Source organism: Adiantum capillus-veneris, chromosome 1 (genome assembly GCF_014529385.1).
Source record: "Adiantum capillus-veneris isolate H3 chromosome 1, ASM1452938v2, whole genome shotgun sequence".
Lineage (NCBI taxonomy): Eukaryota > Viridiplantae > Streptophyta > Polypodiopsida > Polypodiales > Pteridaceae > Adiantum > Adiantum capillus-veneris.
The window spans coordinates 15,899,384-16,043,562 of NC_140931.1; the positions used below are offsets into that span (position 1 = coordinate 15,899,384).

The 144,179-nt window shown below is 44.1% G+C and overlaps 1 protein-coding gene across 2 annotated transcripts; it reads left to right on the forward strand.

The window, feature by feature from the left end:
* Positions 1–2,976: 2,976 nt before the first annotated feature.
* Positions 2,977–98,058, forward strand: LOC147464362 (UMP-CMP kinase 3-like). Of its 2 annotated transcripts, none has more exons than XM_086514409.1 (11): positions 2,977–3,196; positions 37,871–37,951; positions 47,540–47,635; positions 47,715–47,781; positions 95,802–95,919; positions 96,013–96,169; positions 96,863–96,943; positions 97,013–97,120; positions 97,197–97,265; positions 97,343–97,457; positions 97,577–98,058. In XM_086514409.1, exons 1-11 carry the CDS (start codon positions 3,110–3,112, stop codon positions 97,909–97,911), a joined length of 1,314 nt encoding a protein of 437 aa, XP_086370535.1. In that variant the 5' UTR covers positions 2,977–3,109; the 3' UTR covers positions 97,912–98,058. The 2 variants fall into 2 exon arrangements, with proteins under 2 accessions (XP_086370535.1, XP_086370543.1); XM_086514417.1 differs by having other exon boundaries at positions 3,046–3,192.
* The last annotated feature ends 46,121 nt before the right edge of the window (positions 98,059–144,179 follow it).

Sequence of the window (144,179 nt, forward strand, 5' to 3'; positions counted from 1 at the left end):
ACACACACACACACACACACACACACACACCCCTACCCACACTTTTAAAAATATGCTATTCATTATTCATTGAAAATGATTTTTCCTATGGCATCTATCTTAAATTGTTTATCATTTTTCAAGCTTAGTTTCAAAAGTGCTAAAATTATGAGAAAGATATCCCGTTGGTTGGATGAGGGCTTTCACTCTTGTGAACTAAGGCTCCCATCAAATAAGTGTTAATCCTATGCGTATCAATGAACGAGCATTTCTACTTTGCTTGTTCTATTGGAAAAGGATGCTAGAAGACATGCTCGCTTTGAGCACTTCTCTTGCAATGCACGAGTATGTATGGAGCAATTTGCACACTTGTTGTATACAACAAGAATCTTAACTTGTTATACAAGGTCAAAAACTTTTTATATAAAGTTACTCTCTCAAGAAGTTCATTGTTGGGACTTCTCTCAAAGTGAAGTATTCTCCAAGCATTGCTACCAAACTTTTCACACCCAATAAAGCTCTAACCTTCAATTTTTGTTCCACCCTTATGATGCACACCAAGATTGATTTTTAATGGGCATGTTCCCCGTTTTTGCTTCTTTGTAATAGTAACAATGGGAGATGCCCTTTAAAACATACACTAAATTAGCCAAAAATATGTGAAATCTTAGAAACTTAAACGGCAAGGGTGCTTGACTCCGATGTAGACATGGAGTTGTCTTACTAACTTTATTTTAATGGATGGTTAATATTTAGCATGATGTTCTCATGCGCATGAGGGAGTTCATTTTGCATAGAGGTCCTAAAGAAAATGGACTCAACATCTATACTAAGGATAATAGGGGGGGGAATTCTGGTTCCCCCTCCCTGCCACGCGTCAGAACGCCCTTCAACAAGCGGCGGGTGTGGCCTGCAGCTTCGGAGCACAGTGACGGAGAGAGAGAGAGAGAGAGAGAGAGAGAGAGAGAGAGAGAGAGAGGGCGAAGCTCGTCGACTGTACTAGTTAGAATAAGAGGCGACCGAATTGAGAGAAAAGTGGGTTATGGGATGTGGTGAAGTCAATACAACATGATTGGTTGCTGGGCCGTTTCTTATTGACTCAAGTGCCTCAAAATTTTTGAGCTTAAAAATCACTCAATCTCCTTGACATTGTCTTTAGTGAGGCACCATGCCTACTATGGTTGAAAGCGTAAATCCCTAGCCATTATTATGCAAATATGAGCTTATAGTGGTTTAGATTGGCCTACCGGCCAATTTGTTCCACATTGCTATCTTCAATGATGCATGTAGAGAATTAGACAAAAGGAGGGAGATATTCACATCTCAAAATGTTTGAACATAGAGGCGCTAAGACTATCATGCATCCCAAACACTTACGGACATAAAATAGGATGCTAAGGCACACAACTAGTGCTTGTAAACATGCTTTGTAGTTGCATTTTGGCGATCGTAAATACTTTTGATTGCCCCACATTACTTGATATCAACTTATTTAGACTGGATTGCAATTGAGCTTTTGCAATTTCATCGTGCTAAAATTGACCTGGTTGTCGCGTTGGATGATTGAACTGTCGAGCCAAAATTGCATGAAAGGTTAAGTCCATTCACCACCCTAGGGATGTTTTAGTGCTGGATTAAGCACATATCCAAGGCTGTAACTTGTGAGCATTGTTAGGGAGATTCATGTTCCTAAATGTACACACTCTCCTTGAAGTTGTAGATATTTTCGAAGGGACAACTTTGGTATGTCCTAGGCTTTGGGACAAACATTGCGTGTGAGATTGTGAAGAGCCTCTCTCTCTCTCTCTCTCTCTCTCTCACACACACACACACACACACACACACACACACACACACACACACATGGCTGATTGCCCCCCCCCCCACTCCCCCCTTCTCTCTCTCTCTCTCTCTCTCTCTCTCTCTCTCAAACACACACTGCTCGTGTACGTTTTGAGCTCAATTTTTTTTTCTTCTTCTTCCTCTCTCTCTCTCTCTCTCTCTCACACACACACACACACACACACACACACACACACACACACACACACACACACACACACACACACACACACAGATTTCTTTAGAGCTGCCACTAGACACCCGGAGGAGTTACTACCACAGCAGAGCTCGTCGTTTCACACCAGAGGCACACTGATCGACCGAGCGACTGAGCTTGGAAGATCCAGACGCCCACGACTGCGGAGAGTAGCATCGACGGAGGCTGTATCAGAGGATCCGGATCACTTTGGCTCGACATGCACGACGCTCGGTCAGACTACTGACCATGGATGAGATTGATGAGATCCGCCAGCGTGACCGATGCTGGATCTCTTGTGATCTAGCTATCCTAGCTAGCTGCTGTTCACACCTAGTAGTTTAGGATTCCATAGTATTTTATTGTGACATTTGTCATTTCATTTTTGTCATTGTTGTCATCTTGTTACTCTGACACTGACTTTGTATCAGATCCACCACATTGTAACTTTCTGGTCTCATAGGTCACTTTGGCCTTTTGAAGACGTTAATATAACATTTCATTTGATTTTATTTTTCATTTCTCTCTCTCTCTCTCTCTCTCTCTCTCTCTCTCTGCCTGCGCACATGCATCACCGCGGTGGCTGCTCTCGACGAAAAAGCGTTGAGAGCCCACCAAAGGCCCGCCACGCCCCTGTAGCTACGCACCGAGAGACTCACCGGCAGTGTATCGACAGCAGCAGAACTTCACATGCAGTGCGTAAATGGTAATCTCCGGTAAGAGTCGTTCGCGTGGAGGGAGCGGGCCTCATTGGCTGTGATGCAGAACAGTGTGACAGGAGCTGGTCGACTTTTGACTAAATGGCCAGCCGACGGTAGTGCTGCAACATGTGCGCTAGGTGCCGATAGGTAGTGAAGTTGGGGTCTCAACCGGCCAGCCACCGGAGACCACTGCATGTGCGCAGGCTATCTCTCTCTCTCTCTCTCTCTCTCTCTCTCTCTCTCTCTCTCACACACACACACACACACACACACACACACACAAACCCACTGCTCCGTGATGTGTACGTTTTGAGCTCAAAACCCCTAGAACGTTTAAAAAAGCTCGACTCTCTCAGAGTGCGATGTCCCGCCAGAACTGAGGCATTGCAGCATGGCGTCTCTCTTCACGCGCTCTCTGCGAACAACGTGCAGGCACCGTTCTCTCGGATTTCTCAGCTCGTCCTCACCAACTTGGTTTGTATGTGACTTCTTTATGTATGCTCCATGTCTGCTTGTTGATCAATTGCATTCACAGTACCCCTGCATTCTTGCAGCATGTCCATGTCTTTAAGTCAATGTGGAGCTTCTACGACAGAGCATCGAACTTTCACTTAATTTGTGTAATGAAAGACTTTCCATGCCCTATTGGCAGTACTACACCGTCCTGGTGCCGAGCTAGGACATTTTGGAATGCCAGGGTATTGCGTGTGATAGTTCCATAGCGGAGAATTATGCATATCTGTGGGACCTGGTTGGCTGGCATCTATCAGAAGCCAATGTAGTTTACTCTGCATGAGGGGGTCTTCATAGATTTCATGTCTAGTGAGGCCGCATTGCGTGTCGGGGATTCGTAGATCATTAGAGTTCTTTGATGATGTTAGAGCTGAGGTGTCGCGTCATCTTACCTCCATTCTGCTGTTCAAGAGGATGCGTGAGATACTGTTCTATGCATGGCATGAACCATCCTTTTCACAATTGCCTGGGTCTCTTGATTATTCTCATCAAGGCGGCTGCTTGCTTGGCTGACTTTTTAATGTTGTGTACATAGAGTTAGAGTTAGAGAGAGAGAGAGAGAGAGAGAGAGAGAGAGAGAGAGAGAGAGAGAGAGAGAGAGAGAGAGAGATCCCCTTGGACGCTGCACCTAATAGTGTACTCAGAGTAGAGGCCAGCCATCATACAACAAACATCACCTAATTCGTCCAACTCTTAGGTGGGTTATCGTTGCTTTGGTTTGTTCAGGGGTTGCCACTTGTCTAACCTGCTCCTGACATTTTATAAAATGAGCTGGAAATGTCTGTTGCTGATCCTCCATCTTCAGACCTGCAGCTATTGAGTTAAATCCAATGTAGCCATTGAAAATATGTTCAATGCCTTGAGCTCCCTGAGAACTTGCTTGGGATTTGGTGGAGAACACTTCTTCCGGTTTCATCATCCCTGGCAATCCTACGGCATTTGTGGGTAGTGACTTTCATCCTTCCCAACCTGACATTGGTTTGCCAGTCATGCACTCCTCCTACCTTCATGGGCATTGAATCTACCATCCCCTTAGGTTGTGACACCGTTTGATCAGCCATCCTAGGAGTAAATGGCGTAGCTATCATGCCCAATCCCAATTTGACCCTAGTGGCTTTAGACATGACAATAACAACTGCTCCTCCATCTAATGTTACATTCTCTATGATCTTCGAGTGCTTTCTGATCTTGCATTCCACATCAATGATGGGAGCTTGATCATCCTTGATACTTGTGCGGTTTACTTCAAAATTGGAAGCTGAAGTCTCCTATGGGAGCTTATTCTCCACACTTGGTAAGGCTTGTACTAGCTTGTTCATTTCCACAGTGCACACTCAATTTGTGGACGTCCTCTAAAGCAAATACCACATTGGCAACGGTGTGGGGGGCCCTTGAGATGGTTGGTTGGAACCCCATCGGGTGTCATTCTCCTCCTCTCTTTCTTTCTCCCTCTACAGATCTCTATCGCAGCCTTATTGCCTCTCTTCAAGGAAAAGTAAAAGGAACCATCATTCAAGCTAAAAGGGATCACTAACACAAGGAAAGAAAGAAAAGGATTTGTGGAAGTGTAAAACCTAGATCTTCACCATATTCAATTCCGCTGCACTTGACACCCTATGGTGTGTCTTGCTCCTCTCTCTCTCTCTCTCTCTCTATCTACATCTACTTCATCTCTATGACTGTTAAGTGTAGCGGAATTGAAATGGTAACAAGATCTAGACTTTACATGAAAGAATGGCAGCCTTAGAGCGTGAGCGCGAGCAAGCGTGCTTGGTGGCCGAAGAAAGAAAGGCACAATTGGATCGCGAGCGCGAAGAAAGACGGTTAGCCTTGGAGCGTGAGCGCGAGCAAGCGCGCTTGGCGGCCGAAGATAGACGAGCGGCCTTGGAGTTAGCGTGAGGCGCAGAGAGACCAAACGCATGCTAGAGTTGGTCCTACAAGTACTTACCTCGAAAACCGAGCCGGCCAAAGATGTTGGTAGTTCATCAAGTAGCAAACTCGAACTCCAACAACCCCGTCACAGAGAAGATCACGTTCAATAAGTATGACAGTAAGATGGATGCTAGTGTTATTCATTCTTGGTTGCATCAATTTAATGCTTATTTTGCGACAACTAAGAAGACAGGGAATAGCAAAGTTTTGATGGCAGCCATGTATCTTGCCGGTGATACCATTAATTGGTACCACGCATGGCAAGACACAGTTGGCCGTGCACCTAGAGGAAGCCGTGTCGCAAGACAGGCACCATGTGTCAATAGAAAAGAACAGACTTAACAAACTTTTAGCACCTTAATAACAACTGAATCGAGAGAGAGACGACACGCGACACGGAGTGGCGGAATTTCACCCTAGAGAGTATTGGCTCCAAACCTTGGCGCCCCTTTCGGTATTTCTTTATATTGCATCAACTCAGTACAAGCCGGTACTACAGACTCTGCACCTTCTCCAGGAAGCATGCCAGAGAATGAGCCCTTAGCACATATGTAAAGGCCCTTGGCCTATGAAAAGCAGTTTACATGAAAAGCCTTCAAACTCAAAAGCTTCTGGTCCAAAAGTAATGCCAAAAAGCAACGAGTGTAAATCACAGAATTTCATTGTGATGTGCAGCGGAATGAATGTTGTATTTTCTCAAGATTAGTGATCCTTATTGCTCAAGGTTCCTTTTAGTTCTTAGGGAAAGAGAGAGCTTTCCGTCTTATAGAGAATGCTATGATCACGAAAAAAATGAGTGGATATTGTGCGTGTAAGTGAATGAGACTGAGAGAAGGAGAGAGAAGAGATATGACACCGAGAGGTTGTAAAACCCTCCTCCGAAGGCCCCACTCTCGTTGGCGAGAGTGGTCTACTTTGATTGCACGAAGGTGTACAATGCAAATGCAATGGACTGATGCAATGGAACTCTATGCCGATGACGACGACGGTGATGACGACGATGACTTGGGCTGAAACTGTGGATCTTCTATATGCTGAATTTCTTGGACTGTTTCGGGCTGAAAATGGACTGTTTTCTTGTGGTGTTTATGGCTGAAAATGAGCGGCTATGTCGGGGGTCATGCTGAGAATGAAAACGCTGATGCTGCTGCTCTTTAGGCTGCGTTTTTGAGTTGTTTATCTTGGCTGGAAAAACGCTGGACAGCAGGTCATCAATAACTGAAAACGCTGGTCTGGAAATGCTGTAAAACCTGATGCGATTGGGCTGAAATTCACTAACGCTAGGGCTGTTTTTCTCCTTGCCAAAACGTTGGCTGTGGAGATCCAAAACACTAGCAGTTGGGGCTGATCTGCTGGGGCACTGTCGCCAGAAGGGGGAAGCTTCAAGACGAGGTTGATGCTATGAAAAACGCCAAGGGGCTAGGAGAGGATGGCGATGGATCTCGATGCTGAGGGGGGTACTACTGAGAAGTTGCCTGTTGAGCGGGAAGCTCCTGCTACCTCTTCTGTCAGAAAGTGCTAACTTGGGTTTGCTTATATATTAACTTAGCAAAATTGCCCTACCTACTTTTGTTGGAAAGTCACTTAAAAATAATAAGTGAAAATAACCAAAAATAGGAAAATAGGCTAAATGCATTGGAAAATTCCCCTAATTGATGCTAATGGATTCTGATGGGAATTCCGACGATCATGCTGTGTGCAACCGGAGGATATGCATCTATGCTAAGTGACTGGGCATGCACGGTCTACGAATAGACTCACAGAAGTGTCAGATCACTGCTAATCTAAACTGATTGGAATTCTGCTATGGTGTAGCTTGTCCACGAACACATAGGGTTGGGATGTGTCACGTGACATTAATACAATTGCCACGTCAACAGTAATCGCAAAACACGAAAATCCATACAGCCTGCCACATCAGCACTGTTAGCGCAATTTCCGAAAAGTGCCACGGCATAAGCTGTGGGTCTTGCTTTATTTAATTTCTTTATGTCACTTGGGGCCCCATCGGACGGGTATGCTAGTCAAGTCTTTTTCTAACCGTGTTTTGCAGCTCGACACCCAATTACGCAAATCGGATGATGAGCGCAAAGAGGCTTTCCTTTTTGGGTTGGACGAATATATCTGTAAGGTGCAGCGGAATGAATGTTGAACTTTGCTCAAGATGAGTGCTCCGAACTGTGCTCAAGGTTCCTTTCACTTACGAAAGGGAGGGCCGTCCGTTCCTTTAGAGAGAGTGCAATGGAAACAAACAAAGTGAATGGACATACTGAATGGAAGTGCATGAGACTGAGAGATAGAGAAGAGAATACGACACCAGAGACGTAAAACCCTCCTTCGAAGGCCCCACTCTCTATGGCGAGAGCGGTCTACTTCTGATTGCACAAATCTCTACAAATGCTTGGACTTGCCGACGATGTCGACGACGACGAGATGGGCTGAAATCTGAAAACTCTAAGGGCTGAAATCTGCAAATCTTTATCTGCTGAATTCTGACTCTATGTCGGTGACGATGTTGATGATGACGATGCGACGACGACGCGCTGAAAACGCAGATGCTGAAATCTGTGTTTTCTGGGCTGAAACTGTAAACTTCGCGGGATTTGACCGTGCGGCGAGGATCTGCTGTGGGAAGGTGAGATCTGCGAGGTTCGGGACTTGAACTGTGGTGTCTAAGGGCTGAAAACTGAAAACGCTGATGGTTCTTGAGGTTTCGTCGCGGAGAATCGGCAAAACGCCGGGGCTGATCTGCAAACCAAAAACGCTAGGGTTGAAAATCTGCTTTACTGTTGCCGGTTGTCCTGCAAATGCAAAACGCTAGGCTGTTCTGATGTTCTGTTGTCGCCGGGTTGATGCAAATGTAAAAAGGCTTGCTAATGCTTGTTCTTGTCCAAAAACGCTAGCTTGCTGCAGTGATGCAAAAACGCTAGGCCTCTTGGGTTCTACTGAGAAGTTGCCTGTTGAGCAAGGTGCTCCTGCTGCCTCTTCTGCTAGAAAGTGCTAACTCTGGTTTGCTTTTATATTATCTTGGCAAATTTGCCCTACCTACTTTCCAACAAAAGTCACTTAAATTAATAAGTGAAAATATCAAAAATAGGGAAAATAGGCCTATGCACTGTAAAAATGCTACTGATGGGATCTGATTGGAAGCTGATGGTCATGCTGTGTGCAACCAAAGGATATGCATCTAATCTAAGTGTCTGGATATGCACGGTCTGCAAAATAGGCTCACAAAAGTGCCAGATCACTTCCTATTCTAGACTGACTTGACTGAAATAAACCCTGATCATGTTGTAGCTTGTCCACGGGGGTTGGATGTGTCACGTGACATCCCCTCCTTTTCAAAGTGAGGTACTGGTACCGAACTGTATGGCGTCAAGGGAGATTGCCAATAGCATCCGGAATCCTGGAAAGGACTCTTCGCCGGCCCACTCTGATGCGTGGGTTGTGCGATACTTGAACTTCAAAAAGGTCTGCAAAGCTTGCTTCTTTGGGCCGCGCCGAAAGCGACACAAAGTCATCTACGGCTCCTTCAATGCTTCCAACTTTGTCTAGAGTCATGTTTCTTCCTTCTTCAAGAATCTCCATGGTTGAAAATTCCTGAAATCACTTCCAACACAAAAACATGAACATACCCATTCCATGTAAAGTGAGTGGAAAAAATCTCGTCTTTCTAAAAGATTGTGCATGCAATGTAGATGAACAAATAGACGGAGTGCCAAGCTGTTCACCACACACGCGCAAACAATGAGATTGAATCTTGTCGCGCTGATCTAAATCAATCAATTGTGGCAATTCACAACGGAAATGCCCATGCTTGGTGCTCATACTTTCTTGTGCTCTTTCTACAACTGTGTCGTGCCAAGGAAGAGACATGGAATGTGACTTCCTTGAATGCATACTTTTCAGCTTTTCATGAGAAATCCACATACATCCATGCTCATTCATGAGTGAATCGTGCTCAACGTACAATATGTCATGCCTAGGAAAAGGGATCACATAAAGACGCTGACGAAAATACAGGAAATGATCACGAATGAAACACTCGAACAAAGCGTGCTGACGAATCATTCGAACACATAGTACTTCTTGTAAGGGTTCTTTGGACCTAGGCTCGAGAGCCAAAATCGGTTCTTCCTGAAGGGGTTCTTTGGACCTATGCTCGAGAGCCAAGATCGATCCCTTGTGATTGATCGAATCTGCAACGAGGTTAGCTTCGCTAGAAAAAGCATCAACTAACACATCATCCTTGTGAACAATCACATTATCTCCCTGCAACTCATCATGCTTTTGAGAAATCACATATGGATCATGCAAATTATCATTCTTGTGAGAAATCACATCTTGATCATGCAAATCATGATGCTCATCATTATCATCCAAATCATCATGCTTATCATTGTCATTCAAATCATCTTCATGCAAATCATGTGTGTCATGCTTGGGAGAAGAAGAGGCTAAGAGAGTCTCCTTTTCTTGATTCTGTGCAAACTACTCCTGCACAATAGAAAAGAGTCGCAAGAACTCTTTCATGTGTTGGTCGCTCTGTTCTTGTCTTGCTTTGCTCTCGCGATCAAATGTTGCTTGTCTTTCGTTGTTCTCGCGATCCAATTTGGCTCGACTTTCTTTGGCTTCCAAGTCATACTTACGCTCTATGGCTTCCACGCTTTCTTCATAGTCATGATCTATGGCTGCCATTGTTTCTTCGTAGGCCTTTCTTTCTGCTTCTCTTCTTCGCGTTCTAACTTTCTTTCCATAAACAACTGCTTCAATTCCTTGGCGTAGATGGGGAAGGGGGAGGGTTGGAAAAACCTCCTGGTGGGGAAAATTCTTCTTCGCCTCTCATGCTCATCACCTCCAAGCGAAGTATCCATTCCGCTTCGAGTGATGACCATCTACTGAAGTCTTGGGTTCTTGTGGTCTTGGGTTCTTAAGTTCATGGGGAACTTGGGTTCTTGGGTTTCTTGAGGGTCTTGAGGTTCTTGCGGGTCTTGAGGTTCTTGAGGGTCTTCTTTTGCTTGCAATCTGTGCTCGAGAAGGATCTTCTCTTCACCCGAGTTCTGCTCTTTTCCGTGGGCGCACCCCTTGGTGGCCTTGCGCTCACACCAAGGTTGCTTTTTACCACCTCACGTCCAATGGCCGGCCGCTAAGTACACGGTCTGCTCTCAATGAGTGAAAAGAGGCACAAAGGGAGGTTGGATGTTGCTAATTGGACTATTTTCTTATTTTTAATGATAAATCTCTTTTTTTTAGGATATTTTATTGTGTACACTAAGAACTGTTAAAAGATTGTAGCTACAGGGAGTGCCATCAAGAACGGACAACTCTGATGTGTCATTTGATGGGTGACGGTAAACATCGCAAAGGAGTTTCTGTAAGTTCGGTGGAAAGGGCCGGGTTACGAGTGCCCCTGATGCGTCACATGATGGGTGACGGGTGCATCAGAAAGGGGGCATTCCGTAGGCTAAGGAGGAAATCCGAACTGAGTAAGAAAATACGCGTAAGAACGCAAGCACAAGAATAAAGATGGGTTCAATGAAGCTTTTTACGAAAAGCAGGAATAGTCGCTGGAGGACAGATGTTTTCTTGCGAGGAGTCTGTGTCTGCATTGCATCTGTGTCGTGTCCTGCACCCGGGGACGCCTGGAATGTGTCCGTGTAGCATTGTTTTCATTAACTAAGTGAGTTTTTAAAGTTTGAACAGGTTCACACTTTATTTTATTAAAGTGGCCGATCACTTTTAAGTGACCAGGCCTTTATTAATAAAATAAAGCAAGTCCCTCAAACAAAAGGCAGCGCTAAAAAAACTACGCAGGGGGGGGGGGGGGGGGGGCTGAATTTGCGATCTTTCTCTCTCCTTTCTCTAGGAGCGCCAAGCTCTTCTTTTTGGGCCCCTATTCTCGCCGGGTGCAAGGGCCTATAAAAGGACAGTCAGCGTTCAGTTTCTGAACATGTCGGAAGCAGTAGAAAGCACTAGCGCTGGGATTCTGGAGCAGAGACTGGCGACGGAAACTGCAAGTGTTCGTGTGACGACTGAGTACAGAGGTCGTTTTTTCGAGTAAGGAGCGACAGGTATACAGTGTTGATACGCATTGAGAATTGTTGCTTTGTGTGGTTTGTTTTGCAGGAACCTCTCGTCTTATGGGAAAGTACGGCTTTACGCCTAAGTCCCTTACGGGAAAGTACGGCCTCGTGCCTAAGTCCCTTACGGGAAGGAACGGCCTTGTGCCCAAGCCCTTTACAGGAAAGCACGACCTTTGGGTCTAAGATTACAGAACGGAGGGGTTTCCTCGGGTTCTCGTGCTTGTATAAGAATTCTCCCTGAATAAAAGAATACTCTTAACGGGGGGGGACCAGCCCATCGTCTGGTCCCCAATACTGTGTCGATCTTCTCCCTTCTCTCATATTTGCAAAGTATTATAATTTTCAGATTTTCTAAGTGCTTGTGTACGCTCCCGTTTTGTGATAGTGGTATCAGAGCTCGGACTCCTCTCTTTTTCAGCAAAGAAGGACGATTCCGGGAAGAACGGGAAGAACCATGTCGGGCCAAGGGAGAAGCGTTGAAGAGGAGCTTCAACAAGTGCAAGCTCAGCTTGCGGATTTGCAACAAATCTTATTGTTGCCAGACGTCCAAAAGCTCTTGGGCGGAATGAAGAAAACGAATGGAACTGATGCAATCAAGCATCCAGACAACACTGTTAGCGTGAGACCACAGGAGGCAAGAGAAGAAGAACGTGCCGAAGTGCACAAAGGATCTTCGGATCGGAATGAACGGCCTACTTCAAGGAAAGGCCACGAAAAAGCGCTCTCTCTGCTAGACGAGAGCAAGGACATCTCTATCTCATCTCCATCTTACTCTCCTGACTATACTTCTACTTCTCGATCATCTCGTCAGAAGAAGGAAGCCGCTACTACTGCCACTACCCTACATCAACCTAAAGATAAGCCTCGATTCAAGAAGCATGGTCGCAAGTCTCAACATCGTATGAGAGTCTTCAAATCGGGCGACAAGGACATCAAGTTCGAAACCTACAATGGACGGAGAGACATCTCCAAAGCACTGTCCTTCATCAGACAGTTTGAAGTCGCCTTTACCAATTCACAGAAAGATCCGAATTACGCCATGTGGGGATGCACCTCAAGGAAACGGAAAGTAATTGGTGGTTAGCCAAGATTTTGGAAGGTTCACAGGCCAGAACTTGGGAGAGCTTCAAATCTGAATTTTATGAACAATTCCTGCCACCTGACTTCGAGCAGGACATACGGAAGGAATGGGACTGGCTTGCCCAGAAGGAACATGAAAGAGTAACGACGTATGTGGACAAGTATTGGTCGGTTCTTCTGAAGGTCACTCCCTTCATGAAGATTGCCGATGAGGAAAAGAAACGAAAGTTCGAAGCGGGTCTCCAACCGCAGCTTCGAAAGAGTATGAAAGTGTATCCGCATCATACTCTTCAGAGGATGATGGAGTCAGCAATCATTGCTGAGGATTTACACTCAACCGGGACACCCAGAAAAATGGAGCATAGCACTTACCGTGCAAGACAAAGAGGGGTCTATGATGACCAAGGAGGCCAAGGAAGAAAACGTCCTCCACCTAGGGACGATGATCACTCTAAGAAGCCAGAGGGCAATGGCAAGCGAACTAAGTATCTTTCTCCTACTCAACTTCAAACTTTCAGAGAGGAAGGAAGATGCTTCTATTGTGGCGAGAAAGGACATATGAAACCAGATTGCCCGCTAAAGCAACAACGGCAAGAACAAGCCTCTACGAGGCAAGAGAAAGCAAGGAAGGAACCCGCACCACCAAGCTCGAACTCAATTCCAGATGTTCAAGGAAACACAGAAATGGTGAAAGGGAAGCGTCAACTTCTGAAGGGCTGGGGGTCTTTGAACAACCAGCGAGTACTGATTCTTTGTGATCCAGGATCCACGGATAACTTCATCTCCCTGGATACTGCGGAACGTTTGTGCCTCACACCGGCTCAGCTTGGCACACCGGTTACATCCGGATCGGCATTCGAGGGGTTGACAACCAATGCAACTCCCGTGCAAGGACAGCTCAATCTTCGGATTGGCGAGTACAAGGACCGCGAATCATTTTTGATGGCACCCATCGAGGGATGTGATATCATCTTGGGTATGCCATGGCACTTCCACATGACACCTATTCCCGATTATGTGGAAAAGACCCTCACTTTTGATCATGGGGGTAAGAAAATAAAGATTCATGCTGATGCAGGAGATTGGCAGTTCCCAATTGTAAGCCATATCTCCATTAAGAAAGAAATGAAGAAGTGTGTTTCTGCTTACTTGATTTTTGCACGTGAGAAGAGTAGGGACTCTCTCTCTAGTCTGGAAATTAAGTGTCTTCAATTTATTGAAAAGTACAAAGATTGTTTCACGGAAACACTTCTTGATGAACTCCCTCCGGTACGCCCGGAAGATCACCGCATAGATCTCATACTGGGTAGCTCGCCTCCCAATCAACCCCCTTATTGGGTGAGTCTTGCTCAGCAAGAGGAAATTCTGAAGCAAGTCAATGAGCTTCTAGAGAAAAGGTTAGTACGGCCAAGTGCTTCACCCTACTGCTCTCCAGTTCTATTGGTGCAGAAGAAAGATGGCACGTTTCGAATGTGCATAGACTATAGGTCTTTAAACAAGATCACAGTCAAGAATCGCTTTCCGATCCCTCGGATTGATGATATACTTGATAAGTTGCAGGGTGCAAGTGTCTTTAGTCGCATAGACTTAAAGAGTGGGTATCATCAGATACGGATCGCCCCTGAGGATGTCCATAAGACTGCTTTCCGCACAACCTTTGGACTATATGAATTTTTGGTAATGCCTTTCGGCTTGACCAATGCTCCTGCGACGTTCAATCGCATGATGGACCGCATTTTCAGCCCGTATCGAGCTTTTACGGGAGTATTCTTTGACGACATACTCATCTTCTCTAAGTCAGAAGAGGAACATCGGAAGCACTTGGACTTAGTGTTTCAAGAATTGCGAAAGCATGAGTTGCATGTGAATGCAAAGAAGAGCGAGTTCTTTCTCTCAGAGATGCACTATCTCGGCCATATAGTCTCTCACAATCAAGTGAGTATGGATCCTGCCAAGATCCGAGTGGTAGAAGATTGGCCTATTCCCACTACGGTACATGATTTACGTAGCTTCCTGGGATTATGTTCGTATTATCGAAGGTTTGTTCGAGGATTTGCTCATGTAGCAGGACCCCTTCATGATTTGACAAAGAAGAAGATTCCTTTCAGATGGGGATCGAGACAACAAGGAGCTTTTGATCGGCTCAAGTACTTGCTAAGCCATGGACCTATTTTGATAGTGCCTGACTTAAGGAAACCATTTGAGGTTCACTGCGATGCTTCAAGCGATTGCATTGGAGCAGTGTTAAACCAAGAAGGCCATGTAGTGGCTTATGAAAGCAGACGGCTTAAGGATGCAGAGTTGCATGCATCAATCTACGAAAAGGAACTCACGGCTGTGATTCACGCCTTATCCAACTGGAAGCACTATCTTCTAGGAGCGGATTTTGTGATCAAGACTGATCACCAGAGTTTGCGGTATTTTCTTACGCAAAGGAAACTATTTGAGAAGCAGATGAGATGGGCAAACTTTTTGTCTATGTTTCACTTCCAGATCCTTCACACGGCTGGGAGCAAGAATGTGGTCGCAGACGCATTGTCTAGGCGGCCAAGGGTGAACGCTATCACTTCGGTGTATCACCAAGAATTAGAAGCACTACCGGATTTGTATCCGAATGATCCAAACTTCTCCACCATTTGGGGAAAGCTACATCGTGGAGAGAATGAGTTTCCCTATTCCATTCGGGACGGTTATCTCTACCACCATCAGGCCATATGTGTGGCGGAACCATTAAGAAAGAAGATCATGGGTGAAGCACACGCTTCGCCTTATGCGGGTCATCGGGGTATTCTCCCTACGACCTTAGCAATGGAAAGATATTTCTTTTGGCCTAGCCTTAAAGCAGACATTGATAAGTATGTCAGGGAATGCTTGCTTTGCCAAAAAGTGAAGTATGATCGGCATAAGACGCCTGGGTTGCTACAACCTTTGCCTGTGCCTAATGAGCCTTGGGAAAGTATTGCCATGGACTTCATCATGGACCTCCCCAGAACTCAGACTGGAAATGACACGATCTGGACCATTGTGGACAGGTTTAGCAAGCAAGCACACTTTATACCAGTCAAGAAAACGATCAAAGCAGATCATATGGCTAGGGTCTTTCTAGCACAGATCTTTAAGAATCATGGAATGCCTAAGTCTATTGTGAGTGATCGAGATCCTCGCATGACAGGAAATTTTTGGCGTGCCTTGATGGATAATCTTGGTACGAAGCTGAATTTTTCATCTGCCTACCATCCTCAAACGGACGGGCAAAGTGAGATAGCCAACTCCATAGTATTGGATATGTTAAAAGCTTATGTGTCAGACCGGCAATCTGACTGGGAGAAATATTTGCCTCTTGTCGAGTATGCGTATAACAATACCATACACTCATCGACAGGAAAAGCACCTTTTGAGATTCTCTATGGTAAGCCTTTGCTTCCACCCATCCTTTTAACTAAGGATAAGATCTTTGCAGCAGATGAATTTGTCCGGGACTTGGACATAGCCTACGGGTAAGTTAGGAGAGCTATTCTACGCTCTCAAGAAAAGCATAAGAAAGCTGTAGACAAGCACAAAAGGAATCTAGACTTAACAGTCGGACAGTTAGTCTTACTCAAGTTTGAGAAGGCAAGACTTAAGAAACAAGCGTCTCATAAGGGGAACGTGGTAAAACTTTCTACCCGTTATTATGGGCCGTTTAAGATCACTGAGCGAGTGAATGATGTCACTTTCCGATTAGAGCTACCGCCTAATCGGAAGATCCATAATGCTTTCCATGTCAGTTTACTCTGGCCGTATGTGGGACCGCCTCCGAGCCAGCCTAGTGCTGAGGAACCTCCTGAGGTTGAGGAAATAGAAGAAATACTCCAACCGGAGCAGATAGTAAGTCATCATGAGCGGTCTCTCAAATCCGGAAAGATAACACGGAAGTATTTGGTTAAGTTTAAGAACTATTCGAATCTAGATGCTCAGTGGATGACGCAGGAGGAATTAGCAGCTTATCCCGAGATACTGGAGGTGTATGTCCAAGCACTACAGTTGAGGTCAACTGTTTAGAAGCCAGAGGGATGTTGCTAATTGGACTATTTTCTTATTTTTAATGATTAATCTCTTTTTTTTAGGATATTTTATTGTGTACACTAAGAATTGTTAAAAGATTGTAGCTACAGGGAGTGCCATCAAGAACGGACAACTCTGATGTGTCATTTGATGGGTGACGGTAAACATTGCAAAGGAGTTTCCGTAAGTTCGGTGGAAAGGGCCGGGTTACGAGTGCTCCTGATGCGTCACATGATGGGTGACGGGTGCATCAGAAAGGGGGCATTCCGTAGGCTAAGGAGGAAATCCGAACTGAGTAAGAAAATACGCGTAAGAACGCAAGCACAAGAATAAAGATGGGTTCAATGAAGCTTTTTACGAAAAGCAAGAATAGTCGCGGGAGGACAGATGTTTTCCTGCGAGGAGTTTGTGTCTGCATTGCATCTGTGTCGTGTCTTGCACCCGGGGACGCCTGGAATGTGTCCGTGTAGCATTGTTTTCATTAACTAAGTGAGTTTTTAAAGTTTGAACAGGTTCACACTTTATTTTATTAAAGTGGCCGATCACTTTTAAGTGACCAGGCCTTTATTAATAAAATAAAGCAAGTCCCTAAAAAAAAAGGCAGCGCTAAAAAAACTACGCAGGGGGGGGGGGGGGCTGAATTTGCGATCTTTCTCTCTCCTCTCTCTAGGAGCGCCAGGCTCTGCTTTTTGGGGCCCTATTCCCACCGGGTGCCAGGGCCTATAAAAGGACAGCCAGCGTTCAGTTGCCGGAAGCAGCAGAAAGCACTAGCGTTGGGATTCTGGAGCAGAGACTGGCGACGGAAATTGCAAGTGCTCGTGTGACGACTGAGTACGGAGGTTGTTTTTCCGAGTAAGGAGCGACAGGTATACAGTGTTGATACGCATTGAGAATTGTTGCTTTGTGTGGTTTGTTTTGCAGGAACCTCTCGTCTTACGGGAACGTACGGCTTTACGCCTAAGTCCCTTACGGGAAAGTACGGCCTCATGCCTAAGTCCCTTACGGGAAGGAACGGCCTTGTGCCCAAGCCCTTTATGGGAAAGCACGACCTTCGGGTCTAAGATTACAGAACGGAGGTGTTTCCTCGGGTTCTCGTGCTTGTATAAGAATTCTCCCTGAATAAAAGAATACTCTTAACGGGGGGGGGGGACCAACCCATCTTCTGGTCCCCAATACTGTGTCGATCTTCTCCCTTCTCTCATGTTTGCAAAGTATTATAATTTTCAGATTTTCTAAGTGCTCGTGTACGCTCCCGTTTTGTGACACTGGACAAGCCCTTCTTTCTTGGGTTTCTTGTCACTCTTCAAAAACACGATTAGGAATCGACACGCCCAAGTGAACTTGGGTTCGTGCGACCGCAACAAGCAAAAAAATTCTTGTGATTCTTGTGGTTCTTTCCTTGAGTTATACAGAACATTGCAAAAGCTCTGATACCAATGTAAGGTGCAATGGAATGAATGTTGAACTTTGCTGAAGATGAGTGCTCCGAACTGTGCTCAAAGTTCCTTTTACTTACGGAAGGGAGAGCCTTCCGTTCCTGTAGAGAGAGAGTGCAATGGAAACAAACAAAGTGAATGGACACAGTGAATGGAAGTGCATGCGACTGAGAGATAGAGAAGAGAATAAGACACTAGAGACGTTGTAAAACCTCCTCCGAAGGCCCCACTCTCTATGGCGAGAGCGGTCTACTTATGATTGCACAAATCTCTACAATGCTTGGACTTGCCGACGATGTCGACGACGATGAGGATGACGACGAGACGGGCTGAAATCTGAAAACTCTAAGGGCTGAAATCTGCAGATCTTTATCTGCTGAAGCCTAACTCTGTCGATGACGACGATGCGACAACGACGCGCTGAAAACGCAGATGCTGAAATCTGTGTTTTCTGGGCTGAAACAGTAAACTTCGCGGATTTGACCATGCGGCGAGGATCTACTTCCGGAAGGTGAGATTCGCGAGGTTCAGGACTTGAACTGCGGTCTCTACGGGCTGAAAATTGAAAGGGCTGATGGTTCTTGAGGTTTCGTCACGGAGAATCGGCAAAACACCGGGGCTGATCTGCAAACCAAAAACGCTAGGGATGAAAATCTGCTTTGCTGCTGCCGGTTGTCTTGCAAATGCAAAACGCTAGGCTGTTTTGATGTTCCGTTGTCGCCGGGTTGATGCAGATGCAAAAACACTGGCTGATCCTTGTTCTTGTCCAAAAACGCTAGCTTGCTACAGTGATGCAAAAACGCTAGGCCTCTTGGGTTTTGCTGAGAAGTTGCCTGTTGAGCAAGGTGCTCTTGCTGCCTCTTCTGCCAGAAAGTGCTAACTCTGGTTTGCTTTTATATTATCTTAGCAAAATTGCCCTACCTACTTTTTGTAGTAGGCTACAGTGTCACTTTCACAAGACACACAGTTAGTATAGTTGGTCTGGTCTGGTTCACATTGGACGGACTCTCTGGGTTGGGCAGTGACACGTGGCAGGGATACGATGGTGGTTCTAGTGGACATCGTGGCCAGGTCACCATCACCACTCAGTCTGGAGATAGACTTAGATGGTTGACATTTATGAGCCGTTGGTGGCTCTTTATGGTGGGACATGAGTAGTAGTTGGTGGGTCATCGGATTATCTTCTTCATATATGGTCCAGCGTCGTCGTGAGGAGTAGCGAGTCTATACACACAACACTTCTTCACCATCCTTGCACATTTTGAGCCTCGACACCCCATTGTACCTGTGAGCTTTGGGCTGGAGCTGAGTGTGCTGCCACGCCAGAGTCTGTATCAGTTCTTTGAGATAGTCGAGTCATATGTTGTGGTCTGCTATTGTGTCTCTGTGAGCTCAGTTGTTGTCTATTTGTTCCTTTGTTTTCAGTCTGTTTGAGTGAGATTGTCACGCACATTGCACTGAGGAGAAGCCACTGTAGAGAGCACGACACACTATCCGCGCTACAGGTGCTCTCATTTTGGCGATCACGGTGGGACCTCAACTGAAGTCTCTCTCTCTCTCTGTGAGGTACAAATCTTTAAGCTAGTTGGGTTTATCTAGCTTCGCCTACCTTGCCTTGCACGGTTCTCCTCTCGCCCTGGTCCAACTGGTCTAGTCCTATCTCGCCCTAGTCCTCTCTCCCTGGTCCAACCAGCCCTCGTCCCTGGACTAGTCCTTCCTCGACCCTGGTCGAATCCTCCTCGACCTTGGTCTAGTCCTCCTCGTCTCTGGTCCAGCCTGGGTCTAGTCACTTGCCTGGTCTAGTAGAGTCTAGACCAGTCTTCAACCAGTTCAAGGTTTTCTTGCCCAAAGCTTGGTTATATTGGTGGTCGCTGCATGACACATACAAGGCGGTCAGTTGAGCGTCAAAGCGCACTACTGAGTCCTGTGAAGTACTACAACAGAAGACGACCCTTGGTACCTAGTAGAAGTCCATCAACCTCATCACCCATACCTCCACATATGACATCACCCATTCCTCCATCCGGTTCCACATCTTCCAGATCACCTTCCCCAATAAATCTCTCCCCTATTCTGTTACAGCAGGCTATCGAGCAACGGGCTCCTGAGCAAGGGGCCATGGAACCGTTGGCTAGTGTTTTGGCCAAGGTAAACATCAAGTTTCCTACCTTCAAAGGACTCTCTTCAGAAGATGCTGACGACCATGCAAGGAGGTTTGTATCTCTCTGTAGGGGTCGTGGTCTTAATAGAAAAGATGCTTATTTGGTACTCTTTCCATCTACCTTGGATGGCTTAGCAGATAAATGGTACAGTCAGTTTGCAGAGAACCATTTTTCAACTTGGGTAGCTTTACAACAACAGTTCTGTGCGGCATTCAGGCCAGGTGACTACCAAGAAAAGGTTTTAGATGAGTTGGCCAATATGGTGCTCCAGCCAAAGGAGACTTTTGTAGAACTAATGACTAAAACCAAGTCTCTGGTTGCCAAGCTTCCTCAGCAACCAGGGGAATTTATGGTTAAGAAGTGGGTGGAGAAGGCTCTTTCCAAAACTTCTCAGCAAAAAACTTGAGAGAGTCTCCGACCTGACGCCACTCTGGAGGAGTTTGTTGCGGCTGCTACCAGGATAGAGGGAGCTAGGAAGCTGTTCACCAACTCTCCTCAGGTAGAGACCCCCACAGTGTCTTTGGAAAGTCCTTGTGATCCTTTAACTTCTTTACGCAGGGAACTGGAAGCCCTAAAGTTACAGCGAGCTCTTCAAGAGGAGAGGTCCTTCTCTCTTAGATAAGAGAAGCCTCCACATCACAAGGCATTGGAACAGATCAAGCACGAGCTAGAAGAGCTCAAGTCTCAGCAGGAGACTAAGGCTATGGTTTGGTGTAGCTCATGCCGCTCTCCAGGGCACCCTCCACAGGAATGCCCCCTTCGGGTTTATTGCCACTTTTGTGAGAAGTCTGGACATGAGGACAAGGATTGCTACTACCTCAAGGGATTGCGACAAATACAACAAAGTCTTGGTCCTACTCTTCAACAAGGGCCAGCACCTGCATCCAACATGGTTTCTCTATGTGGCCATCCACACCATATGCCACCTTTATTGACAGCCCCTCCTATGCAAGGTATGCAATGTACTTTTCTGTCTCAGAGCTTTTATCATACCCATGCTCCCTCATCACCTCAAAACTTCTATGCCTCCACCTCCAACTCCATGCACCAGGAGCAAGGACCACCTCGCCCTTCGACTCACCCATTGAATCGGCCCATCTTGTGCTACGGATGCGGGGAATATGGTCATTACCAAAGCAAATGCCCTCTGCCCGAAGGGTCCCCTCCCTCTCGTCATTGCCCCGAAACGAAGGATCACTACAGTAAGGATTGCCTAAAATTTGTGCATCCACGGCTTCGAACCGAGTCAAAGCCAGAATGAGTTTGCCTTTCCCAAGCTCAATTTGATAGCATTTAGCGTCGTTTCTCAGCCGCCCCCTTCTACCCACGTGGTTACCCCTAAAATAAGCCGCCGTAGTTGGTAGAGGAGCCATTTGGCGTCCTCACCCGGGCCCAGAGAGCCACTCTCTGTCTTAGCATTCCAGCAAGTTCAACTCCCCCACACATTCTCACACCAGTGGATACCTTGCCTTCAGCTGTTAACAAGCCATCCCCTAGTGCCATGAAGGAATCCAAATCTTTGCTCTCCGATATTGATGAAGCTTTCTTGGAAGCAGTTTCAGATCTACAGAAGATCAAGGTACCAGAGAAACCACTGGTAGAACAAGAAAAGCTTACAACAGAGACAGTCTTGAAGAACACTTTCCAACAAGTGTCCCTCTATGACATGTTGCGGCTAGATGCGAGTTTTAGAAGTGACACCCTTGCAGTTATTCGGTCACTTTACCCTGGAGTAGGTCCTAGTGGCGGGCACCTCCCAGTGCGACCGTCAGAGTCCTATATGATATCCAATCCCGTTGCTCCACTCACTGATTATAGAAGCCCTCGTCTGACAGTGTCCGTTTTGGGTCGGCAATTCTCGGGAGTGATAGTGGATGGTGGATCTGGCATCAACTTGATGCCCGAGTTCACTATGTTAGCTGTAGGTCTACAGCCTACTCGCCCTTCTTCCTTCACAGTTACATCGGCCGACCAACGGACAGTCTACCCAGTGGGCATAGTGGACAATGTGCCTTTGCAGGTACAAGACTTTACTTTTAACTTGGATTTTGTTGTGGGTCATCTCTCCCAAGTGGAGGACGGATTTCCCTTTCTCATTGGAAGACCATGGCTGCGACACATTAAAGCACTTCATGATTGGGGAAACGATGCAATGTGGATACATACTTCTGGCTCCCCGATGCAACCCATTCTCGAAGGAGGTATGGATCCCGTGGTGCAGCAAGTTTCTTTGTCAATGGAAACTAACCCTGAACAAGAACAACCTACTACACCTGAACGGTCAGATGAAGATCTGCTGGAGTGGTTGGAAGCTACCAAATCTATGCCCTGTTATGGAGTCTCTATTCACTCCTTGCCTAGAGAGAATACTCCTGATGCGCCCTTGGTGGAGGCCTTTGAATTTGGTGAGCCTATGAAGAATCATAGAAGCTGAAAGAAATCCCCTCTACTGGAGTTCACCCCCCTTCACCATAAGCCCCATCAACCCCTGTGCCTGCTTCTCCGACCAGAACAAAGCTCTCCTCTGTGTCTAGCTTCCACAAGACGGGATACAACCAAAAGGATGTTGCTTTCACGTTTTATGAATTCCCTGCTCATGATAGCTGTTTTGCTCATGATACCTCCTCATGCTCTCCATTAGCTGCTGCGCTCTGTAACATCTCCTCTTTCAGCCAGTGGACCACGGAATTCATCTATAGTGGAACACGAGCTCTTTCGGCTATACTTTGCATTGAAGATGAATGTTTGCTATCTCCTATCCCCTCGACCCTACCCTCCCCCTCACACTCACTCGCCCTCTGTCCACTCACCCTCACCCCCTATCCTGCCCTCGCCCCTCCCCCTCCACTACTCTCGTCCCCCTACCCACCTAGCCCTCGCCCCTACCCTTTCCCACTTGCCCCTAGTCCCCCTACCCACCCCTAGACCCCCTACCCACTTCCCCCTCGCCCCTACCCACCCCTAGACCCCCTATCTACCCCTAGACCCCTAGCCACCCCTCATCCACCCTACCCACCCTAGACCCACTATCTACCCACCCCTCGCCCCCCCCCCCCCCGCCCCTACCCACTCCTAGACCCACTATCTACCCACTCCTCGCCCCCTACCCACCCCTAGACCCCCTATATACCCCTCCCCCCCTACCCACCCCTAGACCCCCTACCCACCCCTCGTCCCCCTATCTACCCCTCGCCCCCTACCCACCCCCTACCTAGGCCTTGCCCCTACCCACCCCCTATCTAGCCCCCCTCGCCCCTATCTAGCCCTCAACCCCCCTACCCACCCTTTCCACTCTGCTCTGCAAGGGTTGCTAGCTTTGGAGTTTCTGCTAGCTTTGTAGTTTCTGAAGCAGGTCTTTTGGTGTTTCACAGCAGACGAGCAAGATGAAGAGCCTTTTAGCTGTTTCCTTGTGGCTTTCAAGCATTCACTTGGTTGCCATTCCGTTGCTGTAAATGCTTTTCGTTCTGCCATCACGATGGTGCTTAATCTTAGTTGTGGTATTACTCGAGCTTCTGGTCATCCCTATTTTCGAGCAACTTCATTTGCAAGCATGGACCATGTCATTTTCCTCTCACTATGGTTATTGTTAAGTGCAACGGAATGATTGCTTGCGCTTTGCTCAAGATGAGTGCTCCGAACTGTGCTCAAGGTTCCTTTTAGTTCTTATGGAAGGGAGAGCCTTCCGTTCTTAATGGAATGTGCTATGATCACAACAAAGTGAATGGACACTATGCGTGCAAGTGTATGAGAGAGAGAGAGAGAGAGAGAGAGAGAGAGAGAGAGAGAGAGAGAGAGAGAGAGAGAGAGAGAGAGAGAGAGACGATACTAGAGACGTTGTAAAACCCTCCTCCGAAGGCCCCACTCTCGTCGGCGAGAGTGGTCTACTTTTTGATTGCACAAAGTGGTACGATGACTATGCAATGGACTGATGCAATTTGGGACTATGCCGATGACGACGACGGTGACGACGACGACGACTTAGGGCTGAAATCTGTGGTCTTCTATTTGCTGAATTTCGGGGCTGTTTTGGTGGCTGAAAATGACTGTTTTGGCTGCATTGTTGATGGCTGAAAATGGGGGTCTTCTGCAATGCTTCTAGGGCTGAATCTGCTACCGATTTGAAGGCTGAAAACGCTGCTGCATTTACTTCAAAACAGGCTGAAAATGGAAACGCTGAACTGCTCTGCTACAGATTGGCTACAAACCAAAAACGCTGGTTGTCTTCTACTGCCAAGGGCTGAATACCAAAAACGCTGCTGTTCTTCTCTAGCGTTAGTATAAAACGCTGGCTATCTGGGGGAGATGGCGACCATGGGAAAAACGCCAGGGATCTGGTGCTCACGACGGTGTGCAAAAACGCTACACAAGCTGGTGGTGATGGCGATGATGCAACTGAGAAAACGCTAGGGCTGATGTGTCTATGGCGAGGATGGAGGAACCAAAACGCCAAGGATTTGCTAGGGGTTCTGCTGAGAAGGTGCATGTTGAGCATGTGCTCCTGTTGCCTCTTCTGCCAGAAAGTGCTAACTTGGGTTTGCTTATATATTAACTTAGCAAAATTGCCCTACCTACTTTTATTGGAAAGTCACTTAAAAATAATAAGTGAAAATACCAAAAATAGGAAAAATAGGCTAAATGCATTGGAAAATTCCCCTAACTGAATTTGATGGATTCTGAAGGGAATACTGATAATCATGCTGTGTGCAACCAGAGGATATGCATCTACACTAAGTGACTGGGCATGCACGGTCTACGAATAGACTCACAAAAGTGCCAGATCACTTCTAAATCTAGACTTGACTGAATTGACTGAACCCTGATCATGCTGTAGCTTGTCCACAGACACATAGGGTTGGGTGTGTCACGTGACATCCCCTCCTTTTCAAAGTGAGGTATTGGTACCGAACTGTATGGCGTCGAGGGAGATCGCCAATAGCATCTGGAATCCTGGAAGGGACTCGTCGCCGGCCCACTCTGATGTGTGGGTCGTGCGGTACTTGAACTTCATAAAGGTCTGCAACGCTTGCTTTGGGCTGCGCCGAAAGCGACTCAAAGTCTTCTGTGGCTCTTTTGATGCTTCAACTTCGTTGAGAGTCATGCTTCTTTCTTCTTCAAGAATCTCCATGGCTGAAAATTCCTGAAACCATTTCCAACACAAAACCATGAACATATCCATTCCATGTAAAGTGAAGGGAAAAAATCTTGTCTTCTCGAAAGATTGTGTATGCAATGTAGATGAACATAGAGACGGAGTGCAACCCGTTCATCAAACACATACAAACAATGAGATCGAATCTTTCCTGTTTGATCGAAATCAGTCAATTGTGGCAAAACACAATGGAAATGCCCACGCTTGGTGCTCATACTATCATGTGCTCGTTCGGAAACTGCGTCATGCCAAGGAAGAGACATGGAATGTGACGTCCTTGAATGCATACTTTTCAGCTTTTCATGAAAAATCCGCATACATTCGTGCTCATCCATGAGAGAAACGTGCTCAACATACAATATGTCATGCCTAGGAAAAGGGATCACATAACGATGCTGACTAAAATACTGTACATAGTTACCCGGAACGCGGAACGGGAACGGCGACGGGATCCCCGCGGAACGGGGGAACAGCTAGGGGTCCGGAACAGGAACGGCGCGGAACGGGAGGTATAAAAAACACCCAAATAGTGCATTTTTTAGCTCCTTGTGTTTAAATACAAGGAGTATTAGAGTGCTTTGACTTTAATAGTCACAAAAAACTCGTTTTGAAGACCATTCAACCTTGCTATGACTAGATGATGAGAGAGAGAGAGAGAGAGAGAGAGAGACTCGAGAGAGTGAGAGGGAGAGGGAGAGATTTGAGAGAGTGGGAGGGAGAGGAAGAGAGCTTGAAGGCCTAAAGCCTTGAGCCTTGAGAAAGAGAGTCTTGAGAGGGAGAGATCTTGAGAGTGTGAGAGGGAGAGAGCTTGAGGCTTGAGGATGAGCTTGTGGAGAGAAAGGGGGAGGGGGTGCATTTTATGAGTCCTTGAGGCCTTGCACACTGCAAAAAGAAGCCCAAAAATTTACTTCAATTTTTTCAATTTTTGCCAAATTTGTTTGTAGCCATTGGCCGTTCCAGGGGAATTCCGGAACGTTCCGGAACGGCCGTTCCGGTTTGCACTGGCCACCCGAAACGTCAGACGTTCCGGGACGTTTCGGAACGTTCGAGAAAGGAACTGCCCCCCGGAACGCCGGAACGGGGGCTAGGGGGCGTTCCCCGGTAACTATGAAAATACAAGAAACGATCACGAATGAAACATTCGAACAATGCGTGCGTATCAATCATGCGAACACATAATACTTCCTGTGAGGGTTCTTTGGACCTACGCTCGAGAGCCAAGATCGCTTCTTCCTGAATGATCGAATCTGCAACGAGGTTAGCTTCGCTAGAAAAGCCATCAACTAACACTCCATCCTTGTGAACAATCACATCTTCTTCATGCAAGTCATCATGCTTGTGAGTAATCACATCTTGATTATGCAAATCATCATGCTTGTCTTTATCATCCAAACCATCATTCAAATCATCATGCTTCTCATAATCATGCAAATCCTGTGTATCATGCTGTGGAGAAAAAGAGACCGAGAGAGTCTCCTTTTCCTGAATCCTTTCAATCTTGTCCTGCATATTAGCAATGAGAGATGGAGAATGAGCAATGTCCTCTCCATGAATGACAATTGGAGAATCACTTGTAGCATTGAGAGTTATAGTGTTAGTCTTAAAATCCATGAGAGCGCCATTATCACGAAACCATCGAATGCCCAAAATTATATCACATCCTGAGAGAGGAGAAACAACAAATCTTCTAGTGAAGGCAGTTTGTTGAATTGCAAACAACACATCAAGGCACTCTTCCGTGATGAGAGCGTCCATACCGGGACGAAAGCCAGAGACCTCGATAGGAGATCTCGGACTAACTTCGAGGCGGGCTCTCTCAACAAGAGAGGAACTGATATAATCATGCATACTACTTGGGTCAAACAATATGACAACGGTGCCCCGACGTACGACCATAACATTTAATGAGAATCATCAATGGCAGGGTCCTGAGAAACTTGGGGCACACTCGTGTTATCATTGATTGCATTGACAGAGGAAGTGGGTGCTGTGGGTTCTTTAGATTTATTCGATTTAAGCTTAGGACATGTTCTTTTTATGTGACCCTTAATGTGACAATGAAAACAACGACTTTCCTTAGAATAAGTGCTTTGCTCTTCCGACGTGATGTATCCTCCTACAATTCCTTGTGTTACCTTTTCATATGGAGTAAGTTTAGGTTTAGCAATTGTGTTAGCCTTACCCTTAGATTCATTGGAAGAATTCTTTGCTGAGAGACTGTTGGAAGATTGGTTAGAAGAGTTATCATTCTTACCATTCTTACCGTTCTGAGGGTTCTGAGAAGTCTCCGAGGTACTTGTGGAAGTCTTGTTCTCCTTAGGCTTTCCCTTGTTGTGCTTCATCTCCTGTGCGAGAGCAATCGCTACCGCCTTGTTGAGATCGATTGGATCGAGTACCTCGACATCGTACTTGATATACTCGTCCAATCCAAAGAGAAAAGTCTCTTTGCGCTCATCATCTGATTTTCGTAATTGAGTGCGTAGCTGCAAAACACGATTAGAAAAAGACATAACTGGCATACCATTTTGCTTGAGAGAGCGCCAATCGTCCTTCAATCGTGCGAGGTACCGAGGTGGCATAAACCGCGCCTTGAGCTTGTCTTGGAAATCAGCCCAATCAAAAGAAAGGGGCGTGAATCCGTCGGCTTCCTCTAGTTGCGCGGCTAGCTGTGCCTCTTGCCATGCGTGGTGCCAATTGATGGCATCACCGGCAAAGTTACATAGCTGCCGTCAAAACTTTGCTATTTCTTGTCTTCTTAGTTGTCGCAAAATAAGCGTTAAATTGATGCAACCAAGAATGAATAAGCGTAGCATCCATTTTACCATCATACTTACTGAAGGTCAACTTCTCTGTGATTGGATGGTTGGAATCCGAATCGTGGCTTGTGCCACTTGATGAACTCCCACGATCTTTGGGTGGTTCGGTCTTCGAGGCAAGTACCTGTCGAACCAATTCTTGAGTTCGTAGTTCTCTTTGAGCTTCACGCTCGGTCTCCAAGGCCGCGCTTCGTGCTGCCGCTTCCTCTTTTCTTAGTTCTTTTCTTTCTTTTCGTGCGTTGCGCGTTCTAAAGCAAGGCGATTGTCTTCTTGTTGTGCGACAAATCTTGCGTTTCTTTCGTCGCGCTCGCGGTCCTTAGTTGCTTGCTCACGGTCCTTAGCTTCTTGTTGTTCTGCTTTGTTTGCGAGTTGTGCCAACGCAACTCGATTCGTTTCTTGTTGTTGTGCCATCATGTCCAACATCGACTTGACCATCATCTCCATAGGAGTTAGTACAACTCGTGGCGTAGATGGCGAAGGGGGAGGGTCGAAAAGTCTCCTGGTGGGGAAAAATCTTCGCCGCCTCTCTCATGCTCATCACCTGTATGCGAAGTATCCATTCCGCTTCGGGTGACGACCATGCACTATGATCTTTGGTTTTTAAGTTCACGATGATCTTGGGTTCTTGAGGGTCTTGGGTTCTTGGGTTCTTGGGGTCTTGAGGATCTTGAGGTTCTTGAAGTTCTTGAGGTTTTTCTTCACTTGCAAATCGCGTTTGAGAAGGATCTTCTCTTCACCCGAGTTCTACTCCTTTCTGCGGGCGCACCCCTTGGCGGCCTTGCGCTCACACCAAGGTTGCTTTTTCCCACCTCACGTCGATTGGCCGGCCGCTAAGTGCACGGTCGCTCTCAATGAGTGAAAAGAGACACAAGGGGAGGTTGGACAAGCCCTTCTTTCTTGGGATTCCTGTCACTCTTTAATAAAACACGATTAGGAATCGACACGCCCAAGCGAACTTGGGTTCGTGCGACCTCAACAAGGAAAAGAAATTCTTGTGGTTCTTTCCTTGAGTGATACAGAACACTGCCAAAGCTCTGATACCAATGTTAGGTGCAACGGAATGATTGTTTGCGCTTTGCTCAAGATGAGTGCTCCGAACTGTGCTCAAGGTTCCTTTTAGTTCTTATGGAAGGGAGAGCCTTCTGTTCTTAATGGAATGTGCTATGATCACAACGAAGTGAATGGACACTGTGCGTGCAAGTGTATGAGACTGAGAGATAGAGAGAGCAGAGAGATACGACACCAGAGACGACGTAAAACCCTGCTCCGAAGGCCCCACTCTCGTCGGCGAGAGTGGTCTACTTTTTGATTGCACAAAGTGGTACAATGACTATGCAATGGACTGATGCAATCTGGGACTATGCGGATGACGACGACGACTTACGGCTGAAATCTGTGGTCTTCTATCTGCTGAATTTCGGGCCGTTTCGGTGGCTGAAAATGACTGTTTTGGCTGCGTTTTCGAGGGCTGAAAATGGGGGTCTTCTGCAATGCTTCTAGGGCTGAATCTGCTACCGATTTGAAGGCTGAAAACGCTTCTGCATTTACTTCAAAACAGGCTGAAAATGGAAACGCTGAACTGCTCTGCTACAGATTGGCTACAAACCAAAAACACTGGTTGTCTTCTACTACCAAGGGCTGAATACTAAAAACGCTGCTGTTCTTCTCTAGCGTTAGTATAAAACGCTTGCTATCTGGGGGAGATGGCGACCATGGGAAAAACGCCAGGGATCTGGTGCTGACGACGGTGTGCAAAAACACTACACAAGCTGGTGGTGATGGCGATGATGCAACTGAGAAAACGTTGGGGCTGATCTGTCTATGGCGAGGATGGAGGAACCAAAACGCCAAGAATCTGTTGGGGGTTCAGCTGAGAAGGTGCCTGTTGAGCATGTGCTCCTGCTGCCTCTTCTGCCAGAAAGTGCTAACTTGGGTTTGCTTATATATTAACTTAGCAAAATTGCCCTACCTACTTTTGTTGGAAAGTCACTTAAAAAATAATAAGTGAAAATACCAAAAATAGGGAAAATAGGCTAAATGCACTGGAAAATTTCCCTAACTGAATCTGATGGATTCCAAAGGGAATACTAATGATCATGCTGTGCGTAACCAGAGGATATGCATCTACACTAAGTGACTGGGCATGCACGGTCTACGAATAGACTCACAAAAGTGCCAGATCACTTCTAAATCTAGACTTGACTGAACTGATTGAACCCTGATCATGCTGTAGCTTGTCCACGCACACACAGGGTTGGATGTGTCACGTGACAATTATGGTGGATAAAGATGCGCTGGATCCAACCAAGTATATCTCTTTGTTGTGGAGCCTCATTCTGTTTTGCCAATTGGGATTCTTGGACTATGCAATCATGCTGGGTTCCTGCCTATTCAAAGGCTTAAGGTGTTTGCAAGCAGTGCAGTGTTTTTAACTCCACTTTTGAGGCATGTAAGCTCATGGTTGGGCCTAGCACCTGCTTCAAGAAAGACGTACAAATGCGGTACCTAGTGGTTTTCTTTCACAGTTTTTTCAATATTTCCTTTCACCGAGACGGTGAGCGGTTTTGTGGCGGGCAACTTGTAGCAGGCTACAGTGTCACTTTCATAGGACACACAGTTAGTACACTTGGTCTGGTCTAGTTCACACTGGACTGACTCTCTGGACTGGGCAGCGACACGTGGCAGGGATACGATGGTGGTTCTAGTGGACATCGTGGCCAGGTTACCATCACCACTAAGTCTGGAGATAGACTTAGATGACTGACGTTTATGAGCCGTTGGTGGCTCTTTATGGTCAGACATGAGTAGTAGTTGTTTGGTCATCGGATTATTTTCTTTATATATGGTCCAACGTCGTCATGAGGAGTAGCGAGTATATACTCAGAACACTTCTTCACCATCCCTACACACTTTAAGCCTCGACACCCCATTGTAGCTGTAAGTCCTGGGCTGGAGCTGAGTGTGCTGCCACGCCAGAGTCTATATCAGTTCTTTGAGATAGTTGAGTCATATGTTGTGGTCTGTTGTTGTGTCTCTGTGAGCTCAGTTGTTGTCTATTTGTTCCTTTGTTTTCAGTCTGTTTGAGTGAGATTGTCACGCACATTGCATGAAGGAGCAGCCACTGTAGAGAGCACGACACACTATCCGCGCTACACTTTTCAACAAAAGTCACTCAAATTAATAAGTGAAAAATTGTCAAAAATAGGGAAAATAGGCCTATGCACTGTAAAAATGCTACTGATGGGATCTAACTAGAATATGATGGTCATGCTGTGTGCAACCAGAGGATATGCATCTAATCTAAGTGTCTGGACATGCACGGTCTGCAAACAGACTTACAAAAGTGCCAGATCACTTCTTATTCTAGACTGACTTGACTGACCTGAACCCTGATCATGTTGTAGCTTGTCCACGGACACATAGGGTTGGATGTGTCACGCGACAATATCAAGTTTGATGTAGAAGTCTTCGACCCCACGGATCTCAACAAGGCGGTAGCAATTGCTCTCTCGCAAGAGATGAAGCACAACAAGGGAAAGCCTAAGGAGAATAAGTCGTCTCAAAGTACCTCTCAGACTTCTCAGAACCCTCAGAATGGTAAGAACGGTAAGAACCGTAACTTTTTTAGCCAATCTTCCTCTAATCTCTCGGAAAAGAACTCACACAATGAAATTAAGGGTAAAGCTGACACAATTGCTAAACCTAAGCTCGCTCCATATGAAAAAGCAGCACAAGGAACTTTAGGAGGATACATCACGTCAGAAGAACAAGTCATTTATTCTAAGGAAGGTCGATGTTATCATTGTTACATCAAGGGTCACATGAAAAGAACATGTCCTAAGATTGAATCTAGCTAATCTAAAGAATCCACAAAACCCACATCCTCTGTTAATGCCATAAATGAGAACACGAGTGACCTAAGTTTCTCATGATCCTCCCATTGATGAGTCTCTCATTAAGTGTTATGATCATGTGAAGGGTCAGCGTTTTGTCATATTGTTTGATCCAGGCAGTATGCATGATGTGATTAGTGTCTCTCTTGTAGAGAGAGCTTGCCTAGAGGTTGGTTAGACATCTCCTCTCGAGGTGTCTGACTTTGCTCCTGGTATGGACTCTCTCATCACGCAAGAGTGCCTTGATGTGTTGTTCAGTGTTCAACAAGCGTCCATCTGCAGAAAATTTGTAGTATTCCCTCTCTCAAGATGTGATATGCTTTTACGTATTTGATGGTTTTGTGAGCATAACCCTCTCATTGATTGGGTGGAAAATACTCACTTTCAATGCCGAAAGTGACTCTCCCATTGTCATTCACGTGGAAGAAGTTGTTCATTCTTCATCTCTCATTTCTAATGTGCAGGCGAAGCTTGAAAAGAATCAGGAGAAGGAGACTCTCTCAGTCTTGTCTTTGCATGATATAGATGTGATTATTCACAAGCATGTTGATTTGCAGGATAAAGATGTGATTGTTCACAAGGATGATGGTTTAGTTGATGCTTTTTCTAGTGAAGCTAACCTCATTGCAGGTTTGATCAATCACGAAGAACCGATCTTGGCTCTCGAGTCAAGATCTAAGGAACCCCCATAGGAAGTATTGTGTATGCACACGATTAGTCAGTACGTATTGTTCGATTGTTTCATTCGTGACAGTTTCCTGTATTTTAGTCACCGTCTTTATGTGTTCCCTTTTCATAGGATGCCATATTGTATGATGAACACGATTCACTCACGAATGAGCACGGATGTATGCGGATTACTCATGAAAACATGAAATGTTTGCATTCAAGGAATTCACATTCCATGTCTCTTCCTTGTCATGACACAGTCTCAGAAAGAGCACAAGAAGGATTGAGCATCAAGCATCGGCATTTCCATTGTGATTTGTCACAGTTGACATATTTAGATCAGAAAGACAAGTTTCGATTCCAATTTTTGAGTGTGTTTGATGAACGGTTTGGCACTCTGTCTCTTTGTTCATCTACATTGCATGCACAGTCTTTAAAGAAGACTATAATTTTTCCAGTCCCTTTACATGGAATGGGTATGTTCATGTTTTTGTGTTGGAAGTGGTTTCAGGAATTTTCCTCCTCGGAGATTCTTGATGGAGGTAGATTCACGACTTTGCCGAAGTTGGAGCTTTGACGCAACCACAGATGACTTTGTGTCGCTTTCGGCGCGGCCCATAGAAGCAAGCGTTGCAGACCTTTATGAAGTTCAAGTATCGCACGACCCACACATCAGAGTGGGCCGACGAAGAGTCCTTCCTAGGATTACAGGTGTTGTTGGCGATCTCCCTTGATGTCATACAGTTCGGTACTAGTACCTCACTTTGAAAAAGAGGGGATGTCACATGCACATCTGACCCTATGTGCAGGTGGACAAGCTACTTCATGTCTAGGGTTCAGTTCAGCTCAGGAAGTGTTCTAGTACTTTTGTGAGTCTGTTCGCAGGTCGTGCATGTCCAGGCACTTAGAGTAGTTGCATTTCCTCTGGTTGCACACAGCATGATCATCAGATTACAGTCAGAATCCATCATGAGCATTTTGCAGTGCACAGAACCCATTTTCCCTATTTTAGCAATTTTTCACTTATTATTATAAAGTGACTTTGTTGGGAAACTGGGTGGGGAAAATTGACTAAGGCAATATATAAGAAAAGCTAGCGCTAGCATTTTCTGGCAGAAGAGGCAGCAGATAGCATCTGACAGTGCACCTTCTCAGCAAGACCGGCAAGGGGACCTAGCGTTTTCAGCCACCAAAGACCAACCAATGTTTTTCAGCAATTCCAGATCAACCCCAACGTTTTGCAGTTGCAGATCAGTATGGCGTTAGCAGATTTTCAGTAGATCATCTAGCGTTTTCCAGTTGCTGCATCACCTAGCGTTTTGCAGATTCTCAGCGACGGTTCAGCCCATAGCATCAGCGTTTTGTATTTTCAGCAGTCAGACTCCGTACCGTAGCCCCCAAACCTCGCAGATCTCATCTTCGCGCAGCAGATCCTCGCCGCACGGTCAGATCAGCTAGAGGTTGTAGATTCAGCAAACTATTCGCAGATTTCAGCATTTGCATTTTCAGCGCATCGTCGTCACGTCGTCATCATTGCCGTCGTCACCGACATAGAGTCAGAATTCAGATTTGCAGATTTCAGCCCTTAGCGTTTTTAGATTTCAACCGTCTCGTCGTCGACATCGTCGGCAAGTCCATTGCATTTAGACCATTGTACGAGATTTGTGCAATCAATAACATAGACCTCTTTCGCCATAGAGAGTGGGGCCCTTGGAGGAGGGCTTGATAACGTTCTGGTGTCGTATTCTTCTCTCTCTTTCTCTCAGTCTTAGCACCTTCATTCACTGTGTCATTCACTTTGTTTGTGATCATTTGCACTCTCTCACTAAAGGAATAGAAGGCTCTCCCTTCTGTAAGTAAAAGGAATCCTTGAGCACAATTTAGAGCACTCATCTTGAGCAAAGTTCAACATTCACTTCCGTTGCACCTTACAATGCTCCTTCTCCGTGATGGAGTACTTGCAAAAAGCACAAGCTCGAAAACAACTTCTCGAAGAGGGTATCCACAATCTATACTTGTCACTCCAAGTACGGAAAAGCAACCTTCGCACGATTACTTGCAGATTTCTGGAGGAAGTGCCTCCTGTAGCTAGCGCTGGCAAATGTGGGTGAAGAGTGAACGCTTTGGCTGCTTATATAGGCTCTTGGCGCCGGCGGGAATAGCTGGTAGAATTCCCACAAGGTAGTGTTGGAATAGCAAGAAGAGAGAGTGAGAGGCTGGCGGCTGTTTTTAGAGAGGAGAGAGAGTTTGCCTGCTCTGATTTTCAGCAATAAGAGAGCAGCACTGATTTTTTTTATAAGCTTTGCTTCGTTTATTATAAAGTGGTTGCCCACTTATTAAGTGGGCGGCTGGTCACTCAATAAAGGAACGTGAACCTGTTAAAAACTCAATAAAAACTAAGTGAGTGTAAAAGTGTTGCTACACAACACTTCCTAGGCGTCCTTGGATGCAATTCTCAGGTATTGATATAATGCAGACACAGATTCCTAGTGGAAAGCACCTGCTTTTCCCGGAAAGCACTTAAAAACATTCAGCTTTTTAGAAAAAAGCTTCTTAGAACCCATCTTTATTCTCGTGTCTGCTTAGCAATACTGAAGCGTCATACTCTAGGCATGCTAATTGGCATCTTTAGGGTGTCTCTTTCAAGGAGTTGATTGGTTTTATTTGAGGATAATGAAGCAACATCTCAAGCAAGTTGTAAGAAATGTTCTAAACTCTCTTTTCGTATGTATGGTCTCTTTGTAATCATCAATAAGGTAAATGATGGTTTGTTGCAATTATGTTTGTCTATTGGATAATGCATAATGCTTTCCATGTTTCTTGGCCTAAGTTGTTTCAACTTTCAATTTGACCTCCATAAAGGACATTCTCGAAAAAGCCGGAACAGATTCTCTTGCATCAATTCAAGGACGCTACGAAGAAGCAAGCAAAGCAATATGTTTGGAAGTTCTTAGGATCGAGGGACACATGAAGCTGCTTGGGTGGGCGATTAACTTTTTTGTCGACTATTTAGATTTGTGTAACAGACTTGGACACTCCAAGTCAAGAATCTACCGCGACAGCACCAAATAACCACTTTAAAACAGTTCACAGTTCACAATTGATTCAACAGTGGCCCGGAGGAATTCCGTGCCTAGAGATATTGGTCCCAAAGACTGACGCCCCTTTCGGTATTTCTTTTTGTATTAATCTGTGTTCAAAGTACAAGAGTGCGGGCATGCGCTCACACTCAGACTCTACGTCCAGATGTTGAGTTATGAGGCCCTGCCTACGTATTTAAAGAGTACAAAGGGATGCTAAAAGCAGAGCCCCCAAAAGCTTCAAAGCTGTCCCAAAAGCTGAAAATCAAAAGCTTTGAAAATAAAGCAAAAGCTTTCTCTGCTTTTCACAATCTCTCTCTCTTGAGAGGGGTTAAAACAAACAAAAGAACTCTCTTTCTCTTGCTTAATTAGAAATAAAGCAAAGAGGTTTCTCTCTCTCTCTCTCTCTCTTTCTCAACTTGCGTAGGAAAAGCAAGTCCAAAAGCTGAAATAAAAAACTGTCGCCCTATTGCTCGAAAATCACGCCACAATTCGCGGGGGTCCGTACAGTTGCCACGTGTCAGGCCACGTCAGTAAATTAGGGTTTTTGATTTTTAGGGTTAGGGTATCAACAAATTAGGGTTTTTGATTTTCTGCAATTAGGGTTAGGAAATTAGGGTTTCTGATTTTCCTACAGAGCGGGCAACCACGTCATCACTTTGTGACAATTTGCTAGCCTCATACAAGGAGGCCATGGAGCTTGGTACTTGTACCTCACCTTAAGCGGGAGGGGATGTCACGTGCACATGGCTCTGTGTGCCAAGTGGACATGTTACATCGACTTCGAGAGCCAATCCTGTACATAACAATCTCTTAGAGCCTAGGGGATTTAGTATTGGCAATTTTGTGAGCCTGCTGGCAAGACTTGCATGCTTGGACAAGTCTAGTTTAGGTTTTCGAGGTTTGGACCTTTCTAGCATAAATGGTTTGTATGCACGTTTGATGGATGATCATTGTTATTACCATTCGGTGGACATTTGTCACGACGAGGATGGAAATTAGATCTAGGGAAATGCATCGGTTTAAGTCGCAGTAAATGCATCATCGGTTTGTGAGATACGCCAAGAATATTACTAGAAACCTCTGGGCACATTGCGCTTACTAGATGGTACTTCACTTACCGGATGGAAGATGGTCATACCATCATTGGAACTCAAGGCTACTTACTTCCCTGTAAAAAGACCCCTAACCCCTCATTTTCCTTGGGCGCCCTGACTCTTGCTGCATCTCTAGCGTTTTGAGATCTTGTCTCCCTTCACCTTCATACCTTGCGTTTTTGGCCGATTGCCCCTCTTCTTCCAGATCTGTGTTGCACCCTACTGTCGAACCAAATCTGCTGCATTCCTTGGTGCTTGGCGCTTAGGCAGCCCATTGCTTCCCTTGCCTTGGTTAAGTGCCCCATCTGTTGCCTATTGTTGCCTCATCATTTGCAGCTATTTTCAGCCCCGCGTGGTTAATGTCGGATTTGCGTCACAGATCTGTGATTTTCAGCCAACATTCAGCTCTTAAATCCTCTCACATCAGTCGTGCAAATCAGCCCCAAATGTCGTGGTGGCCATCCGCAACCCACATCGAGCCGGATTACATAGGTGCCTCAAATCAGCCCTGGAGGTGCTTCATTCTGAAGAGATACTGTGGCTAGTCAAGTCTTGCATTGATTTACATTCCATTGAAAGAAAATACCACATTGGTAATGGTGTGGGGGGGACCCTCAAGAGGGTTGGTTGGGTCCCCATCGGTGCGTCTTTCTCCTCTCTCTCTATCTTTTTTTTGAATCTTTCTCTCTCTCTCTCTCTCTCTCTCTCTCTCTCTCTCTCTCTCTCTCTCAAGTTTCTAAAAAGAACCATCAATGATGCAAAGTTGCATTCTTTAACGCACGGAAAGAACAAAGAATTGTGCATTCTCAATTCTACCCGTTCTCTCAATTCCATTGCATCTGATGGGATCATTGCCTTGATGCTACATGCTTTCTTTTGTCTCATGCCTCTATACTTGCAAAAGAGTTTGAAGTTTAGGAATCAAGTCTTTGCGTCATCTTGTCCTTGATGTGAACAGTTTTGAAGTAGAGTTTTTGTACACCATTTCATTGAAGGAAGCATCTCGTTTATTTTGCCAATCTATTCTTTACAAGTCCTATTTAAATAATTATATAATACTCTGCTTGGTTGTTTTCTTTCTTTGTACGTTGATTTGCATGTCTTGATTATGTGTTTTGTGCGAGTTTTTTAGCCGCTCTTACAGTTTTTAGACTTTCTTATATTAGAAAGGTAATAGTTTTTAGTTTTTTGATTGTAGAATTACAGGCATTGTGAAGGAAAATTTGACACCTCAAATAAGCATGAAGAGAGGGACACATCAAGTTTTAAGTCGTCCAAGGTGATTAACTTGTATTGAAAGTAGAGCTTTGCTTTTCTCTCTCTCTCTCTCTCACACACACACACACACACACACATACACACACATGTCACTTTCATCTCTGGCTTATTGTTCTGAGAATGGAAATTTGTTGATATCTAACACTACATGGATGATAGATATAAGTTAACTAGGTTTTAAGTAGAACATGGATAACAACTGATGGGTTTGTTGACACGTGTAATACGTATTCAAAGCTAATGAATCTGTTGCCTTGTTTATATGAATGCAGGTGAGGACTCTGTCTTTACTTATGATTTTTTTGGCTAAGCTGTTGTCCACCACTGTCAAACCTGGTCTCTTTCACTTCAGAATAAGTTGTTCTTGACTATTTTATGTACAAAACACTAGAATGATACCTCATTCTCACTATGATGTACAAAAATGAATCAAAGACTTAGTTGTTTTTGTGTTAATCATCGTCCTTTATCTAAAGCCAGTTATCTTTTGAAATGTTATGTTCTTTTGTGTATAAGTCTAAAACACTCACATTTATCTACATACGTAAGGATGCACATACATGATGTGTTTACTGTGTGTTTGTCGCTCTCTCTCTCTCTCACACACACACACACACACACACACACACACCTACTTATACATATGCTTACACACGCAAGCATGTGGGTGTGTATAAATAGAAATCTCTCTCTCTCTCTCTCTCTCTCTCTCTCTCTCTCTCTCTCTCACTCACACACACACACACACACACACACACACACACACACACACGTATGGACACACACGCAAGCATGTGGGTGTGTATAAATAGAAATTTGTCTAAATGGTTTCTACTCTAGTGGAAAAGATTGAACAAGTGTCAAAGGAACATATGTGCATACATACTTATATCTATAAATATAGTGCCCAGCTGGTAGAGACATGGATTCCATTGTTGCTATATGCTGATGATATTGTATTGATATCCGACTCATCGGAGGGTATGCGACGACATTTGGATGCATTACATAGCTTTGCAGAGGATAGTGGATTGTTTGTAAACCATGGTAAAACCAAGGTTATAGACAGAATGGATGAATAAGAGATGGAACATGAGTGCGCCACAAGTGAGACATAATGGATGACATAGGAGATGTGAGACAGTGCGGAGGCCAATGCAGCAGCGACAAATAGAATTGAACATAGGTCAGCATGATACTTTGAATAATTCTTGCAAGGGCCACGTGGAGAGCTTTCTGTAATGCAATTTGACGTTCAAGCGTTGCATAACCCAATCCACTTTTTGAGAGTGAGTGACGTTCCATCCAATCAGATACCCTAAATGTCTGACAATGACATTCGGAGAGACAATATCTCTTGGCCACAACAAGTCATGCCAATCACAGGAATTCAACGGCAGAAGCTTCGTGTGCGAAAATTAACCAACCGCAAGCCCATACAACTCTAAAGCTTTCATAATAATTCGAACATCAGTCTGATAGTTGCGAGGCGTAAACAAGGAGTTGTCAGCATAAGCCTACCTGATGAAGTGGCGGCTCGACGGTAATTGCAACCCATGTAGACAACCAACATAAGTCAAATGATCAAGGTGCATCAACAAAGGATGAGTGGCAATAGCATATAACAGTGCACTAAGGGGACAACCATGTCTAACTGAACAGCCAAGAGGCCAAGATGCCGTCAGCTCTCCTTGAAGGATCTTCGAAGACAAATTACAAGCATACAAGAAATAAACTATATCGGCTAATTTAGGATCAAACCCAAGGCAACGCATCTTAGCTGCAATGTAGTTTCACTGCACAATGTTGAAGTCTTCTCAATGTCTTGCATGACAAGTACATCCTGTTGCGTGTACTTCGTATATTCCATGCCAATTAGCACATTAGCCAAGTTGTCATTGATTTGACGGCGAGGTATGAAACCATACTGCGCTTGATGAAGTCTTGCAAGAAGATGATCCTTAATCCGGTTCACCAATATCTTATACACGACATGCATCAGTGTAATAGGCCTCCAACGTAAGAATTGCTCACAAAGTGCTTGCTTAGGCAACAATTTAAGCAAACCCTCTTTCCAAGACACTGACAAATCTTGTTTCTCCCATGCCATATTCATCATGAAAAGCAAAAGCTCTTTGAGATTCTCCCAAAAAGACAGAAAGAACTCCATAGTAAGTCAATCCCAGCGAGACGATCGCCAACGGCCCAATGAAAGCAATGCACAATGCAATTCAGAGTTAGCGAAAGGTTCCTCAAGGGATTGTGCGTCTTGAAAAGAAATGATTGGTTGTACATGGGAGAGCAACAAGTCGTGTGCTTGACACATTGCTAGCGATGGTTGAGGAGAAGCAGCAAAGACCTGACTATAATGCGAGACCATTGCATCCGCAAGTTCCTGTTTAGATGAGGACCAAGCACATGAAGGAAGCTTTACTCGCTTAATGTCATAGGAAACCCTTGTGTAATGTAAGTGCTTGAAAAATTGCTTCAAGGCACAACCTTTATCCAAAAAAGCCCATTGACAAGCCCATGTCTGCCATTTTTCAAGCTTTCTTTCATCAAGTTGTATGCATACTCGAGCTTCACACAAAGCCGACAATTCATAGTCAGATAAAGGCCGTGAGTCAGATAATTCTTGCAGATTTCGACAAACTTACTTGACATTCTTAACAGTGCCTCGAGTCCAATGCATATATTGTTTACCATAATCCTAAATAGCACTTTGCACTCGCATGACAAAACAAAACCAAGCAGCATCGAGAGCAAAATGGATGTGATTAAGCAAGGGAGGAATGACTTCATAAATCATATCATGAAAGGCGTCATGAGAAAGATAGACATTGTTAACTTGTAGCAGATGCTTGCGATGAAGAGGTTCATCTCAACGTGATTGCTCAAAATGCATATTCAAAATGACAGGGTGATGGTCCGATAACTACAAAGTGTAATCCAATTGTGCATCACATACAAAAGCCTCGTATTGCTGGATGTTGAGAGCATACCATCTATCAAGCCGTGCACGATATGAACGATGAGTAGTATGTTGAAAAGTAAAACCCGAGACAACAAGATAAAGAGAACGCCATAAATCGAGCATTTGAGCAGAAGCAAGGAGATGGTCCTATGCTTGTCTCTCCACATGGGAATCACTTGTGGTACTATCATATGCCTCGGGTGTATTGTTAAAATCACCACAAAGGAATGCATTGGAGGTCTAGGGATAAGAAGATAGATCTTCTCAAAAGGCAGCCCTTTGCCCGGAAACCATGTATGCATATAAAGCTCCAATTTCATAAATCTGACCATTCAACAAACATTGGATAATCATTTAACGACAACGCGGGTCGTTGCGCACCAAAAGTGGCCGAACTCATGTCAAACCATCATCAAAACTCCAAAGTAATCATGCAAACGAGCATACACAATCCAATAACTCGCAAAGTAAGAGCATTGGCCAGCAAATTAATGCTGATTATGCTCTTGTAAAACAACTATATTAGCCCTACATGTATTTACATAGTGCCGTGTTAGTCGCCATTTATCAAGGCTACATAACCCACGCACATTATACGAGATGTATCTAATGCTTTCATGCATGGTAAATCATATGTACAGAAGGCAAAAGAACAAGAGAACTCAGGTAGACGTGTCCATATGCAGTCTTCTTCAACCACATCTGTGCAAGAGCCAATCCACTGATTCAACGTAGAACAAGCTTCCATTGAATTCAAAGGCGGGAAAGAAACCTCACCAAGAAGCACATCTTTATAAGAATGCATTGCTTTTTCCCATGCGTCAATCAATGTGCGATTATCATTATATGGAAGCTGCTTGATCGAAGCATTCTTATTTGCATTAACAGGTGGAACATAATTACGAGAAGAGGGTGGAGTGCGAATCTTCATCGTCTTTTTAGGCACCACCCAAGCATTGGAATCACCTCCATTTTGCTTAACCTCAGAGACAGGTTTACCTACAGAGACCGAAGCAGGGGATGGGACTGTAGTAGGAGGGGATTGTAAAACAAGTTCAGGGCATTCAGATTGCATGTGCCCAAATTTACCACATCTGAAACACGAATCTACGAACTTACCCCATTTAAGCTTGAATGAGCGCTTGCCCACCCACTGTCACGTGACACATCCGACCCTATGTGTCCGTGAACAAGCTACAGCATGATCAGTGTTTAGTCAGTCCAGTCAAGTCTAGATTTAGAAGTGATCTGGCACTTTTGTGAGTCTATTCGTAGACCGTGCATGCCCAGTCCAGTGCATTTAGCCTATTTTACCTATTTTTGACATTTTTCACTTATTATTTTTAAGTGACTTTTGTTGGAAAGTAGTTAGGGCAAATTGAGTAAGTTTGTATATATGCAAACCTAGACTAGCACTAAATGGCAGAAGAGGGAACAGGAGCCAAGCTCAGCAGGCAACTTCTCCAACAAGACCCCTTGGTGGATTTCCTCCAAGCAAGAAGAATCAGCCCTAGCGTTTTCTCATCAAGGAGATCATCGCCGGAAGCAAAGACCGGCCAAGCCTAGCGTTTTGCATCAGCATCATCGCCATCCACACACTCAGATCTAGCATTTTTGGCAACTCTCATGCCTGGCGTTTTTCCCTATGTCTAGCGTTTTGAGAAGCTTCATAGACCTAACGTTTTCAATAGATACCACCTCAGCCTGCAGCGTTTTTCAGCAATGAAGTACTTGCAGATTCAGCCCGGAAAGGCCATCAGTTTTCAGCCTAAAGAAACCTCAGTTTTCAGCCCTAAACCTGCAAATTTTCATCGACAAAGACCCAAAGAAACAGCCCCCAAAATCAGCGTTTTTGGACTAGCCACAGATTTCAGCCCATAGCGTTTTTGGACAGCAGATACACACTTGCTGATTTCAGCCCTTAGACCGGTGTCGTCATCCCCGTCGTCGTCGTCAACATAGCCTAGACTTGCATCAATCATATGCATTCAGTTTGTGCATTCATAAGTAGACCACTCTCGCCGACGAGAGTGGGGCCTTCGGAGGAGGGTTTTACAACGTCTTTGGTGTCGTATCTCTTTTCTCTCTCTATCTCTCAATTTCATACACTTGCACGCACAGTGTCCATTCACTTAGTTTGTGATCATAGCATTCTCTCATTAAGAACGGAAGGCTCTACCTTCCATAAGAACAAAAGGAACCTTGAGCATAGTTCGGAGCACTCATCTTGTGCAAAGCGCAAACATTCATTCCGTTGCACCTAACATTGGTATCAGAGCTTTGGCAGTGTTCTGTATCACTCAAGGAAAGAACCACAAGAATCACAAGAAATTTTTTCTTTTGCTTGTTGCGGTCGCACGAACCCAAGTTCGCTTGGGCGTGTCGATTCCTAATCGTGTTGTTGAAGAGTGACAGGAATCCGACGAAAGAAGGGCTTGTCTAGCCTCCCCTTGTGCCTCTTTTCACTCATTGAGAGCGGACCGTGCACTTAGCGGCTGGCCGATCGACGTGGGGTGGGAAAAAGCAACCTTGGTGTGAGGGTAAGGCCGCCAAGGGATGCGCCCACGAAAAAGAGCAGAACTCGGGTGAAGAGAAGATCCTTCTCGAACACAAATTGCAAGCGAAAGAAGAACCTCAAGAACTCAAGAACCCCAAGAACCCAAGTTCCTCGTGAACTTAAGAACCCAAGTTCCTCGTGAAGTTAAGAACCCAAGACCACAAGAACCCACAAGAACCCAAGACTTCAGTGGATGGTCGTCACCCGAAGCAGAATGGATACTTCGCTTACAGGCGATGAGCATGAGAGAGGCGAAGAAGAATTTTCCCCACCAGGAGGTTTTTCCGACCCTCCCCCTTTCCCGTCTACGTCAAGAATTGCACTAACTCTTATGGAGGCTTTAGACTAGATGTTTATGGAAAGAAAGTTAGAACGCGAAGCAAGACATGCAGAAAGAATGGCAAAAATGGAACGCAGACATGCAGAAAGAAGAGCAGAAATGGAGCGCAGACACCAAGAAAGAATTGCAGTCGTCGTCAAAGGAAAGAGCGACCAACACATGAAAGAGTTCTTGCGACTCGTTTCTCAAGCTCAGGCACAGATGTAAGAGATTCGGGAAAAGGAGACTCTCTCAGTCTCTTCTTCTCCAAAGCCTGACACACAGGATTTGCATGATTGTGAGAAGCATGATGATTTGAATGACAATGAGAAGCATGATGATTTGAATGACAATGATAAGCATGATGATTTGGATGATATTGATTTGCATGATGATTTGGATGACAATGATCAAGATGTGATTTCTCACAAGCATGATGATTTGCATGATCAAGATGTGATTTCTCACAAGCATGATGATTTGCATGAAGATGACGTGATTGTTCACAAGGATGATGAGTTAGTTGATGCTTTTTCTAGCGAAGCTAACCTCGTTGTAGGTTCGATCAATCACGAAGAATTGATCTTGGCTTTCGAGTCGAGGTCCAAAGAACCTCCACAGGACGATTTGATCATTCAGGAAGAACCGATCTTGGCTCTTGAGCCTAGGTCCAAAGAACCCTCATAGGAAGTACTATGTGTTCGCATGATTGATACGCTCGCATTGTTCGAGTGTTTCATTCGTGATCGTTTCCTGTATTTTAGTCAGCGTCTTTATGTGATCCCTTTTCCTAGGCATGACATATTGTATGTTGAGCACGTTTCACTCATGAATGAGCACGAATGTATGTGGATTGTTCATGAAAAGCTGAAAAGTATGCATTCAAGGAAGTCACATTCCATGTCTCTTCCTTGGCATGACACATTCGTAGAAAGAGCACATGAAAGTATGAGCACCAAGCATGGGCATTTCCGTGGTGAATTGCCATAGTTGATTGCTCTAGATCATAAGAGAAAGATTCATCTCATTGTTTGCGTGTGTGTGGTGAACGGTTTTGCACTCCGTCTATTGGTTCATCTACATTGCATGCATAGTCTTTTAGGAAGACACGATTTTTTCCACTCACTTTACATGGAATGGGTATGTTCATGGTTTTGTGTTGGAAGTGGTTTCAAGAATTTTCAGCCATGGAGATTCTTGAAGAAGAAAGAAGCATGACTCTAGACGAAGTTGAAGCATTGAAGAAACCACAAAAGACTTTGTGTCGCTTTCGACGCGGCCCAAAGAAGCCAGCGTTGCAGATCTTTATGAAGTTCAAGTACCGCACGATCCACACATCAGAGTGGGCCGGCGAAGAGTCCCTTCCAGGATTCCGGATGCTATTGGCAATCTCCCTCGACGCCATATAGTTCGGTACCAGTACCTCACTTTGAAAAGGAGGGGATGTCACGTGATACATCCAACCCTATGTTTCCATTGACAAGCTACATTCGAGTCAGTCTAGATTTAGAAGTGATTTGACACTTTTGTGAGAGGAGATCATCGCCGGAAGCAAAGACCAGCCAAGCCTAGCGTTTTGCATCAGCATCATCGCCATCCACACACTCAGATCTAGCATTTTTGGCAACTCTCATGCCTTGCGTTTTTCCCTATGCCTAGCGTTTTGAGAAGCTTCATAGACCTAGCGTTTTCAGCAGATACCACCTCAGCATGCGGCGTTTTTCAGCAATGAAGTACTTGCAGATTCAGCCCTAAAGGAGTAGCAGATTCAGCCCGGAAAGACCATTAGTTTTTAGTCTAAAGAAACCTCAATTTTCAGCCCTAAACCTGCAGATTTTCATCGACAAAGACCCACAAAAACAGCCCCCAAAATCAGCGTTTTTGGACTAGCCGCAGATTTCAGCCCATAGCGTTTTTGGACAGCAGATACACACTTGCAGATTTCAGCCCTTAGATCGGTGTCGCCATCCCCGTCGTCGTCGTCAACCTAGCCTAAACTTGTATCAGTCACATTCATTCAGTTTGTACCGGTTTGTGCAATCGTAAGTAGACCACTCTCGCAGACGAGAGTGGGGCCTTCGGAGGAGGGTTTTACAACGTCTTTGGTGTCGTATCTCTTTTCTCTCTCTATCTCTCAATTTCATACACTTGCACGCACAGTGTCCATTCACTTTGTTTGTGATCATAGCATTCTCTCATTAAGAACGGAAGGCTCTACCTTCCATAAGAACAAAAGGAACCTTGAGCACAGTTCGGAGCACTCATCTTGAGCAAGGCGCAAACATTCATTCTGCGCACCTAACACCCATGGGTCCCCAGAATGAACCATAATGCTTTCTGGTGTAGGTTTGTCAGTGTCCCATAGAATGCAAAACCTGCTGCTAATTTTTGAAGACAGATCACCTTTCCATGCTGGGCAGTCAACAAAGGTAGAAAATGTCTCCATGTGTGTGGGAAGTCCACTATTTCCACCCATAGCGGGCATTTATGGCGAATAAGGCTTTGACAGTCCTTTGTTAGAGCCCACGACAGAACATGAGTCATCTGTGTACCAAAGTATAATGGAACATTTCCAGCAATAGAGTTCTGGCTTTAGTATTTGCTAAGAGACTGCGTAAAATCCACGAGCACCAAAATATACACCTCGGACAACCTGGTGTCTGAGAAGAAAATCAACCCATTGCTCGAAATCTTGTGCAGTAGGCGTTTTACTCGGGAAAAACAAAATGATTGCATTCATAGCATATTGCGCAACCGTGTCCATGTTCCTGCACAGGGATACGGACTTAGAGAGCAGGAGTTGGGCTAATTCATGCTTTCCGAGCCTCCTCAAAGTCCTCAAATAAACAAGCTTTGATCTCATAATTGGCCTTGAAAAACTTTCCATGGCTTCTTGACGCTTAAACACACACAAAGAGTCGAACATAAAGCAAGAAGATCCTTTCCTACGAGGAAACACCAACAAACCACCCCCTATCGAAATGTACAATGCAATGAAGGGAGGTTTTCCGAATCACGGAGCTCAATTTCTGTACAAAAACCACAGTAGCAGATACAACCGGCCACAGAACGCATACATTAGAAGACCCCGACCCAATCGTGCTGTAGAGAGAAAGTGCTGCAAATTCACCCTGTAAGTTCTAGCAAACTACTCTGCAAAACTAAATCTGAGGCAATTTGTTGCTGATTCTGCACCACTGTTCTGGGACAAAACTGCGCAGACCATGCAGATGGCAAATCCCACTGAAAGCTTACTTCTGCACCGCTGAGTCGCTGCTGTACAGAGAGTGCCAACTGCACGCAGAGCTATACTGGTTGATTGCGCAGGGGCAATCTGCTTCACCAAGGACTAACGCGCAGGGCCGAACAGTGCTCTGCCGGTTGGCTGCGCAGGGGCAACCTGCTTCATTGAGAACTGCTGCAACATGGCGAATGCGTAGGATGCTCAGGACAGGTAGCTCTTGCGGGCCACACAGAGGTCACACAGACACACCTCACACACCCACACACCCTCTCTCTCTCTCTCTCTCTCTCTCTCTCACACACACACACACACACACACCACACACACACACACACACACACACACATATATATACATGATTATGTGTGTGTGTGTGGGTGTGTGAGAGTGATGGAGTATGCAAAATGGCAGCACTATTGAGGAGAGCTTAATTATGTTTTAGAGGAATAGTTGTGTATATAATTTGAATCTCATTTTTTTTTGGGTTTTGGCCAGTCTGCTTGTTATTCAACGTGGTATCTTGCTGCAGCTGGAATTTGTTCTTTTTCTTCTGCAATGTTGTTGGAGAGTTCATGTTCATCTTTAGAAGAGGTAAACATGAAGGAAGGAGCATATCAATTGCCGTTTTCAAGCATTACTCAGTAGAATAAAGCAAGTTGGCTAACTGTAGGCTGACAAAGAAAGTGGCCAGATCCAGCAGAATGATGTACGAACCCCCAGGGTCGTGTTTGTTTTGGGTAAGTGATGCAAATAAATTGTGATTTTCTCTAAAAACTGTTCACTGAGGCTCTCAAATTCAAAGTTTTATTTCTTTGTTGCTTTTTAATTAAGCGATGGTGCTAATATTGTTTGTGTTGTACGTGGAGTTCTAACTGAACTGGTTTTTGAAACTATGGTTGACGGAAGGCTACCCCTTATTACTAAATAAGATTATCGCCAACGTAGAGATGTTGATGGCAAACTTCTGGACAAGCCTTTAAAGCAACCTTTAAAGCCGCCTAAGGGTTTTGGATTTGTAACCTGATTGCTTTGCCAATGGTCTGAGAGTCTTGAGAATTCTCTACAGATTGAATCTGTGTGTGTGGCATTAAAGTGGTAGAAGATCGAGGCAATGAAAGACTTAATGGCACTCCCCTTTGACAACTCAAATTGTTTTACGTATATGTGTTGTTTAATTCATTCTTACTAATAGTATACTGATGGGGATCCTCAAAAGGTATAAAGAAGTCTGGAATTCTTGAGCATTTCAAATGACAAGCTACAAAAGTCTTTGTAGTGTTTGATCTAGGTAATCTAATACGCAGTGTTTTTTGAAAACGATTAGTTTCAGGCTCAAGGTGCAACTCCCTTTACCATCTGGTTCAAGCAAACAGGTTGGGTGTTTACTCTTTGTAGGGAGCAGATTGCCAAAATTTAATCTTAATGCTACAATGCGAGCCATTATGTTGTGTTTGCTTTTTTTAACAGATTACCATTTCAACCAAGAAAAGAGTGTATTTTCCTCTAATATTTAAGTGGTTGAAAAGAGTGTATTTGCCTCTCCTATATAAGCTTATTAAACCAAAGAAGGCGCTGTAATTCTGTTTCCTGAAAACATCGTTTTCAGTTATTATTATTCTTGGGTTTTTCTCCTATATTTGCACTGGTGGTTTCTGAGCCTTGTTGTTGTTCCATTGCTGTGTGATGTTTTCTTTTTGTTGGAGTGAGGTTTCACGCATACTGCATTGAGGATCACCCATTGTAGAGAGCACGACACACTTTTTGTGCTATGTTGTCAAATATGTGTAAAAGTGTCCAAGCTTGGCTCCTCTGTGTATCAAGAGGATGCAACGTCACATTATAAGAGCAAAAGAATTTCAAGGACACCTCAAGGGCACAACTACTGGGATTCCAATGAAGGAATGCCACTTCTGTGGCATTGCTCATGTCTCTTAGATGAGTTCCTTAGCTGTTGCAACTAGATTCTAAAAGGATGAGAAGTTTAAATACAAGTATAAAGAACTCCAGCTGGATCATTTTCAGGGCACTCAACTTGTTTAATGCAGCCTCTTTTGGCATCACGTAGGAGATGGCTCTGTTGAAGAAGCAACCTCAGTGATACAAACTCTCTTTATATACCCTGAAGGTTGTCAAGGCGCACGTTCCTTTTCTTTAGCTTCTTTGCCTCAAGTTCCTTCTACCTCTAATCTTTATGTATCTTGAATTTATCTAGGTATACTTTTTAGTCGTATAGCGGACATGCAGACTTCACATTGTGAAGTTTTAGTCTAAGTTCTTCCCCTATGCTTGGATGGTCACGACCTTTTGCTCAAGAGACACGTCTCTTCGCCAAAAGCCACACTCCTTCGACGACTGGTCACACCCCTTTGCTCTACGGTTGCGACTCTTCGTCCAATGGTTGCAGCTCTTTGCTAAAAGGATGTGTCTTTACGTCTAAAGTCACGTCTTTTCACCATGAGACGTGTCTTTTCATTTGTGTCTCTTCATCTCCTATATAAGGAGCCTATTGTACTCAGTTTTCAAGCATTCATCAAGCAATCAAACACACATTCAGTCTCTGGAGTCTCAGTTTGATCTTAAGTATGAAGTTTTAGTCTTAATTATAGGATTAGCACCTCTAATCCTCACAATGGTACGAAGCAATTTTTTTTTCTGGGACCCGAAGGTTGTGAGCCTTACCCTCACCGCTACACTATCTTCTCCCGGAATTGTATGGAATCTGAAGAAGTGTGGTACACACACATACGAGCATGAGGTAACTCACATCTAATTCTATTTTCCTCTCCCTGTAATAGATAGCAGACGGATGTGTGTGTGCGGGCGTACCAGAGACAGAAGTGTGTGTGCAGGCGTACTAGTGAACAGGTAATGCTGGTGATTCTTTATGCGCCTTTTCGCTGCCGGTTGGCTTCCGTGCTTGCACCCTTTCCCGGCGGCGTGCCTTTTCACTGTGCTCATTCTTCGCTGGGCTTGACTGAAGCGTTATCGATCGTTGCCTCTTCGCAGGCTGGCTGCCCTTTCGTCGGTTTGTTTCGGCCCCAATAACACCAGCAGCACACGATTTTTTTTTTACTCCATGTTGGTGCTCAAATGGCCAGCCAACCCAATAATAAAGGGCTTATGTGAAAGCACTTCTTAAATAAACCCCTTGGCCAATTCTCTACTAACGTTAAATCACCCAGCGATCAGAATGTCCTCCAGCATTCAGTCACATCAGTTAGCGCCACCCTTTCATCCCTCCTCCAACGCTGGCAGCATTCAGCCCTCTCTGCAATGGCCGACGGGGACTATGTGCCTATTCCCTTCACCTCGTACATAGACGTAATTCCGGAGGAACTCTTACCCGAAAATCCTCCTCCACGTGAGGTGATCATGATTCTGGACACTCCGAAGCCGTTTCTTGTAGCGCGGATAATGTGTCGTGCTCTCTACAGTGGGTGATCCTCAGTGCAATGTGCGTGACAATCTCACTCAACAGACTGAAAAGAAGGGAAACAACAGACAACAACTGAGCTCACAGAGTCACAACAACAACACACAACAATAGCAACAGTAGTCCACAACAAATGACTCGACTATCTCAAAGAACTGATACAGACTCTGGCGTGGCAGCACACTCAGCTCCAGCCCAAGACTCTCAGATACAATGGGGTGTCGAGGCTCAGATGTGCAGGGATGGTGAAGACGTGCTCTGTGTATAGACTTACTCTAGACGACTACGTACAAGGTAATGCTAATGGCCCAAAACGACTACTCATATGTACAACCATAAAGAGCCACCAACCGCTCATAAATGTCCAGTCAGCTAAGTCTATCTCCAAACTGAGGGGTGGTGGTGACCTGGCCACGATGTCCACTAGACCACCGTCGGTACAGTGCCACGTGTCACTCCCCAGCCCAGAGGGTCCGTCCAGTGTGAACCAGACCAACTGTAACTAATTGTCCAACTGTCTGCCTGTCTTGTGACGTGACACTGTAGCCCTGCTATAGGTTGCCTGTCACAAGACCGCTCACCGTCTCGGTGAGAGGAAGACAAAAACTGTGAAAGAACACTACTAGCTACTCATATGTACAATGGTGAGCTCCTGAATCTGTCATCCAAGAGATAGAGTGGTGGCCACTGTTGCATCCGAAGTATCAACCTCTGGAGGTGGAGCCATCAAATCAATTGTGGGCCCTGCTGTATGTGAGCTCTCCTGTCAGTAAGTGTGCCCCTTGGGAAGAGACCAACCACCTGCTGCTGGGCAGATGGTAGCACCTGTCCTGTAGTGTACTGAGGACGTCGAGTAACACAACCATGGCGATGTGCTCCAGCAACTTCGTCACAACAAGTCACATTTTGTATCTGAGGCAATGGTGACGACTGAAATCCTTGAGGAGGATACTATTGTTGTTGATTGTATTAGTGAACGGGAACTGGAGTCTGTGAGTAAAGTCCCATAAATTGCTGAGAAGGACCCGTTGCTGCATGTTGCACTAGTGTACCTGCTTCAGTCCACCCATACCCCATACCCATCATCGTAGGCTGGGTTGCCCTATTTTCATGTAGGAGCAATTCTCTAAATCCTTGTACTTGATTTTGAAGGTCACTAATCACTTGAGACTTTAACTTCAGGGCCTGTTGGAGTACGAAAATAGTGGCATCCCTATCGGCGATGGCGCTCTCAGCAACTCGCAGAGATCCCTTCATAGCTGCGTAAGTAGCTGCGTGACGCTGGTGTGTGGCTGCTAAACGCTCTGCTCGAAGCTCAATGGTGGCAATGGCTTGCCTAGACTCTTGCAATATATCCTCAGATAGCCGAAAAAATGATGTAGAGTCCGACCCTGTGGAAGGTCCTGTAACAGTGTCAGGGTGGAGAGCTGGCAAGTGGTACAGCTGGTGGGACTGGTGTGGCAAGTGGCATTGCTCGTGGTGGACTGGGAGCATGCCTCTCTGTCGGAGTAGAGATGGTGGGAGTGGTTACATCAGGACTAGGCATAGGAGAAGAAGCAACTCCCACTGGGACGTGGGAGCTAGTCTCTGTGGTAGGGGTAAAAATAGCAGCAGTAGAGAGAGGAACACACACTATAGAAGCCAGAGCTGTGACATGCATAGTGTGATCTGCACCACCTGAACTTACCATCGAATCAGTAGTGGCAGTATGCGAGGAACGTCGAACAGGTTGCCTCACTCGAAGCTGCTGGCTTTCTGAAACTGGTAGGGATACTAAAGATTCTACTGTGTCCTTCACTACCTTTGCCCTCTTTTTCTTTGGCTTCCCAAGAAGATTCATTGTCTGTTGAATATCTTTCCCTTTTGCCTTAGAGCTTTTACGCCGCATATCCGCATCCACATCCACATCCATAGGACTAACAGGTATGTTAATGACCCAAGCCAACATGGGAGCTGCAAAGCATTGAAAGCTAGATTGCACACATTGCACTTGAGCTTTGAATCTTTTTTCCCGCGACTGTAAAGAGGTAAATAGAATTTGATGAAAGCCACACGGGATGGTGTGTATGAGGCAGTATAGGCCTTCGCGGTGCGAGAATATAGTAGGCACGTCACATCTGCCCTTGCCCTTGCCCTTGCTGACTTTAGTAGCTTTGACCAAAAAGTAATACTTGAAAATGGCCCAAAGCTTTTTATTCCTTGCATAGTCAGCATGACTCGTATTAAGTAGCTCTTTGCATGCCTCGATTGTCGCATCTTTCGAAAGTTGTGAATAGGTACTCGTAGCCAGTTTTACTGCAGGAAAGGTTGTCATCCCCAAAGCGTGACCAATGCGTGTAGCAGTCAGTGGGTGTCCTCTGACTTTGGGAAAAAACTTGAGAACTTCATGCACCATATCCATGGGAATATCAGAAGGCAGATCGGTGCGTGCTAATGCTGACAGACCTAGCGTATGTAGCGGATCTTTTGATAAGACTTCTCGAAGAGATGGATGAGGCTGCTGCAGATGGAAGTTCAAAGTGAACTTGGTTTGGGTTTTGGAAGAAGGAGGCCGAGGAATTTGATGACTCAGTACTTGCATGATGGCTTTCCTCTTCTTTTGGTTTTTCACAGCATCTTCGTGTTCATCATCTTCCTCTTCCTCTTTGCTAGAAGACTCTGAGTCAGAGTCAGAAGCAGAGCCTGAGTGAGACGCTTTGTAATTCTCATCACTGTGATCAATGGAGGACACATCGTTGAGGCCATGGCTGGAGGTATCCACATCCTCTTCCTCTGTAGAACTATAGGATGTTTCAGTTGGCCTCTGTCGAGACAAAGCTTTCTTCTTCCTAGCTTGTTTGCTTGTACCAGCCATGTGCAGTGTGAGATGTAACGTGCAGTGTGAGATGTAACGCTCTCTGGCTAGTGTGCAGATGAGCTCTACTCCCAGATCCCTAGCTGTAGCGCTGACTTGGAAAAGCTGCACTTGGAAAAAGCTTGAGCTTTAGCGCTGACTTGGAAAAGCTGCACTTGGAAAAAGCTTGATTACACAGGGAAGAAGAGTCAGGCGGCAGATGCAGGAGGAGGACGAAGTTAAAATTAAACTGGGCAGGGGAGGCTAATATGCTGGGTAGGGTACGTCGAGTAGAGGCGAGGGTTATGTTGGATAGGGGCGAGTAGGGGTTGGTGGGTAGGGACGAGGGCCAGAGAGGGTGGGCAGGGGCGAGAGTGATGAGGGGTGGGTAGGGGCGAAAGTGATGAGGGGTGGGTAGGGGCGAGGTTAATTAAGGGAAGGGTAGGGGCGAGGGTCAGAGAGAGTGGGTAGGGGCGAGGTTGGAGTAAGGGGAGGGTAGGGGCGAGCGGAGTAAGGGGAGGGTCGGGGCGAGGGTTTAAGGGGAGGGTAGGGGCGAGGGTCAATAGGAGGGTAGGGGCGAGGGAAGTAAGGCGAGGGGGTTGGGGTAGGGTAGGGGCGAGGGGGTGTGAGGGGGAGGGTAGGGGCGAGGGGGTGGTTAGGGTAGGGGCGAGGGGTGAGGGGAGAGTAGGGGCGAGGGGTTGGATAGAGGGTAGAGGTGAGAGGGTAGGGGCGAGGGGTTGGGTAGAGGGTAGGGGCGAGGGAGAGAGTAGGGGCGAGGGGGTGAGAGGGTAGGGGTGGGATTGGTTAGGGGCGAGGGGGTGAGAGGGTAGGGGTGGGATTGGTTAAGGGCGAGCTAGAGAGAGGGTAGGGAATCGGATGCAGTGGGCAGATACACCTGGAAGAGAAGTTGATGCTCGTAGAGTGGGAGAATTAAAGCTTGTGGAAGTTTAAGCGTAGAGAAAAGAAGACTGGTAGGCAAGTATTAGGAGATCAAGGCTCGCAAGCAATTTTTACTCGTAGCAAGTTTTGGAGCACAAAAGTAAAGAAGCTCGAATGGCCCATTCTTGGAGCTAGAATAATAACTGCACTGCTAATGGACCAAAGGTTTCAAAGACGGTCCTAAATTCTTATCTGACATAAACTCTGCCATATACTTCACATAGACATTAGTGAATTTTGAGCCTCATCAAGTCCTTGATTACATATCATTTACTTTCTCAATCACCATCTGAGCAGATTCCGCTTGTTCAAACTGAACAAAACCATGACCCTTGGAGACTCCGACTAGAAGCTTAATTGGAAAGACCTTAGTACTTAACGGCAAATAACACTGAGGATAGAAACAATTAGAGAAGGAGTGTTTGGACTGAAGAAGTTCAAGACAATACCTAATTACCAAGACTGAGTGGAGAAAAGATACCTTAGGAGGAACGGCGGAAACTTCTACAGACATAGCAGAAACTGAGACAGTAATAGAACACCCATTCTGGTGGAAAGATAGCGGGGAGGAGAGAAGAACCCATTTTGGTGGAAAGATAGTGGGGAGGAGAGCATAAACTGAGACAGTAACATAACACGCGTTCTGGTGGAAAGATAGTGGTGAGGAGAGAGATGGGATATAGAACCTACAGATGGCGGAATAGTTGCAGACCGTTTACTCAGAGGAGTAGTAGCACTTGATTTTGGAGCCATTTACCAGAGGCAATGGAACACCGTCCAAAGTTACTAACTGGACTGCTCCTTATGGCAAAATTTCCTGTACCCTGAATGACCCTTGCCAGGCTAGAACCAGCTTCTTAACTTTCTTTAGATACTTAGCTTGACAGAGTAGCACCAAGGAGCTCTGCGTTATTTTCGGCCTTCGGAGATGGCGATCATGCTACGCTTTGCGACGAATCTGCTCGGCTTGGAGATCATGTGAAGCTAACCTCCTGCTTTCTTCTAACATTGAGAGACGGGAGAGGTTTGCTGAAGCAATCCCCGTTGTGACACGAACACTTCCCACTCTTGCTGATCCTGAGTTGAACTCATATGGTGCAATTGCTTCTAGGCCGAAAGCTAGCTGGAATGGGGTGTAGTTAGTGGTTGCCTTGAAGGAGGTACGATAAGCCCAAACTGTGCCGAGGATAGCCTGAGCCCAAGATGTTGGATGCAGGTGACAAGCTTTCTTGAGAAGGGCGATTAGCACTTTGTTAGTGCTTTCAGCCTGCCCATTTGCTCTAGGATAGTAAGAGCAAGATTTGCGATGAAAAATCTTGTAATTCGTGAGGAGTGTGGAGATCAAGTCGTTGACAAAATGACTACCTCCATCACTGGTGACTTCCAGAGGGTACCCAAACTTGCAAAAAATATTTTCATACAAAAATTTTGTGACAGTGGCGGCTGTACAGTCGATGGTAGCCACCACTTCGGCCCATTTTGTTGCATAATCTGTTGCTACCAGGAGATACTTACGATTGTCGGGTTGAGCAGATGGAGTAACTGGACCAACGAAGTCCAAGCCCCATCTCTCAAAGGGCAACCATGCCATAGATACCTGCAGAGGGCGATTTGATTGCTTGCTAGGCTTGGGCGCACATCGTTGGCAGACATCACAAATCTTGACATGAGCAATAGCATCTCTAAATATATAGGGCCACCATAAGCCTGTCTGTAAGATTTTTTGCGCCGTGATGTGACCAGGGTAGTGGCCTCCTGTAGGACCACTGTGTGCATCCTCCAGAATGTGGTCTACTTCATGAGGGGAGACGCACCTGCGCAGCACACCATCTGGCCCAGATTTGTAGAGCTGTCCGCCTATCAAAGAGAACGGTCTAGACTTCAGCAAGAGTCTTCTTTTTTGCAAGGGAGAAGCATTCTCAGGATATAGGCCAGCAGAGAGCAGATGTAACACATCTCCATACCATTCTGGGGTTGTGTCCACCTTAAAAAGATGACTATCAGGAAAATCATCATCAACCCCCGTATTGGGCTCACCTGTGTGTATGCGAGAGAGATGGTCGGCCATGACGTGCCGCTTGCTTGGACTAAGAACTACTTCGAAGTCGAACTTCTGGAATATGAGTAACCATCTCCACACTCTTCCTGCAACTTGGGTTTATTCAGAAGGTAGCGTAGCGCATGATGATCTGTGATGATAGTGAAGTGAACCCCTAACAAGTAATGACGAAACTTTTGTAAAGAATACACCATAGCCAAACCTTCCCTTTTTGTGGTGCTATAGTCGCTCTGCTTTGGTGAGCAGGCGACTTGCATAGTGAACAGGGCGATCCAGGTTGTACTCATTACTAGGCTGAGTCAGCACAGCCCCCACAGCCAGTTGATTGGCATCCGTATGCACATGAAAAGGGAGAGACCAATCTGGAGCCACTAAACTAGGTGCTTTAGTGAGGCGCTTTTTGAGGTATTCAAATGCTTCAGCCTCAGGTTTTGACCATTTAAAGGGCACTGTAGCACTAGTGAGTCGGGTCAATGGTTGAGCCACCTGTGCATACATTCGTATGAACCTACGATGATATCCTGTGTGGCCTACAAAGCTCTGAACACCTTTCGGGTTGATGGGAGGTGGTAACTTCAAGATTGCCACTATCTCCTCTGGGTCAGGTGCTAAACCTTTGGTAGACACCACATGGCCTAGAAGTGTACGCTCAGTGACCAAAAAGTGACATTTGTTAGGATTGAGTTTTAGCCGTGCCTCTCTGCACCTGAGGAAGACAGCAGAGAGCTGAGCGAGGGGCTCCTCTAGATTTTCCAATGGGTTTGAACATTGGGCACCTGAGAAGGTCGAAAAATCGTCCATGAAGAATCGAAGATGACCCGTAAGTAAAGGACAAAATATAAGATATACTGCTCGATTGAAGGAAGGTGGAGCGTTTTTCAACCCAAACAACATCCTAGTGTCGATGAAAATATCCCAGGGAGTCACAAAGGCTGTTTTGAGTTGATCACCTGGATGGATGCCCAACTGATTGTATCCATTGAACCCATCCATAAAATTGTACAATATATGCCCTTCTACATCTTCGAGCACACGCTCAGTGAAAGGTGTGGGGAAACCATGTGGGATAGTTACCTTGTTCAGAGCGCGGTAATCTACACACACATGAATTTTATTAGACTGCTTCTTAGGCGCTATCACCATGGGTGATAACCACTCAGAGTGCTCCACAGGTACAATGATCCCTGCCTCTTGCATTTTTTCGATCTCTGACTTGACAGCCTCTGCATACTTTGGGTTGAGCTTGTAAGCTCGGCCTCTGACAGGCCTAGCCCCTTCAACCAGAGGGATAGTGTGGAGACCCAATTCTGGTGGGATCCCTTCCAAATCCTTGTAGGACCAAGCAAAAACATCCTTAAAAGAGTGTATGAAAGAAACTACCTGATCAAGTAATGCGGGATGCTCCCATAACCAAGCTGCTAAGAGGACGTGCTGAGGGTTGTCAGGGTCTCCCAGGTTGACTTTTTTGACCGGGTCAGGAGGTGTAACTGTGGAGGGTACTTCAGAAGTTGAGAAATGAGCCGCTTCTTGGAGCTTCGAGACATCATGTGCTGGCGTTTGATCGATTGGAAACTCTACATACTCTTCTTGTAACCATCCTGGTGGAAGCTCATCGAAGGGTAAATCTTTCGACATAACAGAGTGCTTTTGAGTGGGCGGGGCATCCGACCTGCGAGATGTTAGAGGAAGGGGGGAATCATTGGCGAGTTCATGCAGAGGAGATTTTTCCCCCCTTCGGTGATGTGTTATAGGTTCCCCGAGGCCGAGGGCTTCCATAGGAGGATCATCTGAATCATGAGAATTTGGGGTTGATCCACTTACTTCTTCGATTGGTCCACTGTCTGCTGTAGGACTACTGTCTGGTGTAGGACTTGGGACATTTGTGTCCACCTGAGGAGTTGGGAGAGAGAGTGTTACCGGCACATGTGAGTTTTGAATAGAGACCACATAGCATGGCATCGAGGCGGTAGCTTCCAACCACTGCAGCAAGTCTTCGTCTGACCCGTCAGGTGGGATGGGCTGCTCAGGGTCGGGGTTGGACTGTACTGACAATGAGTTGTGATGAACCACTGGATCCATACCTCCTTCGAGCCGAATTGGTTGCATGGGGGAGCCAGGAGTATGTATCCACATGGCGTCGTTTCTCCAATCATGAAGTGCCTTAGTATGCCGCAACCATGGTCTACCAATCAGCAAAGGAAATCCTCCCTCCACCTGAGGAAGACTGACCACCACAAAATCCAAGCTAAATGTGAAGTCTTGTACCATCAGAGGCACCTTCTCTACTATGCCCACAGGGTAGACTGTCCTTTGGTTTGCCAATGTAACAATGGATGGAGCAGGGCGAGTAGGCTACAGACCTAAGACCAACATAGTAAATTCTGGCATTAGATTGATCCTAGATCCACCATCCACTATGACGCCTAAGAATTGATGCCCAAGAATAGACACAGTGAGGCGAGGACTTTTGTAATCGGTGAGGGGAGCAGCTGGATATGAAATCATGTAGGACTCCAAGGGCTGCACAGGTAGGTGCCCGCCACTAGGCCCTGCACCAGGATACAGAGACTGGATGATGGAAAGGGTGTCACTTCTAAAATTTGCATCAAGTCGAAGCATGTCGTACAGTGACACTTGCTGAAAGGTGTTTTTCAAAATAGACTCTGCTGTAGGCTTCACTCCTTTGATTAGATCTTGCTTTGGTATCTTAAGCTTCTGCAAGTCCTCTACTGCTTCCATGAAAGCACCATCAATATCTGATAGAAGCGAGGTAGGTTGGCTCTTGACACTACCTGCTGGTTTGTCAGCTACTAAGGGAGTTTTACTCATTTGTGTGACAGGGGATGGAAAAATTGGACCAGGGAGGCTGAGGCCAAAGAGCAGCTCTTTGTGCGCGTGTGAGCACACCAGCCGGCTCTTCCACTTGCTTCAACCCATCTCGAGAGGCAACTACAAGAGTGGAAGGCGGGGCCTCTGGAATGGTGCTTACTGTGATGAGGTTAAGCTTTGGGAATGTAAACTCCTATTGGTTCTGGTTTTTGCTTGCAGATGTGGATGCTCGTTGTTTTGGGCAGTCCTTACTATAGTGATCCTTAGCTTCGGGACAGTGTCGGCAAGGAGGGGACCCTTTTGGCAATGGACATTTGCTCTGATAATGTCCATACTCTCCGCACCTGTAGCACAAAATTGGCCTATTGGAGGGGCGAGGTGGTCTCTGCCCTTGCTGCATGGGACCGGATGCTGATGTGTAGAAGCTTTGGGGAACTGAAGGAGTACTAGCATGATAAAAGCTGGGAGATGCAAAATTGTTGTGCATACCTTGCTGCATAGGAGGTGTTGTCAGCAGAGGTGGCAACGGGTTTGGGTGGCCATAGGGTGAGACCATGTTCGATGCAGGTGCTAGCCCTTGTTGGAGAGAATGACCTAGACTTTGTTGTATTTGCCGCAATCCTTTGACATAGTTGCAATCCTTGTCTTCGTGCCCTGATTTTTCGCAGAAGTGGCAATAAGCCCGAAGAGGACAGTCCTGTGGAGGATGCCCTTGAGAGCGACAAGAGCTGCACCATACCATAGCTTTAGTCTTCTGCTGAGGCCGAAGCTCCTCTTGATTTGATTCAAAGCCTCAAGATGTGGTGGTTTCTCTTGTCTAAGAGAGATAGATTTCTCTTCTTGGAGAGCGCGTTGTAGTTTTAGGGCATCAAGTTCTCTGTGCAAAGAAGTCAATGGATCAGCAGGACTTTCCGAAAACACAGAGGGGGTCTCTATGTCAGGGGAGTTGTTGAACAGCTCCCTAGCCCCCTCTATCCTAGTAGCAGCTGCGATGAACTCCTTCAAAGTGACGTTTGGTCAAAGACTCTCTCGGAGTTTTTACTGAGAAGTTTTGGGAAGCGCCTTCTCCACCCACTTCTTAACCATGAATTCACCGGGTTGCTGGGGAAGCTTGGCAACCGGAGACTTGGTTTTCGTCATAAGTTCTGCAAAAGTCTCCTCTGGCTGGAGCACCATGTTGGCCAACTCATCCAACACCTTCTCCTGGTAGTCACCTGGCCTGAAAGCTGCACAGAACTTTTGTCTTAAGGCTGCCAAGTTGCAAAATGGTTCTCTGCAAACTGGCTGTACCATTTGTCTGCTAAGCCATCCAAGGTGGATGGAAAGAGTACCAAATAGGCATCTTCCCTGTTAAGACCACGGCCCCTACAGAGAGATACAAACCTCCTTGCATGGTTGTCAACATCTTCTGAAGAGAGTCCTTTGAATGTAGGGAACTTGATGTTTACCTTAGCCAAAACGCTAGCCAACGGCTCCATGGCCCCTTGCTGAGCCTGTTGCTCAGTAACCTGCTGTAGCAGAATAGGAGAGAGCTTTACTGGAGAAGTTGATCTGGAAGATGTGGAACCGGAGGGAGGAATGGGTGATGTCGTATGTGGAGGTATGAGTGATGAGGTTGATGGACTTCTAACAGGTTCGAAGGGTTGTCTTTTGTTGTAGTACTTCAGAGGACGCAGGAGTGTGCTTTGACGTTCGATTGACCGCCTTGTATGGGTCATGCAGGGATCACCAAACCAACCAAGTTTTGGGCAAGAAAACCTTGAACTGGCTGAAGACTGGTCTACACTCTACTAGACTAGGCAAGTGACTAGACCAGGCTGGACCAAGACGAGGAGGACTAGACCAGGACGAGGAGGACAGGTTGGACCAGGGTCGAGAGATGACTAGGGCGAGAGAGAACTAGACCAGTTGGACCAGGCGAGAGGAGAACAATGCAAGGCAAGTCGGCGAAGCTAGGCAAGGTAGGCGAAGCTAGATAAACCCAACTAGCTTCAAGATTTGCACCTCACAAAGTGAGATTTCAGTTGAGGTTCCACCGTGATCGCCAAAATGAGAGCACCTGTAGCGCGGATAATGTGTCGTGCTCTCTACAGTGGGTGATCCTCAGTGCAATGTGCGTGACAATCTCACTCAACAGACTGAAAAGAAGGGAAACAACAGACAACAACTGAGCTCACAGAGTCACAACAGCAACACACAACAACGGCAACAGTAGTCCACAACAAATGACTCGACTATCTCAAAGAACTGATACAGACTCTGGCGTGGCAGCACACTCAGCTCCAGCCCAAGACTCTCAGATACAATGGGATGTCGAGGCTCAGATGTGCACGGATGGTGAAGACGTGCTCTGTGTATAGACTCACTCTAGACGACTACGTACAAGATAATGCTAATGGCCCAAAACGACTACTCATATGTACAACCATAAAGAGCCACCAACGGCTCATAAATGTCCAGTCAGCTAAGTCTATCTCCAACCTGAGGGGTGGTGGTGACCTGGCCACGATGTCCACTAGACCACCGTCGGTACCCTGCCACGTGTCACTCCCCAGCCCAGAGGGTCCGTCCAGTGTGAACCAAACCAACTGTAACTAACTGTCCAACTGTCTGCCTGTCCTGTGAAGTGACACTGTAGTTACAAAGTTACATGCTTTTTAACTTCTTCCTTCGGAGTGCAACTTCTGGCAAAGTGGGTATCTTGAAATGCTTGTCATGGAAACCCTAGCAGATTACAAGTTGAAATTTCTTTATGTCTCGCAGCAGGTGTCTCTTCTTGAGTTGATGACCTTGGAGGTCCAGCGTGATTACTATGCCTTGAGACTACCATCACTGCTACAGGAGCACTGTCTGTCGAAGAGCTTATGGACCATTGTGTAATCGGCTACAACCTTATGGAAGAAATTTAACCCTAATTTTGTTGCAGGTTTCAGGATGGAAAGCCAGTCGTCTTTTTGAGCTCGATTGATGTCGAGATTGTATTTTAAGTTTGAATTTTGTCTGAGAATCTATTTGAGAACTTGTTTGGTGATCCTCTTTGGGATTTTTTTAAAATGGATGGTATTTGTTTTGAACATGTCTTGGTGCCGATTTGAACTGTTTGACTCTGGTTTTAATACTAGTTTCAATGATTGGTGATTTACTCCCGGGTGGAATAGTGAGAAATACTGTTCTGATGTTGTCTGGACCTCGGAACGACGCAAATGGGATGTTTGGGAAGCGTTTCGTTGTATGCTTGAAAACCTCGGAACGACGTAGACGGGATGTTTTGGGAGCTTTCGTTGTATGCTCGAAAACCTCCGAACGACGCAGACGGGATGTCTAGGGAGCGTTTGGTTGTATGCTTGAACCTCCAAGCGACGCAGACTGCAGTCTGGGGAGCGTTTGGTTCTATCAGTCCTCTGATCTCATGGCCCGGACCTTTTTAGGTTATTTGCGGGGGAAGTGACGAGGTAGTCAGTGAGTAGCTTCATATCGCGGGCCGTCTGTCTCGGGGGAGTGCTTAGCGGTGCTGTTTGCTATGTCTTGTAACATGTATTTGTGAGCATTTGTGTTGCATTGTGATTTGCCAACCATTGAATATTCCTTATTGGATTATTACTTTTGGAAAACCAATGACCAGGATATCAAGAGTTCCAATCTGGAATGAGACTCCTTATTGGATAAGATTCTTCTGGGAAACCAAGAGCTCCAATTTGGAATGAGAAAACTGATTGTCCCTCGGAATGACCATTGAAATTTTTTGAGCTAACTTGAGTTGTTTTGTAGATATGCTATAATTGTGGACGATTACTCTCTCTCAAGAAAAGGGGATCACAAATTGATGACGTGTCAAGCCACTGAAGAACAGAGCCGACTTCCATATCCCGGTGGAGGGGCCTAAACCCTAGAAGAAACAACAGAAGAAGCAGAAGAAGTTTTCACCAATACACATATACCCACACAGAATTGCGTAAAGATTGATGACGTGGCAGAGTTGTACAGAATTCCGTATTTTATGTGAAAACGCTGATGCTACTGTTGCGATGGGAATCTATTGGCGTTGATGAAGGCTGAAAACGCTGAGGATCTGATGCAAAACGTTGGTACTACTGAGATCCAAAACGTTGGTACTGTTGGGTACTGCTGAGAAGAGGCGCTAGTGTGGATACTGCTTCTTCTGCCTCATTTGCCTTCTCCTAGCGCCCAAAGAATTGCATATGTAGGTGTAAAAAGCTGGGTCGAGTTCTATTCCACCCCCACGATTTGGAAGATAAAAATTCACTTATTAACATTTAAGGCCTTAGAAAAGGTGGTTCGTATGCGGTGACTGTCACGTGACACATCCAACCCTATGTGTCCGTGGACAAGCTACAGCATGATCAGGGTTTAGTCAGTCCAGATTAGCAGTGATCTGGCACTTTTGTGAGTCTATTCGTAGACCGTGCATGCCCAGTCACTGAGTGTAGATGCATATCATCTGGTTGCACGGAGCATGATCATCAGTATTCCCTTTGTGAATCCATCAGATTTAGTCAGGGGAATTTTCGAGTGCATTTAGCCTATTTTTCCTATTTTTGGTATTTTCACTTATTATTTTTAAGTGACTTTCCAACAAAAGTAGGTAGGGCAATTTTGCTAAGTTAATATATAAGCAAATCCAAGTTAGCACTTTTTGGCAGAAGAGGCAGCAGGAGCTTCCCGCTCAACAGGCACCTTCTCAACAGGAACCCCTCAGCACCCCTAGCGTTTTTGGATCCCCGTCCTCGCCAGGCATTTTCAGATCTCTGGCGTTTCCACCCATTGCATCATCGCCATCACCACCAGCTTGGTAGCGGTTTTGCATTCCCTCGTCAGTACCAGATTCCATGGTGTTTTCAGCCCTTGCCTCATCGCCCTCATCTCCCAAGTCCCCTAGCGTTTGCAGATCTACCCAATCGCCAGCAGAAGCATCAGTTTTGCTAGCGTTTCCAATTCAGCCCATCAGTGTTTTTGGATGCATCAAGCTAGCGTTTTTGCTAGCGACAGAGCAACACCAACGTTTTTGTTTTCAGCCTGTTTTGCAGCAGAATACTCAGCGTCTTCAACATACACAGGAGGTAGCAGATTAATCCCCATTGGTTGCAGAAGATCCCCAATTTCAGCCCATAAAAACGCAGCCAAAACAATCATTTTTAGCCACCGAAACAACCCCGAAATTCAGCAGTTAGAAGACTACAGATTTCAGCCCTAAAGTTGTCGTCGTCCCCGTCGTCGTCATTGGCATAGTCCCAGATTGCATCAATCCATTGCATTGTCATTGTACCACTTTGTGCAATCAAAAGCAGACCACTCTCGCCGACGACAGTGGGGCCTTCGGAGGAGGGTTTTACAACGTCTCTGGTGTCATCTCTCTTCTCTCTCTATCTCTCAGTCTCATACACTTGCACGCACATTGTCCATTCACTTTGTTCGTGATCATAGCACTTTCCATTAAGAACGGAAGGCTCTCCCTTCCATAAGAACTAAAAGGAACCTTGAGCACAATTTGGAGCACTTATCTTGAGCAAAGCGCAAACAATCATTCCGTTGCACCTAACATTGGTATTAGAGCTTTGGCAGTGTTCTGTATCTCTCAAGGAAAGAACCACAAGAACCACAAGAATTTTTTTTTGCTTGTTGAGGTCGCACGAACCCAAGTTCGCTTTGGCGTGTCGATTCCTAATCGTGTTTTGTTGAAGAGTGACAGGAATCCCAAGAAAGAAGGGCTTGTTCAGCCTCTCCTTGTGTCTCTTTTCACTCATTGAGAGCGGACCGTGCACTTAGCGGCCGGCCAATCGATGTGAGGTGGGAAAAAGCAACCTTGGTGTGAGCGCAAGGCCGCCAAAGGGTGCGCCCGTGGAAAAGAGTAGAACTCGGGTGAAGAGAAGATCCTTCTAAAACGCGATTTGCAAGCGAAAGAAAACCCTTAAGAACCCAAGAACCCAAGACCCTCAAGAACCCAAGTTCCTCATGGATTTAAGAACCAAAGATCATAGTGCATGGTCGTCCCCCGAAGCGGAATGGATACTTTGCATACAGGTGATAAGCATGAGAGAGGCGGCGAAGATTTTCCCCCACTAGGAGACTTTTTCGACCCTCCCCCTTCGCCATCAACGCCACGAGTTGTTCTAACTTCTATGGAGATGATGGTCAAGTCAATGATGGACATGATGCTGGCACAACAAGAAGCGACTCGCGTTACTTTGGAAGCGAATCGAGTTGCGTTGGCACAACAAGAAACCAATCGCCTTGCTTTCGAATGCGAGCGCGATGAACGAAATGAACGAAAAGCAGAAAGGGACGCTGAGCGTGATGCTCAAAGGGAGCTACGCACTCAAGAATTTATTTCCCAAGTGCTAGCCTCGAAGACCGAACCACCCAAAGATCGTGGGAGTTCATCAAGTGGCGCAAGCCACGATGCGGATTCCAACCATCCAGTCACAGAGAAGTTGACTTGTAGTAAGTATGACGGTAAGATGGATGCTATGGTGATTCATTCTTGGTTGCATCAATTTAATGCTTATTTTGCGACAACTAAGAAGACAGGAAATAGCAAAGTTTTGACGGCAGCTATGTACCTTGCCGGTGATGCCATCAATTGGTACCACGCATGGCAAGAGACACAGCTAGCCGCGCACCTAGAGGAAGCCGACGGATTCACGCCCCTTTCTTTCGATTGGGTTGATTTCCAAGACAAGCTCGAGGCGCGGTTTATGCCACCTCATTACCTTGCACGATTGAAGGACGATTGGCGCTCTCTCAAGCAAAATGGTATGCCAGTCATGTCTTTTTCTAACCGTGTTTTGAAGCTAGGTACTCAATTACGAAAATCGGATGATGAGCGCAAAGAGGCTTTTCTCTTTGGATTGGATGAGTATATCAAGTACGATGTCGAGGTACTCGATCCAATCGATCTCAACAAGGCAGTAGCGATTGCTCTCGCACATGAGATGATGCACAACAAGGGAAAGCCTAAGGAGAACAAGACTTCCACAAGTACCTCGGAGACTTCTCAGAACCCTCAGAACGGTAAGAATGGTAAGAATGATAACTCTTCTAACCAATCTTCCAACAGTCTCTCATCAAAGAGTTCTTCCAATGAATCTAAGGGTAAGGCTAACACCATTGCTAAACCTAAGCTTACTCCAGATGAAAAGATAGCACAAGGAATTGTAGGAGGATACATCACCTCGGAAGAACAAAGCACTTATTCTAAGAAACGTTGTTGTTTTCATTGTCACATTAAGGGTCACATCAAAAGAACATGTCCTAAGCTTGAATCAAATGAATCTAAAGAACCCACAGCACCCACTTCCTCTGTCAATGCAATGAATGATAACACGACAGCGCCCCAAGTTTCTCAGGACCCTGCCATTGATGATTCTCTCATTAAATGTTATGGTCGTACGTCGGGGCACCGTTTTGTCATATTGTTTGACCCAGGTAGTATGCATGATGTGATCAGTTCCTCTGTTGTCGAGAGAGTCCGCCTGGAAGTTAGTTCGAGATCTCCTATCGAGGTCTCTGGCTTTCGTACCGGTATGGACGCTCTCATCACGGAGGAGTGCCTTGATGTGTTGTTTGCAATTCAACAGATTGCCTTCACTAGAAGATTTGTTGTTTCTCCTCTCTTAGGATGTGATATGATTTTGGGCATTCGATGGTTTCGTGATAATGACGCTCTCATGGATTTTAAGACTAACACTGTAACTCTCAATGCCACAAGTGGTTCTCGTATTGTCATTCATGGAGCGGACATTGCTCATTCTCCATCTCTCATTGCTAATATGCAGAACAAGATTGAAAGGATTCAGGAGAAGGAGACTCTCTCAGTCTCTTTTTCTCCAAAACATGACACAGGATTTGCATGATTGTGTGAAGCATGGTGATGATTTGATTGACAATGACTTGCATGATGATTTGAATGACATTGATTTGGATGATAATGACAAGCATGATGATTTGCATGATCAAGATGTGATTTCTCACAAGCATGATGATTTGCATGAAGAAGATGTGATTGTTCACAAGGATAACGTATTAGTGGATTCTTTTTCTAGCGAAACTAGTCTCGTTGTGTCACGTGCCACATCCCAACCTTATGTGTCCGTGGACAAGCTACACCACAGCAGGGTTCAGTCAGTTCAGTCAGTTTAGATTAGCAGTGATCTGGCACTTTTGTGAGTCTATTCGTAGACCGTGCATGTCTCGTCACTTAGCATAGATGCATATCCTTCGGTTGCACACAGCATGATCATCGGAATTCCCACCAGAATCCATTAGCATCAGTTAGGAGAATTTTCCAGTGCATTTAGCCTATTTTCCTATTTATTGGGATTTTCACTTATTATTTTTAAGCGACTTTCCAACAAAAGTAGGTAGGGCAATTTGGCTAAGTTATATATGCAAACCAAAGTTCACACTTTCTGGCAGAAGAGGCAGCAGGAGCACCTTGCTCAACATGCAACTTCTCAGCAAGACCAACCTCCACGACTACTCTGGCGTTTTCTCCACAGAAGACCTAGCGTTTTTGCATCAGATCAACCTTGGCGATTTGTGCACAGCAGATCAGCCTAGAGTTTTTGCATTTGCAGAACCCCGGCGATAGAAGGACCAATTTCAGCCCCTAGCGTTTTTGGATTTCAACAGCAAATTAAGACCGGCATTATTCACCTAAAGTGTAGCAGATTCAGCCCGTAAAGACCATCAGTTTTCAGCCCTAAGAAACCTCATTTTTCAGCCCTAGGAAACCTCTCTTTTCACTCATTGAGAGCGGACCGTGCACTTAGCGGCCGGCCAATTGACGTGAGGTGGGAAAAAGCAACCTTGGTGTGAGCGCAAGGCCGCCAAGGGGTACGCCCGCAGAAAAGGGTGTACTTGGGTGAAGAGAAGATCTTTCTCTAACACGATTTGCAAGCGAAAGAAAACCTCAAGACCCTCAAGAACCCAAGATTCTCACGAATCGAGGACCTCAAGAACCTCAAGACCCTCAAGAACCCAAGTTCCTCGCGAGCTTAAGACTCCAAGAATCCACAAGAACCCACGACTTCAGAATGGTCATCACTCGAAGCAGAATGGATGGTTCGCTTGGAGGTGATGAGCATGAGAGAGACGAAGAAGAATTTTCCCCACCTGGAGGTTTTTCCGACCCTCCCTCTTTTTCATCTACGACAAAGATTGCACTAACTCCTATGGAGGAGTTGGAACAAGAAAGAGAAGTAGACAGAAAAGCCTACGAAGAAGACATGGCAGCCATCGAGCGTAAGTACCAAGAAAGAATGGTAGCCATAGCGCGCGAGAGCAAAGCAAGACAAGCAGATTTGATCGCGAGATCAAAGCACAAAAAGAAAAGAGCGACCAACACATGAAAGAGTTCTTGCGACTCTTTTCTATTGTGCAGGCGCAATTCCCACAAGAGCAGGAAAAGGAGACTCTTTCAGTCTCTACTTCTCCATAGCATGACACACAGGATTTGCATGATTGTGTGAAGCATGATGATGATTTGATTGACCATGATAAGCATGATGATTTGGATGACAAAGATAAGCATGATGATTTGAATGATATTGCTAAGCATGATGATTTGGATGTCAATGACAAGCATGATGATTTGCAGGATCAAGATTTGATTTCTCACAAGCATGATGAATTGCATGAAGATGATGTGATTGTTCACAAGGATGATGTGTTAGTGGATGCTTTTCCTAGCGAAGCTAACCTCGTTGTAGATTCGATCAATCACGAAGATCCGATCTTGACTTTCGAGTCGAGGTCCAAAGAACCCCCACAAGAAGATTCGATAGATCCCGAAGAAGCGATCTTGGCTCTCGAACCTTGGTCCAAAGAACCCTCACAGGAAGTATTATGTGTTCGCATGATTGCTACGCATGCATTGTTCGAGTGTTTCATTCATGAAGGTTTCCTGTATTTTAGTCAGCATCGTTATGTGATCCCTTTTCCTAGGCATGATATATTGTATGTTGAGCACGTTTCTCTCATGGATGAGCACGAATGTATGCGGATTTTTCATGAAAAGCTGAAAAGTTTGTATGTCAGGAAGTCACATTCCATGTCTCTTCCTTGGTATGACACAGTTTCTGAACGAGCATATGATAGTATGAGCACCCAACATGAGCATTTCCATTGTGATTTGCCACGGTTGATTGATTTCGATCAAATAGAAAAGATTCGACCTCGTTGTTTGCATGTGTTTGATGAACGGGTTGTCACTCCGTCTCTTTGTTCATCTGCATTGGATGCACAGTCTTTAGAGAAGACAAGATTTTTTTCCTTCACTTTACATGGAATGGGTATGTTCATGGTTTTGTGTTGGAGATGGTTTCAGGAATTTTCAGCCATGGAGATTCTTGAGGACGAAAGAAGCAGATCCCTAGACGAAGTTGAAGCAAGAAAGGAGATTCAGAAGACTTTGTGTCGCTTGCGGCGCGGCCAAAGAAGCAAGCGTTGCAGACCTTTATGAAGTTCAAGTACCGCTCGACCGACACAGCAGAGTGGGCCGGCGAAGAGTCTCTTTCAGGATTCTGGATGCTGTTGGCGATCTCCCTCGACGCCATACAGTTCGGTACCAGTACCTCGCTTTGAAAAGGAGGGGATGTCACGTGACACATCCAAACCCTATGTGTCCGTGGACAAGCTACACCACAGCAGGGTTAAGTCAGTTCAGTTAGTTTAGATTAGCAGTGATCTGGCACTTTTGTGAGTCTATTTGTAGACCGTGCATGTCCAGTCACTTAGCATAGATGCATATCCTCCGGTTGCACACAGCATGATCATCGGAATTCCCATTCAGAATCCATTAGCATCAGTTAGGGGAATTTTCCAGTGCATTTAACCTATTTTCCTATTTATTGGGATTTTCACTTATTATTTTTAAGTGACTTTCCAACAAAAGTAGGTAGGGCAATTTTGCTAAGTTAATATATAAGCAAACCAAAGTTCACACTTTCTGGCAGAAGAGGCAGCAGGAGCACCTTGCTCAACAGGCAACTTCTCAGCAAGACCAACCCCCGCGACTACTCTGGCGTTTTCTCCACAGAAGACCTAGCGTTTTTGCATCAGATCAGCCTTGGCGATTGGTGCACAGCAGATCAGCCCCGGCGTCATCACGACACAGCAGATTAGCCTAGCGTTTTTGCATTTGCAGAACCCCGGCAACAGAAGGACCAATTTCAGCCCCTGGCGTTTTTGGATTTCAGCAGCAAATTAAGACCGGCATTATTCACCTAAAGTGTAGCAGATTCAGCCCGTAAAGACCATCAGTTTTCAGCCCTAAGAAACCTCATTTTTCAGCCAAGAAAACGCAGCCAAAACAGTCATTTTCAGCCACCGAAACAGTCCCGAAATTCAGCATTTAGAAGATCTCAGATTTCAGCCATTGTCGTCGTCACCATCGTCGTCATCGGCATAGACCAAGTTGCATAGTCCATTGCATACGCATTGTACACCTTTGTGCAATCGAGACATAGACCACTGTTGCCGACGAGAGTGGGGCCTTTGGAGGAGGGTTTTACAACCTCTCGGTGTCGTATCTCTTCTCTCTCCTTCTCTCAGTCTCATTCAGTTGCACGCACAATATCCACTCACTTTGTTCGTGACCACAGTACTCTACAAGAAGGAAAGCTCTCTCTTTCCCTAAGAACCAAAAGGAACCTTGAGCAATAAAGATGACTAATCTTGAGAAAATACAACATTCATTCCGCTGCACCTAACACGTTGTAGATTCGATCAATCACGAAGAACCGATCTTGGCTTTCGAGTCGAGGTCTAAAGAACCCCCACAGGACGATTCGATCATTCAGGAAGAAGCGATCTTGGCCCTCGAGCCTAGGTCCAAAGAACCCTCACAGGAAGTATTATGTGTTCGCATGATTGATACGCACGCATTGTTCGAATGTTTCATTCGTGTTCGTTTCATGTATTTTAGTCAGCATCGTTATGTGATCCCTTTTCCTAGGCATGACATATTGTATGTTTAAGCACGTTTCTCTTATGGATGAGCACGAATGTATGCGGATTGTTCATGAAAAGCTGAAAAGTTTGTATGTCAGGAAGTCACATTCCATGTCTCTTCCTTGGCATGACATAGTTTCCGAACGAGCACATGAAAGTATGAGCTCCAAGCGTGGGCAATTTTCATTGTGATTTGCCATAGTTGATTGATTTCGATCAAATAGTAAAGATGCGATCTCATTGTTTACATGTGTGTGGTGAACGGGTTGTCACTCCGTCTCTTTGTTCATCTACATTGCATACACAGTCTTTTAGGAAGACGATATTTTTTCCGTTCACGTTACATGGAATAGGTATGTTCATGGTTTTGTGTTGGAGATGGTTTCAGGAATTTTCAGCCATGGAGATTCTTGAAGACGAAAGAAGCAGGTCTCTAGAAGAAGAAGCAAGGAAGGAGCCATAGAAGACTTTGTGTCGCTTTCGGCGCGGCCCATAGAAGCAAGATTTGCAGACCTTTATGAAGTTCAAGTATCGCACGACCCACACATCAGAGTGGGCCGGCGAAGAGTCCCTTCCAGGATTCCGGATGCTGTTGGCGATCTCCCTCGATGCCATACAGCTCGGTACAAGTACCTCACTTTGAAAAGGAGGGGATGTCACGTGACACATCCAACCCTATGTGTCCGTGGACAAGCTACAGCATGATCAGGGTTCAGTCAGTCTAGATTAGTAGTGATCTGACACTTTTGTGAGTCTATTCGTAGACCATGCATGCCCAGTCACTGAGTGTAGATGCATATCCTCTGGTTGCACACAACATGATTATCAGTATTCCCTTCAGAATCCATAAGATTCAGTTAGGGGAATTTTTGAGTGCATTTAGCCTATTTTTCCTATTTTTGGTATTTTCACTTATTATTTTTAAGTGACTTTCCAACAAAAAAAGGTAGGGCAATTTTGCTAAGTTAATATATAAGCAAACCCAAGTTAGCACTTTTTGGCAGAAGAGGCAGTAGGAGCTTCTCGCTCAATAGGCACCTTCTTAGCAGGAACCCCTCAGCACCCCTAGCGTTTTCGGATCCCCATCCTCGCCGGGCATTTTCAGATCTCTGGCGTTTCCACCCATTGCATCATCGCCATCACCACCAGCTTGGTAGCGGTTTTGCATTCCCTCGTGAGTACAAGATTCCATGGAGTTTTTAGCCCTTGCCTGATCGCCCTCATGTCCCAAGTCCCCTAGCGTTTGCAGATCTACCCAATCGCCAGCAGAAGCATCAGTTTTGCTAGCGTTTCCAGTTCAGCCCATCAGCGTTTTTGGATGCATCAAGCTAGCGTTTTTGCTAGCGACAGAGCAACACCAACGTTTTTGTTTTCAGCCTGTTTTGGAGCAGAATACTCAGCGTTTTCAGCATACACAGGAGGTAGCAGATTCATCCCCATTGGTTGCAGAAGATCCCCAATTTCAGCCCATAAAAACGCAGCCAAAACAATCATTTTCAGCCACCGAAACAACCCCGAAATTCAGCAGTTAGAAGACTACAGATTTCAGCCCTAAAGTTGTCATCTTCCCCGTCGTCGTCATCGGCATAGTCCCGGATTGCATCAGTCCATTGCATCGTCATTGTACCACTTTGTGCAATCAAAAGTAGACCACTCTCGCCGACGAGAGTGGAGCTTCGGAGGAGGGTTTTACAACGTCTCTGGTGTCGTATCTCTCTTCGCTCTCTATCTCTTAGTCTCATACACTTGCACGCACATTGTCCATTCACTTTGTTCGTGATCATAGCACTCTCCATTAAGAACGGAAGGCTCTCCCTTCCATAAGAACTAAAAGGAACCTTGAGCACAGTTCGGAGCACTCATCTTGAGCAAAGCGCAAACAATCATTCCGTTGCACCTTACAGTGACTTGCTTATGCTGTGTCAAATGCTTATGCTAGGGTCCTAATGGCTTGTGCAATCAAAGGGTATGCAGCAACTCTAAGTGCTTGGACATGCACGTCCTGTGTACAAGCTCACAAGGGTGCCATAACACTTCCTAGGGTGACCTAAACCTTAGAAATAGGAGTTACATCTTGTCCACATACACATAGGGTTAGATGTGCATGTGACATCCCCCCTTTTCAAGGTGAGGTACTGGTACTGAGTTGTATGGCGTCTGTATAGTCAGCCAACAACTCTTGGGAGTCTGCAAAGAACTCTTCGCCGGCCCACTCTGCTGCGTGGCTCCCGCTATACTAAATGCGAGTGAAACTTGACTTTTTGACCTAAAAGTATCAATTGTGGCAAACCACAAAGGGAATACCAATGCTTGATGGATAATCGTGCGAGTGCTTTTCCTTTGACTGTGTCCTTCTAAAGAATGAGCATGCAAAACTGACTGACATGATGTACAATCGTGAAACATTGTGTATTCCTTGAATGCAAACTTTCTATCTTTTCTAGAGTGATCTTCATGTGTCTGTGCTGAGTCGTGAGTGAATCATGTGCATCGTGCAATATGGCGTTCCTATGAGAAGGTAACACATAAAGACGGTGACAAAAAAACAAGAGACTTGCACGAATGAGAGACTCGAACAATGCATACTGACTAATCATGTGAACAAAAGATACTTCTTGAATGGGTACTGTAGACGTCGACTCGAGAGTCAAGATGGGTCCTATGTGACTGATCGTATTTGCAATTGGGTTATCTTTACTATGAACATAATCAATCAAATTGTCACAAAGTGATGACATGGCTACTTCTTGCAAACCCTAATTTCTGTCAGAAACCCTAATTTTTGGAAACCCTAACCCTAACTGTTGGCTGAAATCAAAATGTGGTGGAAACCCTAATCTGGCCGCTAAAATGCAAGAAGGCCATGTCATTGCTTACAAGAGCCAATTGTTCTCAAGGCCGGAGATGACGACACAGATTTATGAGAAAGAGCTTTTGGCGGTTATCCATGCTCTTACTCAATGGCGGCATTACCTACTCGGAGCGGATTTTACTGTCTTTACAGACCATCAGAGTTTGTGGCGCTACTTGTCATAGAAGCAGCTTTCGGAAAAGTTGATGCGGTGGGCGAACATCTTGTCACAGTTTCCCTTCCTGATTGTCCGTGTGCAGGGACAAAAGAATGTGGTGGTAGATGCTTTGTCTCGGAAGCCGTTGGTTCTGGCTATTTCCGCGATACATCATAGAAGCTTCGAGGATATGGTCGACCAATATGCCACAGATACAGACTTTGTAGATATTTTCACACGGATACGGGATGGGGAGACAATAGCAGGATACTTCATTCGGGAAGGCTACTTGATGAGAAAAATCATGTTGTGCGTTACACAGCTGTCGAGGGAAAAGGTTATGACTGAATGCAACTGTCCACCTTTTACGGGTCACCGCGGCATTGCTACCACCATGAAAGGGGTAGAGAGAGACTTCTTTTGGCCGAGACTCAAAAAGGATGTGGAAGAGTTTGTGCGCAGTTGCTTAGTATGCCAGAAGGTCAAGTTTGACAGGCATAAGGCACAGGGATTGTTACAGCCTTTACCCATACCCATCCGCCCCTGGGAAAGTATTGCAATGGATTTCATTTTTGATCTCCCGAGGACACAGAGTGGTCACGATGGTATCTGGACTGTTATTGACAGATTTAGCAAACAGACTCATTTCATTCCAGTGAAGAAAACAGTCAAGCCGGATCACTTAGAGAGACTGTTTGTGGCCCAGATCTTCAGATTACATGGCTCCGACAGTGACCCCAGATTTACGAGTTTGTTTTGGAAGGCAATTTGGGATAACATTGGCACGCGGTTGCAGTTCTCGTCATCGTTCCATCCGCAGACTGACGGGCAATCTGAGATTGCCAATTCAGTGGTTCTAGATTTATTGAAGTCTTATATCTCAGATCAGAAGACTCAATGGGAAAAGTACCTACCTTTGGTGGAATTTGCCTACAATAACACGATGCACTCTTCGACGGGGAAGGCACCATTTGAGATTGTTGAAGGTGGTGCGAAGGTTCCACCCTTCCTAAGCACGAAAGATAAGATTTTTGAAGCGGATGAATATACGCGAGACTTGGATACGGCTTTTGCCAAGGTTCGCGAGACTTTGCAGAAGTCTCAAGAACGACAGAAAAAGGCAGCGGATCACCATTGTCGCGACTTGAAATTGAAGGAGGATGATTGGGTGCTCTTATGTTTTGAGAAGGCACGCCTGAGAAAGAAAAAGGGAAAGGAGAGGCTTTTTCCAAAGCTTAGTATGCGATACTATGGACCTTTCCAGATCACCGAAAAGATAAATGATGTCTCCTTCCGATTGAAACTGCCAGATACTTGGAGGATTCACAATGCATTTCATGTGAGTCTCTTGAAACCTTTTAAGGGAGATGTGCCTGATGATGGGGAGCCTGATGAGCAACCCTGGAAGAAAACGAGGAGATCCTTGTTCCTGAACAGATTTTGGCACATAAGGATACGAAGAATAAAGGTAAAGTCGAAGGCGATTCTTGGTTAAGTTCAAGAACTATCCTGCATTGGATGCGAAGTGGATGGAGGAGGAGTACCTAGTAGATACTCCTCAGATTGTGAAACTTTATCTCGATGCTTTTGGTTTAGCATAGTCTACTCCAAATGGAACCCAGAATTCAGCTTGGCCAGAGATCTGGTGCAGTGGGATGCACAAGAGGGGAATCACTCCGCTCCTTTGTCAACAGATGCCTTGATTTAGTTACTAGAGTCATTGATGTCTCTTTGAGCTTCAGGGATATTGAAAGCTGATAGTATTCTGTTGTATGACTTTATGAAATGGAATTCCTGATTATGATACTGATTTGTTCTTGGCTTCTCTTAAGTGCAGGAACTGATAGACGAAATGACTACAACATTTTGGTTTGATTGATCTCGAATAGACATGGTTGCAATAGGGGTTAGTTAATCGGATATCGATGAGGTCCCGATTGGATCGAGATGCGATTGCTAGCTACATTGCTGATAAATCATGGTCTAAGATCCGAATGAATGTTGAATGTCATGTGATGTCCTGTGATGTCGTGTGATGTGACTGTCGATTGGTACATGTGCTAGATGTGTGCTCCTAGTATGTAGGTACTAACAGTCAGTGTCTGCTAAGACGGTTTATGTCTTCTGTCTGTTTTGAAGGCGTAATCGAGGGCGATTACAATGCTTTCAAGAGGGGGGTATGTCACAAAGTGATGACGTGGCTACCGAGAGCAGAAACCCTAATTTCTGAAAACCCTAATTTTTGCTAGAAACCCTATTCTGCAGAAACCCTAATTTCTAGAAACCCTAACCCTAACTGCTGGCTGAAACCCTAAATGTGGTGGAAACCCTAATCTGGCGGCTAAAATGCCACGTGGCAAGGAGTATGGATTTTTCTGGAAATTGCGGCAGGATTCACGGTGGAAAAAAAGCAGCCTCCAAGCGACGCAATTGATGCTTTTTCTCTACACATGGGCAAGGAGAGAAAATTGATTTGCTTTATTTTACTCTCTTGAGAGAGAGAGAGAGAGAGAGAGAGAGAGAGAGAGAATTTTTGCTTTTAACTGAAGCTTTTGGGGCTCTGCTTTTGGGCATCCCTTGTAAACAAATAAATAAGTGGAGAGGGTTCTCACTCTGTAAAGCATTTGGACGTAGAGTCTGAGAGTAAAACGTTAACCGCTCTCTTGTACTTTGACATTGATTAATACATAAAGAAATACCGAAAGGGGCGCCAATCTTTGGGGCCAATATCTCTAGGCACGGAACTCCGCCGGGACAGTGCAAATCTATTGTGATCTGTAAATTGTTTTGAAGTGGTTATTTGGTGCTGTCGTGATTGATTCTTAACTTGGAGTGTCCAAGTCTGTTACACAAACCACCAAATTGCTCACAAGACTGGAACCATCTAGCTTGACGATCACTCCAAGATGTACTCGATACAGACTGGAGCAACTTGAAGGCTTTACGATCCTTATGAACAATTAACTCGGGATCATGTACAAAATGCGTGTCGTGCTTAGGAGAACGAATGACAGAGAGAGGTTCCTTTTCATGCAATGACTGATTCGTTTCTAGACTTTGGGACTGTGTACTGTGAGAGACTACGAGATTGCGTGTTTTATCCTCTTTCAAAACATGAGAGTGAGAGTTTGATGACATAGACGGAATGTTCTTGTCATAGCGAAGAACCATGGGAGCAACACCTTTGACTGCGAGAGAGAGCAAGTGTTTTCTTCCAACTAACCTGTGGATTATATTCTTTAAACCACTTGATGCCAAAAACCATATTACATCCTTTGAGAGGAGAAACCACAAAGTTACGACGAAAACCGACATTTTGAACTAAGATTGTCACATTAGGACATTCATACGTGAGTGTGGAGTGTATGCCAGGAGCAAATCCAGAGATCACAATGGGATCTATTGGAAGAGCTTCTAAACGTGCGCTCTTCATGAGAGAGTCACTAATCACATCATGCATACTACAAGAATCAAAGAAGATCACAATGCGTTGACTATTCACATGACCACATTGCATGAGAGACTTATCTACATGATCATTAGAAACTTGGGACGCATTAGTATTCTCATTTATTGCATTAACAGATGATGTGGATTTGTGGGTTCTTTCTTAGGACAATCTCTTTACATGTGACCTTTAGTGTGACATTCAAAACATCTTCCTTCTTTTCCATATTTGGCGCGTTCTTCAAGACTTAACCAACCTCCTACAATTCTTTGAGCAGATTTTTCATCAGGTGTCAACTTAGAGGTCTCTTGAGTTTTAGCCTTTCCTTTATTATCACTGTCAGGTGAAGAGTGCTATGCTCTAGAGGTAGAAGAAGATTGAGAAGAGGAAGATTACGGTTGTTCTTACCATTACTCTTACCGTTCGGTTGGTTCTGAGAGGTACTTGACTTGTTCTCCTTTGGCTTACCTTTGTTGTGCTTCATTTCTTGTGCTAGAGCGTTTCTGACAGGGTCGTTGTAGTCCATAGGATTGAAGACTTACACATTGAACTTGATGTACTCGTCCAACCCGAAAAGAAAAGCCTCCTTGTGATCCTTATCCGATTTATGCAATTGAACGCCAATTTGCAAAATACGGTTAGAAAAAGACATAACACGAGTGCCATTTTGCTTGAGGCCTAATCAATCTCCTTTTAACCGATCATGGTATTGTGGTGGCATAAAGCGAGCCTTGAGCTTGTCTTGGAAGTCGAGTGGGGTACGCCATCCGTGGCATGCTCAAGATGCTCAGCCAATTGTGCCTCCTACCAAGCTTGATACCAATTAATGGCATCAGCCGCTAGATACATGGCAGCAATCAAAACTTTACTGTTGGCTTTCTTGTCAGTCGCAAAGTAAGCATTAAATTGATGCAACCAAGAATGAATCATAGAAGCATCCATCTTACCATCATACTTACTGAACGTCAACTTGTGACTGGATTGTTGGAGTCCTGGTCTCTACCTGCGCTACGTGATCACTCGCTGGCCTCCTTGAGTGGCTCGCTCTTCGGGGACAGTACTTGTAGGATAAACTCTTTCATGCGTTGGTCCCGTTGCGCCTCTTGCTTTAGCTCCATAGCTGTTCTCTTTTCTTCAACCGCTATGCGTTAAACTTCGCGTGCTTGCTCACGCTCTAGCTTCATAGCTGCCCTCTTTTCTTCGACCGCTATGCGTTGAGACTTGACCAAAGTCTCCGTACGATTAGGTGCAATATGTGCAGAGTAATTCTCCAAAGCACGACACACATAAAGATTTGCATGATGATTTGAATGATAATGATAAGCATGATGAATTACATGATGATAATGAGCATGATGATTTGCAGGATAATGATGTGATTTCTCACAAGCATGATGATTTGCAGGAAAAAGACATGATTGTTTACAAGGTTGATGGTTTAGTGGATACTTTTTCTAGTGAAGCTTCAATCACGAAGAACCGATCTTGGCTCTCGAGTCAAGGTCCAAAGAACCCCCTCAGGAAGAACCGATCTTGGCTCTCGAGCCTAGGTCCAAAGAACCCTCACAGGAATTACTGTGTGTTCGAATGATTAGTCAGCACGCATTGTTCGAGTGTTTCATTCCTGATCGTTTCCTGTATTTTAGTTAGCGTCTTTATGTGATCCCTTTTCATAGGCATGCCATATTGAACGTTGAGCACAATTCACTCATGAATGAGTACGGATGTATGCGGATTTCTTATGAAAAGCTGAAAAGTATGCATTCAAGGAAGTCACATTCCATGTCTCTTCCTTGGCATGACATAGTCGTAGAAAGAGCACAAGAAGGATTGAGCATCAAGCATTGGTATTTCCTTTGTGATTTACCAGAGTTGATTGATTTAGATCAGAAAGTTACGATTCGACCCCATTGTTTGCGTGTGTTTGATGAACGGTTTGGCACTCCGTCTGTATGTTCGTCTCCATTGCATGCACAGTCTTTTCGAAAGACGAAAAATTTTCCTGTCACTTTACATGGAATGGGTATGTTCATGTTTTTGCATTGGAAGTGGTTTCGGGAATTTTTATCTTCGGAGATTCTTGAAGAAGGTAGACGCATGACTATAGACGAAGTTGAAGGATTGAAGGAGCCACAAATGACTTTGTGTCGCTTTCGGCGCGGCCGAAAGACGCAAGCGTTGCAGACCTTTATGAAGTTCAAGTATCGCATGACCTACGCATCAGAGTGGGTCGGCGAAGAGTCCTTTCCCGAATTCCAGACACTGTTGGCGATCTCCCTCGACGCCATACAGTTCGGTACCAGTACCTCACTTTGAGAAGGAGGGGATGTCACGTGACACATGCAACCCTATGTGTCCGTGGACAAGCTACAACATGACGAGGGTTCAGTTCAGTCAAGTTAGTCTAGAATAGGAAGTGTTCTGGCACTTTTGTGAGTCTGTTCGTAGACCGTGCATGTCCAGACACTTAGAGAAGATGCATATCCTCTGGTTGCACACAGCATGATCATCAGATTACATTCAAAACCCATCAAAAGCATTTTTACAGCGCATAGACCTATTTTTCCTAATTTTGACATTTTTCACTTATTATTTTTAAGTGACTTTTGTTGGAAACTAGGTATGGCAAACTTACTAAGTTTGTATATATAGAAACCGAGCGCTAAGACTTTCTGGCAAAAGAGGCAGCATGGACCAAACATCCAACAGGCACCTTCTCAGCAAGCCCCCCCGCCCCCCGGCATGTCAACCTATCGTTTTCAGCCATCAACAAGAATTACCCAATGTTTTTTAACAGTTGCAGAGCAGCCAGCGTTTTGCAACTTGCAGATCTACCTGGCGTTAGTAGACCACAACAGAACACCTAGCGTTTTGGCATCACATCGCAGATCAGCCCTAGCGTTAGCAGAATCAGCCCTAGCGTTTTTGGATCAGCAGGACTCCTAGCGTTTTGCAGATTCATCGCGACAGAAACCCTAGAAGCATTTGCGTTTTCAGTTTTCAGCACATAGACACCGCAATAGTTTTAAACCTCGCAGATCTCACCTTTCCGTAGCAAATCCTCGCCGCACGGTCAGATCCACCGAAGTTTGCAGATTCAGCCCGGAAAACGCAGATTCCAGCATCTGCGTTTTCAGCGTGTCGTTGTCGCATCGTCGTCACCGCCGACATAGAGTCAGAATTCAGTAGATAAAGTTATGTAGATTTCAGCCCTTAGCGTTTTCAGATTTCAGCGCGTCTCGTCATCATCCTCATTGTCGTCGACATCGTTGGCAAGTCAAAGCATTATAGAGATTTGTGCAATCAATAGTAGACCGCTCTCGCCATAGAGAGTGGGGCCTTCGGAGGAGGGTTTGACAACATTCTGGTGTCGTATTCTTCTCTATCTATCTTCAGTCTCAGCACCTTCATTCACAGTGTTTATCCACTTTGTTAGTGTCCATTACACTCTCTCACTAAAGGAACGGAAGGCTCTCCTTTCCATAAGAAAAAGGAACCCTTGAGCACAGTTCGGAGCACTCATCTTGAGCAAAGTTCAACATTCACTTCCGTTGTACCTTATAGAGAGGCAGTGTCTTGGAGACGCAGGAGGATCTACGCATGAGAATGAGCCTATGTAGGAGGATTGGGACGATATTCATGAGGTCCAGGACACCACTACAAATTGGGAGGCGGGATGCTCTTTTGTCCCTACCTAGAGGTGAACATCAGGCATGAGTCATGACTCATTGCTCATTGGTTTTTGATATTTGTTTCCTTTGTGGCCGTCGGCTTTGCCCCCTTTTTGTATTGCACTACCACATGAGTGATTTGAGTCTTGACATGTCACCTAGTGACTCTTACAGTTGTTATTTAGCACTCTAGCCTCTGCATGTCTTTTTGTAGCGTCTCGGCTGGCCTTGTAAGCCATCTTTATAATCTATCATCTTTTTGCTCCAAGCTTTTGTGTGATGTCTGGGCTCTATTCAGCTTCGAGTTAATCTTCTTTCTATGAAGAATTAAGATGCTTTTGTAAAGGATGATCCCAATCCATGTGTTGTGTGTAGTGTGCAATCGCGTGTAAGCCTTAAGCTGAAGAATCATTGCAAAGCATGCCTAAATAGGATTCTACTTGGACTAATGGTGTGTATGGCTCTCTACCAACATATACGTTAAATCCAACCTAATTTAACCGTATTTTAAGCTTATCATTCTGGCCCCTGTTCCCATTCCGCTTTTTCGGGGGGGGGGGCGTTTCAGAAACGTTTCAATTCCCATTCCCCGTTCCCGTTTCATGTAACTTTGAATCCGTGGTGTAGATGGAGATGGAGGAGGATCTAGAAACAATCCTCTTGGTGTAGGAACTTCTTCTTGTTCAATTTCACCTCATCACATTCACACAAATTTTCCATTCTGCTTTTGGTAATGACCATGCATTGAGTGCTTGGGTACTTGGGTACTTGGGGGTTCTTGGTACTTGGTACTGCTTGGAACTTGCGTTTAAGAAGGCTTTTCTCTTAGCCAAGCTCAACTCCTTCCTGCGGGTGTATCCCTTGGCGGCCTTGCGCTCACACCAAGGTTGCTTTTTTCCACCTCATGTCGACTGGCCTGCTGCTAAGTGCAAGGTCCGCTCTCAATGAGTGGAAAAGGGGAACGAGGGAGGCTAGACAAGCCCTTCTTTTCTGGGTTACTTGCCACTCTTAAAAAACACAGATTAGGGGTCGACACGCCCAAGTGACTTGGGTTACGTGCGATCACAAGAAGAAGCAAAAAAAATTATGTGGTTCTTTATGATTGTTTCCCTTGAGTGATGATACTGAACACTGCTAGAGAAATGAAATGAATGAATGTTATATTAACGTCTTCAAAAGGCCAAAATGACCTGTGAGACCAAAAAGTTACAATTGGTGAATCTGATACCATGTCTGAGTACGGAAATCACAAAGTTACAAAGAACTAACACTAAAACACTAAGGAGAAAGGAAATTAGGGGGGGGGGGGGGGGGGGGGGGGTTGTGGGTTCAGATGAAATCTCTCATCGGTCGTTGTCGGATCTCATCGACCTCCTCCATGGTCAGTACTCTGGTTGGGCCTCTTGCATGTCGAGCTAGAGTGATCTGTATCTTCTGTTGCAGCCTTCGTTGGTAGTGGGAGACCCCCAGAGGTCGTGGGCGTCTGGATCTGCCAAGCTCATTGGCTCAGTCAAGCAACGTACCTCTAGTATGAGTAGGCTCTGAGATCTGCTGTAATGACTGCTCAGTTGGCTCTCCTCTGGCTGGTGTAAAGAAATCTGTGATTTGTCTCTGAGACTGTCTTTTCCCTGATGTCCTCAGCAAGCTCTCCCTAAGTCTGCGCAGCTCTAGCAAGAACAATCCGATACACCTCTGATCCTTGTATCTCATGACTCTAGAAAAAGATCCGAACCCTTCTCTGAACAGGTAGTGGAAGCGGCCGCGTATCTCATAGTATGCCGGGCAGTGACATGTGTAGTGCAACTCTGTCTCTGGCTCTAAGTTACATAGGTGACATATCCTGGCCCTTGTCGCCGACACCCCTCGAAATCGGCCAATCTCGATCTGGAGTTGATGTGAGGATGTGCGTATCTGTCCAATAGTGCATCTTATCCAATGAGACAAGTGTGTTTCTATGTATGCAGGCCTAGTCACAAAGCCGTCCTCCGTGAGTTGGAGAAGATGCTCTCTATAGAAGGCCATCTTCGTGCCCAACTCCTGTGTCGGCTGTATCCATGTGCTCCTGGTATCTAGCTGAATCAGATCTTGACGTATGAGTCTGGTGATCTCTGTCCGTGTGAGAGACAGGGTAGGTGCATCCAGGGAGTCTTGAAGCGGAGGTAATCTATCCATGTTAAGACCATGCGACTGAAACCATGCTGTCATCTGTCCATACCAACATGCTGTATCGCCTTGTAGAGCTAGTTGTCGAGATGACTCCAGGGCAAGCCGAGCGTATCTGTCCCTGGGGAGATCCTATAGACCGTGCATAAAGGATACTGATCTGGTCAATGCCTCCACCACGGGGGGGGGGGGGGGGCTAGCTTGCCTCGGATAATCTCATGTGGTACTGAGGCCTTAGCCCGAATCATCGAAGCGATCATAGAGACCAGAGGCCTCTCCATACATCTCCATCCATCTGTGTTGCCAAATCTCCCATGGTGGTCTACTGAGGGTCCCCGTACCTGAACTCCACAGAGCATAGGTGGAGTCACTAGAGTGTCAAAAAGCCAAAGCTTTGTTCGCGGTTCTTGAAACTGAACCTGCGAACACATCCTCTCCAGTCCTCCCAAAGCTGCATATGCTCTCGTAAGTCTACTCTCTGATGCTCTCCTTAGTGAAAACACCGGTCCACCGGAGACTACCCCAAGATAAGTATATGCATCTGTGTACTCCACAATTTCCTTGTCATACGTGAATGTGGGTGCTGACCTCTTGGCCCACTGTGGTGTGGTGTTGAACACAATAACCTTGGTTTTCCCCAGATTGACAGACAATCCACTGTCACGAGCAAATGTATGCAGAGCATCCAAATGACGCTGCATCCCCTTTGGAGAGTTAGAAATCATCACAATATCATCAGCATATAGTAACAGCAGAATCCATGTCCCCGCTAGCTGGCCCCCCCTGTCCCCCTGACGCTCTACATAGTCCGAAAACTCATCCACATACATCCCAAAAAGAGTCGGGGATAGGGGGCATCCCTGCTTTACTACAATAGTGGAGTGGACCATGACAGACATTCCCTCAGTGCGTACCCGCCCCATCACTGTCCTGTATAGAGCCAGAATACCCCATATCACCTCTGTAGGCACACCCATGTCCTGTAGTCTGCGTATAAATCTGGCTCTCGGCACTGTGTCAAAAGCTTTGCGGAAATCCACAAAGCTACAATAGATCCTCTTGCCATGGTGTCTACCCGCCTCAATAATAGCTCTGAGTGTTAGAATCTGGTCAAGAGTGGAGAAACCTCTCTTGAAGCCTGCTTGCCTGGTGCTCTTATGCCCTCTTGCTCTGCCCATCTACTCAACTCCTGCTCAAGAACGGATGCATACAACCTAGCTAATGTGTGACCAACCATGATGGTGCGATAATTCGCGGGAATCATGGGATCTCGTGACTTGAAAATAGGCAGAATCGTAGACATACTCCAAGTCTCCGGGAAGCCTTCATACATGGCTCGATTAAACATCATAGCCAGGAGCTCTGCAAGCATATCTCTTGCATGGATGAAGCGCTCTGCTACTAGACCATCATGATCATGTGCTCTCCTTGTCTTCATCCTGTCAATGGCTTTCCTTACCCTCTTGGTAGTAAAGAAAGAACATGTCTCGGGGCATGTCTCTAGTGGGTCCGGCAGAGGTGGTTGCCTTGATGCTGTGTAGGTGTGGCATATTCCCCCCATGTCTCAGTGGAGGTGACCGTTGGTGGTGGTGAATGCTCGTGGAATAGCCTCCATGCTTTGCTTGAGTCCTGACTTATAAATAACTGATACAGATTCCGCTCTAGCTGAGATAGATAAGCCCTTTTCTTTCGTCGCACTAGGCGGCGAAAGATAATCCGTGACTGTCTATGTGTGGTAATACCCATGAGCACTTCCCTCTGTAATTTGATCCTCGTCTCTCTACACTCCTCATCATACGAACTGTTCTGGGGCATGCTCCCAGATCGTCTCCATGTGGGATGGCTGTGGGGATATGCCTCTGTTGCTGCATCATGGAGCGTCTCTGTCAGTATCCGAGTGAGTTCATCTAGTGGCCGTCCCGGCTGGTTGGTGCATAGCTGCATGTATATCTCATCCATATACACAGAATCTGTCTCCCTCATGAAGGTATATCGAGTGTGTGTGGGGACCTCTCCTAATGGAGTTGTGTTGAATTGAAAGGTAGGGTGAAAGACAAGATAGCATGATTAACTGCTACTCCAACTGGCCTAGTACCCACCATGAAATCCTGAAAGAATGGAATGAGACTTGGCTGGGGGCCATAACATAATCCACTGTGTTGGCACCATGTCGGTGTGGAAAACAAGTAAAACCTCCAGCTGTCAAAAATCTTTGTAGGCCATTCACAATGGCCAATTTGTGTGCGATTCCCATATCTATCAGGTATCTGCCATATTTAGTGTATTCCTCATCTTGTGATAGTCTGGATAGACCCATCTCTGTGATGACCAGCTCCCTAAGCATCTCCTCGGAAGTATCATAAAATATTGTCTGGTGGTGGGCAATCCTAGCATTGAAATCCCCTAGTATGATAATGTCACCATCCTTGGAAAACTTCCATATGTCATTATCCAAAATAGCAAAGGGGGATTGTCGTCTAGGTGATGCATATACTGACGTACTAGGAGGAAAGTAGCAAATAGCAATGTAGAGGTATTTGTCCGTCTCTGCCACCTTGAGCCTCACCCACATGTACCTAGCCTGTTCATCCTTGCGTGCTATATGTATCAGTGGCTGCAACTCCTCCCTGAATAGAATTGCCACTCTCCGTGAGCCTCGTCCTCGATGCTCCGATCTGGTCTCTTGTCTGCAGGCTATCTCCCATCTATATCCGCTCACTTGTGGCATGGATTGCCTAGGTGCTTGATGCGTCTCAGAGTAGAAAATGATCTCTAGCTATCCTCAAAGGCCCCTACATCAAGACGGAGTGACCCATTACAATTCCAGGTTGCCATCTTTAGTGTGGTCCCATAGGTCTCGCATCGTCATGCAGGGCGTCTCTCCAATATCACCACCTTTCCATCCTTGTAAAAAGCAATCTTTCCCTTTTCCCTTGCTACTCTAATTTCCGGCATTAGTTCTTGCATATGAGCAATCTGCGAGAGGGTGAGGTCATCTCCAAGAAAGATGCCAGTCTTTTTTAGAGTCGGTCTCTTCTTCAAGAAGTCCTTCGCTTCCATGGAGGGGAAGTGGAGAATGAGTGCCCTTTCCTGCGAGGTTTCTCCGTTGTTCCCACTTTTCTTAGTGCCCACTCTCCAAGCCCTCTTATGCGTCTGCTCGTTGATCCCCACCAGAGTCATGAGTTCTTTCACCTCTTTATCCACATTATCTTGGTCTCTGAGGCCACATATCCTTACGTGTAAGGCCCGCACACGTCTCCTTTGCTTCTCTTCTAGTGTCAAGTTGATGATGGTTGGTGTGGGGGTGGGGGTTATTTCCTTGCCTTTTCCTTTCTTGACAATCTCGATCCATTTTTTGGCCTTTTCTGCTTTTTGTTGGGTCTTTGTGATGACATCTACCCACGAGGTTGTCATTTCTTTTTGTTGCTCCCCACCTTCTTTGATGGCTTGTACTTGTTCCTTGATCGTGTTAAGCTCTTCAATGACAGAGGGTTGAAGCTCTCCCTCTTCGAGGACATTTTGCGATCGCACCTCTGCAAGCTCTTTCTTGAGTAGTGCGATTTCCTCATCTTGGGCCTTACACGCGATCCTCGAGTGTATGTATCGTGCTTTCCTGTGTTGAGGATCTGATGCAAAAACGCCGGTACTGTTGAGATCCAAAACGCTGGTACTGCTGAGAAGAGGCGCTGCTGCAGGTATTGCTTCTTCTTCTGCCTCTTCTGCCTTCTCCTAGTGCCCGAAGGACTGCATCAGTTCTATTCAACCCCCACGATTTGGAAGATGAAAAGTCACTTATTAATATTTAAGGCCTTATCAGAGGTGGTTCACATGCGCACAAGAGATGGTTCGTATGCAGTGATTTGCTTATGCGGGGTTAAATGCTTATGCTCAGGTACTAATGGCTTGTGCAATCAGAGGGTATGCAACTACTTTAAGTGCTTGGACATGCACGTCTTGCGTACAGGCTCACAGGGTGGAAGAACACTTTCTAGGCTAACCTAAACCCTAGAAATAGGAGTGTAACAGACTTGGACACTCCAAGTCAAGAATCAACCGCGACAGCACCAAATAACCACTTCAAAACAATTCACAGATCACAATAGATTTGCACTGGCCCGGTGGAGTTCCGTGCCTAGAGATATTGGCCCCAAAGACTGGCGCCCCTTTCGGTATTTCTTTTTGTATTAATCAATCATCAAAGTACAAGAGAGCGGTTAGGGTTTCACTCTCAGACTCTGCATCCAGATGCTCTGAGAAGTGAGGCCCTCACCACTAATTTAAAGGTTACAAGGGATGCCCAAAAGCAAAGCCCCAAAAGCTTTTAAAATAAAAAGCATCAGTTCTCTCTCTCTCTTAGAGAGTCTTTTTCTTTTTTTTTTAATAAAAAAAAAAAGCAAAATTCGCGTCGCTCATCATTTATTTATTTTTATTATTATTATTTTTTTTAGCCTCCGCGATTTCCGGAAATTAGGGTTTCTGGCAGAAATTAGGGTTTGCAGGAATTTTAGGGTTTTTGGCAGAAATTAGGGTTTCTGCTGTCCGTCACGTCATCACTTTGTGACATACCCCCCTCTTGAAATCATTGTAATCGACCGCGATTACGCCTGCAAAACCGACAAAATCCATAAACCGTCTTAGCAGACACTGACTGTTAGTACCTACGTACTAGGAACACACATCTAGCACATGTACAAAATCGACAGTCACATCACACGACATCACAGGACATCACGAGACATCACAGGACATCACATGACATTTAACATTCATTCGGATCCTAGACCATGATTTATCGGCAATGTAGCTAGCAATCACATCTAGGTCCAATCGAGACCTCATCGATGTCCGATTGACTAACCCCTATTGCAACCATGTCTATTCGGGATCAATCAGACCAAAATGTTGCAATCATTTCGTCTGTCAGTTCTTGCACTCACAAGAAGTCAAGAACAAATCAGTATCATAATCAGGAATTCCATTTCATAAAGTCATCCAGCAGAATACTGTCAGCTCTCAGTATCCTTGAAGCTCAAAGAGACATCAGTGACTTTAGTATCAAAATCAAGGCATCTGTTGACAAAGGAGCGGAGTAACTCACCTCTTGTGCATCCCACTACACCAGATCTTCGGCCAAGCTGAGTTTTTGGGTTCCGTTTGGAGTAGACTATGCTAAACCAAAACATCGAGGTAAAGTTTCACAATCCGAGGAGTATCTGCTAGGTCCTCCTTCTCCATCTACTTCGCATCAAATGCAGGAAAGTTCTTGAACTAAACCAAGAACCCGCCTTCGGACTTTACCTTTCTTCGTATCGTTATGTGTCAAAATCTGTTCACGAACAAGGATCTCCTCCTTTTCTTCCACTACGGGTTGCTCATCAGGCTCCCCATCATCAGGCACATTACCCTTAACAGGTTTCAAGAGACTCACATGCAATGCATTGTGAATCCTCCAAGTATCTGGCAGTTTCAATCGGAAGGAGACATCATTTATCTTTTCAATTATCTGGAAAGGTCCGTAGTATCGCATACTAAGGTTTGGAAAAAGCCTCTTCTTTCCCTTTTTCTTTCTTAGGCGTGCCTTCTCAAAAGTAAGAGCACCCAATCATCCTCCTTCAATTTCAAGTCGCGACGATGGCGATCCGCTGCCTTTTTCTGTCGTTCTTGAGACTCCTGCAAAGTCTCGCGAACCTTGGCAAAAGCCGTATCCAAATCTCGCGAATATTCATCCGCTTCAAATATCTAATCTTTTGTGCTCAGGAAGGATGGAACCTTCGCAGCACTTTCAACAATCTCACATGGCGTCTTCCCCGTTGAAGAGTGTATCGTGTTATTATAGGAAAATTTCACCAAAGGTAAGTTCTTTTTCCATTGAGTCTTCTGATCCGAGATACAAGACTTCAATAAATCTAAAATCACTGAATTGGCAATCTCAAATTGCCCGTCAGTCTGCAAGTGGAACGATGACGAGAACTGCAACTGCGTGCCAATGTTCTCCCAAATTGCCTTCCAAAACAAACTCATAAATCTGGGGTCTCTGTCTGAGACAATCGTCTCAGACGTGCCATGTAATCGGAAAATCATCGTGATCTTTCTGTGTTCTCGGGAGATCAAAAATGAAATTCATTGCAATACTTTCCTAGGGGTGGGTGGGTACGGGTAAAGGCTGTAACAATCCCTGTGCCTTATGCGTGTCAAACTTGACCTTCTGGCATACCAAGCAACTGCGCACAAACTCTTCCACATCCTTCTTGAGTCACGGCCAAAAGAAGTATCTCTCTACCCCTTTCATGGTGGTAGCAATGCCGCGGTGACCCGTAAAAGGTGGACAGTGGCATTCAGTCATAACCTTATCCCTCAACGGTTGTGTAACACACAACATAGTCTTTCTCATCAAGTAGCCTTCCCGAAGGGAGTATCCCACTACTGTCTCCCCATCCCGTATCCGTGTGAAAATATCTGCAAAATCTGTATCTGTGGCATACTGATCGACCATATCCTCGAAGCTCCTATGATGTATCGCGGAAATAGCTAGAACCAACGGTTTCCGAGACAAAGCATCTGCCACCACATTCTTCTGTCTCTGCACATGGACAATCTGGAAGTGGAACTATGACAAGATGTTCGCCCACCGCATCTGCTTTTCCGAAAGCTGCTTCTGTGACAAGAAGTAGCGCAAACTCTGATGGTCTGTAAAGACAGTAAAATCCGCTCCGAGTAGGTAATGCCGCCACTGAGTAAGAGCATGGATAACCGCCAAAAGCTCTTTCTCATAGATCTATGCTGTCATCTCCGGCCTAGAGAACAAACGGCTCTCGTAAGCTATGACATGGCCTTCTTGCATCAAGACCGCACCCAGACTACGACCACAAGCATCACAAAATACTTCAAATGACTTCTGCAAGTCCGGCAAAGTCAAATCTGGTCCTATAGTCAATTTTTCTTTCAATGTCCGAAAGGCAGTCACCTCTGTGGGTCCCCACGAAAAAGGTACTCCTTTCTGTGTCAAGGTATGCAAAGGGGAAGCAACCTCTGCAAACTTTCGTATGAACCGCTTGTAGTACAAACACAGTCCCAAGAAGCTTCTAACTTCATGGACATTCCTCAAATCGGGCCAATCACGGATAGTCTCTATCTTGGCCGGGTCCATTTGCACTCCTGCTATGCTGACACAATGTGTCCCAAAAAGTGTATCTCTGGTAGGAAAAATTCACTTTTCTTTGCATTAATCACTAACGTGTGATCTCGTAATGCTTGAAAGACTTGAAGCAGATGATCTCTGTGTTCTGCCTCATTCTTGGAGAAAACAATGATGTCGTCAAAGAAAGTGCTAGCAAATAGCCTGTACTCTCGAAAAATCCTGTCCATCATCCGGTTAAATGTCACAGGAGCATTGGTTAAGCCAAAAGGCATCACCAAAAACTCAAATAACCCAAAAGTCGTCCGAAAAGCAGTCTTGTAGACATCTCCTGGCGATATATTGATCTGATGATATCCACTCTTCAAGTCAATCCTGCTAAAGCACGAGGATCCCTGTAACTTGTCGAGTATATCATCGATCCTAGGAATCGGAAATCTGTTCTTGATGGTGATTTCGTTGAGAGTGCTATAATCGATGCACATTCTCCAAGATCCGTCTTTCTTCAAAACCAACAACACTGGAGAGCAATACGATGAAGTACTAGGCTTCCAAGAGGTCTTTCACTTGGTTCGTAATCTCTTCATTCTGTGCTCGGCTCACACGATAAGGTGGCCGATTTGGTGGCATGCTTCTAGGTATCAGATCCATGGTTTGATCTTCAGGCCCGCTGAAAAGCAATTGGCATGAGTGTGGAGAAAAATCTTAGCGTTCTTTTGATCAGGTCAAAACATATTCAACCTTTATCCATCGTTCAGTTCTCTTCCAAAAGAATGAGTAAGAAACTGAAGTTCATCAAGTACAATCTCTAAGCCCTTCATTTATCAAAGTTGCTTTCTCGGCCCGATAGTCAACCACGGCGTAGTTCTTGTGGTACCAAGGGATCCCGAGTAGAACGTCACTCGCATGCCTTGAACACCCCTGTCATTGCAAACAAAGTTTGCCAATGCTCGGTGTAATGGCAACATCCCATCCGGGTGCCAGTCGAACTACCTCCGCCTGTGGCGTCAGTCTGTCGGGCGTAATTCCAAGTCGAGCCGCCAATTCCAAGTGAAAAGAAGTTGGCCTTGGCTCCTTCAAAAAGAGCTTCCTGATCCTTCACTTTGCCCCAAAAGCGGCAAAGTTTGTACTTTCATTCATTAGATTCGGTGCAGGTCCCACGCCATGTGGTACCAGTTTTGCTTTTCTATCTGCCTTTTCTGCCACATTCCTCAGCTGCTCTCGAACTCTCAGACCTGTGGTCATCTTTATCATTCTGTTCTTTCTGTGCCTTTATAGGGCACTTTGCGGAGATATGTCCATGTTCCCCGCATCCAAAGCACTTTCCCTCTCGGATGAAGCGAGCTCTCTCCTCAGGAGTAAGCTTGGGTCGTGCATCATTTTTCTCTGGGTTGGTCTTTTTCTTTCTACTTTCATTCCCAGAAGTCTGTTCGGCTTGTTGTGTCATGGCCTCATCTGTGGGGTAGGTCAGACTGCCAGAGTGAATGGCAAAGCCCCGCTTCGCATGACTCATCAACTCCTGAATAGAAGTTGACTTCTGTTCCAAGCAGTGATCTCGGATCTCTGTAGGTAGACCCAAGGTAAACCGCTCAATCTGTTCTCTGAACGAGATCTTCTTGAATGAAGAGGCGGGTAGAAGAGCTCCAGAATCTTTCACAATAAGCATTGATTGTATCTTTCTTGGTCATCCGAAGATGGTTCCAAGCAGCTCGTACATCTCGTTCATATTCTTGCGTCAACCAAGAAGAAATAAAAAGCTTCTTAAATTTCAGCCATTTAACTGGCGGAGTCTTGTTTAAAAGAAGCGTGGACCACCAAGTACGAGCATTCCTCTTAAAGTAAGAGGCAGCTCTCCGAATCTTGGAGTGCTCTGAATAGCGTCCTCCCGCGAAAGCGATGTCAAACTACTGTATAAAAGACAAAGCCTTCGAAGCATCTGAGTATCCAGAAAAGTATCAAACTTGATCGAGTGGCCACCTTCCTTAAACTCTCGGACTTTCTTGCTTTTATCTTCAAGAAAGTCATATTGGTTGGCTTTGTAAAAATTCTTCTTGTTCGCATAAAACTTTCCGTCATCGGAATCTGAGCTGTCTGTAGACGAGTCCTCAGTAGAACTGTCAGTCTCTGGGCGAGATGTAGCCTTCTTCTTGCCCTTTCCGAAGCTTTGTTTCTTTCTTCGCTTTTTACCTTTTCTGTCTTCTTCGCTCGAATCTGAAGAGCTAGAAAACTGTCAGAAGAAGAAGAAGAAGAAGAACTGGGTACTCCTTCAAATCGAACACGCTTCTTCTGTTTCTTTGCCTTGTCAAATGTCGACCGACGACCCAAATATCCCGGGAAGTCAGTGCCTTTCTTCTGCTTTTTGCCGTGCTTTTTGCTGTGCTTTTTGCCTTTCTTTTGCACGTCGAAAAGCTGAGCAATCCATGCATCAACCACGTTCTCTAGTTCCTTCTCCGTATATTTCTTGGAGGCAGAAGATTTCTTGAGAGCGGGTTTCGGGAGTGGTGTTGTGGTTCTCTGCCACTCCATCTGTACCTCTTCCAAAGAGGTCTGGTTCATATATTTTGCCATCTTTGGGTCCTTGGCAAAATTGAGCATCATCTTTGTTGCATCGCCAATCAATTGACGACGCTCTATCTCGTTGCTCCGCCTGATTAGGCCGAGGCGGACCATACTCTCTGTTTGAATCTTCGTTGTGATCCCAGCCCGCATCTCTAGATACAGAGGGAGTTGACTGATCATTGCCTGAAGCCATAGGTGCCGCGGAAAAAAATTTCGGGGATCGGATTTCCCGTAGAAGAGAAATCGGCTGTGCTCTGATACCACTGTAACAGACTTGGACACTCCAAGTCAAGAATCAACCGCGACAGCACCAAATAACCACTTCAAAACAATTCACAGATCACAATAGATTTGCACTGGCCCGGCGGAGTTCCGTGCCTAGAGATATTGGCCCCAAAGATTGGCGCCCCTTTCGGTATTTCTTTTTGTATTAATCAATCATCAAAGTACAAGAGAGCGGTTAGGGTTTCACTCTCAGACTCTGCGTCCAGATGCTCTGAGAAGTGAGGCCCTCACCACTAATTTAAAGGTTACAAGGGATGCCCAAAAGCAGAGCCCCAAAAGCTTTTAAAATAAAAAGCATCAGTTCTCTCTCTCTCTTAGAGTCTTTTTCTTTTTTTTTTTAATAAAAAAAAAAGCAAAATTCGCGTCGCTCATCATTTATTTATTTTTATTATTATTATTATTTTTAGCCTCCGCGATTTCCGGAAATTAGGGTTTCTGGCAGAAATTAGGGTTTGCAGGAATTTTAGGGTTTTTGGCAGAAATTAGGGTTTCTGCTGTCCGTCACTTCAGCACTTTGTGACAGGAGCTACTACTTGTCTGGGTTATGTGCATGTGACAATATTATTCCATTTCTATCTAGTGTTTTTCTCTTTCCCTGAGGGGTGGGAATATCATTGCAGCATTTCTCTACAAGGCCATACCGCCATACTAGAATGCACTATACGTTAGAGAGATTGAGCCCGTGGTGCTTACAGTATTGCTTATAGTCCAACTGCACGGTATCTGGTGGCTCTATGGGATCTCCTGGGAGACCATGATGGTCAGGACACCTCTTTTGAGCTGACACCTCTACAAGGCATGGCAGTCCTACTTGGGTATGCCCTAAGTCACCACTTGGCATATGCTGGTTGTTCCTCAATGCCATCATAGCTTCCCCCCATATCCACCATTCGCAACTCCTGGACCTTTCTATGCAGTCTTGGGGCCAGAGCAGGATGTATGGTGGGAGCTGATCTGCAGCCCTTCCCTTTGGTTCGTATAGAGAGCTTGGAGCTTTCTTATCTTCCAATGTCTGTTGTTGAGACTATGATACCTGTGGCTAGAGTTGAACCACACCTTGTGTCCAGTATGACAGAGTCTAGGGCAGCTTTGACAGCTTGCAGCGGTGTGGCTGCCTTTCTCAATCCGTGGCGACCAGGACCTTTCACGCTGGAATGTGGCTCTTTTTGGTGGCATTATAGCCACCTGTTTGGTTGTTCCCTTTTCATTGTATGTATCTATCCAACTCCTAATAGATGATTTTTTGTTTTATATATTTTATTGAGGATGAGGCAGATGAAAAATTTCAGTCCCCTAAATGACTTTTAGTAGTTTAACATGGCCTCAGACAGCCTAGGAAGTTGAAAACGTATATGCAATTGGGATGGATAGCTAGTTTTTCCAAAGTATTTGGCTTAATTTTTACCAGGTGAAAAGGTACACATTATTTTAATCTTAGACGCGTATGCCTCCGTTGAACTCTCATTACCCGCACTGTTAGATTGTATATCTAGATGTCTCTTTGCAGAAAACAACCATGGGAAAACAAACCTGTCCTCGTAATTTAGTCAAGGAAATGGAACTGATGCTATGAGGTTGGTGCATTCTTTTCATTTGTTGCATCTTAGAAGGCCATTTTCTGTCTGTCTAGACAAGGTAGACATTTAAGTAACAAGGATGTCAGGGCCAAGGGTCCATTTCAGAAAGTGGATTTTTTTGTCTCCTTTCTAAACACAGAATAGCTGGCTGGGAGTTTTATTGTGTCAAGGGTCCTGGAGAGGGGGCCCAGTACTAATTTGTTAGGAGGAGGCACAGCAGTGGCCAGCAGTGACCGGGTACAGGCGCAGGAGCTTGCAATGGGCATGTGCAGAATCCAGCCGAGACAGATTACGTGTGCTGAGGTGGCACCATGCCAATGGCGAGCAGAGCTCTCAGGTGTGGAACAGGTGCTGCTGACTTGGCACGCAATCATTGCATCTGAGTGGTAGAGCACTACCAGAGTTTCTGGGTGCTGACATGTCGTACATCTGTCGGTGCATGCTGAAATTCCGACCAGTAATGGGCTGCAGATGGAGGGCCAGGATGCTCAGCCCCCCAACCCTGAACCTTGACAATGATAGAAATATAGGGAGAGGAGGGGCTACTTCTGGTGGCAACAATGGTATTGCCAGAACAAGCAAGCAGAAAGGACATGCATACTCGTGCAGGATAGGAGGATGAGAGAGGCAGGGTGGAGGAAAATGTTTCTTACTATTCTGTAGTAACATGGAATAATACAATGCCTCTTCACCAGTCCATTTTGAGTTAAATCACACCTTTAAAATTTGATCCATGTATTTGCTATTTTAATTAAGAGTGGCAGAGCAATGTGCTTTGAAAATGTGTGAGATTCTACCTGTCACAGAATGTCAGTAAAATTTGTTTGACTTAAAGAGTCACTCAACAGGTGGACCTGGTAGTGGAAAGGGTACCCAATGTTCAAAAATCGTCAAGAATTATGGGTTTACGCACCTTAGCGCTGGAGACCTTCTGCGTGCCGAAATTAGATCAGGCTCCCAATATGGGTGAGTTTTATTTTCCCTGGGCCTTTTATGTACATCCTGATTGAAATAGTCTATACAACAGTTGGTGTTTGACAGCTGCAAAACTGACTGTAGGGCTATGATTCAGAATACCATAAAAGAAGGAAAGATTGTGCCCTCTGAAGTAACAGTGAAGTTGCTACAAAAGGCAATGAAAGAAAGTGGCAACGACAATTTTTTAATAGATGGTTTTCCCAGAAATGAAGAGAACCGTGCTGCATTTGAGACTGTTGTAAGTTTGTTTCCATAAGAAAAACTTTTTAATGTGCTTGTACGGCAGCATGTTGCTCTATGTTTGGCTTTCTTATCAAAACGATAGGGCCGTACATTGATAGATCATGCATAAATCATGTACATGCTGCATGATGTGTGAAGCCCTCACATATTATTTGGCCCCGCATCATCTCATGCTGGAATTTCATGTACTGGATGGCCACTCCCCTTCTATGGAGTCTCATTCCATCTAACCATTCCTTGTTCAATGTTTCATACTCCCATCCAAATCCTTGGCATTTTTTGCCCCTGATAACAGAGGCTGTATCATTATTACAAATTAATGGAGTAAGTAGCAAACACTCTAGCTGAGCTTCTCGTTGTGGAATGCTAGCTAGTCCTCCTATCTTCCTTGTTGTGGACCTCAAGGAGGTCTTACATGATTCTCCACAACATTGCCAACTTTGGTGGTGTGCCTCAAATAATGAAGGCGTTAAGACATTGCTTAAAGTGCTATATCATGGTGGACATTTCCTGCAATATTAATAGCAGGCATGCACCCATTCTTTGCAAGATCAATTTAGGTCAGGATACTCTCATGAAAGCCTTCACGAGGTTTTGCAAAGCATTATCTGGTAACACTGATAAAGAACTAGCTACAGAGAAATTCACATGGTTTCTGAGATATGTTTCTGGTGTCAACCTTATACAGACTGGGATAGAGCCAGAGTTTGTCATTTTCTTTGATTGCACAGAAGAAGAGATGGAAAGGCGTATCATGAATAGGAATCAGGTACGAACATGAGCTCCATGGTTATCATTATGATCTTTCAGATGAAAGACTGTTTAACGATGTTTCTAGGGGCGAGCTGATGACAACATTGACACCATAAGGAAACGATTTAAAGTGTTTGTGGAATCAAGCCTTCCAGTTGTGGAGTTCTATAAGGAGAGGGGAAAGCTTCAAAAGGTAATTGATAAGATTGTTTGGAATTTGGCCTGCTGCAAGCAACAACTCCCCAATCCTACTTTCTTGCCTTTTCAAGATTGATGCAACAAGGGACATAGAGGACATCTTCAAGAGCCTAAAGCCTTTGTTTACACCTTTTGTTGAGGTCAGTACCTTCTCCAGATTAAACGATGGCGAACAACTTTGTTCTGTTATCCGAACTTTGTTACTGCCTTGGAGCAGGAAGATTTGCTTCGGCTGACAAAGGAGCTTTTGCAATGCATTGATGTTGGGGATTATGCAGTCTACAAGCGACTTTGTGACCCTGCGTTAACAGCTTTTGAACCCGAATCACACGGTAGGAATCATCGTTTTGTCTGAGACATAGTTAGCGGTTTAACTTCTTTTGGTAAATTGAGGGTACAGTATCATCTGAAGAAAAATATGCTGTGCTTAAATAGTTTTTTCGAACTGCAGGCCATCTTGTGGAAGGGCTTGCATTTCACAAGTTCTACTTTGATATAGGAAGGATGTTTCCTGCACTTTCTTCTCAATCACAGATTTCCTCACCCAAGGTAACTCTAGTCGGGGACGATGCTGCACTTGTAACTTATACAAGACTGCGTCAAAGCACAACAATGGATGGAGTCCCATCTGTAGAAGCATTCAATGAGACCAGGGTTTGGGAGCGCAAACCAGACAGTGGAGGAATGCTTGTATGGAAAAATGTTCATTTCCATAGGTCTAAAAGTCCTCGTCATAGACCATATCGAAAGGCGAAGAAAGGCAAGGATGCCAGGAAAGGGTGTTGAGCACTGCATTGTACATTGTATTTCTTACAACACAGTTACTATATTTGTCCATAATTTTACATATCACATAATTCATGATAAGCATTGATCAACCACAACTCTTCTTTTGAGAGAAATCCAGTCCCTCGCAAAGGGTTGTTTTGGGCATTGCAATCTAGTCCCTTGTGAAGAGTTTGCTAAGTGGGAGCACAAATTTGCTGCAATAATCCCCATATATTTTCCAAACAATCAAGGATAGGAGCACTTGACATTTTAAAGCATTGCCCGTTTTGTCAATGAAGATTCTAGTACCAGTCATAGGGGTTTGATGTCTTTAGAGTATGGGTGCACTTAGAGACTCCAGATTTTAGTCAATGTTTGCACTACATTGAATGTCTGCCCATACTGATTGATAATGTGTTGTGCACCGGTGAATTGCCAGTCACAAGTGCAAGCATTTATGTTTGGGATAATGACTACCAAAGGTTGATATCTTAACTATGTATTTTTACTCGTTAGTCGTAGCAGCCTCTTTTGAATTCTAGAGCTCTCAAGCCTCCACGTGGTCAGAGCTTTTTACTTGGTGAGCCAAAGGCTCTTTTCTTTACTTCGTTACCTTGATTACTTCGTTAGCGTAGGAGTCTCTTTTGAATTCTAGAGCTCTCAAGCCTCCACGTGGTCACGTGGTCAGAGCTTTTTACTTGGTGAGCCAAAGGCTCTTTTCTCTGTAGAAGCCACCACGTGGTAGAGCTTCAAATTAAATTAGAAAAACAAAGCCGTGAAAAGCTGTTAATAGAAGCCGTGAAAAAGAAAGCCGTAACTATACAGAGGCAGCAGTCCGAGAGCAGTTGGGAGGTTCAGAAAGGCAGGACAGAGGTTTAGAGAGACACAGTAGTTCAGAGATGGATCCAAGTAGGCAATGCTATTGTGTGCTGTGCGCGCACCTGGACTCTCAACAAGCACCCACATACCTGTGCGACCTGCCATCACCCTGCGGGAGCCTCTTGTTGTGCCGCGTCTGTACCCTGCGCATATTCAGCACGTCCCCCATCTGCTCTGACGGCCCTTGGCACAACCCAACTGCGCGCTAGAAATTGCAAACTGTGCACTCACTGCTGCTCGCTGGTCAGTAACCGCAGCCATTCACCCTGTTTTGCTACAGCAGATTGCTCGATTGAGATATGCTCAATTTTGGCCTCCCACATAGTGTGCAATCACACGCAGCCTGAATTTATTGGTTTTTGTGTCAAATTGTACCTGTTGCTGCGTGCACAGCTTGCAGACAACAGTTCGGAGGTTTCTCTGAAGGTTTGTCTTTGCCTGTGTGTGTGTGTGAGAGAGAGAGAGAGAGAGAGAGAGAGAGAGAGAGAGAGAGAGAGAGAGCAACCCTTCACTGGACGGAAATGGTAGCAAAAGGAGCTGGAGAAATGGTAACAATGGGAGGATGATTGGGATGACGATGATGTGAATGATGATTTCTCACAGCGGTTCCAAAAGGAGCTGGAGAAATGATCTGATAGCTAGCTCACGTTAGCGATTGATGGAAGGATTGAGTTTATTGAGTAGGATCATATAGTATCTTGAAGCATCTATGTGTTGTGAGTAAAATCTCATTGGCATGATGAAAGAAAAATTGCAAGTGTGTATGGGTGATTACTTAGTGTAGAGGCTGCTTACCTTTTACATGTTTTATGTGCCAAATTAAAAATAAAAGGGGAGAGAGAGAGAGAGAACATGACCACACACTCACCTTTGACGTCTAAGCTCCATGTTGCCCTCACACACACGAAGACAAGCCTAATAAGTAAGATCACCTCATGAAGACTCTCCTAAGTCTTGTCTCATGATGTAATTGAAGGCCACTGCTTTCTGAGATAGAGAGCGAGCCATCATCACAACGGAGTTTCTTGACAAAAGCATGGCAAGACGAGCCACCTTTGATGTTGTCGCGGTTGAGAGAGAGAGAGATCCAAGGCACCATACGGAGAGAGATCATGCATGTAGCAATCCTTGCAGGATGTTGCAACGATCGTCATCCACGAAGATGGCCCGGTAAGCCCCTTTCAGAGGCCTTGAGAATCTTCTTGCCGAACATGCTGTCTGGTATAGAGAATGCCTCTAGCTTTATTTGTTTGAAAGGGTAGCCTTACTATTGGATCTCTTGGACGAGGGCTTCGGCCAACCTCGTGTTGTGTGCCTTTACATTGCAGCCAAGAACTCGAGGGCTTCATGAACAAGGTTGTACTCTGTACCTAGGGCCTCCTCCGACAACTCGAGTCTGGCCACCTCTTACAGGATACACCAGGGTGGCATCAATGTCTACCACCACATCCAACATCTCACCCTTCTATTTCTGGCTTCTGTGTAGTCCATTCTCTCTCTCTCTCTCTCTCTCTCTCTCTCTCTCTCTCTCTCTCAATAAATGTGTTAAGACAGAACTAGAACTTTAATCTGCTTCAGACTGTCATCGTGCTCCTATGCACTGACACTACAATGCAACTAATGAAGCACTCTAGTTTTGGTTTACTTGAGAATCAAAATTGTTAGTTGTAATACTTTAAACATTCTCACACTTAGAGAATGACACTAACACATTAGAGACGACTTGATTTTCATGAGGCTAGTTCCTTGTCGAAAGGAGCAAGTGATAAGGATAAGCGTGCTTGTACAAGTGCCCATTAGATTATAACTTTTGAGTGAGACTAATCGTGCTATTAAGTCTTTGCTCTTCATAAACAGAGAGATCTTGCACATCATAGGCATAAAAAACACAATACCATCTAAATGTTGGGTTCCAAGCTTAAGGTTGTCCGTGGGATACCATCTACCAAGGCCTGCGGGACTAAGCCTTAAGGCATAAATAGGAAAAGTCCAGTTCTAGTAGAGTTTGCATGGTAAATACCAAACCTATACATGTAAAGGCCTTTTTTTAATTAATACAATATACACATTGGTATTCTATTTTTACTCAGTCGAATCTCTCTCTCTCTCTCTCTCTCTCTCTCTCTCTCTCTCTCTCTCTTCCACTTCTTCCTTTGTGCTTCCTTACCTCGCTATGACTTCTTGTAGTCGTTGGCATCCACCATAGCCCTGGAGCCTTTCACTAAAAGGCTTAAAGTCATGTAGGTTGGGAGTTGTGCAAACTAAGAGTGAACATAAGTACGTAGTGGTTGTGTATGTGACTATGATAGAGGGACAAATTCATGCATGAAAGTCTTAATCTCTATACACCCACTATGCAATAGGGGTTAAGCTATTATAAGAGTAGAGTAGAGAATGGTAGAGCTCTTAAGGAGTTTCTTACAGAGCCTAAACATACCCACCACATACAAGAATCTATATACAGAGGAAGACGTCTTGCTCTAATAGTAGATTCTGCTTAACTAGTCGGTGCATAACTCCCTCATGCAATTCCCAAAATTTTTTTATTTTTTTTTTGGGTGTATTAAGGGTTATTTGTCTTGTTGTTTTCATTAAGAAAGTGTAAGTGTCTATTTCATAACATGCATTTTTTGTGAGATATTTCACAAATCCTCTCACTAGCTCTACTTCAGGAAAAATTTCTCTTTCGTGAGATATATCACAAATACTCAGCATGAGGAGTGGATCCTTATGAGGATCCAATTCTTTTCAAGGTTTGCATGGGTGGCTTGGGGTCAATATATTTTGATAAATGGTTTCGAAAATAAGAGCAACAAGTGGACACAAAAACTAATCGTCATTCTAGTGTGGATATGTCATCTTGATATAGATTACCTTCTTTTTGTCTCAAGTCATAGTCCATGAAGAGTGCGCGGTGCATGCGGAGTGAGAGGGAGAAGAAGAGTAGACATAGAGTGTTGATGGATCTCTTAGTGAGAAATAGAATCGCATCACTACTCCTCATTGCTCTATACAATCAAAAGCATAGATAAGGTTAGTACGATTAGTGTGATGGGTGTCCGACCAGTTGGCCTAAAAACCTAAGAATCTCCCACTTGAAGGTCAACGTGGTCCAAGTGGCCTATGAATGGCTTCACCCTACACCCATCATCTCCATGCAATGTGCAAACAACTATGAGGGTAGGCTCTTCGTGAGAGCATCTATAGGGTTGTCATTCGTATGAACCTTAACTAACTCAATGCGCTTGGTAGCCAATATGTCTCGTATCACATGATAACAGACTTCTATGTGTTTTGACTTGGATGAAACACAAGGTTCTTTCCTAGCACAATTGCACTCTATCATAATGCAACTCTAAAGTTTAAGTAATGCCAAGATCTCCCATTAGACGAGCTAACCACATAGCTTCCTTGCTAACACTAGAAACTGCCACGTACCTACTCTGCCTTTGTGGTGGAAGATGATGTACAATTTTGATATCATGATCTCCATGAAATGACTGCTCTAGCAAATAGGAAAACATAGCGAGACGTGGATCTTTGACTATCCATACAATCCTCATCATCGTTCAACTTTCAGGTATACAAGCAGTGATCTCTTGGCTACTTGATTACCCTTGGGAGTGCATGTACTTACCAAACTTCATGTACCATTGCCTTGAGCCCTGCTTTAGTCCATACAATGTCTTATGTAATCTACACACCAGTTTTTCCCTTGTAGGCTTTTCAAGTTTGACTTCAAAACCCTTTGGTTGTTTCATGTAGACATCCTCAAAACCCTCTAGCTGTTTCATTTAGACATCCTCATCAGGACCTTTGTGAAGGAAATTTATCTTCACGTCCATCTGAACAAGCTTCATGTCCTATGTGGCTCCTAGTCCAAGCACAAGATGCAATGTAGTCATCTTGACTACTGGAGAGAAAATCTCATCAAAATCCACGCCTTTCTTTTTTTTGAATCCCTTAGCAACCAATCTAGCTTTATACTTGGGCTTGAGATCTTCTGTCGTGTACTTTCTCGTATACACCCATTTGCAAGGCAAAGCTTGTTTGCTCTCTGACAACTATATCAGTTTCCAAGTTTCATTTACCATAATCGAGTTATGCTCAGATTGCATTTCCTGCTCCTACTTCACGCTATCTTCCATTTGAATACCCTCTTGGTAGCAGGTAGGCTCTCCACAGTTGATGACCAATAGATAGTCTAATCTTGGCTCAAACTGCTATGGGGCATGAGATATATGTGTAGATATCCTCACTGCCTATGACAATTGGACTATGCTCTCTCAAGAGCATATCACTATTAGAGGTAGGCACATCGCTAGTAGATTGAGATGTTTAGTGACTTGAATTGAGGCTACATGTTCACGGGCTGTCTGTGCATCTTTGATTCATTGAAGATCACTTGTGAGCTACGAATAACACTTCACCATTCCGCGTGTCAGAGACGATAACCCATCTCTCTATTTGCAATGAAATGCATTTGTGTGACTTGGGCTCCAACTTTTTTCCAAGCTCTTTAGGCACATGTGAGAATGTCATGATTGGAATTCTTGTCTGTGCTAACAGACTTAAGACATTGGAAACGTTTGAGAACTAACTTGGAAAGAGAAAAAGTGAAAACCCCCAAACCCAAAGATATGTAGAAGGCTAATATAAATATGGATAGGAGGGGAGAGAATCCCCTCCTTAATAAATATAACCTATGGAATTTGAATGCTTCTACTAGGAGGGTTGCAATGTTGTTTCAAAATGTGTGAGAGCAAACAAACACCATAAAACATGTGACACACAAGAAAGCATTTCAATGAGAGAAAATGTTAAAATTTTGGTAAAAAAATGGATGTACAGAATATGAGCCAAAATAGGCCGTGTTTCAATATATGGGTGCACTTGCAATTTTACAAGTTTTATAAATTACAAATATCATAAAAGAGGGAGATAGTGATCTTGTCTCCAACGTGTGATCTTTGAAAGTGGCGGTGACACTTTTTTGAAAGGTTTTGGATGCCTCATGTGATCATCAAAGAGTGGATATAATGCTTCAAAAATCTTCAACAAATTACAAGGTGCTGTATAGGTTTCCCTAAATATTTATTGCACTACTTGGTAGCGTGTGGTGATTTTATTCAAAAAGGTTTGTCATATTGTAGGGCTAAAGAGAGATCTCTCACCTTCACTCTTCTATTTTTCTAGCTAATATTTACTATGAAGAGGTGTCTTTGGCTTTGGCTTTGGAATTATCGTTATTGTTGAAAGACTTCTTCTTCATTTTTACAGCTAACTTATTTTTCTTGTCTTTATTGTATATTTTAGGGGGGTCTCTTACCTTCACTCTTCTATATTGCTAGCTGCTATTTACTATGAAGAGGTGTCTTTGGCTTTGGATTTGGAATGTTTGTACCACCCTTTTAAATTCTCAACATAAGAATTTCCCTAATGGCAATATGTGATGCATCCACAAAGACATGGAATGGTAATTCTTTGTCAAGTGGCTGTAGAACTACGTAACACATAAGAAATTCTTCATGTTGTCAAAGCTCTTGCCTTTTAGCATAGAGAGAGTGTTCTAGGTCAATCAGAGGAGGCTTCCACTAGGAATCTTTATTTTTAAAGTGGTATTTCTTTTGATAGGACCTCGAGTAAGTTGTCACTTTCTTGAGGACAATGTGACAGTTCTAGTGGAAGACAGTCACTCTGAAGTGTAGAAGGCGATTTTACGAAACCACTGTTAATTGTAGAAGGTGATTTTGCAACTTTCATCTTCTCTCTTTCTTGCTTTTGTCTCCTCCCTTTTTCCTCTTTCCCTCACTTCCCTATTTTTCATTTATTTTTGTGCCTTGGGACTCTTCAGAAAACATCCATTGGTTCATTAAATGGTAGAAAAGTTAATCCATAAATAGATCAACTTGGTGCTATAAATTTAATTTTTCTTTGAACTAAGCAAATGATCACATTTTCTTGACGTTGTTGCACCCATTTTGAAGAACCGTTTTTTTTTTACATATGGTGATTCCATTATGTGACATGAGAGTCTTTATGATTTTATTTTGTGGCCTTTTAAGCTTGGTGTTTCAAGTACATGTACGTGCAAGGAAAATCACCTATGTAGTGCTAGCTGACGGGTCACTGTTTGTGCCCATACGAGTGTTGTTTGAGTTAAATTTTTTTTATGTGATATGTGAGTTGTAAGCAAGCAAGGGGGAAGCTTATTATACAATTTTTTTAGTTCTGGTCATTGTGCCTCCTTCATGCTTTCTGGTGTCATGGAAGCATGCTCTCCCTGCCAATTTTGTCTTAAATTTAGAAGCATATGAATAGCCCAATGTGATTTCAATATCTATTTTGGCTTTAGGCATTTATTTTACTTATTTGTCAAAGTCTAGGTAGGGCAATTTACTGAGGTGGGTATATAAACAACCCGCTGCCCCCATTGTATTATCATCAATTATTCATTGCCAAGGTTGGTTGGTTAATAACACTCTCTCTCTCTCTCTCTCTCTCTCTCTCTCTCTCTCTCTCTCTCTCTCTCTCTCTCTCTCTCTCTCTCGCATTCTCTCCTTGGTTTGGAAGATTTCACATCGTTCACTTTGACAAGGTATCAGAGCCTTGGTTGAGCACTTGTACCAACGAGAACCCGTGAAGAGAACCCCCTCCCTTCTGTCGACAACGACCATCTCCCCTTTCTCTACACCCGCTGCATTTTGAAATGTTGGCAGAGCCTTGGCATTTTCCTCAGTGCACCCTCCCCTACTGCACCCTCCCCTACTGGATCCTCTTGCACTATTGTAGGTAGCATTTTTATACAGTGCCCCCTGATACTAGCATCACACATGATGTCCCTTTGCGATAGCTATGCCACTCTGCATGCTAGCATTTGACAATGCTTTCTCCTATAGCCCTTGACGACACCCCCCCAACGTGCATTTTGGAATGCTATTTCTAGCAGCTCTTGATGAGAATGAAGACCCCCACTGCAGCCCCTCCCCTTGGATGGCTCAACATTTTAAAATGCCACAAGCAAGGCTCATTGGGCAGAAACAAGTTTGGAGGGTACCTTGGGTCAGAATTGTCTTGGATTGGCTTGGCAGGAGGTACAAAAAGTTGAAGCCCAACTTTTGCTTGCAATGGCAACAGTGTTCTTTGTTTTTGGAATGGCTTGCGAGTTTTTTTCTTGGTGCGGCCTGTTTTTGAGTGTCAGAAGGAATCAAACATTCATTTCCAGATCTAGCAACTTCAACATGCCCCCCCCTTTCTCGAGCGCCAACAACAAATTGAACGGTGATAACTACGCCCATTGGAACTTGATTATGCAACTCTCGTTCATGCAAAAGGCTTATTGATCCAACTTGTTTCAACAAATATATTTAAACCCCAAAAGTAGGAGATGAAGAAAGAGAGTCTCTCGTTGGTTTTGTGAATCGTAACAAATGGTCAACCATGTGGTGCACCTTTGCCACTCATCTATCTTGTCAAGCACCTCTGCCTCCTTTGGCAAAGAAAGAAAATCACCGTGTTGCACAAGCCTTTCTCATGAGAGGCCTCGTATGGAGCCTTTCTCTTTTGTCCAAACATGATCACATATAAAGCCTTGCTATGTTCGTCAAGTACAACATACCTCTACAAAACAAACTTGAGATCAAGTTAAATAGAAATAGACTTGCTTACCCATGATCATGTCAACCAATTGGGTTTTTCCTTCTCTAGTCAATTCTTGATTACATGCTCTTCCATAATCAAACATGACCAATGTGTTGAGGTATTGGTGGTGTGCCTCTTACCTCGGTCGGACACCCATCACTTCTACATACCTTATTATTTACTAGATAGAAGAATAAGGGGATCTCTCTCACAGATTGTGGTGAGTTGCTCCACCCACATCTTGTGCTCTCTCTCTCTCTCTCTTTCTCTCTCTCTCTCTCTCTCTCTCTCTCTCTCTCTCTCTCTCTCTCTCTCTGGGCGAGGGCAGCCCTGTGGGGGGGCGTTACTCATCAACCTCGCCCTCCCTCTCCCCAGCTCACGGCCCTGCTCTGGTGGCGACGTTCTGCCGCAGCTGCCTAAGTGGCGACTGTGCCAACGACCTGCTGCCGACCTTGCCAATCCGGAGTAAAGCCGACCCTGTCCTCGACCCCAAGGGTGGTTTTCGAACCTGCTTGAGGTCTGCAGCACGGGCAGCTTTGTGCAGAAATGTGTTGCCGGCTTCGACTCAACTGTGGTGACGAATCTCTGTGAAGGGAGATCCCCACACAAGGCATCTCACCATTTTAACACAGCGACCCCAACATTAGCGAAACCGGATTAAAGACGACCCTGTCCTCGACCCCAAGGGTGTTGATGCCCGGCCGGCTTCGACTCAATTGTGGTAACGACCCTCTACGAAGGGAGATCTCCACACAAGGCATCTCACCATTTTAACACAGAAAATCAGTGAAACGGAGTTTGCCGCACAAGCCTTGAGCCGCATTACACAGAAATACCCCAACAATCCGGCTCGACTCTCTGTGAATCGGTGCTTGCAGACATGACGACCCCGAAGACCCCCGCAAAAACACGGCCTAGTTTTGCCACCATTTTAGCAGCTCCGAACAAATCTGACTAAATCGAGCGCCTCCAAGCAACCCTTGACCGGGTCATGGAAGAGAATCGTGACCTCAAAGATCGCCTTTGCAAGCTCGAGGCACGATTTGACTCCATGGTCGAGCTCGCCACCAACAAAGTGAAAGAAGTCGAAGTGAAGGCCGTCGAAACACACTCGGCAACAATTGCGAAGGTGAAAACATGCGTGGCAGCAGAACTTCGAGAACGACGACTCCAAGAAGACAATGCCCTCAAGGTCCGCATTGGTGGGCTACCTCAAGCATGGGATACGACCGAGAAAGACTTCTCGGCGCGCATCAATTTCCTCAACGAAACTCTCCAACCGATCAAGCTCGATTACAATGCAATAGAGTGCATCACGTCGGGAGGCCCTAACAAGCCAATACCAAGTGGACAAGCCATCCTTGAATTCGAAAGCCGAGAGGGTCGACTCAAGCTTCTTCAACAATCACGTCTTCTCAAAGATACCAAGCTTTGGATTGCAGAAGAACTAACTCTACTACAACTCAAACACAAAAGTGAAGAGCTCAAGAAGGTACATGAAGCCCGCAAACAAGGCAAATGGGCAGTCTATCGAGGCGGCAAAGCCATCATCCAGGAGTTTCAAAATCCCAAACCGGCTCCCCCCACAGCTGACTCCCCCTAGGTTTCTATTTTCTTCTCTCATCTTCCTACTGGACCCTCAGTCCTTAACTGATATGTATTGTCATCTTTCGCTTAATGTGCAACCGTTGTAATGTCCCCTTTTTGGTCCCATAGGTCATATCTGACCTCCGTGGACGATAATTCAATCTATCTATCTATCTATCTATCTATCTATCTATCTATCTCTCTCTCTACATGCACCACATTCGTGCACACACAATTGGTATCAGAGCGCATGACAATCGCAGGGATCACGATAGTGTTGAGATCTTTGAGGCGATAGCTTGGTTGCTCTTGACAGTGGAGAGACAAGAAATCTTGGAAGATTCGGGAGAACAAGATGGGAGCTTGTGAGCTCAGTTGAGAGTTTGGATCAATTGTATTTGCCTCATGAAAGGTCGTCGCAAAATGATTTCATAGTTCAATTTTTTTCCAAAATCTACAATGGAAAATGTGTGTTGGTAGTCAATTCCACACGTATTGAATATCACATTTCTAACAATCGCATGGGTAGTTTGATGTGCCCATCTACTAATTGCAGATTCATTCGTATAAATGTAGACCTTCCCTAGGGTTGCCAGACTATTTTTGTTGCTATGGCAATGCTTGCCCCACTGTCTAGTATCGCCATGGTGGTTACATCGTTATCTTGCATAGGAAGAGTTGTGTTTCCTTCATTTCCTATAATCTCATACCTTGTTCACATGAATAGATATGACAAGTTTACCTCAAGATTCTTTTAAGCGCAACTATTCGCCTTATTATTTTGTTAGTCCTTTTATACCCACTTTCTGTAAAGTGTTTTGCAGATATTTTCATAGATGTGGTTTGATCTTCAAAAACTCACCCAATGTTACGATGCATTGAATCAATTTTGGCATGATAGATTGTAAGTTTTCCACATCTAAAGTCTGCTTTGCCTAGTTTAATTTTGTGGTCTTACATACGAGTGATGGTCCTTTATTTTCTCCCAAGTATGTGGGTAATGTCTTGAGGGTTTGGGATTTTGAAAAGCTTGACTGCTTTGATCCCCAATCTCCATACAGAGACTGTCCGTCTAACTCCACGGATGGTTGAACTAGTCATATTTCCTCAATTGGAGCTATTTTAGAGTCAAGCTTCCATCATTTACCTCTCTTGCATAGGTGATTTGGCCAATCTTCCTCCACTAAGGGACTCCATCAAGCCCTTCCTCACTAACTGTACTATCAATCATTTACCTCTCTAGCTCTTTCCCAAAGGTGATTTGGCCAATCTTCCTCGACTAAGGGGACTCCATCAAGTCCTTCCTCACTGTCTAGTACTATCAATTCAGGTTTTTCATTTTCAAATAAAGGATCCATCCGTTCTTTAGTGTCTTTTGTTTCCACAGGTTCTACCTGTGTTTCTTCCTTAATTGGATTCCCAACGTTTTCCATTTATGATTTCTGTGCTTCTTGCATTGACTGCATGAATTGCACCAAGTTTTTATAAGCTTTTAGTTTTGCCGCTTCCATATAAGGAGTTGGATAAATTTTCCATTTAGTTCCAATGTCTGACAGCTTTCAAACCTGATTGAAAAGCTCTTAAGACTGCATTGATGAGTTTAAAGATTTTGTCTACCAACATCAATCCTTTCATCAACTTTGCTCTTTCCTCAACCATTTTTTGGGATTTCTCAAGGCCCATATCATCAGTGTGTCTCTTTCTTAAAGTCTTTTGAAGACTCTTTGCTAGGCCTAAGGTAAGACCGGGCAAGCGAAGGGCCAGGACGGACATGCAATAAAGGGGGTCCTATAAATAGCATGGCCAAGGGTCTATATAGGGCATGGTTTGGTGGTGATTTGCATGTGCCAGTCCCCTCGTCTCATATTGATATCAAAGTTCAGGGAGCGGGCAAACATGGATGAGGGGAGAAGAAAGAATAAGCAGAATAAGTGACTCATTCTCTCTCTCTCTCTCTCTCTCTCTCTCTCTCTCTCTCTCTCTCTCTCTCTCTCTCTCTCTCTCTCTCATGCGAGTTCCCATGGTAGGGCCAACAAGCCACCTGGATATGCACCCTTGTCAAGAGTATGGGGGTGTGGCTCGCGTGCACCGAATTTCATGAGGATGAAATTCATAGACTTGCCCTGGAACTTTAACAGTTCATGTCATTGCTTCAAGCCTGGCCAAGCGTTGTGAGTCTCTACAACTTTATCTCTATCGGTACACACTACTGAGCGTTTCCTCCATTACTAGGAGCCTTCCTTTCACACCAAAGGCCATCCTCAAATGTCCTTAGGGTGATTAAGGGAGGTTTCCTACTATTACCCCACAAACTCAAGGCCAAAAACTCGTGCCTGAAGTCGAAGGCAACAAGGTCAATCCCGTGGAGATGCACACCAATTTCTACCTTGAACTAGTCATCGCAGACAACTTGGAAATTGGAAGCTCAAATAAAAGCAAGACCACATAAACCGGCCATGCAAAGCATGCAATCTGTAGGATATACATCATGGAAAGCGTGAGAGCAGTAGGATATACACCACACATCTGTAGGATATACATCAAACATCATGGAAAGAATGAGAGTAGTAGGATATACACCACAGTTTGTGCAAGGCATTCGAGCATCATGATACACAATAACTTTGACACCAACCAACTCAACCATCTCATTGCTGTATTGCAAAGTTGCCACGTGAAAGCATGAAGAGGGACTCTCAAGAAAAGGACCCATGAAAAAAGGAGCAAGGCTCTATATATTGTTGGTGCTCGAGGTGTTTTCGAAGCTAGTATAGATGGCTCCTCAAACAAAGCTATGAAGTGCAAGATATTGCAATTTGAAGGTAGAACGCTTTATAGATCCTTGCCAAACTGGGCAAGTACAGTGTATAGAATTGAAGTGCTTGAATTATGGTGCATGCTGGTCTTTTCAGATTGCCAATCGGAGTCTAATCGGCCAAGTTATAAGCCGATGAGGTTTTCAAGGGGGTCTGTCCTGGTTTATTTTGACTGCTCCATAAGTGTGCCTTCATGAATCTTTTTGAGCTCGCCAAGGTTCTTGGGGGTAGTATGCAACATGTGGGATTAGCCAAAAGTGATGGCTCATTAATCACCATTGTGGGCACTAAGATACACCCAATTGAAATTGGGAGTGATTGATTGGGAGATAGGAACATATGATCTTTTGCAAAATTTGGACACCTCATTCGAGGCTGTGGAAGAGCTAGAATGCAAAGCAAATAGATGGAGTCAAGGTCCATGTTGCTAGCTTAGCAGTTTGCGGCTTGGAGATTGGATCAGTGAGCATGGAATGGGAGTGCCCTGAATATGGGAAAAAAGTTGGTTTTTTGTGGAGTTCTATGAAGTTTTTTTTAAACTCACAAGATCTAGGGTGCCCCTGGAAATGCCACACAACATGAAAAATAACCCCACATGGGGGGTGCAGACCTAAGGACTTGCAATATATATATATTACAAGAGTGCATTGGCATTAGCATCAAAGGAGAGGGAGAGAAGAACTCCCATGGAGCTCCACTCACCCCCCTCACGTGCGCACTGCGTGGGCGTGGGTGGCACTAGGCTGTTTATGGAATTCAAGTGGTGGTCCTAGTTGCACCCTTAGGGAGCCGTTCACACTTGGGGGTGCCCACAGGGACCCCTCCCCTTTTCATTGAGAGCAATGTGCTCATGTTGAAGAGCAATAGCGCCTCGAGCTTTTGGGGAGTATAAGGAACTCATGTGATGTGTGGTGCACAAAGGGCACCGCCCTCAAAAATTTCTAAGTCATGGCTAGTTGGACCAACGAGGAGTGGGATACTAAAAAAATGTAAGATACCTCTATAAGGGGCTTTTGAAGAACGTTTTGAGTTTTTTGGGAGACCAAGGAGAGTTTTTTGAGAGAAGACTGTGCCTGTGGAGGCAAGAGGAAAAGAAGTTTTGTTGAAGCTAGCCATGTCTATGTGGTTGCATTGTAAGTATTTTTGCGCAAGATCAAGCCCATTTTTCCCCTATGCTGTGTCAATTTCCCCCTTTCCCCTTCTCTTTTTCTCGCTCTCGTCTTGTTTCACGGTGCCGATAGTGGAAGTGTGTGCACCCCAAACCAACGGTTGTGTGAAGAGGGTAAGATAGATGTGTTGCATGTGTTGGAATATCGAGATGGACCACAATGGTGCATGTGTGTTGTGCTGCAATCTTGTAGGTTGTGTGAGCATTAGGTGAAGTGTAGACAAGGTTGTGCTTGTGTAAATTGTGTTTTTGAAAGGACAAGGGTGATATGAATACCCTGAGCTATATAGGGGAAATCGTGTGTGTTTTAGGTGTGTTCCTCATTCCCCCACTTGATCTTCTGGTTCCTACATGAAGGAGATGCACTAATTGCTCCTCGGTTGCTGAAAAGTGTGGTTTTTTGCATTGTGAAGCATGGCGACAATGAGCTATGGACCAATTTTCATGAGTGAAGATAATCAAGAGGGTTGGATTGCAGATTTTGAACTATATAATGTGATTTGAAGCTTTGGAAGGCAAGCCAAGGTAGGCATGGTGGCCGGCTCTGTGTGAGCGGTTTCTGCATGATTTTTGCAAGGAGGCATCTCCAACTGAGATGGATGCAAAGATAAAAGCTCTTAAACAAGATGTAAGTGAGGATTTCAATCTATTTATTGATCATTATGAAACATATTGGGTATAATTGACGGCAACCATGTAGTTTGCTAATGGCGAGTACTTCAAGATGGATAAATTCATGGGGTGCTTGCATCCCAAGGTGCAAGAAAAGGTGAACTTTGAAAGCCCAAAAACTACAACGGTGCAATGGAATTTGCACAATCAAAGAATAGGAATATTAGAAAGAAGATTGAGCAGTTGTGATGGGCTACAAGACGATGGCTCCTACTCAACTGTAGAGTTTTCATGATGTAATCTAAGAGGACAACCAAGTGAACCGAGGAGTGGTGGCTGTTTCACAACATTGGGTACATACAATCCAAGATTTTTTTGAGAAAATGTAGGTAACAACCAAGAGGAGGAAGAGGAAGATCTAGGCCATTGCCTGGCTGGTGTTACAAGTTACAACTATGGAGAAGAGGGTCATTACGCTCTGGATTGCCCACATCTTCCTAGGGAAAGAGGAGGCATATATCCGCTACTTGGTAGAGGCAGAGGGACATGGTAGTTCAATTGTCAAAGGGAGTAGCAAGTCAAGAATCTTGTACACCCGGCTGTGCCAAATAATGGTAAAGTCCCTAGGGTCATTGGTTTAGACAAGCAGGATGTGGATGCTTTGGCTAACAAGAGAGCAAGAGGTGAAACGGAAAGAGAGATTGAATGGGAAACCAAAGCTCACAAAGGTAAATAGAAGGTGTATGAAGGCAAGGAGCAACTAGAGACTAGTAAGAAAAGGAGGCATCACAAAATCAAGCAATCGAACTTCTAGATAGGGTGTGATTATCTCGAGTATGATCTGATAAGTGATGTTCAAATTAAAAAGCTAACATCACCTTTGGGCACAATTGTTGGAGTTGAACCCCAAGCTAAGAAGGCATTGGTCGACTAATGTCAGCACTAGACTTTTGAGGGTTAAGGGTGATGTGCATCCTATGAAAAATATGGAGTTAAGTGTAGGAAACCCAATGGATGTACTCCCTCTTGTTGATGCTATCATTGAGACGAAGATGCAGGTGCATGCATACATAAATTGTGGAGCCCATGTTTGTTTCATGATTGAAGCGGCTATGAGGGATGCATGTGTCAAGGCAATGGCCAAGTCTAGTGTACATATGAGGATGGCCAATCATACCAAAGCGAGGTGTTTGTGCATGGCCCAAGATGTGAAGGTAAAGTTGATGTGAATAGAGTGTCTTATTGATTTTTTTGTGTGATGAAAGCAGACGACAATGATTACACTATAAACTTAGGGAGGACATGGCTTCTTACAACAGGGGCCAATCAAGACTAGGAGAGCAGGGTGTTCACCTTGCCTAATAAAGTGAAGGGGAGGTAGATAGTGCTGGACCTAAATACTAAAGAGAGCCATTTCCACCATATGGTGGCAGGAGGTAAAGATGACACGACGACAAGATTTGAGTATTAGACTGAGACGGATTATGAGAGGGCTAACCTAATACAGAAGAAGAGGAGAGTAATGATGATATGTTGAAGATTGATGCTGATCTCGTTGGTGTTCTCGTAGAAGACCTGCCTGTAAAAGAAGGTATGCAGCCTTATGTTCATGGCAAAGGAACATGGAAATGGATCGATATGTTGAGTGAAGATCTGCTGATCAAGCAAGAAAAAGAAGGTTATGCCCAATTATGTAATTCTTTTTGTAATTTGTTTGGGACAAAGTACAAGGATTTACAAGGGGCAAAAGGGGTGGAGCATAGGATTAGGGGTATGAGCCAAAGGCAAGAAAGTTAAGAAGATTAGTGGAGATTCAAAAGGAAGACCTATGGCAAGAGATTAACAAGCTTTTGGATGTAGGTATCATCTATCCTGTAAAGGAGTTAGAGTGGGTTAGAAGAATTGAAGTGGGTTCTAGATTTGTAGGAGTTTGAATTTCAGTTCAAAATCAATCATACCAATAGGTCTCATTGGTAGACAGTTTAGTCAATAAGGATGTTGACTTACCAGTGTATCCCAGGGTGGTGTGAGAAGAGGCTAGAGAAGAACCTAATTTGGAAGATGCTTTTGTGATGTGGTTTGATGGGGTGTAAGAGTGGTGCAGAAAGTAGGAGGTGGTGTGATGTCCAAGACCCATAGAGTAAGGTTATTTTTTCCAAAGCTTATGATATTGAAGGGGTCCACACAAATAATGAGGCAGAGTACCTCACTCTTCATTTAGGACTGAAGCAGTGTATGGAATTTGGCATTTCCAAGCTAGTGGTGAAAGGTAATGTGTTGTTGGGTATCAAACTTTTGGGCCAGTGGTAGGTAAAGAGGGACTCCCTCAAATATTGGTTTTTTATATCAATAATTTGTTGAAGTTCTTTGAAGCAATATAGTTCAATCATGTCAAGAGGGAGCAAAAATAAGAAGCTGATCCTGATCAATTGACAAGAAGTCGAGTGCAGGCCCATGTAGCAGGTTTATGTGTGGCACCTACCATCTATGCAGTTAGAGAGACCTTGAAGGAGGCAGATGATTTTTTGAGCATTGGTCAATGTTCGAGGAGTTTATCCAAGCTACATAAGAGAATGATTTTTTAATAGGATCACATGTTTACTTTGATAGGGGAGGATCTCATGACATACAATCAAGATGGAGTGCTGTGGGGAGTGCTTTACAAAGAGGAAATCGGCATGGTTTTGGAGTAGTGCGATGAAGAGAGCAGACATCAAGGTAAAGATTAGGTGTTTGTTTGAGTTCTTAGAGCTAGTTTTTGGTGGATTTTTATTGTGTGGGATGTACACTATTGCCCTTTTACTGTGCGGGATGTACACTACTGGTGCAATATCTGCCATGAGTGTCACACCATGGGTGAAAGAAGAATGGTAGCCGAGTCACAAGGGGCTATGATAGCCCATAATGCTTTTGAGAAGTGGGGTTTTGATGCCCTAAGTCAACAAGCGATAAGAAGTACATCTTGGTAGCCATTGACTACCTCACCAGGTGGGTCAAGGCCAAGGGGGTTAAGGAGGTGAATACTCAAACAATGGTCCAATTTGTTTCTGATTGCATGTGTTGCCATTTTGGAGTGCCTTGGGTGCTAATTTTTGATAGAGATCAAGGGTTCCAAAATAAGCCGATGTGCACATTTGTTGAGAAGGTGGGGATTCAACATCGGTTTTCATCACCCTACCATCCCCAATGCAATGGTCTAGTGGAGAGTGCTGATGGGAAAATCATCAAGATTCTTACAAAGTATGTGTACAAGTGGGAAAAAGAATGGGAACCTAACATTGAGAAGTGTCTATGGGCACATAGGAAATCTTGTTAGGGTAAGCCCACACTTGTGGCACCAAAGGATGCAACCTCTCTAGCCAATGCATGTGAACTACTAAGCCTATATTAGAGGCTATTTTCTAATAAATTGATTCCAGTTTGAACATTTTCATTGTGTCTCTGCTCTCTCTCTCTCTCTCTCTATGAAATAGCTAAGGCTTCACCCTCATAGCCTGATGCTAATCATTGGTGATTAGGGACTATGCTTCCACATCAACTAACCCATCAAGTGGTATTAGAGCCGACGATATCACACCTAGGTGAATCAACCTTTTCATTTCATTGTTATTAGTAGCTCAATTAATCTCTTGCATTATTAATAAATTCCACTCTCTAATCATCACTTGGGATATGAGCATGCTCCACTACCCATGATAATTAGGTAAGAGGGAGTTAATTCCACGTGTCCTTTGTATATTTAGTCGATCACCCCCTTAAGACAAGCTTGGGGAAAAACACAAATGTTTGTTTTGGTCATGAGTTACTCCGAGGTTTATAGGATTTAGCTACTTTGATCAACATGTCGGTTCTCACCGGATTTAACACTCATGGTTCTCAATTGGATACATCGTGGCGATTCTCAGCAGATTCAATGACCATGGTTCAATGCCTCATGATTCATCATAGCGGTTCTCTGCTAGATACATTGCTATGGTTCACAAGTGAGACTTAAGATAGCTTCTCTAATGACTTAGGGTAATAAATCATTTATGTCATAAAGTTCAATTCATAAATGAAGTAGGGTCGGCGTTGTCATCCCCTTCATCATCATCATCTTGATCTTCATCTTTAAGTGAGCTTCATATGTTGATATTAGCTTTAATTTCTTGATTTTGTTGGTCCGTTCTTGCAAGGATGCAGCCTTCTTGGCTAATGTTGTAAAACATACATACATAGCAAGTGTAGTGCTTGTGTGTGTGTGTTCATGGGTGATCTTTCCATATACATGATGTATAGGCACTGTCTGGAACCCGTGTGCATGTTGTTTTTGTGCACAAATATTTCATACATTCCTTTTGGTGCCATTGGCTATAATTTTGGCTTGGAGCTTTGTAAGAGAATTGAGCTCGTGAAAGTAAAAGCTTAAGATTATGACTCTCCCTCCTTGAGCTTTGGTTCTTTATTGATTATGGTGAAGCACCTCTTCCCAAAGTGAAGTCACTCTTCACAAAGATATGACAGAGATTAAGGCTCTTGTGCGGGAAGGGAATTTTAGAGTACATGGCTCGAGAGCAGATGGAAAAGGGCCCTTGGATAAGGTGAAGCACTTGTGACTTTGGTCAAGTTTGGTGTGATAAGGTTCTAATTCTAAGAAAATAGCCGAAGGCGAGTAGGTAGGCAAAGTATTCAATGATTTAAGCCTAATTGGAAGGTAATCAATGGGCGTGTGTTTGTTTTTGGTTGAGCTTTAGAGCGAGGCCAAGGATGATGAGGGCGAGTGCAGGAGATGGACTATAGACAATAGGGCCAATAGGCATTGTGCTGCAGGTTTATGCATGCGATTAACAATGAGTAGCATGCACAACATCAGTCTTCAAAGGCTATTGAGGAGAAGATGGGGCAAAATAAGGTAACCTTTGAGGAGTTAATAGCATGCAGAAAGGTAGTGCAATTGGATGGTAGATGACAAAAAGTGCTTGGAGTTAATAGCGTGCAGCGAGGTAGTGTAGTTGATGGAAAGTGCTCGGAGTTGACAAATTTGATAAAGTTACAATTGGTTGTTGAGGTTGGTGGGTAGCAATAGTGGGATTGCAGCTTTGCTTGGTGCAGGGAACTTGATTTCAAGAGCTTGTGGGCCCTGGGGTGGAGTGAGGACAAGCAAACCATGGGCTAGACGAGCAAGTGTGAGCTCCCTCTTTTTGGGGTTGACTTCATAAAAGTAGGAGGTTCTCACCTCAACATTAAAAAAATATCCGTAAGCTCCAAAAGTTCGAGGGACTTAATCAATTTAGTGGACCTTGAGGCGCACGCGCGCGCGCGCACACACACACACACACACACACACACACACACACACACACACACACACACACAAATTTGGATGTGCAAAAAACTAGTGAGCTTCAAATGGATGTTAACTTAATTGATCAATTCAAATGGAAATCCTTGCCGATTAAGGCTTGGAGAAGTGCTATGGAAAGCTCTTGATGAGAGCTACAACCACACACAAATTATGAATGCCAATTTTGCCAATACAAAGGCTACTTATTATGCAATCACCACACTTGTGGCACCACATGGAAAGATCCCTTGTCTACTAGGATGGATGAAATGATTACATGGTCCAATAAAAAAAGATTGCAACCTCTCTAGGCAATGGATGTAAACTACTAAGCATATATTATAGGCTTTTTTTTAATAAATTAATTGCACTTTGAATATTATCATTATGTCTATTCTCTCTCTCTCTCTCTCTATGCTCTTGCTTTTGGGATAATCTAACCCTAATCACCATCTCTCTAACCCTAAACTTAACACCATGGTTAAGCTAACGCTTCACCCCCATACACTAATGCCAATTAGTGCTGATTATGGAGTGCACGTTTGCAATGATGAACCCATCACATCCTATAAGGTAGCCACAAATTTTACTCCATTTGAGCTGATTTATGGCAAAGAGACGGTGCTGCCAATGCATGCAAATTTAGGAGTATTGAAGGGTACGTGGCAAGTCAATGCCACTTAGTAGGGTATTTTGTTGGACCAAATTGCTAGTCTTGAAGCCTTGCAAATGAACAAAGAGGCAACAATAGATTTCTATTTGAAGCAGTGAGAGAAGCATGGTTACGAAGTTCAATCAAAGCATGCCGAGCAAGAAGATACATGAAGGTGATGAAATATAAAAGTTACCTTAACTTTTATTTCCAAATAAGTTCAAAAGAAGTGGATAGGCCCAGCATAGGGATTTTTCTAATGGGACATCTCAATTGGTGCATGCAAATGGCAAGCTTTTTATGCACATAGTGAATAGTGTGCATCTTAAGATGTATTTTGATAGAGAGCTAGTGCTTGATGTGCATCAGATCGTGGCCAAGGGAGTTGACAAACCCACTTTAATTTCCAAAATAAGTAAAAAAAGAAGTGGATAGTGTAGACATGTAGTAGTGTTAGTGTGTATACGCGCTTCACCAGGGACACTTTTATCCCACTGGGTTTTTCCCCTTGGACATCCGGTGTGAAAGGACACCTTATCTCTTAGGGTTTCATATAAGCTTTGTAGCTCTGAGTTTTCATATATTATTATTCCAATACAGAGAGAGAGACTACAGAGATCTCGTACACAAGCTCTGTGTCTTCTCCTTCTCCATCTTCTTCCTACTCTGAGTTGCTGTCTTCCTTCTGTTTCCTGTTTCATCAATTCTTCAACAATTGGTATCAGAGCGAGGTGATTTCCAGAGCCTCTACTTGCGTTTTCGCGTTCGCGCGCGCAATCGCATTTTTCAGGCAGTTTTCGAAAAGTTTGCTCGTGGGAGCATCCTCGACGTTCCGGGGTAATTCTAAACAGGCGTCCTGGGGTTTTACCCCCCCTTTCGAAGCCGTTCGAGCCCTCAAAATTTTGTTCTGAACAGCGTAGCAGAAGTTACTTTTCGGAGGCGTTTAGATCAAGACGGTGTGCTTTTTGACAGATTTTCTTCAGGTAAACAGTTCTTTTGGGAAGCAGCTTGTCTTAGCTTTGTGCTGAGATTTTGTGTAGAGTTTTGCTTGGATTGGAGAGGAGATTTGTGAATCTCTTGGAGGTTCTTTTGCTCTCTTGTGTGCATCTACAGTATGGCTCAATCTACGGAGAAAGAGATTTTTGGTGCGTTTACATCCGAAGACAAACTGGATGGTACCAACTATTCTCTTTGGTCTTTTATGGCCAAAAATGTTTTGGTTGGTAAAGGATTGTGGGATTATGTATCTGGAGATGAAGTTCGTCCAGGTAGTATTGCACCTGCCACGCCTGGTCGTGGTGCAGCTGTTGGTGCAGGACCCTCACAAGTCACTCCAGAGCAAAAGAGATGGGATACTAAAGATGCACAGGCTATGGCTGTGATTGCCTTAACCATAAAGAGGACAATCACACCACATATCAGATCTTGCAGAACTTCTGAGGATGCTTGGAACACTCTGCAAGCTATGTTTGGAGGAAGAAATGCTGCCAAAATAGAGTTTTTGAAGAAACAACTTAACAAAATACAGATGGACGAAGGTGACGATATTGTCGAGCATCTTACAAAAATCAGGGATCTTAAAGAGCAATTGCTTAGCATTGATGAAGTGATTCCAGAGAAGGACTTGGTTTCCAAAACACTCAATTCACTACCACCATCTTATTTGACTTTTCAGACTTCTTTGACTCTGTCTTTGCGAGCTAATCCTGACCCTCTTCATTTTGAAGAGTTAGTGGCTTTGCTATTGCAGGAGGATCAATCACGTAAGAACAAGTCTTTACAGGTGGATGGTATGGATCATGCTCTTGTTGTACAGAACAAAAACAAGGGTAAAGAGAGTGCTCATTACTCCAAGTCTAGTGCAGGACAATCTTTAGAGAAGTCTAAACGTGATTCCGACAAGTCCGAGAAGAAAGGTAAATGTCACTACTGCAAGAAACCTGGTCACTACATTAGTGAGTGTAAAAAGCGAATTGCTAAAGAAAAGAAGAAAGAGTCAAGTTTGGTTGTTTCAGCTTCTGGTGATTCTTCTACAGCTAAAGAAGAGTCTGCAAACTTTGTGCAGGATTCTTATGCTTTTGTAGTATGTTCAGATTTTTCTGCTTACAGTGTTGACAAGACACAAATGATTTGGTACTTTGATAGTGGTGCATCCAGGCATATTACTTCAACAAAGGATTTGTTTTGTTCATTGGATGCAGCTCCAACAGGAAAGAAGGTGACATGTGCAAATAATGCTTCTTATCCAATCAAAGGCGTTGGTAAGATTTTGATTACCATTTCAGATGGTTCAGATTTATGCTTGCCAGATGTCTTATATGTTCCAGGGATCAAGAAGAATTTGTTGTCTGTATCCTCTATTGCAAAAAATGGTCTTCGGGTCATTTTTGAGGATGACAGATGTGTTGTACGAGATCGAGAGAATGGTTATTCTCTTATCACTACAGGTACGCTGGACAATGGACTATTTGTGCTAGATCGTTATGAAAAGCAGATTCAGGTATGTATTGCAGAAACAAAGACTCAGGCCATGCAGGATGCTGAGTTGTGGCATGCTAGATTTGGGCATGTTGGTTATGGCAGTTTGATGACTTTACAACGTCATAATATGGTGCATGATTTGTCTTTATTGGAGATGCCACCAAGACATGTATGTGAAGGTTGCGTTCTTGGAAAGATGCACAGATTTGCATTTTCGCAGGATGGTTCAGTTAGAGCGACACGAAAGTTGCAGCTTGTACACAGTGATGTATGTGGTCCTATGAGGACGCCATCTATAGGAAACAACCTTTATTTTGTGACCTTCATTGATGACTTTTCCAGGTTTTGTTGGGTGTATCCACTCAAAGCAAAGTCAGATGTGTTTGCAGTTTTTCAACATTATGTCGCCATGGTTGAAAATGAAACAGGTTGCAAAGTACAGACTCTTCGTACCGATCGAGGAGGTGAATACATGTCAGGTGCATTTAAGGATTTTTTGGGAAAGAAAGGCATTAAACACCAATGCACTATGCCATACACACCACAACAGAATGGTGTTGCAGAAAGGAAGAACAGGTCTTTAATGGAGACGGCTAGATGTATGCTCAAGGCTAAGAGTTTGCCTCATAAGCTATGGATGGAGGGAGTTGCTTGTGCAGCACATGTTTTGAACAGGTGTCCTACTCGTGCCTTGAAGACCATTACTGCATATGAAGCTTGGTATGACAAAAAACCTTCAGTCAGTTATCTTCGTGTTTTTGGTTGTCTTGCTTTTGCTCACATCCCTCAGCAGTTACGTGGGAAGCTTGATGATAAGGCAATCAAATGTATATTTGTGGGGTACAGTAGTGGAAGTAAAGGTTATAGACTTTACAATCCTGCTACAAACAAGATTTTTGAAAGTCGTGATGTAATTTTTGCAGAAACTACTGCTCAACCTATGGTTGCTTTTGATGTACCTCATATGCATACACATGATGTATTTGAAGGTTTGCTTCCTTCTTTTGTGGAGAATCAAGAATCACAACAGGTTGATAATCTTGATCAATCTTTTGATCAGCATGTGACACCTCATGATGTAGAGGAAATTGTGCGTGAAGAGCAAGAAGTTCTCAGGGAAGAAAGAACGTTGCCTAAATGGGTTCAGAAAACTTTGCAGGATAGCAAGTTGGATGCACCGTTGCCACGAAAAACACGTGCTGGTACTACTTTTGGCAGAGAGCAAGTAGATTTGGCTTGCTTTAGCACTCTTTGTGATGCAGATGAGCCTGATTCATTTGAACAAGCTTTAGAGTGTGTTCAGTGGAAAGATGCTATGCAGCAAGAAATTGATTCTATTCATAAGAATCATACATGGGATCTAGTGGACTTGCCTACAGGTAAAAAGCCTATTGGTACAAAGTGGGTTTTTAAGGTAAAAAGGAAACAAGATGGTACTGTTGACAGGTACAAAGCAAGGCTTGTGGCAAAAGGCTATGCGCAACAGAAAGGCATAGATTATGATGAAACCTTTGCTCCTACTTCTCGTGCGTCCACAGTTAGATCACTAGTTGCAATTGCTGCTCATCATGGTTGGAAAGTGCATTAGTTGGATATCAAAACTGCTTTTTTGAATGGTGATTTGCAGGAAGAAGTTTATGTAAGTCAACCAAGTGGTTTTGTTGTAAAAGGTCAAGAGCAAAAGGTATGTAGATTGCGTAAAGCTTTGTATGGTCTCAAACAGGCTCCAAGAGCATGGTATGAGAAGATACATACTTATTTGATTGGCAGGGATTTCTTAATAGTCCAACAGAAAGTACTTTGTATGTCAAAAAGAGAGATGGAGTTCTCATTATGCTAACGCTTTATGTGGATGATATGCTTCTTACAGGCAATAATGCAGATGAAATTGAAGCGTTTAAAGATGCTTTGAGAAAAACCTTTGAGATGCCTGATCTTGGTTTGCTACATTATTACTTGGGTATTCAGTTTGTGCAATCAGAGGATGGCATATACATGTTGCAGGCAAAATATTTGCATAAAATTTTGGACAAGTTTGGTATGCAAAATTGTAAACCAATCTCTACACCTGTAGAAACTGGATCAAAGTTGAGCATGCATGATGCTGGAGAACCTTTTGATGTACATACTTATGCAACAACGGTTGGTTGCTTGATATATTTGGCAGGCAACACTCGTCCAGACATTCAATTTGGGGTTTCGTAAGCAATCAGATTTATGCACAGCCCAGGTATGCATCATTGGCAGGCTGTGAAGCGCATACTTCGTTACCTTTCAGGTACCCCTAATCTTGCCATGTTCTTTCCAAGGGGGGATATGTATGGAAAGCACAGTTCTATACAGCTTCTTGGTTACTGCGATTCAGATTGGGCTGGTGATTTTGACACACGACATTCCACAAGTGGCAATTGTTTTTTCTTGGGAAATGCATGTATATCTTGGCTAAGCAAGAAGCAACCCACAGTGGCTACATCAACTTGTGAACCTGAGTACAGGGCAGCTTTCACGGCAACAGTTGATTGTGTATGGATACGCAGGTTATTGGCAGATCTTTGTGAGTGTCAACAGGCACCCACTACCATTTTCACTGACAGTCAGAGTGCTATGGCAGTTGCAAGGAATCCAGTATTTCATGCAAGAACAAAGCACATAGAGGTTCACTACCACTATGTCAGGGAAAGGCTACATGCAGGGGAGATCACACTAACTTACTGTCCTACACAGGATAACATTGCAGATCTATTTACGAAGGCGTTATCATGAGAAAATTTTGAAGCTTTCTCAAAAGCTTTGGGCTTACTCTCATACAGATGATGATCTGCTACCTTGTACGGATTCACACTATCACTACAGGGGGGATTTGTAGACATGTAGTAGTGTTAGTGTGTATACGCGCTTCACCAGGGGCACTTTTATCCCACTGGGTTTTTCCCCTTGGACATCCGGTGTGAAAGGACACCTTATCTCTTAGGGTTTAATATAAGCTTTGTAGCTCTGAGTTTGCATATATTATTATTCCAATACAGAGAGAGAGACTTCAGAGATCTCGTACACAAGCTTTGTGTCTTCTCCTTCTCCATCTTCTTCCTACTCTGATCGAGTTGCTGTCTTCCTTCTGTTTCCTGTTTCATCATCTTCAACAGATAGGCCCATACGAAATGCATAAGTATTTTTGTAATGGGACATCTCAATTGGTGCATTCAAATGGAAAGCTTCTTAGGCACATAGTGAGCATTGTGCATCTCAAGCTGTATTTTGATAGAGAGCTAGTGCTTGATGTGCATTAGATCGTGGCCAAGGGAGTTGAGAAACCCACTTGAAGATAGATAGCATGCAATGGCAATAGAAACTTGTACATATTTTGTACATATCATTGCGGTTTTTTCAATTTGCTCACGTGTTCTTTTAGTATTGCAATATCAAGTTCAATAAAAGCTTTTGGATCAACATGAATGTTCAACAAAAGGTTTGGCAATGATGGTACAACCAAAGATGACTGAGGCTAGGATTGGGAACATGCATGGGTATGTGTGCTTCAAGGTACAAGCCAGAGTGCTAGAGCATGTATGAGGGTCCAAGGCAACTAAGGGGATCGGGAAGTGTATGTTTATGGTGGGTTTTTTAGACCAAGGGGTCTCTATATGGGCTTTATCAAGTTGACTACTCAGGGTTTCCTTAGAGCTAAAAATATGTAGAAAGATGTGGTGCTCAAGGTTTTTTTGAACCGAGTCCAGATGGCTCCTTAAATGGAGCTATGGAGTGCAAGATATTGTAGTTTGAAGGTGGAGTACTTTTTGGATCCTTGCCAGATTGGGCAGGTATAGATGGATGGTGAGAGCTAATGTAAGTGGATAGATTTGAAGTGCTTGAATTATGGTGCATGTTGGTCTATTTGAATTGCTAGTCAGAGTCCAAACAACCAATTTATAAGCCGATGAAGTTTTCAAGGTGCCAATTATGGTGTATTTTGACTTCCTCATTAGTCATGCCATTAGGAACGTTTTGAACTTTCTAAGGTTCTTGGGGGTAGTATGCAGTGTGTGGGACTAGATGAAAGTATTGTCTTGTCAATCAAGATTGTGGGCACCAAGTTTTGCCTAATTTAAATTGGGAGAAGTTGCCGGGACATAGGAATATGATTTTTTGCCAAATTTGGGCACCTCATCTGAGGCCATGGAAGAACGAGAATGCAAAGAAAATAGATGAAGTTAAGGTCCAGGTTGCTAGATTTTAGTAGCACTTTGCATGGCTTGGAGATTGAGCTAATGAGCAGGGAATGGGAATGCCCTGAATCTAAGAAAAAAGTTGATTTTTATTGGAGTTCTATGAAGTTTTTTTAACTCACAAGAGCTACGGTGCCCCTGGCAGTGCCACATGGCATGCAAAATAACCCCACATGGGGGGTGCGGACCTAAGGACCCATAGTATATATATTACAAGAGGGAATTTCCATTAGCATGAAAGGAGAGGGAGAGAAGAGATCCTATGGAGTTCCACTCATCCCCCTTGCATGCGCACCATGCAGGCATGTGTGGGGCTACATAGGCAGGCCATGGGTGGTGCTGGGCAATTTTGGATGTTCGGTGCTGATCTTGGTTGCACCCTTAGGGGCGTGTTTACACTCGAGGATGTTCACAAGGCCCCCTCTCCTTTTTATTTAGAGCAAGGTGCTCACAGTGATTGAGCATTAGCAGCGGGCGCTATTGGTGTGTATAAGGAACTCATGAGATGCGTGGTGCACAAAGGGGCACCACCCTCAAAAATTTATAAATTGAGTGGCTAAGTGGACCAATGAGGAGTGGGATACTGAAAAAATGTAAGACACCCCTATAAGGGGCTTTTGAAGAACATTTTGAGTTTTTTTGGGAGGCCAAGGAGAGTTATAAATTGAGTGGCTAAGTGGACCAATGAGGAGTGGGATACTGAAACAATGTAAGACACCCCTATAAGGGGCTTTTGAAGAACATTTTGAGTTTTTTTGGGAGGCCAAGAAGAGTTTTTTGAGAGAAAACTGTGCCTGTGGAGGCAAGAGGAAGAGAGTTTTTGTTGAAGGTAGCCATGTCTATGTGGTTTTGAAGCATTGTAAGTGTTTTTTGAGCAAGTTCATTCTCTTTTGTTCATAGAGAGATGTGATTATTTTAAGATCCAATTGTGGATAAGATTCCAACTTGAGAGGATATATTGTTTGATTTATAACACTGATTGTGGCTATGGAAGTGGTATTTCTAGGGGTATGACCCAACTAATGCCAAAATTCTCCACAAGTGTTGATGATCATTGATTGGCTTCCTCACAAATTGTACTTTCAAGTAAAGAACTCGGAAAGAAGTCCTCAATATGCCAAAGGGTAGTGGATAAGTTCGACTACTAGTGTAAGCATCTCAAGTACAAAATCTACGCAAGAGGTTTAGAATTACAAACTATAACCAATGCGTTTGGATTTCCAAGGCAACACCTATGGTTACTAGTTCAATATTGCTTGTTTTTCACCAATATCTAATACTGTTACATAGGTCAAAGACATACTAGGCCTTTTCAGGTAGGCACTTGACTATGGGTAAGTGAACACTACGTTTGACCTCTAGGTATGCATATGATTTGTTTGTTTTTTTTTGTATATATTTTGATTTTTTTTTCCAAGTAAGATGTACAAGCTAGAATGCTTTCATCCATTACGCTCTTTAAACACCTGACAAGGTCATGGATGAGCAAATAATTTCGGGACAGAAGTGCACCAAATACACTTTTGCACCTTGTAGTTATGGACCTACATGGTAGGTTTTCATTTGGCACATGCTTTCACAAGGGATCCAACATGGTCTAGGAACTCATGGATTTTGGTTTAGCCAATGTGGAGCAAAGTTTATGAGGGTCCCTCTCATTCATGTCGCTGAGTGTTTACAATTACCTCCACACACAAGTACATCTTGTACTTGAAGGATGTCATGAGACATATTCCACACGTGGAGAATATGAGTCTCTGGTGCATGTTATTTTAATTATGTATCACAAGAGAGTCCCTAGGTGCTGGTCAAATCCTTTTGCTAGACCATTTTAAGCACATCGTAGTAGGAACATTTTAGTGTGGCAAGAAATTGTCGAATACTAGTAAGACTTGTTACGGTTACAAAAATGGTTAAACAATTGTAACAGATGGTTTTTTTTACAAATGTAGCAAAGCTATGTTTTGTTAATTAACATTTTTCATTTGGTACCTATGTGTGCTTGATTTTCACATTCTATTATAGTTTAAATATGTTGGCGTGGCTTTCATGTGGAAAGTATTTAGTTCTTTTTGTGTGGGCTATGAGCATAAGGTTAGCCATAATCATTGGCAAGTATAGTCATGGATCTGCAAGTTTGGATCAATTTTTGCTAAATGCATGCACACTAGGTGTTATGGACCCTAGTGTTTAGCAAAGGCTAATTTGCAGCGGCATGGACATTCATGACATTCGTAGCTTCTAAAGAATTTTGTACTATATGTGTAGTACCTCTATGAGATTAATTGTGGGTCTACCAATCACTAACACAGGTCATGTCTTGATTTGGGTGCTTATAGATAAGTTGAATAAACTTTGTACAATTTATTCTATCCACTTTTCAAATCTCTAAAATTAACCAAGTTGATTTTTCATCACATTGTTGATTACTCAGCAATGTTGCAAGGAATGGTGATTCTTGTTTACCAGTCATTTTGGAGGACTGTCAGTAGTAGACGATGGGAAAACACACCTCAGCACTACCAGTCATCCAAAGAGGATATGAAGATTACAAGTGTTAATCTTGTGCTAAAGGATATGCTAAGTGCGTACTTTAGTACCAAGCAAGCCAATTGGGAAGGTTATCTCTCTAGTTGGAGGTTTCTTACCATGAGACAAAGCATGTTGCAACTAATTATAGTCCCTTCATGTTTTGTGTATGGAGGCTATAAGAGGTTTTCAAGATCTTTGAAAACATACTCAATCCCTATCTACTTGAAACTACACTCAAGTGCATGTGAGGCGGCAAATGCTAACTATGATACCCACAAGCAAATTTTGTCAATTCACTAAGAAAACAAATTCCACTCAAGAACAAACTTGTAGGATAGCTAGGCAATGACTAAAGATAGATATCTATGGCCTTAAATCCTTCTTTTGATCACTTATCAAAATCGTGATTATTATCTACATGGCAAATTTGACCTAACTATTTTCGGTCCCAAATGCAACCTAGAGCTTAGCAATGATGCCCCAACATCCCTCTTATTGCATAAAATGTAGTTTTGGTGTGTAAATCTTGAGTTATGAGAAAAGGAGGTTAGCCACAACAAAAACACAATTTTATCGTGAGAGACTTATTATGTCACAAAGAGATTTCACTTTGTGAACACAATGAAGCAGACATCACTTCAAAGGGACACTTCACGAGGGAGTTATAAGCTTAAGAAAGAAGAAGGAGAGTATACAATGCTCTACAAAAACCTCGTACGCCTATTATCCAAAAAAATTACAAAACTCTTAAAAAACTTGGCTTTTACCCTCGGGGACGGGGGGGGAGTCACTTAATGATTATGTGACTATCACGTGAGTGCAACAAAAGGGGTTATTAAATTTCATTTTTTCTCACAATTTCACATGCAAAAGGGTATTGTAAAATGGAATTGGAATTTCTTCTTAGATTCAAACAGAAAAGGGTGTATTTTATTTATAAAAATTTTATAGATAAGGAGTTTTAGAAATAACCCTTGAATGCACGTGATATACACAATTTACACAGTGACCCCTTAGCCAAAGGTTTTGGGTAAAAAATGGAGAATCTTCTAGCTCTTTTACAGCCTAGGGATTCATTGATACAATCTAACAACATTTAGCCTCGCTTCATTTGGCTCATAATTGCATAACCCTTTACATTTTTAGTCTGGAAATTAATAGATTACAAAGGCGTATAGCTAGCGACATCTAGTTTTCTAGGAAAAAGGGATATTACAATATAGTTTGTTAGAAAGGCTCATTTCTTAGTAGTGTGGCTAACACTCAACATGACAAGTTAGCGCAATAAACAATCTCAAATGTAAATCAAAGTTTACCTTAGTATAATATATATACATAAGTTGAAATTATGCAACTCAGGCATTAGTGGTGTCCAATCCAAGTTGTAACTTCATTTGTCTTTGGCACCTCAATAAATTGACACCACACATTGGCATGGTATTGTGGATTGTCATTTAATACTCTATAATTTATAAAAACAAACATAAGAATTAGTAAAAGTCAATTCATAACATGCAAATAGGAAAAGATAAAATGGTTACATACTTTCTTTGATGTGTCTTCACCATGTTTTCAACCTGTGATTACCATCCCAAACCAAGAACGTTTTACCTTTGAGGTCATGCCAATCTCTTCCAAGAGATGTCTCAAACTCATCATTCCTTTGATGTCATATTGGTTCCCAGTCCTCAAGATTGCTTGTAGTCATAAGCATTACCTCTCCCTAAGGACCTTACAATGAGACAAGAAAGTGACCAATAGTCTAAAGGTAAGAATCTTAGTCAAAAGAGTATCAACCATTGGACATCATCAATGGAGAATTTAATGACTTCATGAGCCACCAATCTATAGAGAGGCACCCCAAGAGGAGGGGGGGGGGGGGGGGGGGGCGGGCGGGCGGGCGGGGGTCATCCTTTTCTTCATATAAAATTGACTCAACACATCTCATCAAGCCCAAAGACTCTTGTTTGCCTAAGTGCCTAGATTGGTTTGTCCCCTTACCATCCTCATCCTGCCTATCCTCTTCATTCTCATTAAGATACTCATCCACCACATTAGTCTCTACACATAGGAAAAATACAAAATAATGGCAATAATCATGAACACATGTAATCACGATCCATAAAAAATAACCAACAAACATATAATCACAAACACAAATATAGCTATGTGTTCATCCTCCCCTTCAATATTACTCGAGTCTTCATCCACTTGTGCTCCATCATCAATAAAGACACAAATGTTTACAGGTGCACATCCTTTGTTTTTGGGAGGAGTATCTAAAGGATGGGGGATGGTTACGGAGCGAGCTCAATGAAGCGAGTTTTTTTCTTTTCATCCCACCACCACTACTTCCCATTGCCGCCTCTTAGCACCCATCATCACCCACCACCCTAGCCCACTATTGGCGGTTAGTGGTGCTAACTTACTACCACCATGTGCTGCCCCTATTCCTACCACCACCGCCCATTTCCGCCCCTCCTTCCAATGGAGTAGCCAAGGACCTCTCTCTCTCTCTCTCTCTCTCTCTCTCTCTCTCTCTCTCTCTATATATATATATATATATATACATATATATATATATATATACTTTTCTATGACATTAAAATTCTCCTCTCTTTCTCTTTGTCTCTCAAAAAAAAACCCAAAACATTAGTGATTTTGCTAGTGCCTTCCACCTCTTTTTTTTCATCAGACCCTCTCACCGCTCCCCCTCTCTCCCTCTCATGATCCCTCCAACCCATTCCCTCTCTTGCCCCCTGTTCTCTCTCTCTCTCTCTCTCTCTCTCTCTCTCTCTCTCTCTCTCTCTCTCTCTCTCTCTCTCTCTCTCTCTTTACCCAAAGGTTTTCGCATAGCCATGACTTCTTTCAGCACACCAGTTTCCAGCACACACAAGAGTTTTCTTGCTGTGGCAGCTGCGCCCAGGAAGGATCCCACCGCTCGCCAAGATGCAAGGATCATGGCTTTAGAGGCTCACATCCAAGAACTTTCTTTGGAGAATGTTGAACTGAAAAAACGCTTGATTAAGCTCGAGGACACAAAGGCTAAGGAGAGCGAAACTTTGCTCGCAAAGAAACTCGAAGTTGAGGCTTTTCTCACTGAGACTGTCAAGACACCCCAGAAAGAAGCCAATGAGGCAGCGCATAAGAAGATTAACAACGAAATACAAGCTGCGTTATAAGAATGCCAGATAAGAATCCCTTGCCCTAAAGATTAGGATTGGAGGACTCTCCTCGCCATGGTGCACCGAGGAGGATACCCTCGAAGAATCCATCATCAAGCTCAATGACTTTCTTCAACCAATTAACATCGAGCCCGACACTATGTATTGGATCAAAGACACACATAAGCGTGTGCCCCATGGCCAATGCATCCTCACTTTCAAGAACAAAGAAGAATGGATGAGGTTGCTACGTTGATCCTATCATCTCAAGGGGACAAAGCTTTGGATTGCCAAGGAATTGGCTGCAAATCAACTCAAGCGTAAAGCAAGCGAGCTCAAAAAGATGCATGAAGCTCGTAAACAAGGTAAATGGGCAATCTACCGTGGTAGTAAAGCCATCATTCAGGAGTTTCGAACTCCCAAGCCATCTCCCCCTCCACATGACCCCCCTTAGGTTTTGTTTTGTTCTTATCCTTTCCTTTTTTTCCCTTTTTTCTTTACTCCTGATGGACCCTCAGTCCCTACCTGATATGTATCTAACGCTTCCACCCCGAAAGAACATATGTAATGCTTTTGTTTTGGTCCCATGGGTCATAATTGACCTCCGTGGACGATAATTAAATCTCTCTCTCTCTCTCTCTCTCCAGCCCACCTCTTTCCTCTCTCTCTCTCTCTCTCTCTCTCTCTCTCTCTCTCTCTCTCTCTCTCTCCCTCCAGCCCACCTCTTTCCTCTCTCTGGCCGCCACTCTCGCTCTGTGTCCGCCCCTTCCTCTTTCCTAACTCCGATCCTTCCCCCCCCCCCCCCCCCCCCCCCCCCCCCCCCCCCCCCCCCCCCCCCCCCCCCCCACTCTCTCTCTATGTCCTCCTATCCTGCTCTCCCTATACCATATTCAAGTCTACATGTTTCATATTTCTAACTTGAAAAAACAATGTAATTCTAATTTTTTGTCGATGATAAATGTCAAGGACCATCAAAATCCATAGACTTACTCAACACGTGCTCTCAACCCTCATATTTTTAATGAATAACTTACTAATAGTAATGAAATTACACAAAATTGAAATCATGACTTTTCTTCTTATGAAGACACATTGAACCAAAAACTTATTGTTAGGCACCATATAATTCTTCTGTGAGATGCAAAAATTGGGGGTCAAAGCCCCCCCATAGTCTGCGCATGCATAGATGATATAGGGCTTTGACTCTGTTTTTGCATCTCAAAGAAGAATTCTTTGGTGCCTGACATTACTTAAACCAAACTCTTTCTTGTTTTAAATTTCTCTCTAGAGCTTCCATTGATGATTTAAAAAGACCGACATTCTCCATAATTTAAGCACTTCAATCCTATCCATGGACTCCAACTTTGACAACATGTCCCCACCTGCTTGGGAATATACAATACATTCCAACTTTAGACCACCATATTTTTCACACCGAGGCTCCATTTGACGAACCACCTGGACCGGCTTCTAGAGCATTATAAACATTACATTCCTTGGAATCATCTTGACACTTCAAACACTTTGACCCTCCATCCTAACTGGCCCTTTTGGCCTAAAAAATTCCATTAGGCATACATTCTGCTAACACCTGCCCAAGGCCTTCATACCTGCTAAAGGTCTCTAGCTTGCACTTGTAGGAACCCTTAGCATGACATTACACACTTCCATGCTTGGGCAAACTTTGGTTGCACCATCATTGCCCACCCCCTAACTGAAAAGTTATGTTCAACTAAAGCATATTTACCAAAAGCATGGCACCACACACCATCTTCACCTGCATATCATCTCCTGTAGGCCTGGGTTCCTCCATTTGATCTCCATTGAGCATACTAGTTTGCACCATACCCTACTCCTCGCACACATTCAATGCATCTCTTACCACATGCAGATGATCAAACTCATCATACCTTAATTGAGATGACTCGGTCTCCCAACTTGTATCAACATCCATAGAGCTTCCATCACTTGACTCAAGCTCATCCTCCGTTTCAAGCTCGGGAATCTCCTCTAGCTTCACCGCTTTGACCTCACTTGCAAACCGCACTCTTCAACCTCTAGCACTCTTCAATGGAGCTTCAATAGCCATACCTTGACTTGGAAGTGCTTCTTTTGCGTGATTTTGAACCACCTGCAGATCCTCCACAGCTGGACCCACCCTAATTAAAATTCTTGGCATAGAAACTACCCTGTTTTTTTGCAGCCATAGAACCCTTGGTTCCTCTTACACCAGCACATTCCTTTGAACCAATCTTGGCTAGGCTACCACCACTTCAACTCGCTTTGATGCCACATTATTTGGCAAACCCTGCCTAGATTTGTGTTTCTTTAGAATTGTCTTGGTTTGCCCTTTTGATAGAGCTATTGCTTCCTCATATGACACCGGGCCATCTATCTCAAACTTGTCTCGTACTTCTTCATGCACGCAATCCACAAAATTGCTCAATTTTAAAAATCCAACATTCTCTGCATCACTTACCTTGATTATATTCCCCCAAACGGGTTCAAACTCCCATTCAAATTCTTGAAAATTCCCTTCCAAGCTTTGCTTCAACCTGTCCACTAGCTTTTTCTTCACCTCATCTAGCTGCGCATGCGCTAGGAACCTACTTTGAAAAGCCATTTCCAAGGATTTTCAATTCATCTTTTTTTCTTCACATAGGTCATCAAACCACCACTTCACTTTACCACGAACCATGAGAAAGAACACTTGCACTGCACCCTCATGTCTCGATAAATTGCTCTCCCCAACAGAAACAAACCCAACAGAAACAAACCATAGTCTTGGACCTAGGTTTCTGCACCTTGGACCCCAGTGATAATTAGAAAACCCGTCCACGCCATCTCTTACAACACCTGCTCTTCAAAGGCCACACCTTTGGCATTGTGAAATCCACCACTTTGACTTCAAAAAGGAGCATGAGTGTGCTCCCCAATGGGGGAACCAAAGTATGGAGAGGGGGAACACACCCATACATAAACAAATTGCCTCTTTATAGCCCAAGATATACACAACACCATGATCCACTAGAATTCACCTTCAAATCTCTACACAATCCACATGCAAACCATCAATTGCACACAACATGACACACACACGCGTGAACATCACACCACACTGCATTCACATTCCACCACTGTCGGTCTCAACCCTCTCACCACACACATCAATGCTTTGACTCATTCTCTCTGCACACAAGAATTGCCAATTTGGGCGGGCACACACTTCCACAAAGCCAACACCATGGGCAAAAGATGAAAGCATGAGAAAGAGAAGGGGGGAAGGGGAGAATCGACACCAACACGGGGCAATGTAGGCTCTATTTCTTCACAAAGAACCTTTACATAGGCATGAGCGCCAAGACATGGCCGGCTCAACAAATAGCACACCATTAAAAGCTTCACTTCACAAAAACATCATAGGGGTGAGCCCTTGTTGGGCTCCCTGCTGCACCATATGCTTTACCACGCATTTGGCTCCGCGGGCACACCCCTCCACGGGAATGAAATTGCCAGAAGACCCCTCCAAAATTGAGCCACAATTGTGTTTTATAGAGCCCTATGGGTCACTTTAAAAACTTGCATTTCATTGGTGTATTTTGAGGGTTGACTTAGCAACCCGGTCGACTCCTTTCTCTCTCTTGCTGTCTCACTTCATCTTGGGGAGGAGGGGGGGGGGGGGGGGGGGGGGGACACTAGCACTAGCACTAGTGTCTCACCACCTTTTGCCTTCAAAAATCCATCGGGGCCCAAGGGCGATGTGACCGTTGCACTAGCAGGATGCCAAGTCAGCATCACAAAGCCACCACATGCATGCCACACAATGCTCAAGCCTTCGCCATCGATCAACCACCACCAAAAGCCACCTATTTTTGCCCAGCATGTCGCCCACTATTGTGCAAGGAGCACCCAAACCTGATGAACCCATGGCCATGCTCATGAGGAGCTCCAAGGGAGTCTCTCCATTTGTGATACCATTTGGCCCTTATCCCCACTCTTTATAAAATGTATCCGGAGCTTATGCCCCCATCTATGGGACTGCTCGATGCCACATGGTCAAGGATTTCATAATCAAGTAATCATAATTTTTTTTTTGGTAATAACACTTGTGAACATATTGTTATTAACATGTTAACAACTTCTCATGTTCATAAAAATGCCGGTTTGGGGTGACTTAGAAATCGGCCAAAATCCTGTCGGGTTTTTTCTTAGCTCGACGGGCCCGTCGGGTATCTCCAATATTTGACAGTGTCCATAGGGGTGTCGTCAGTAAGCTCAACAGGCTACATTTTCCTATATATAACTAGCCCCTGCTGGCCCTTTGGGATATATTTCTTGACCATATTTTCACCCACAGGTACTGAGGTTTGTATGTGTGGGTGTGTGTGCTTGTGCGAGCAGCTACACACAGTCGCAATGCATGGGTAGACGTGTGTAGCCCGCTACATAAGGGGTGAGAACATTCTTTAGAATGGTGCTTATCATGGGGCACTTGGTTGGTAATGCAACTGAGTAGTGTCCTATGATAAGTACGGCACATCATAGTGGTACTAGTTGATAGCGCGACAATAATAGTATCTTTATGACAATGTCACCTTCCCTTTCCTTTATCAAATGCAGGCATATAGTCGGTAATGTGGCTAAGTTATGTATGTATACAATTCCTTTTCCCTTAGATTTGGGTGGCTCCTTGTTGGCAATGCAACAAAATGGTGTTGTTTGCTAGTGCATGTTGTATTTTTTGCATATTGTAGCATTTGGTTGGTTATGCGATCAAACAAATGTTGCTAGCAATTCCTCCATCAACAAATGTCTCCTATGCTACAAAGTCTTCGATGGTTGGAGTGGACATTATATGTTTCCATGTGGACACTATTACCATCTTATATGCTTGGTGAGGCAAATGCAAAATATATCCACATGCACATTGTGCAGTGCAACAATTAATGAAGGCCTATTTACCATACTTTGCATGGCCAATGAATACAAACCACCGTGGTTGCAAGAGACAACTCCTAGTGTACTTTGAAATCTATTCCAAGACAAAAATTGATTGTACTCTTTGACTAATGACACTCTTTTGCAAAGTCAATGAAACTATTGCTTAATCTTTATTGTTATCATTTTCCAAGATTCTCTCATCTATGTCTACTTTCTCGCATGCTTGATTAAGCTCGTCTGAGTCTATATTGAGATTTTCCTCTAGCTCAAGGCTTGTGCACAACACAGGTCCAACATCAAAGTGTTCATCTTCTACATCATTGTAATCATAAATCCATCTGGACATATCTTCTTCATGTTCTTTTCTTTCAATGTACCACATAATTTTTTCATTGCAATACATGTAAACTAGTTTATCTGCGTGATCCACAAGAAGTTGAATGCGAGTAGTGTTGTGAATATATTTGTACATGCTCCAATTTCTTTTTGATCTTGGATTTGAAGAACACTGGCTTAAAACCTTCATTGCAAGATTACGCAACAAAGCATAGTGTGCTCCACCATTCATCATCCACCATTTCCATGCAGACTACTCTTTTGCCATTTGTTGAACAAGAGAGTTTGAAAATAGACCTTCTTTCAATCAAAAGGAGAAAATTTCTTTTATGCATCTTACACAATCATCAACATTGGCATAGAAAGTGTTTACCACTGTGTAGAGACTATGAACCACTTCAACATTGAACATAAGTCCATATTCCAATATTCAGAATCTAGCATGTAAGCAACACTATGTAATGGTGTATGTTCTCCAATCCATCTAGCATCATGAAGGACTTCCTTTGTTGAAGAGAGGATGGAACATGCCAATGCTTTTCCACCACCGACTTCTCTAATTTTTTAGGACACTCCAAACTCCTTTGGACAATCCAGCATTGCATCCATATTTTTTTGAGATTGGATGCCCTCTGGTGAAGATTATGTATGGCATACATAACAGGCATCATTACTTGATATGCATCCATCACACTACTCCACCAAGTTTTTTTCGTGAGTGTTGCCCTTAAGACTTTGATTTTTTCTTTCACTTTTCCATTCTACTCGCTCTCCCAATTATGAAATGTCATACATGTAAATGTAGTTATGATTGCATCTTTGTTTCAAAGAAGAGACTAAAAAATGTAGGAGTGCAAAATCTAGTTTTTGCAGGTAGTTTTAACATAGCTGACATGCGAGGTCAAAAAATATCTAATACTCTCTGTCTTTTGAGCGTATCTTCCATGCTCCCTTCTAATGCTCATTGTCCACCATCATCATAGCACTTCCTGAAAATTAGACCGCTTCAACAAGAGCGAGATGTGAATCATTGAGTGGACTGTTACATAAGATTTCTTGCAATGAAGTTTGACGCATAGACACCTTTCCTAGGTCAAAATGACGCTTTAATAAAGCTGTACTGAGTAGATTGCTTTCTAGATGTACATTGGGATTCAGAGTGAAAGCTGGTGATGCTTCTAGAGTTTGTTGGTTGAAACCAATATGTTTTGGCATTCCAAAGAAATTAGTAGTAGACATGTAATGTTTTTTTGATTCTTTCTTTTGAATTTCTTCCCTCAAGCATTTGACCACTGTAGTTGCACTGGGGTAGCTACATGTGAGACCCCGTTTCTTGGGTCCATCTAGAAATTGTTCCCCTAGTCGAGGTGCCCCACCAGATTTTGTTGTATGGCATAGCTTACACTCCCAATCTACGGACCAATTACCGATGTTAATTTCATATTGCCACTCTATCACAGGTGCCTTTTTTTTTCTTATTGCTAGTTTGAATTTGGGTTCTGTCACTAGGTCCAAGGTTTCTTTCCATCTCAATAACCTATTCAAGACAACATGGAATAATGAATACATAACTAAACTAACAACAAAAATACTCATGCATTACAACAATGTACATCTCTACACAAACATACAGTGATTTTGATGATAAAATGTAGCAACACAACAATTTAAAACTAGTTTAAAAATTCAGGCATTGTGTTTATTATTCATCTAGTTTAAAAACTTATTTTGCATGCATAGTCAAATATATAGACCTACAAACATTTTAATCAATAGTTTCGATGTTCTCTAAAATATCCACAAATATTAATCTTTGCAGATATACAAATATCAATTTTTATTAAACCTCAAGCATCATAGCATGATAAACACAAGTTATCTTTAAACAATATAAATGTGTGTTTTCAAATTAAGATACATGAAATTGATAGCATACATACAATGCACACCCAATGATGAATGTCTTTCATACCCACTTAAGGATACTTTACATGAATCAAACCAAGGATCTATGTTTGCCCAATACTCTAGTATAAGACAATAGACCCTTGCTTATGTGGAACATATCAAATATCAAAAATCAATATTAGCCCCTAAGCAAGAATCTTGGCTCCATCAATTGTTTATAAAGCAGCATGAGGCAACAAGCAACATGTAAATTACCTGTGTTGCTCAAATACAAACAGGCTCAAGTGACTCCAACTTTGTTTCTAAATCTCTACAGGTATTAGCTATAAACCACACTAACCCACAATTCAAAGAACTGAAGACTAGTGGCTCAGTAGCCTTAGGCGAGCCTATAAGGAAAGAAGATTATCTCAAAATAAGGACGTTCTTCCCAAAAGGACCCTCCTAGACAAATGAGAGTTCTAAACACTCCAAATATTTCTTAAAAAGCTAAAAATGTGCCTAATCATTTGCTCTATATAGTGATGACATAGCTTTTCGGGCTTTGAGTCTACCCGGTGGGCCCGTTAGGTAAGCTTATTACCCGACGGGTCCCATTAGGTAAACCCTAAAGCCCAACGAGTTTACAAGCAAAGTAGGTTTAAGCCAGTCATTGCAAAGGTTATGTGAATATAGATGTGAGCACAACATAAATATTGTTATTAACACATGTTATTAACGTGTTCACACATTTGTGAACATGTTAATGAAATTCTTGCACATGGCAGCCTCCGGGAGCCCCAACCTCTTTGGGCTTCAAAAAACTCCCAAATTTTTCCAAAAACATCATTTTTTCCCCCAAAACATCAAAGCGTTGCTACATTCTTCTCACCAATCGGAAACCCAAACTGCAAAGCCCAGTTGGTAGAGTTGGTTACTGACTTTGATCCTCTAAATTTGCCCCACATGTCCACCTGGCTGAGACCTTGAACCGAGAGCCCAAATTCCGGGAAAAACCATCTTGCATGTCCTCACCGCAAACTGTACGAAACTTCAAGCTAACAAATCTTGCCACCCAGGAAATCGATTGTCAAGGCGTTGGTTCTTGTCATCTCCACATGATATGCCCTCCCTTCTAGAATCCCGTTGAGGCCCATAAAATGCTAAATGGAAGAACCTCCAAAGCAGTCGAGTGGACACATAACTGACCCCTGAAAAACTTTCAACTAGCCATAAATTTTCTTCTAGAGCTCTGATTGATGATTCAAAAAGACTGGCATTCTCCACAATTTGAGCACTAAAAACTTATCCACCGAGTCCAGCTGCGGCCACTTATCCCACTTGCCCTAGGATTTGCAATACATTCCAACTTTAGGCCACCATATTTTCCACACTAGGGTTGACGAGCCGTCTGGACCAGCTTCTAGAGCATCGCAAACACTACATTCCCATGCACCATCTTGACACCTCAAACACTTTGACATGTCATCCCAAATACCCCTTTTGGACTAAAAAATTGCATCAGGCATACATTTTTGCTAGCACATGCTTGCCCAAGGCCTTCATACCCGGTGAAGCTCTCCAGCTTGCACCTGTAGGCACCCTTAGCCTGGCATTGCGCACTTCCTAGCCTCGGGGGGTTCACTATGTGTAAAACTACCATACCACGTGCGTTCAAAACATGTTTGTAAAACCCCTTATCTGTGAATTTTGTTAAGAATATAATGTACCCTTTTCTTTTAAAATCTGTAAGTTTTTTTTAAATTTGAAAAAATAATGCCCTTATGTATATATATTTTTGTAAGTTTCAAGAACTTTAAATACCCTTCTGTTGAACTCACGTGATAGGTTACATTTTTATTAAGTGACCTACCTGGGTTCCTAGCTTGGATCAACTTTGGTTGCACCATCATTGCCCACCCCCTAGTTGAACATTTATGTTCAACCAAAAGCATATTTACAAAACTCTAAAAAATTGTGACACCCAACGGACAACCAAAAGCACTCCCAAAGCACAACCATATGTATATAAGCTCTCACTTGCTACCCATGACTTTTGCTCAAGCCGATTGCCCAACCCCCTGCTTTACCTCCTAGCATCCACCTGGATCAAACACCTAGCTTTGATCTTGCCCATTCACCTGCAATAACCTCCCATAGTGCTACACTCCAACACACAGCCAATCGTCCACATAACCTACCATAGCATATCTCAACTGCTTCAAGTATTGGCATATGCAAACTTTCCACTTCCGAAAAAACACTAATCAGACGTGCCATCACTTACACCAAACATACCATGCCCTCCCTCCCAACCATGTAAAGAAAGATGAAGACGTATCTCTGCAAGAAAGAAGTAGTCTTCTCACATATAATCACACTTAGAGCATAGCTTAGCATAGTGATAATGAAGATGGAGAGATTGGCAAGCATTTCTTTGAGCATAACTCTTGATTGGATTTGGATTCCATAGCCAAGGGGTGTTGGTGTCTCTCCACTTCTCAATATTGGAGAAGGAGATGACTTGTGTGCACAACACACAATGGGGGAGTGTGTGTGTGTGTCTTGTGAAGTATATGAAAGAATGAGAGAATGAGAGAGAGAGAGAGAGAGAGAGAGAGAGAGAGAGAGAGAGAGAGAGAGAGAGAGAGGATTTGATTTTGCTTTTATACTTCTGCTACAAGCCTTTTGGCTGATGCCTTGGGCTAGCCAGTGAGTGGCTCTAGTCATAACAAGCAAGGGATGTAGCATTTGGACAAGTTTTCTCCTTTCCCCCTTCGAGAGAAAGATCTTAATTATTTAATTGTAGCATTTAAAATAGTGTCCTCCTTTCCCCTTTGAGAGAAACATCTTAATTATTTAATTGTAGCATTTGGACAAGTGTCCTCCTTTCCCCATTTGAAAGAAATATTGTAATTATTTAATTGAAATTAAATTCTCATACGACCTCCCTATAGGCCATCCCATATGATTCAGACACATTATGAGGGAAATATTGCTAGGGGCCTAACATGTGGCTTAATGCCTCTTGAGTCGTGGGCTTGCCTTGAGTGTATGTGTGAGTGTTCTCTCTCATTCCCCTACCTTTAGGGCTTATCTTTGACTTGAACACCTCAAGCACCTTGGTCATCAAGCATGACAAGCACCTTATTCATGAAGCACGGCAAGCACCTCAGTTATTAACCACGAAAAGCACCTTAAGCACAAACCTATATTGCGTAAGGTCTAAAGTACCTAAAGGTCCTAGGTCTAAGGATTTTTGACACTAACCTTTGGAGATCTTTAATGAAGCTAACCCTGAGGTCTTTTAAGCTCCATTAGATGCACGTTACCCTTTGATAGACTATCTCCTTTTGGATCCCTATTGAGATGTAACCATCTCTCCTCTTGGTCCCCTGTTGAGATAAGTCTAGAAGCACTGATTGCACATTTCTCTTTGGTAGACCATCTCTTTTTGGACCCCTATTGAGATGCAACCATCTCTCCTTTTGGTCCCCTTCTGAGATAGGTTTAGAAGCACATATCAATATCCTAACTCTTGTTCCCCTTTTATTTTCCCATATTAAATGATCAATTTAATAAAAAAATCATTAGGTAAATTTAGATATTAGATTTTATGAAACCTCAAGTACGAGCAACCATAAATGTTTCTCTTCCTTATGATGTGTTAAGGCACATTGCAATTTTGATCCTTCATGGGAATCCAAAGATTAGCTCTTATGGATAATCTCAGAGCATGGATGTTTCTCTTCCTTATGATTTATTAAGGCACATTGCAATTGAGATCCTTCATGGGAATCCAAAGACTAGCTCTTATTGCTAATCTTAGAGTATACATCAAATGATTCTTCTCTTTTAATGGGCAATTCTTTCATCAAACAAATTGATTTTGCAACCTGTTGAAGATGATGAAACAGGAAACAGAAGGAAGACAACAACTCAGAGTAGGAAGAAGATGGAGAAGGAGAAGACACAGAGCTTGCATACGAGATCTCTGTAGTCTCTCTCTCTGTATTAGAATAATAGTGTATACAAACTCAGAGCTACAAAGCTTATATGAAACCCTAAGAGATAAGGTGTCCTTTCACACCAGATGTCCAGGGGGAAAAACCCAGTGGGAGAAAAGTGCCCCTGGTGAAGCGCGTATACACACTAACACTACTACATGTCTACAAATCCCCCCTGTAGTGATAGTGTGAATCCGTACAAGGTAGCAGATCATCATGTGTATGAGAGTAAGCCCAAAGCTTTTCGGAAAGCTTCAAACTTTTCTCGTGATAACGCCTTCGTAAATAGATCTGCAATGTTATCCTGTGTAGGACAGTAAGTTGGTGTGATCTCCCCTGCATGTAGCCTTTCCCTGACATAGTGGTAGTGAACCTCTATGTGCTTTGTTTTTGCATGAAATACTGGATTCCTTGCAACTGCCATAGCACTCTGACTGTCAGTGAAAATGGTAGTGGGTGCCTGTTGACACTCACAAAGATCTGCCAATAACCTGCGTATCCATACACAATCAACTGTTGCCGTGAAAGCTGCCCTGTACTCAACTTCACAAGTTGATGTAGCCACTGCGGGTTGCTTCTTGCTTAGCCAGGATATACATGCATTTCCCAAGAAAAAACAATTTCCACTTGTGGAATGTCGTGTGTCAAAATCACCAGCCCAATCTGAATCGCTGTAACCAAGAAGCTGCATAGAGCTGTGCTTTCCATACATATCCCCCCTTGGAAAGAACATGGCAAGATTAGGGGTACCTGAAAGGTAACGAAGTATGCGCTTCACAGCCTGCCAATGATCCATACCTGGGCTGTGCATAAATGTGCTTGCTTGTGAAACCCCAAATTGAATGTCTGGACGAGTGTTGCCTGCCAAATATATCAAGCAACCAACCGCTGCTGCATAAGTATGTACATCAAAAGATTCTCCAGCATCATGCATGCTCAACTTTGATCCAGTTTCTACGGGTGTAGAGATTGGTTTACAATTTTTCATACCAAACTTGTCCAAAATTTTATGCAAATATTTTGCCTGCAGCATGTATATGCCATCCTCTGATTGCACAAACTGAATACCCAAGTAATAATGTAGGAAACCAAGATCAGACATCTCAAAGGTTTTTCTCAAAGCATCTTTAAATGCTTCAATTTCATCTGCACTATTGCCTGTAAGAAGCATATCATCCACATAAAGTGTTAGCATAATGAGAACTCCATCTCTCTTTTTGACATACAAAGTACTTTCTGTTGGACTATTCAGAAATCTCTGGCCAATCAAATAAGTATGTATCTTCTCATACCATGCTCTTGGAGCCTGTTTGAGACCATACAAAGCTTTACGCAATCTACATAACTTTTGCTCTTGACCTTTTACAATAAAACCACTTGGTTGACTTAAATAAACTTCTTCCTGCAAATCACCATTCAGAAAAGCAGTTTTGATATCCAACTGATGCACTTTCCAACCATGATGAGCAGCAATTGCAACTAGTGATCTAACTGCGGATGCACGAGAAGTAGGAGCAAAGGTTTCATCATAATCTATGCCTTTCTGTTGCGCATAGCCTTTTGCCACAAGCCTTGCTTTGTACCTGTCAACAGTACCATCTTGTTTCCTTTTTACCTTAAAAACCCACTTTGTACCAATAGGCTTTTTACCTGTAGGCAAGTCCACTAGATCCCATGTATGATTCTTATGAATAGAATCAATTTCTTGCTGCATAGCATCTTTCCATTGAACACACTCTAAAGCTTGTTCAAATGAATCAGGCTCATCTGCATCACAAAGAGTGCTAAAGCAAGCCAAATCTACTTGCTCTCTGCCAAAAGTAGTACCAGCACGTGTTTTTCGTGGCAACGGTGCAATTAACTTGCTATCCTGCAAAGTTTTTTGAACCCATTTAGGCAAGGTTCTTTCTTCCCTGAGAACTTCTTGCTCTTCACGCACAATTTCCTCTACATCATGAGGTGTCACATGCTGATCAAAAGATTGATCAAGATTATCAACCTGTTGTGATTCTTGATTCTCCACAAAAGAAGGAAGCA

Coding starts and splice junctions, on each gene's coding strand:
- LOC147464362 (XM_086514409.1), top strand. CDS start 3,110: ATGGCGTCTCTCTTCACGCGCTCTCTGCGAACAACGTGCAGGCACCGT. Junction 3,197..37,870: donor CGTCCTCACCAACTTGGTTT/GTATGTGACTTC, acceptor TTTTGATTGTAG/AATTACAGGCATTGTGAAGG. Junction 97,121..97,196: donor AGAGGGGAAAGCTTCAAAAG/GTAATTGATAAG, acceptor TGCCTTTTCAAG/ATTGATGCAACAAGGGACAT.